Source organism: Manacus vitellinus, unplaced genomic scaffold, assembly GCF_001715985.3.
Source record: "Manacus vitellinus isolate BGI_N305 unplaced genomic scaffold, ASM171598v3 scaffold_34_pilon, whole genome shotgun sequence".
NCBI classification, from domain to species: Eukaryota; Metazoa; Chordata; class Aves; order Passeriformes; family Pipridae; genus Manacus; species Manacus vitellinus.
Window position 1 is genome coordinate 5,714,805 of NW_021940488.1, and position 135,348 is coordinate 5,850,152.

Consider the following 135,348-nt stretch of genomic DNA (forward strand, 5'->3'; position numbering starts at 1 on the left):
TTCAAAGAATATCACATGTAGGTAATACATTCTTGGGACAGCCTGGTGTCATCACAAAAGTAATTATTTGATTGTTTAATCATATCAATATCTAATTAAATTAATGCATAGAATTCTATGTGCAGTAATTTTTGTTGTGATTGTTCAGTATTTTACCATGTGCTCAAAAACTTACATACTGTACGAGAAAACATCTGAGACTCCATTTTGAAGGGCATCTTCTAGAAATGTCTGTAAGATTTTGAATAATAATGTTGAAAGATATTTTTTTTCATAATAATGATCTGCCTTATCAGTTTGTCAACAAGCTCATGTATTTAATGAAATATTAGCCATATTATTTTTCATCTATTGCCTGGTGGTGGAAGGCATTGCCACAGGTGTGAGAATTTTCATATCCTAGAAACAGGACATCTGTTTTTTGTGAGGGTTTTTTTGGTCAGTTACTGCCATTTGTATATAGACAAAGTAATTAGCAGTCTCAACTGTAAGCATCCAGAAATAATGTTAAATCATACTTGTATCTATTGAAATGTAATACTTGGATTAGTTCCGTGAGGTTTTTCTCTGTTTTGTTCCACTGACGATCTTTGTTTATACAACCTCATGATTGGGACCCAATTTGTAAAGAAAATGTTCACATTATACACTATTATATTTTCAGGATATATGTATCTTCACAGGTGTACCCAGACATCCAAAGATTTTGTTCAGATTCAGTTTTCTCTGTTTGACACAGCATTATATGGTAGTGCTTTTTGAAGAAGTTATGTTATAGGTTGGAGTGTTTTGTACTCTTGAATAATTATGTTTTGAACAATCATGCTTTTATTATGAAAATATAATCCCCTTATTTATTTTTTCTTTTGTACTTCCACTGCCTTCATGACTATGTACATAGGATATAGTTTTGACATCTATGAATTTAGTAAATTGAGATTTTAATGTATAAAACGATACTGATAAATGTAGAACTAAGTGGTCTAAGATTCCTTAGGTATGAATATGGCTTTGAAGTCTCTGAATGAGTCAGATGAAAATACTGGTAAGAATAAATGTATCTGCTTTTGTGGTACAGACATGCTAAGAGCCTTGAGGTGATATACACGTTTTTGGGTGGATAATTCAGGGCTATGTTTCAGACTTACTGACTGTTGGTTTGCTTTGAGGTTCTTACAGCTGATCATAACCCCAGTCACATCTTCCTTCTCTGGTGTCTGTAAGGGAGAGTGTAAGAGTGCAAGTGAAATGTTGCATTTGGTTTTCTTATGGACTCCAAGGCTATGCTTAAAATGGTTGCAGACCAGGATACTCTTTGTGCGCAAAGAAGCCTGTGTGACACACAAGTTGGGCAGTGAGACAGTGGTTTAAATACACCATTTCCCCCATCTTCTTTTCCTTTTAAATCTGTTACAGGAGAGGGTTTAAAGGGATGTGAAAAGGAGTGTCTATAAGTGGAAGGGGATTGTTGAAGGAATGTAGTAAATAGGAGCTGCAGGCAGCTCAGTAGCTTGTTCACTTGCGTATTAGCAGTGATATTTCAAACCCAGAACTGAAAACCTCACCTGAATTGCAATACTGCCCACAATCATGCAGCAGGTCTCACTTCTGAAGAGTTTCTGGAATATGTACTCTATTTATCGTCCCAGGACCCTCTGCGAATTTCTTAGTCAAGGATATAATCTCCAACTATGCAAACCAAAGGAGAAACCATGAGAAATCAAGACCAGTATCCAAGGTACCAGATGCCTGCTGTGTCAGGAAATCTGTCGGGCAGTAATAGCAACCCAGGAAGCAGGGCACCAACTATGCTACAAAGTAATGGAGGGGCAAAGGGGAAACTGGCAATAAAACCCCAACTGTTTTTCCAAACTAACATGAAGAGATATCCTACCCTGACCTTTAATCATCAGCTAAAATAGTAAAGGGCAGGCTGAAAGAGCTCACGTTTCCATGCTGTGTGAATGATGTTAGAGAGGGGAAAGTTCCTTCTTCCTAGAGCTTTTGCTCCCATGTTGAAGAGAGAAGCTTCTACTGATATAACTGGGTGGGCTTTTTTGGTTTGGGTTTTTATGTGTTGTTTTGTTTTGATATAAAAATCCTCAGATGTAGTGGGATTAGCTGAGTTAGTTAGGGGCTCTGGATTTCTTTAGTCCAACCTCACACAGCTCATGTGAGCCCAAGCTCTGATCTCAAGCACTGCTGCTGTTACAATCCAGCAGTGGGGTCTAGTTTCACAACCAGTATCTGCAGGATGCTCTTAGTCCTTTCTACTAATTGGCACAGGAACTATCAGTTGTGCAAGAGCTCTCAGTACCACGGGTGATCTTAAAGTGAAGCCCAGAAATGAAAAGTAAGAAAATATACTCCTCTCTGTTTATCTGCTTGCAGACTTTTGCCATTGAGGGTGGTGCCAGAGCCCAGTACTGCACAGAGATTTAACTTCTCCCTCTATTCTTTTACCTGCTGAACTTCCACAGCTAACTGTGAAAAGCAGATGGGAAATCTATCACTTAAATACTGTTTAAATCCAAAAATAGAGGCAAGCCATTCCCACCACCTGAATTCTGTTTTGAGGCTGTCCTGATTCTTTGGTGAGGCCGTTACCAGCCTAAACAGGAGATTAATCAGCCTGGACTTGGTGTTTATTTTCAATACATGTTTTGTTATTGCAGACTCCAGCATTAACATATGTTGAGCATCTCAGCACTCACCATCTGGCTTCCAGGGCTATACAGGTTGACATTGTCCCCACACAGGCACATACCTGCAGTTCACTGTCAGGCCCCAAGTAAATATGTGTTTAATGTGTGCCAGGGAAAGTCACTGTAATGAGGATTCCCAAAGGTACTGCAATAGCACTGGATATGGTAGGAACTTCTGGATGTACAGTCCCTTTGCAGTTTCATTAGCATAATTGGAACTGGAACTTATTTTAGTGCTACTCAAATTTGGATTGATTGTATAATTGGATGATAATAGTAATGCTTAGCACCTTAACAGTACTTTACATGGTCAGAGAGCTGTGCAAACATTAACTAAATAATCTTCACAGTGCCCCTGTGAGGTAGTAATTAGAGATGGAAAAGGCCCATTGTTAGATCATAAAATTCCATTCTCTTGCCAGGGCAGCATACATTCACCCAGCAGAGGACACAGCAGACACTAAAGTACTGCTATGTTTGATCTTTGCTCCCCCTGTGACATTATTTCAATCTGGGACTTCCCCGAGACTGTAAAGGGACTTTACAAAGTTTTTTAAGTGTTGTAGCTGCAGTGCTCCTTTCTGATGAAGGTAAAATAGGTTTTTACTGTCCTTCTCCTTGCCTACTTTTCAACATCAGCAGAAAGGAGTGTATTTGATTCTCCTCAAATGCAATAAAGAAAAGGACGAAACTGCTTAAAGGTGAGTTAGCAATCTCTTACTTAGAAAAAAAAGAGACAGGAAAGACCCCTGCCTCTTCAAAATAAACACCCCTAATACTAGCTATCTGCCAATAGTTCAACACTGATGGTATGAAAGTGAGACATTTCATCAGTACCTATATAAAATCTCTTTCCATTACCAGATGCCTTGATAGAAGCGCTACTGAATGTTTATGTCCTGTATTTCATCAGGTTTCCAAGGTTGCAAGGCTCTTTGGATGCTAAATACCTCCTCAAAATACAATAATCAATGCAACAATAACCCTCACTACTATCAATCTTTATCTTTTTAATGTGGTTTTGACTGACTGTTTTCCTTGACAGTTCCTAGACATTGACTATAATCATGACAAAACCACTATATCCTCTGAATATGTCCTAAAATTTTAGCCATAAAATAACTTTCAGAGTGTTCAAGGCCATTTTATTTTGTTTGCACGAATATCCATGCATGTTAAGTCCATGGAAAGTGCAAGGTCTCAGGAGCACGTGTGCTCTAGTTCTGATGCTTGTGGCAACAGCAATCGGTCTGTTCAGGGAGATGAGCCAGGGATAACAGAAACAGTGGCTGTTGGTCTGGGGCAGACCAGTTCCCTAACCAGAGCCTATTTTCTTAACTCTCGATCAGAAGATAGACTTCCCACAAGCTCTGGCAAGTTTGGTTTTTTTTTTACATAAATGCTAATTTCGTAATGTGACCTTTTTAATATGAAGCGGTTTAGATGATCTGAACTCATGTCTGTCCTTGGGGATTTCTTTAAATTATTCCTGCTATAAAAACAGGTGGGCTTAAGTCTAAATAAGATAGGTCGTATGCACTAGATAAATTTCTCCTTGAGTTTGCTACTTTCAGAGTATTAGGTTTTGACCCATATTCACAACTCTGAAACTCCAGGCAGGCAGCTGTAGAAGTTGGATACCTAAGGCTCTTGGTTCATAATTTTCCAGCAAGACCAGGCTGGAAAGTGAGACAAGTAGAAACTTGAAAATTGGGGTCACTTATCTGACACACTGTTGTGCTGATAAGCATGAAAGCCTTAAGTACTTCTTAGTTCCTTTGGCTTGTAATTTGCAAATAATATTTACTACAGAATCAACAGAAATCATTATCTGTGAGTGCAATAGCACTTCTGTAAACAAAAAGCTTGATTTTTTTTTTTTCAATTATCACAGTTTTGCTGTGGTTTTGTTATCAATCTGAGGCATTGCTTCCAATCTACTTTGATGTAACAGTGGAAAGATCTATTAAGAATCGGGGGGGGAAATTAATACTTGAGTCCACTTAGTTACTATAGTGTTAGCTTCTGTGTTAGCATGAGGTTCTTTCTCCCAAACATGTTTAAGACAAAGAATTTATTTCTTTCCATCAAATTTTATTGAACTAATAATAACTGCAACTATCCATTTTCAACATTAGCAGCTGTCTTGGTGACCTAATTATTGTTAAGTAGCTTTGAACAGAAGCCAGTCACATCCATGGCATAACTGTGGTTGTTTTTCATTTTTAGTATTAATAATTTTAGAGAGCATAGATTAAAAAAAAGTGAAATATAGAAAACTTGGTTATGAACATTTCAATGCTTGTAAGGATACCTAAAAAAAAATCTGCTTACTTTAAAGTAGATCAATGGCAACAAAATATGGTTTTTATCTCTTTGAATACATGTGGCTTTGAGTCAGCTACTGATAAACATAATTTGAGTTTATGCTAGATTAAAAGTCCATTTATATACTATTTTTGTACTTTTGCCCTGATTTTAGGCAGCACACTTTTCAAGTAGTAAACAAAATGTCTGGAAGCCTCAACTAAAGTCAGAACACAACCATGAAAAGTGCTAGTCAAAATAGAGCAAGATAAGTAGCATGGTTTGAAGAGCTTAAAATTTCAGTATTTGTAAATTTGAATGTTTAAAATACCCAAGCAAAGTAAAAGGATCATTGACAAATTATGAAACAAATTAATTTGAAGATCTTTTATCATCTACTTTTGCTTATTTTAGAAATCACACTTTCAAACTCTTTTTTTTCAACCTTAATAAGAATCTTCGAAACAACAAAGCTAAAATTTGATTTATGAGACCTTTAAATCAGATTCATGACAGCAGTGTGGGAGATCTGGCAACTAAGCAGTAAAATGACGTGGTATCTTAAATATATCACTGATAAAACCATGAGTATAATTCAGGTCACCAAGCTGTTGCTCTGATGCCACATGCACTAGACTGCCTTGGCTAAATTTAACATTCTAGGGTGGATCTCTGCCAATTTAGATTCCTCCTTTCATTAGTGTATCAGAGGAACATGAGGATAGAAACCTCCTTCTTAAACTGTTCTAGGAGATATTAAAAGCAAAAGAGAGGATGGTAAGCACCATGACAATATTTTTATATAGGAGAAGGAAATTGGATTTGTTTTGTTGGGAGCTTGGAGGTAGCTAACTTGATACCAACAGTAATAATACGCAGGACAAACTTGGCCTTGCAATGGCAAGTGCAAAGTCTTTCTGTGGGAATGAATTTTTGCATCAGGGATGCAAGAAATTAAAAACATGATTAAGTTTTGATAGACCAGAATAAAATAGTCATTGTCGGAATTGGATCTTGGTACAGTAGCTGATAAGGGCTTCTATGTTTTATATAAGTATAAAATGTGTGATACCATGGTCATATCTTCTTGTTTCAAACTTAAATTATCCTGTTAATTAATTCAAAACATCTTTAAAATAACTGTTTGCATTTATTTGGATATTTTCATATTTATGAAAAGTTTATCTTGCCTTAAGAATGAATTTAACTGAAGTTAAGTTCTGTGATACCTGTTATCAAATTATATCTAATCTGAGGTACATCTGTGTAATCTGCAATAGGAGAAAGACTAAGGGACCTGCTTCCTGATTTCTGAAAAATTAAAATCCTGAAAATTTTTCCATTTATTTCTCCTTATACTTTCTCTGACTTTTATTCTTCAGATGGTTCTATTTCTTTGATTTTTCTCAATTGGTGATTGAATGGAAATGGATACAAATATGAATGGATCTATACAGGTATTTTAGGCAAGTGTCACAACTACAAGCCACAGTATAAAGGACATTTAGTTTCAAAGGATTGATAGAATCTACTCTAGTGACCCAGTGATAAAGCTTCAGGGATAAGATGAAATCTGAGCATACCACATCTGATAGACTGACTACTGTAAATGTGGTTTTTTTCACCTGCATTGGAGGACATACACTGGGATGCAAAATATCTGAAGTTTTGTTTAGCTTTTCTGTGTTGGTTAATATTATTTAATTTATTTTAATGACTAATCTAAGACAAGACTTATTTGTCAAAATGCTGAGGAAAATTTGCCACACAATTCCCTTCTAATTAAATAAAGGAAAATGAAGAGTGCTAAAGTAAATTTTGAATAGGAAATCTTCTACACTGTGCTTGCAACTTTTTTCTTTTTTTAATGTTTTCTGAGTTTGTTTGTAGAGTTACCAATCCCTTCAGTTGTGTGGGACTGGTCAGATGAGTACCTGTCTGGATTTTAGAAGCTTGATGGGCTATGGAGCACACTTCAACTACTGTATAGATTAATGAAATCTAAAGATATTCCATTGCAATGCTCAGAAAAATGCCTGAATATTACGTTGTATTAATGTCCACTGTCAGGGTTGTAAAAGTGTTGCTCTCAGAGGGCTGTATATTAACTGGATATCTGCTGAAGGATAAAGCTATTTGGATGTGTAAACCTTGATTAAGAAATCATGGTAGCTATGCAGGGCACCAGAAATCTGACAATCAAAACTGTTTCCTTCTCCCCTGAACACGAGTCTTGGACCCAAGGCCAGTATCCTAAGCTTTCCTCCTCTCTGTACCACACAGCCTTGTGTTGCAGTGCTGATAAAAATCAAACCAAGTTTGAGGCCATTAGTGAAAAGGACTACTGTATTTCTCTGAGAGTACAAATGTCTTAAAAGAAGAAGGATAAGGCTTGAGAAAGTGCAATTTATTCTCTGCAGATTCAATTCTCACCTGTAGGAGTTAATTAACGAGGATCCAGCTCCAGTCTTGTTAAAATTTCTCTCTGGTTTGGATTGTGATCAGTACTTTAACAGTAAATGAGGGCAAACAAGCAGTGACTGAAGACATAGTGACTTTACAGCATCTTTCTTGCAGATAAGGAAAAGGTTTTATTGGCTAATGTGGACAACTGCCCTGTCTGCTGTTTGATCTTTTTTGAGTTATCCAAAAGATGTCTTCCCTTCCAAAGAATAACTCTTGAAGTGACCTCCTCTAATGAGATTTCACTGCTAATGCATAGCACAGAACTGAACCTGGTGTGGTATACCTTGTGATATGGTTTAACAGATCAAAAAATAATGAAAAAATATTAATTAAAAAATGTTCAATACCTTTAAGTTTTATATCAGTTAAATTGGAATGTCAAGGGCGATGTTTCTTTCCACAACCTCTCGCTTCTAAATCTTTAATCCTTCTCAGCTGAGTTCACATTAGAAGGTGCTTGTTTTTAACTGAAAGCTCCCATTCCCTCAGTCTCCTGGATTATGCCAAAAGCATGAGAGCTGATAATGCTCCTGCAAGGCAAATGCACACAATAGCTGCAACTGTGATTCTGTCACGGCGTGTAGGATGTGGTGCTGCAGATAAAGTAGCCCAATACAATGTTTTCTCCACTGTGTCTCAAAAGTTACACTTGAAATCACATCCGATAAATGATTATAGTTTAGAAAAGTAAACAGTAAAAAAGGCACATAGAATAGGAAGTGACCTGAACTGAAATTGCGTTGCGAAGATGTCAGCACTGTGTAGCGGCTCAGTGATAAGTTATTTCCTGCCAGTATTTATATATTCATCTTTTTTTGCTTCTTAATAGAACTTCTAAAAGCTTTTTACTCTCTGACCTCCAGCTGTCAGTAGTAACCACCAACAATATTTCATTTTATCATTTTTTTTTTTATTATAGCAATAATTGTGCAAACATATGTAGATTAAATGAGGGATTGGACATACTAAACAGCTTTTCTAAATTCCATTTTGGGCACCGCTTAAGATAAATTCCCATAAAGCTCCACAGGGGTTTGAGCTTTTCCTGTGGCTTGCCAAATATATTTTCTGTTCACTCCTGACAACTAAATGCTTCAGCAAAATTCACTCTTGGTTCTGTGGGGGTGGAGAAAATATTTTACAAGAGTTTATGCAAGGGTGATTGGAACCAGCAGCAAAGTCACTGCTGATATCACACATGCACAGATGTTTTAAGAAAAAAAGTACCTTGAAGCAAGCACATAATTTTAGCAATTGATGTGGTGGCAAACACTGAATGCAAGATAATATTTTAAAGTATCGTTTTATGTAACACTGCATTGACACATAATAAATGTGTGGTGGTGTGATTGTAAACAACATTATTGCCCACACAGTACACAAATATGCCTTTGTGTATTTTCAGGCAGTCATCTGTTGCTTGTTAGATTATTATCATTTTTCTTAACCCTAATGATCCCCCAGTCATTATCCTCTCTGAGTATCCTAAATTATAGGCAACAAATGAGCTATGGGAATCACAGCCTGTTCCCCAGACCCCTGTTAGTGCATTTATGTAATTCTGACCCTAACCCTTGGATCTGAAGTGCTGAATCATTGGCACAGAGTCCTGACTTTTCCCTTTTCAAGCTGGAAAGCACTTGCAAAAAGTAGCCATCTGGCTTTGGCATAACAGATTGAGACATTCCCTGCTCAACTAAAAGACGACTGCCAGGCCTGACTCAGCTGTGCAGCGTAATTAAAGGTCTCAGGAGTGAGCAGAAACTATATTATAAAATTTCAAAGCTGAGGATTGGCTCATTTCGATTTAAACTCCTACCATAGGATTGTTTGGTTATGCTCATGCTGTAAGAGATGCATAATAAGCTCAAATAAAATAAAGACACCACCAGTGACCAAACGTCTAAGCCAGAAAAAGAATTACAGTGAATGTTTCTAAATCTTCTCTTGGTTCTTTGTCATATGCACATCATGGACTTAATTGGAAGGTCAATATTGGAAAATTGGTCCTTGAGTTCTTTGTTGGCCAGAAGATTACAAATGATTTTACTTTCCACAAATGCTGCAATCAGCCAGCACAACAAAAGGTGTTCTTTTGAATCCACCTACTTGTAAGTCTTCACTATGAGGGATAGAAAAATGAAAGTATTTCCAAATATTAAGAAGAATTTACTTTTACTAATCTAACCCAAATTAAGCTGAAGAAAGGTTGCAGATGGAATTTCCCCTGCTGTTCTGTTACTTATATTCAGTACGAGAATGATTATCAAATGCCCTAATAACATAGGCACTGATATTACACTTCCTTTTGGCTCCTCTTTTTTCCAGTGGAATGAAAAGGCATCTTGTACTTTAAATACATGATAGCTTCCTGGAAATACAAAAATAACTGTGACTCAAAAGCTTTCTTATTTTGTTTCCAGCTAAATTCCAACTTTTCATGTCAACAAAGGTAATTAACCTAATACTGACTACTCTGTGTATTTCTTATTGTGGTCCCAATAGACCTAATTTACCACTGACACACCAAAAGGATTCCCCCTTTAACTTGTCCCATTCTCCTGATAACTCATTAGTGAGCCCTGGCTTTGCTTCATGCCTGCAACACAAAGAGTAAATTGGTTTGCATAAATCATTCACTACCTTCAAGGGACAAAATATTTTGGCACACTCGGAGTTTATATTTCCTTCATTTTCTGTTCAATGTATTTAGAGGCCAATTTTGCAGTATCCCCACAGGCAGACCCTGTGTCTAGTTTGGTACAGCAAACACTGAATTTATGTTGAAGTAAGGCCATATCACTAAGCAAAGTGTTTAAATATAGTCTGTCATGAAGTAGAACTGTACCTGTGGGATTCAACAGTGACTGGAGCAGCCTGCTCACCAATGCACTAAATGTAATAAACAGTGATGAGGATAACATCTCTAAATGGGACATCTCCCATTTCCTTCTGGATATTATCCATTACTTAGAAAATCTCTATATTCCTGATTTCAACATACAGCTTTTTCTAATTTATAAAGTTAAACAAATTTTGAATAGTACAGGTTGATGCTACTATCTGTTATGGCAGAGAATGCATATAAAGCCCAATTAAAATGCCGGAGAATTCTTGAAAAATATAATTAATTAAAAGAAAAAGAAATTTCAGAAAGTCCCATCATCCTTGAGCAGACAAGTTAGCTCAGATTGAATCTGCAGACATATTTGGGGGTATCTTAAATTCTTTATATTAAATATTTTTTATTATAAGATGAAATTTGCCTTTTGTTTTTAATTTGCTTTTGTTGTAAGATTTGCCTAAGGGAATTTGAAAGCAAAGCAAGTTTTTCTCCTTTCTTCTCTGATTTTCCTTACTTTTGCCTCATGTTTTGTTATTCCCCATCCAAAGAGATGGTGTCTCCTTTCCTCCTTTTACTGCTTATCTTGTTTTTGGCATTGCTAGTCATTCTTCTGGTGTATTCGGTAGCAAGTTTGGCCTTTTTATAGTCCCTTCTGTTTAACTTGTCCTCTTTCTAACAGCTTTTTTTTCTTAGTTAGGTGTCTCTGACATGTAACTATGCCTGTGTTTAGTGGTTGCTCACACACTTAGGTAAAGTGCTTACACAAAACTTATACGCTATTACCTCTTAGACTATTTTAGTATGCTCATATTTTAGCTCCATGCAAGGTAGTATGACTTAAAGGTCTATTTATAATTTATATGTGTCACAGGCTTCCAGTTTGTCTACATCATCCAAATTGCTTTCTGACAGAAAATGTGTATGGAAGGACTTAGTGTGGTGATTCGAGATTTCCAGCTGTATGACAGTTGCTGTGCAGTTCATCTTCACATCACCTCAAGGTTTTTGTTTTTCTCTGTAATGTACATGCAGAGATACAGGACTGCACATGGAGCATGCCTAAAACATGCATGTGGACTGTGCATGCATCTTTCTGTCTGAAATCTAAGGAAAACATTACAGCATCTGTTTGTTGAACAGATTCATTCCCGTCCGGTTGAGGTAGAGTTTTTTTTAATCTGAGTTATAGTGTTCACATGGCTGAACTCATGTGAATTCTATGATCTGCATGGTGAGGATCATATGATGTAGGGATATTATGAGATCCTAGATTACAGGAGGGTTTGGGTTGGAAAGGACCTTAACAGTCCTGCCATGTACCACCTTCCGCTACACCAAGTCGCTCAAAGCCTTGTCCAATCTGGCCTTGAACACTTCCAAGGACAGGGAAGCCACAACTTCTCTGGGAAGTCTATTCCAGTGCCTCACCACCTTCTCAGGGAAGAATTTCTTCCTGACACCTAACCTAACCCTACCCTCTTTCAGTTTGAAGCCATTCCCCCTTGTCCTGTCACTACAGTTCCTAATGAGGACTCCCTCTCGAGGTTTTCTGTAAGCCCCTTTCAGATACCAGAAGGGATAGAATGTTGCCTAGTACAGTTTGGATCAGTGAAGAGTTTTTTTCATGTATGTGCAATCATTTTATTTAAATGGTGTCAACACTTCATAAAAGCTCAAGAACTGAGGAAACAAGCTTGAAAGGAAAGAGCTTAGAGCAATGTGTTATAAAAGCTTAGGTATAAATGGCTCCTATGATCAAATATACTGAGGTTCATGTGGCACTACAGTGACAGCACTACTATTGGAAATGAAAGTAGTAAAGCAGTTATAGGATCTCATGGGGAAAAGAAATGAAAATGGAGTATGCCTTCAGCAGGAAAGCCCTTACTCAGGAAGAGAGTCTAGAGAAATGCCACAGGCAAGTAAGTTATATGTCCTCCTAAGAAATATATGTTTGTCCACTAGGGTTGGTGAATTCCTCCACTTTCAGCTTTGCAGTCTGAGTCAAATCGTGTAGATTTGGGAAAATGTGCAGCCTTTGTCTTGCTGCTACAAATGTTGTGTTATTGGGTATTTTATCTCGAGGCTGAAGGGGGTGGAAGCACATCAGCAGTTAGTGCTCTGAAAGGAGTGGAGTTATTTCTATGAAAATAAATAAAGTAAAAAAATCTTAGCTACTCCAAGACCAATAAAAATAATGAATGAGCTATGCTGCCCCATTGGATGCCTTTTTTTGTTAGCTAAATAGCAAGTTTATGCTTTACTGTTTCTGCTTGGTTTTGCTTCCTCCCAGCCCATCAAGAAATCTGCTGAAAAAACAGAAGGCGTTTTTCTTTCCTCCCTACACTTATGGCATAAACCTTAAAGGGAGCATAAAGAAACTTCCAAGTAATTTCTTAACAATACCTTGTACAGCATTAAAGATAGTAACACATTAATTTCCCTTATGACTAATGTGAGCCTTTGCCTGTCTCCCACCCTAAAAATTAACAGCTTGTTGAAAAGAGAACTCAAGAGAGAACTCAGATGCCTCATTTCTTTCTGCTGGGCATCTGCCTGCACAGGGAAAACTGTATTGATTACTACAATGATCTACTCCCCTTTTTGAATGGAGAGCAAGCTTGAATGTCAAGCAGATTTAATTCTTTCAACCATCAAAATTAAACTTTTTAAATTGAAACTTGGCTTTGTAGAAGATCCTAAGCAGCCTGAATATCTGAAATGTGAGATATGAGGGAAAGCCCTTGCTTGGTAAGAGAAGTTAGGGAAATGAAAAGGAAAAATGTATTATCTATAAGTGGAACCAAAATTGCTCACCTTTTTTTTCCTTTCCATTTTTTTTTCTGAGCAACAAAACATACATTTGAATGTTCAGAACTGTACATATTCACAGAGATTTGTCTGAAAAAATAAATCAGTGAGGGCTCTTAGCATTGTGTGCAAAGGGCCTGATTCTGCAACAACTGAGCATGTAGTGACAGGACATGAGGGAACGGCTTCAAACTGAGAGTAGGTTTAGATTAGATATTAGGAAGAAATTTTTCCCTGTGAGGGTGGTGAGGCATGGGAATAGGTATCTTAGAGAAGTTGTGGCTGTGCCCCATCCCTGGAAGTGTTCAAGATCAGGTTGAATGGAGCTCTGAGCAGCCTGGTCTAGTGAAAGGTGTCCCTGTCCATGGCAGACAGGTTGTAACTTTCCATGATCTTCAAGGTCCTTTCCAAATGAGGCTATTCTGTGATACATCCTCTAGCTGATATTACCCACTGCAAAAATCTACTCTATGAAGCATAGGGAAGGGCTGTCCCAGAAAGGGGAAGGTGAAGTTAATGGGAGAAAGAGTCAAAGACAATAAATAAGGAGACTCCTGCCAGTTGGAGGAACTGTTAAAAGATGGGGAGGATCTTTCCAGTCCTCTGAGCTTTAATAGGTGTTTTGGAGGTGCAGAAAAGGCTTGAAAAGGCTGGTTTAAACTTCCCTTCAGCTTTTGTTTGCACATATATACTTTGCACCATGCAGAGTGTCACAGGGATTCTTAAAATGCATTACCAAACGTTCTTAAGGTAAATAGATGCAAAGACATGGCATCTATTTATCTCACAGGCTGGAATGGCTCTGGAGGAAACAGTTTCTACTGAGAAAGTTTGAAAAATGTACTTTTTTTGAGACATTTCCCTTAATCAGCATAAAGCTTGGAATAAAAGCTCTATCTGGTTATTAGCCTTAAATCTTAATCTCCTTAACTTGTCAGGTTCCTGCCATTACTTTCTGATGTTTAAAAATAGATTAATAAAAAGAAGGCATGTCTATCCACAGCAATCATGTAGCTCTTAGAAGAGCAAATATCTTATGAGCTCAAACAGATGTGAATCACAAGAGAGACAAGGTTTAAATTCAGAAGAGTGCAATTTTCGATTTAGGTGAAAACAGGGTGGATTATGAATTGTTTGTCACTACCACCTCACTGTTTATTTTGCTGAAGATTTGTAGCGGTAATTAAATGATGAGTTCCAAGTAGTATCCATGGAAATAGATAGAGCCTGTCTTAATACACACAAAGATGAAACCAGGGTATTTGTGGAGTGGGAATTTTTTTATTTGTTAATTTAGCTTGTAGTACTGTGGGAATATCTGTCTTAATTTAAAATATTTGTTTATTTGCAAGTTCTGTGTTTTCATTTTTGTTTTCGTAGTGGGAATAAATCAGGCTTTCAGGTGTTTAACAGAACCCACAAAACTTCAACTTTGAGCAGATCTCATTCCGGAGATAGTTTTAGACTGAAGTTACCAAGGTATTTATTTGTAAACGATGGGCTAAACTCCGCAAAATCATCCCCAATTTTGATGTCCATGAGTTTTCAGTAGATTATTCTGTCAAGATAACTCTCTTGCAACTGAAGAATAGCAATTTTTCCTCTGTTGTTCAGTTGTTTTCTACCTTCAAGTTCTCTTCCTCGTACTTTGACCTTTGTAGTAACAGAGTCTGTTAGATAGTTGGATAGTTGCATGCTCAGTACAATTGTATACAATAGGAATTTTCCTTTGACTTGGATTCTCAACACTCAAGTTGATTTCTCGTTAAAATGCTGTTCCAGTTTTGACTGGATAAGTATGGGTTTGACCATAAAACAGGGCTAATTTCCATTGTCTCCTAAAACCAAAACAAACAAAATAACAACAAAAGCCAGAAACACTGGAAGAAGTGATAGCTTATGTTCAGAGCCAAATTCTATGCCTACTTTGTGTCACTGTTAGTGCCTCCAATTGCATATGGAGCACTCCTGAGAGAAAATCCATTCTCTTCCTCAAATTAGCAAAGGAAGAGAAAAAATGAGCAGCTGGTTTATTTTTCTGGCTCTCAGCTGAACATAAAGCTTCCAGGGCTTGTTTGAGACCATTTTGATATGACTGTTGTGCTGCCCTCTTTTCATTCCTCATAATGAATATACATCAAAGAGTGTTTCCAGATTTCTGGATAATCTCCTGGTTTGGTAACTGATTTCTTTCTTTCAAGGCTATATTGGCAGTGTCTTTAAAGCATTTCCAAAGGCAGTCCTTACAGCACTGTTAAGGTTTAAGTTAAGTAACAAAGAATAACAGCAGAAAACATGATGCTAAAACATAATGAAAATCAGCTACATTGCCTGCACTTGTGACTGGGGGAAAGCTTTTCTTTTTTTTTTCCCCAACAGGAGGTTCCTTTTTGTCTCCTCTTTCTTCAATGAGCAGAAAAGGGTAAAAGGATTCATAAATAAGCTAAGTGCAAGAGTTAGGTAAAGGAGGGCTGGACTAATTGTGGTTTGGTTGGAAACCAGTGCCTAACTTGGTATATCTTTACATGGATAATACAAATAATACAATGGTTAATACATGGCCTGGCACTTAAATCTTTTCCTGTGGCCATAGCTGACCTTCATATACTAACAGTCATTGTTGGCAGTGATGTCCTTGGTTTAAATGCCTCAGAGGAGACTCTGGGCTCCTTTTCTCTTTCACACTGTTTCGAAGTGCAGTGGCTGTTGCTGGGCATGCAAGGTTGTGGCTGAAATGCCATTGCTTTAGCTGTCCACACTCAGTTATTTCATTTGCTCATGAACATTTGAGGCTAGTCAAGCAATTAAACTAAATGTAAAAATAATTTTGATTGTAAAAATAATATAAAAGTAATTTTGATTCAGTGGTTTCCTCATGAGAGTGTTATGCTACTTGACCAAACAGTTCTACAGACAGAGTGCTCCTTACATTGCCTAATGACTATTTCCAGGTGTTCCTGGAGATTCAGGAGACCAAAAGCACGAACAGCAACTTTTCACTGTGGCTCCAAAGCAGTAGTGGTGTTCCTTGGTACAAATGAATGATACTTCTGAGTCAGGGTCTGGTAATTGAAAAGTTGCCATAAAAAAAAAAAAAAAGAACAAGCTTTTGAGAGTGAGAGAGAATACAATTTCAAAATTATTTTTGCTGATTAAAAAAGGGAAAAGTCCAAAGATATTGGAATAAAATTATTATTATACTATATTAAGATCATAATCAATCAGATTGATCCTGAATGCGGAACTAATAGCAGTAAAATTAGTTTGAATGCTCTGGGCCTGTGTTTTTTTCTTCTTTGTCTTTACATGTATAACTACATGATATTCTCTGCCATGAGGGACCTCCATGGCTCTGGCAACTGTAACAGCATTTAGAGCAGTAGATCTTTCATGTTTTAAAGCAGGAGCTTTGATTTAGGTTTCTCTTCCTCCGTCAACCATCAGTGCCGTTGTAGGAATATCCCCCCTCATGTCTGTGTGTGACAGTGACCCGTGAAATGACACCTGGGATTGTAACAGAGACACACACAGATAGAGCATGTTTTTCTCTCCTTTCTGATTTCTCATGGCATCCTTATAGACTCTGAAACAATTGTCATCCTGTACTGATTCCACATGGTTGATCTTTCACTTTGGAAAAAGTTAGCACATGGAGTACAAGGGATTAAGAGAGCCAAGAAAAGAGAATTCGTTGTTTGTTGCCTCTCTGGATACCTATTTCAGAATGCCTCATGGATCCACTGTGGTTGCCATAGAAAATTAGTGCAATTTTAGCAGTCCAACAGTCTGTCTATAAGTTGTGGCATTTGGTCTTGTAAACCTCAGCAAAGCCAAAAAACCTTTGCCATCTTTGACATAATGTAAACTAAAGTCCTAAATTGCTAGAATTATATGAACAACCAAAGGTGGAATTGTTATGATATGTTCCTGGATAAACTTAAAATTCTACGTTTCAGGCCTCGATGCGTCCTCAGATTGCAATATTTCTTTATAAAAATCCCAAATGCAAAGCTAAAGTGTTAATACCTGATGAGGGTAAACAGCACTACATTTCTAAAGCAAATGATTTAAACTCATCCTAATTCATGCAGAATAAGAACAATATTAAGAATAGGAACAATGTTAAGGGATGACATGTCAACTTGTTTCTCCATGGGGAAGACTGAAGATCGCTGAAAAGTGGAAAACCACATGCTGGGTAGGGGAAGAGTTTCATAGCTTTGGAATTACATATCAGAATACCAGCAATATTCATACTGATTCATGAAACCTGGACTGTGCTACTTAGGAAGCACAAATGATCATTAACCAAGTAGGGTAACAAGTAGGAAACAACCTTCTAGGTAAACTTCTGACTTCATTTTTGTGCAACAAAGTAGAATTTTCTAGAGCGATCTAGATTCACTCCCCTTTTTTCAGTAACACATTTCAAAAAAGTGTTGTGAATGGCTGTAAAATCACTGAACAGTGCAGTGGAAAAAGCTTCCTTTCAGTCTGCCTATCTAATTTTTGGGTGCCTAGCCTGTGCTCTCCACAGGCTGACTGTCACTAGGACAATTGATCTCATTTTCTGCCTATTTCAAAGATACCCTATGCTCTTCTAATAGCTATTTTTCCCCCAAAGATATTTGCTCACAGCTGCTATCCCTACCCTTTCTAGATGCTTGGCAGCCCCTCTTCTGTCATGCTGAGAACAAACACCTGGTCGTAAAACTGAGAGGCCACTGGGTCCTTTGGAAGGATGACAACTGAGCACCAGCTGTTATCACTAAAAGAGCTCATCCATTCCTTTCCCCATCATTTCCTGAAATGTCTAAAGAAAAGAGGTGACCAAGAGTAGGCTGAATTGTTCTGTTAGCCACAGCCTACTCCTACTCCTAGCTGTCTTCTTTCCGTGGAATGTTTATAGCATGTGTGCACTAAGACAGTTAGTTGCAAGGAGAACGTGGTCTTGCTGTGCTTGTACAGTATTGTTCAATTTGTACAGGTTAACCAGGCCATAACACGTATACTTCAGATCCTAAAGACTGAGTAGTCTGTACAGTAGAAAGGCTATGTGCAACTTTTCTAGGTCTTATGATGTTTCCTACAATGCTAGATAATATTTACCACGCTTTAAACTGTCCTAAAAAGTATCACATTTTTAACTCACATCTCAAACACTCACTCGCTTGTCATTGGTAAGCAAGCCTAATCTGTCAGGACTGATGTGCAGGAAATGAAACAAGGATCCTGTTTAAAGTCATAGTTAACAAAATGGCTGCTCAGGCCTCATGTTGAAAACTTCAGGAAAATTTAATTACATTTTTTGGGTTCACTGAACTGATTTTCTCTGCTTACTAATATCATTCAGTCAGTTTGATTTTCTCTATTTTATCAAATAGAGAAAAAGAAAAACTGAAGTGGAGCAGTAAGATGATGTAACTGTCTTATCCGCTGCAGCTGTAACTATTTCACAGTCCACTTCTCTAATGAGATTATGAGGCAACTGCTACATCAGCTGGTTGCTTTTTTCTCTCTCATGGAGTACTCACCTCATTCCTAGTTGGATCTCAAGGTGCTGCCTGGTAGCAACCCCTTATCTAAGCAGCAGCTGATCTTATGCTGTGAGCTGTTTCTCCTCTGTCACCTATTCCTTCCTTCCCGCATTTCTGTCATGTTTGGTTAACCATTCCCTACTCCAACAGTTGTCCCTTGCTGCCCCTTCCCTGATCACTGCTTGATCAGCGACCCCTTCTGTCAATGCAGTTTCATTAATAATTTCTGTTAAGTCAGCTCTTGTAATACAAACACTGCTGAGGGCTGACACAGCCTATCCAGCACCACTAGTCCAGCTTCCACTGCTTCCCTGGGAACTCTGAAGTAAAATATCCTATTTTTCTTTCAGCACATAACATCCACAGAACTAAGGAATTGCTGCTTAAGGTGAGTATTTACCTCAGAATTAGAGTTGTGAGCTGGCCTATATTTTCCTATATCCTTCCAGCTCCAGACTTTTCTCTGGTTAGCTATGGACATCCTTTTCAACAACTACCAAACACAATAAAATAGCATATGCTAAAAAAAGGTCACATTTTTGGTAGTCACTTTCATTTATCTCTTTTTCTCTCTTATCACAAATCCGCACAGCAGTGTTCACAGGCTCCTATGCTCTCTGAAAATCTCCTGTGATTTTCTTTTGGGATCCACCATCAGGTTTAATTGACAATGCAGAATTTCTGCACTGCAAGTGTAGGACTATAGTAGTGTATAGAATCGGATGAACCCCATTCTCTTATTCCAAAATTAATTTCAAGTGTGGAATTTCTTTATCTGTCTTTCTCTTTGAATTATTTGTGCCATTGAAAATTCAGAAGACATCTGATACAATGTCTTCTGAATAGAAGTTAGTAGCAGTTAGAAAAGCAACATCAGAATAAAGTACAAAGCTGTCAGATTTAGGCCACACTCTGATTTTTGTCACTAATCTGATTTTAATCAATAGGGGGAAGGCCTACATTAAGAACAGAAAGAGAAATAGTTAGTCAAAATATAGAAAAATGAGCAAGGAAAAGAATCCACTTCAAATGGATGAAACAACAAAGGAGGAGAAATCTTGATTTTTAGGAAGATTTGGCGCAGTAATTCACTGCTGCATCTGAATGCTTAAAACATAGCAAGCTGTGGGCAGCCAGTAATGTTAGTCAGTTTAAGAGAAATGGAGTTCAGCAGCATAGCACCGCCATTCTCCTTTAACAGCTCAGTGTTCTCAGATAGCATCAGGAAAAATTCCCTGTCCTGTGGGTCTAACAGAATACTGGTTTGTCATCCCACTGACAGTCAGCACAGCTTGATCTGACTAAAAGTGGTGACATTGTTCACTGAGGAAACACATTCATTTTTGGAAGTCATTAGCTTTCTCCTCCAAATTTGTGTGGCCCGGGTTATTCTGGGAAAATTGTCTTTGCCTTCCTGGTAGAAGACTAAGCACTTGCTTTTCATACAGTTCCATAAATGTCTCAGTAACTCCCATCACTGTTGTGATGTATCACAGACCTATTTGGTGCTCCCTCTCAAACAGCCTCATAGCTTTAATGGATTAAGATATTTACAGTTTATCACACAGAAGTAAACTCCCTCTCTCTCTTGAAACTCAGAATGTGCTGCTGGATATCATACACCTGGCTGTTCTCAAATCCCATGTTCCTTGTGCTGTTAGCTGCATGTACTGTTTTATTCCTTTCTTTCTCAGTAAGAGATAATCTCCAGTTTCTGTGGATTTATTTTCTTTGTACGGGCACTGGACTGCTCATGCTGTCCACATCTGTTAAGTCACCTTCGAAGTGAGAGCAGAGTTTTTCTAAGCAAAGGCTGGCAAGTAGGAGCTCTGTAGTCACAGTAATGATTAGTAATGTTCTCTACCTCAAACAATTTATTTTCCTGAGAAATCTCCTTATCATGTACATGCATTATACAAAGGCATTGACTAGACCCATCTTTTTCTTGGTGTGAGTTGGCTGTTATAGCTGTGGGCTATGGACAATAGCCTTGACAGAGGCAGCTGCTTCTGTCAGTCTTGAGAGAGCACAAAAACACTGGACTGCCCTCAGTTCAGCATTGACAGAGGGAGAATCTCATAGCATGAGCTCAGGGTAGAGGAAGACCTTTTAGAGATAAAAAATATATTGCCTGGACTGCTATGTGCTGTTTCCATGCTGCGTAAGAAATAGAGACAAGAGAGTTTCATTGCCCTGAGGGTGCTGATGTTTAACAATGATAAAGAAAAAGGTATACAGTACTTTATACCATCTTTCTAGATGGTGTATTGTGTTGAAATAGCTGAGTCTCGCCCAGTCTGGTGTCTTGCAAGCAGTGTACTTGACACACAGTTGAATAGATAGTATTTGTTGAGCAGATACTGTCGAAGAGAACATTCACAAATGGATGCAGCTGACATTTGTTCCAGAGGCGCCTTGTAGCTTCTACAGAGCGACAACCAAATTCTCTGAAGATCTGTTCTAGAACAAATCATTTAAGCCAGTTTGGTTTTGACCCTTGCACTAGTGAGTGCTATGCTCAGAACGGGAGTCTGACGTTCAAGAAGGTATTTGATATCATACATTTAAGGGACAAGTGTTGAACCTTTTGGTCTGAAATGAGTGACAATAGGCTCAAGCATTGAAGTGAATAGGGTTTTGGTAAATATTTCTTGCAAGGAAATCATATTTCTGGTACACTCTTGAGGGTGCCTTGAATACTTTACTAAAGATCTGTTTGAAGCAGGCAGTGATGTGGAAGCATGCTGAAAATTTCTCGGAGGTATTGAGAGAAACTGTCTTATATGATGTCATTAAAGTCTTGTGAAATGGCGTTTTGGGTTTAAGTAAAGCAATTCTGGCTGAGCTATATATATTTAAATTGGTTGCTAGGCTAGCTGTGAAGAAAAAATATGTCCTTAAAGATGATGTTACTTTCCATTCTTCAAAAAGTTCTTGCCTTTTGAGATCTCTTTAGCGCACTCAACTGAGTCTATAAGAGTAAGAAATATGTTTTGTTGAAGATATGAGACCTAATATCCATTTAAAGTTAAGTTATATTTAGAGTATGGACGTGCAGTGTGGCACAGGTTTTTTAACTCAACCGCATCTCCTAATTTGGAGGAAATACTGTTATACCTACAACAAATCTGGTCATTCTTACACACTGATACTTATCTAAAGCAAATAAACAGTCACTAATATGTACATTTGGCTGGTACTTACCGTGAATCTGGACATGGATTTCCCTGGAGTAACATCTAGGATGCACATCATTTTCAGCTTGATCTCTTCCAGCTCCATTTGATTTTTGCAGCAAGGAAGTTAAGCGTAGTCATTCACAGAGCTCTCAGAAAAATGGAACTCTTGATCAATCACTTCCAGCATGACCCTAAATTCTTACTTATAAAATTGTTTTATGCTATTCCTTGCAGAGATGACACTTACTCATTAATTTCTCTGCATTCCTTATTCTCAAGATATTTCTCACCAAAGGACAAGTAATTTTATTTGGCTACTTATTATCTTGATTTACAGGTTGCTTATATAGATCACAGACTGTCTCTGTTTAGGGCATTAAAATTTATCACTTATATGCAGCAAATAGCTACAAGTGCATGGCTGTTTACTGTCCTGTAAATGATCCCATTTGTCACAGCAGTTGGATTAAGCTGGGGGGATGTAACTCCTGAATTCTGAGTGCTTTCTATAGGAAAACTTGTTAATAGGACACAACTACCTTCTTTTGCTTGCCCTGAATGGATGCAGTGACAGCAGTAACACCCAGAAGCTGCTTAATAGGATGTTGTTTATGTTAGAAAAAAGGGGAAAGGGAAGGGGACTTGTGAGTAGGTGTGAAGATCTTCAAATGTCATTCCTCAAATATGTTTTTTTTTGACTCTAGACGTGTTTCAAAAGGATTTTACAAGCACAAGAGGCTTGAGAATATGTTTGTATGAAGTATATGTTGAGTTTTTCTTGGTGGCCAGTATTTTCTGCACTTCTCGCTCTGAGAGTCCTGAGCAATACAGGCAGGGATGAGTCACCACTGCTTGACTTCTGGTCAATATCAAACAGTTCTGTTCAAACAGTTTTCTCTCTGTAACCTTTATATTTACTCTTTCACAAATTCGTTCTTTATTTACATTTGTGTAAATGTCTCTTTCTGCTTTCCATTTTGCTTGGCATTAAGTGCTACTCTTTCAGCATCCAATGAGGACAGACACCCTGGCCAGCCCCAAGTAAAAGAGAATTTTATTCCATATTGGGCAAAAGGGCAAATGTAGGGCCACTCGTGTATTCTTTCTTGTATTTCCTGTCTCTCCTGTCCCCATTGTAAAAGATGCAGCACTGCACATTAACCCCAAAGCTTTGTTTCATCATCTTCCTCCCTACCCAAGAGACTGAGGGAATTGTCTCAGGATGTCCAGCCAGAGAGAGCAGGAGACATGGTCAAACCATCACCCTCTAATAGAACGATACACTCATTTTTTTCTTCTGGAACTGGAGCTGGATCCAGGGCTCTTGCTTTAATCATATACAACATAAGCCATTCTGTGATTGTAATAATATCTTGCTGCTGCTTAGCTAGCAGATTTAGTTTCTCATTCATCAGACGAAATACTGCACTTGTTGAACTTACCTGTGACTGTTTGACTGGGTTCTGAGGTTATAAAAACTGCATACCTGCACTTAATACAGAGCATTTGCTGTCATTTTACAAGTATCTTGGCGATTTAAGTCTTACCTTCTGAATATTGTGGGTATTGAACAAACAAATATGAATTTTCTTTTAGGATTTCATCAAAGGCATAGTTCTCAAAAGTCACGAGCTTTTTGGCAGTCCAGGAGTGCCATCCACAGGATGAAATTCATATTTTTATGACACAATTTCTTTGATATGTTTGTTGGGGAAAAAAAAACAGTTCAAAAAAAAAAGGAAGAAAAATCATCAATTTGCTTTTGATATCGTTTACAACGTAATCAAATAGAAAAACCTTTCTCTCAGCTAATCTTCCCCTTTCTACTGGAACTGGCTGACAGTGAAATACATGATTTGGATCTTTAGATGGTTGAAAATTGACTTCTAACAGTTTATAAAATATTAATGGTACAAATATACTAGAGCTTGTTCTCCCACCAAAATAATTTAGCTATGGTATGTTTTATTTCAAGACTGTCCTGTGACATTTAACGCAGAACATGCTACTTCTGCATTCGTTGAAATCACTAGAACAAATATCTCTTTGCCCAAAGAGAGTTCTTTGGATATTAAAACCATGAACTTGTGCAGGTCTGGGTTATCTAGCTAAGATGAAAGCATATAAAACCACTTTCCCAAACTAAGTTGATATTCTCTGAGGTAACTGCTTAAATGGAAAACAGTAATTTCTTCATGTATATTCTGTTATTGAGTATAATAAGTACCTTAATAAACTATAATGAGAATTAAAAAAGGTTGATGTTTTTGTTAAATATAAGAGGAAAAAATTTACCTCTCAAGTAGAAGAGAATATGCAACTAGAATGGAGTATGTTTATTAAAAGGTAACTGTGCAGGAGATATTGTAAATCCTCTGTTACATCTTTCCAAATACATCTGAGTTGTTTTTTCCTTGAATACTTTCAGAGTGTGAGTTCACATACAGAAAATACTTAAAACAAAATCAGGCTTTGGTGGGGAGTCATAAATTATCTCTAGCAGTCCTGTACAATCAGTGGTATTTGTACCATAGTTCTGGTATTGCTGACCTGAAGTTTTTGTGAGCCTTCTGCCATTAGTTCCCTATTTTCTGTCTCCCATTAGTGTTTTCTATGCCTATTATGATTTGCCAACTCACTCCAACACACTTTCTTTCCTCCCCTCTATGCAATTGGTCCATTTTACTACCTTTTCTTTTCCTGTTAACCACAAGGCTGTGCTTCTCTGAAGAAGTATATTTAAAAATTGATGAATGACCTCAAGTCAAAACTCTTTGAATCTCTTAATCTCTTTGACCTTGAATGTACTTTATCTCAGTACAATTGCTAACACAATAAGTGTAATTACCTCCCTACTGTCGAGATTTTTCCCCACACTGTTATGCTTTTTGTGTAGTTAGGTAAAGCACTTTGAATTTTCCTTCCAGTCTACAAAAGATGTTCTGAAATTTTCCAAAGCAGAAGTGATTTTGATACAGATATGATTTTGTTTGGAGAAGGGAGTGGGATTGATTTGATTAGAATAGTTTTGGCAAAGCTATACCAGGGAAGCTAAAGACCAATGAGCAGTTCAGATGCCCAGTACTGCTTGCAGAATTAACCTTCCATGATTAATTAACCTTCTGTGCTCTCAGCTGAAAGTGAAGTTGAATGAGATGGGATTACTTAAATGTAACTGTACATACATGTAGAAATACAGTTTTTTAAGACTGATATAAGAATATACTATCCAGAGGGTCTGATTCCTAGTTGAAACTGCAGGAATGGTATTTTCAGATTGGTTTATTAGGCAAAGATGTTGAAGAAGGAATGAAGAAGAAAACACTATTGGACTCATGATCTTATTGTACAGAGCAGTATTTCAGAAAATCCTCTCTGAAGACTGTGACTCAGAAATTTATGTGTTTGTGGGGGTTTTTATGTGTCAAACTGCTGCTTACCATTGCACAAGTCAGTGCTTAAATAATGCATCATTTTAGGACTTATTCCCCCTGCTTCATTTCTCATGGAGAGTAAGTTCTGGTATCATGGGAGTTCTTTGTTTATTCTATTAATCTATATAAAGTTCACTGCTGAAAATGGAGAATAATCCTGAAGTGTGGCCCTCAGATATTTTTCAGCTTTTTATTTTTCTGTGAGAAATCTCTATGTTTGCTCACTAGACTAGTAACTCTTCATGTCTGATTGTTTCTTTCTACACCCTCTGCAGCCTTATTCTTCAGCATCCAACTCTGCAAGCAGCTCAGTTTGTTTAGAAATATTAAGTTCTTAGTGTGCTGCCACCAACATGTATTAAGTGAACCAAAATGTCTCATTTTCTTTGTTTTCCTATGTTTGTCATTATTGACAGCATCATACTCGGCCTGGAGCTTTTTATAGCTGTGAAGCTCTTTTTCTGTATTAGCACATTATTACTACAATGGCCCATAATTAAAAAAGCTGAAAAGTGTAGTAATGTAGATGACAGCTAACACTGATAAAAGAACTGTTGCCAGAAATACATAACTCTTCTATGATCATAGAGGAAGGCTTGAAAGAGAGAAATATAACTGTTTGTAAGTACAAGACTTAAATCAAAGGTGCCATGAGAAAAGTCGTGAATGCCCCACCCCTGGAAGTGTTCAAGGCCAGGATGGGTGGGGCTCTGAGCAACCTGGTCTAGTGAAAGGTTTTTCTATCCACAGCAGAGTGGTTGGAATGAAATGGTCTTTAAGGCCCCTTCCAACCCAGAACACTCTGTGATTCTGTGATTTCGTTCCACATGAAGATGGTAAAAGGGCTAAGAGAATAGCATAGCTTCTGCTGTGTCACCCATATACACTGAAATAGTTTACTATCATTTTAACATACAGAACATCAACACTGAGAATTCTGCCAGCTTTGATTTTCTGAGGGAGCCACATTCATTGCCTGATCAAATATTGATATGATGAGGGGTCATGCTCCTTTCTGAAATCCCATCAATAACCTGTGTACTGGGGGGAGGGAGAGCATGAGGAGCTCCAGTTTAATTTTTTAACTTGGCTACTTCAGAATTTCTTGGCTAAGATATCTATAAATAATACATATCTCCAGTCCAGCCTAAAAATATCAAATTCACACTGAGCTGCTGGTCTTGACTGGAAACAGATTGCAAATGGTGGAGGAGGTATGATTTGCTCAGACTTCTTTTTCAGGACAGCTCCCAGCATTATGGAACAGAAATGCTCATGACTTTTGGAAGGTCTCATTTGAGAGTTAATCTTCAAAACTGACCTTCCCAAACCTGACAGGGGAGATGAGCCCACTGAATAATAACCAATTTCTGAAGTAAGGGCAAGGACTGCTAGGGGATGGTCTCAGACTGCAAGGGGTTGCTATCTTTATTCACAGGGTTTAAGGCTCAGTAAATGAGCAGGAAAAGTTAAAAAAGAAAAAAATGCCCGCTAGGCCAAGGACAGATTTATTTACTCTACAGGCAGTAAAGAGCATGGTGCATTATAAGCATGTTTAACAGGTTGCTTGGGAACCATCTCAGACTTTTATAACATGATATGACAACCTTTGCTCAAATTTGTGCAATACTAACCTGGATGCAACTGTTCCAAGGGCTCCTTATCTTGTTTTTCCACCTGGTCTATGAATGCAGCAATCATTAACAACTTTACTGACCCCATGGCTCTTGCTAGTAATGATAACTAATAAAGAAGTTAATATGAACATTCATAGTGTTATTATTTGTTCTAAACACAATACCAGAGGAGAGTGAGATCCTCTGTTACAGAGCATTATTGTCACAGTTCATTTGAATATCTCAAATTTACAGAAGAATTCTCTCTGTAAATTAAGCTTTTTTTTTTTTTTACTAAATCATTAGCAAAAATAAAACCAAACAAGACAAATAGTGCCTCAATTCCCTTTGTTCAGACTCATGTGTCTGTGAGTAAAATGGTTCCCTAGACGATGGTGAGAGCGCTCATTCTTCGTCTTCCTTCCCTGCATCACTCTGGGAAGCACAAAAGCCCTGGCTGTCCAGCTGCTGTTGGATCTGCTTCAAAGGCTTTTTTCACAGAATCACAGAATTATTTAGGTTGGAAAAAACCTCCGAGATCATTGAGTTCAACCTTTGACTGAATATCACCTTGTCAACTAGACCATGGCACTTAATGCCACATCCAGTCATTTCTTGAACTCCTCCAGGGGTGGTGACTTCACCACCTCCCTGGGCAATCCATTCCAATGTTTAATCTTTTCTGTGAAGAAATTCTTTCCTGATGTCCAACCTGAATCTCCTCTGGTGCAGCTTGAGGCTAAGCTTGAGGTAAGTTGATGTATTTATACCTTCCATCTTGTACGTTTGGTCTATACCACATCCATTAGTTACTGGTGTCTTAAGAAACTTCCAGACAATTACTGTATATCTTCAGGAGAGGGAAACAGGCTGGTGATAATGACCACATTGTGACCTCTGCCCCTTCTCATCCATTGTGTCTGGCCAACACATTGCTCTGGCTTTGACCAGAGAATCTAGTCTTAGCATCAGTTGTGTGTTAGGCCAAAACTGAAGCAGGAGCTGAGTGAACAGTCAGAGTTATACGGTCATGAGGTGTTTCAGTAGCCCAGGTCCTGGAAAGAGAGAACTTTCTGTGTACACTGTTTGGATCTGAATACAACCTAATGCAATGTAATGTCTAAGTTATGTAGAGAGTAAGAACAGTCAGCAGGAACAGAAAATAACAAAAAAAACATGAGTCTAAAAAAAAAAAAAATGGACCATATTTATTTGGGGAAATCATCTTGAATTTTAATGGAAACAAAAGTGGTGAAAACCTTTGATGGAAGGCAAAAATATTTAAGTGGAAGGCTTGCAAACAAAGCCCAGGGTCTTATGCAGAAAACCTGACTGCAATGTGAAGATATGACTGAGCTTTATACAGAAGTCATATCAAATCACACAGCTCATTCCCAATGCACATATTTAGTTTCAGTACTATAGGGGAGGAATATTTTTTCTTATTTTCTGTTCACTATTGCATATTTTTGTAATGTTCAGTATTTCTTATGCCTCGTCCAATACCATTGTGTTTATCTGTAGTACCATGAAGGAAAATATTAATGTTAGCTGAAATCCGATGATGACAAATAAGAGATTTGTTTGTCTATTTTCCTCGACTCTTATGTCATTGTCCAGAAGCCTTAATTTAAATTAAAGGACAAAGAAAGAAGAAAGAGAAAGTTTTCCCAAGTTAACTAGTGTCACTTATGTAAGAGAAAAACAGGATAATATCCTTTTTTCCAATCTGAGCTGCTTTACTCTTCTACATGCATTATTGACTCTATGTGCTAAATTTTCTCTTTCTTCAGAAAGAGAACATAACCTATCATTTTTCCATATGTACATCTTCTGGATCCACTTACTCTGTAGTAGGCTGATTGTGGAAGAAAAGCTGTCCCTGCTACTTTGCAAAAGGTAACTAATTCCAGTATGTTTAAAGGATATAAAATTATTTTTTTTAATTCTAATTTTAGCTATTAACTTTAGCAAAAATCTATTTATTCAGTTTTTCTTCCAGTTTCTAGAAATGATTAGATTAAGTTAGGTATTATGATCATTACCTCAGTAATTAAAATAGACATCATTTATATATGGAACAGACTATTTTCTTACTGAGGCCAATAAAAATTTTTTAGGACAGCCTCACATAATCCACTTGGAACTATCAGTAATATCTTTTTCTCATGGGTGCACTGCCTCTGGAGCACCAGAGGGGAAGGGCTGACAGACTCAGGCAGTCCCAGGGTTATACTGGGGGCCTGTGGGGCAGCTTTCACCCTTTCCCTGGGAGCAGAGGAAAAGCATTAGGTGAGGAAAAAGAAAACCCACCATCATTCTCCTGAAAAGACTTTAGGATGCTGATGTCACTCTAGATCTCTCTGCTTTAAGAAAATTGTCACCGTTGACCCTGGCAGACAGAGAAAAGGTGAACATAACACATTTGAGGCATAGGTGACTTGTAGGTGTTCCTGTAGAACTGTTGGGAGTGTTTTATTGTCAGTGACTTTATTCTTTACTAGTTTGAGTTGTTAGTATTTTATAACTGTATTCAGTTACTGCTTCATTTTCATTAGTATTATGATTTTATTAGGCTAATAAGAAATTCTTACATCTCTGTTTAATGTGTGGTCCCTTCCATCCACCACCAGATTTTTAACAGTTATATCATACCAAAGCTTTGTACAAGGCAATAAGCAAACAAGATTAACACATCAATTTTCAAGTCACAATAAACTCTGAGGTAAAATCAAGGCCTAACACAATATACACCAAAAGAGATGAAGACGGAGAGATGAGTGCATAGGAAACTTTAGAAGAGTTTACATGTGGAACCTACAACTATTACAGCAGAGTCCACCAGCCTCCATCGCAAGAAAAATTAAACCCTAATTTAAATGAAGAGAAAGAAAAATATGAGTTATAGATATACTCTTTATAAGCTGACAGCTTATTTTTCCTCTTATTTTGCTTCAAGTGTCCTTGTTGTAATTGATGTCAACAACATCTGAAATATCAAGGACATTCTGCAGGTGATTTGTGGCTATTTAGCTCTCCATGTTTCGTGTTCAAAGGTTAAGAGAAGTGAGCTGAGTTTCCTCATTTACTGATTATTTGAAGCCTGTCAACTTAAAACCAGTAAAAAAAATGAAATAGAATAATTCTTTACTAGCAGTCTATCTTTCTCCTCATGGTCCAACATTATGAAAACATCCAAACAGAAAAACATGTACATATCAGAGAGGAATTTGCCATACCAGCCATACCAGCTAAAAAACAATCAGTGAATTTGAAGACACAGGGATCATATTAGAATTGATCTGGGGATGTGAGGAGAAGGATGGAAGGTGACACTATAAAAGTGCTGGGAGATGCACCAAGTTGAATTTTAAGCCTACTCATTACCACGCAAAATCTTTTCCAATTTATCAGATCGGGTCTTGCCTCTGCAGTTGTGATAAGTGCAAGTGATGCCAATACAGAGTCAGCAAATCCAGAGGGACCCTTTCAGTTATCTAACTTACAGTTTCAGTATCTAAAGACTTTAAAAAATGGTGATATGAGCAACAGTGAGTGGAAAACAAGAAACAGACAGATGCAATCAGAGCACGACTGGATTCCCTTGTCTTCATTTGAGAAATGCTCCCTAGAAATGATTTTTCAAGATACAATCTAATTTGGCAACTAAACTAAAGAAACTGTCTAGGACTCTCAGTTCACAAACAGGTCATCCTTATTCTTGTACTTAATATTCTTTTTGAAACCTATGTAACTGGATCAGAGTTTCAGGACCATCATTCTTTCCCCAGCACTGCTGTCATTCTCTTCTGCCCAGGAATAATGACCTACATAGAAATCTCCTTTGGCATGTTCAATCTTATTTCCCATCTACTGCTGTTGATGAGCTTGATTGGACTTTGTTAAAAATTCTGTAGAGAAGACTGCATTAAATTGTACGTAGAATCGCCACCACACTGGAGATGTACCACCTTAGAAAGCCTGGTGGGATATTTCTGGGGTTTGTAAACAAGGTTTCCATGAAGAAAAACTTTTGAAGCTTCATTTTTTGGTGCTGATATCCTGAGTGATTATAATCCATTGTACCCACTTCACACATTTGAAGTTGATTAAATAGCAATATTTACATAGGTAGCGGTAAAGCAGAATCTAAGAAATACTTGTCTCGCCTTAATGTGCAATCCTGAAGGTGAAAATTAATGCTGAAAAAAAAAAAATCCCTACTTTTCTGAATAAAAAAGCACAACAGCTTTTACTTCTTTTTATCTTTCTTAAACTGAAAGTTACTTTTATTTTTGAGCATAAGATTAAAGAGTGAACATTGCAGATACATAAGCACATGTGTTGCTGAAAGATTCATGTCCAAGGACTTCATGCAACCATCTGGAATGCATTGCTTTTCCTGATCTTTTTAGGAAGAGGCAATCTTTTTATCAAGAAGCAGAATTGTTTTGTCATACTGTATGTAATCATCAGTTTCCAAGTGAAAGAAAGAACCGAATAATTTCGGTAATTACTCAGTGACCAGAATGTGATGCTTAAAGCGTAAGTAGAACATTTTCTGGTAACTGCAGTTTTTCTCAGAAATAAAGTTTGTTTGCAGTGGTTTTCTAAAATTTCATAACTGTAGCAATAATAACAAAACAGCCATAACGTGGCTCCGGAGCAGGAAATTAAGACTGTCACTTTCAGAAATAGAGCTTACTGTTGAATTCTTTCTTTTTTGTGTAGCTCAAACTGAGATCTATTATTTCTATCAAAGTTACAAAAGCTGAGCATTGTCAAAACCAGAGTGAAACTGTAGTAAATTGTAGTAAGTTGTAGAAGCATCCCCCAAAGGAATTAATGTATACATGTGTATATGCAGCTGCCTGTATGTACACATGTACACGCTGGTTAACTACATCCAGAACAGAACGTTCTTTGGGAACGTTTCTGTGTGTTTTCCCCATTCTAAGCTGTCAGTGCAATCGTAGGAGCAGCAGGAAAGGTGCACTTCGCAGAGCTGCACCCTGAAGCTCAAATTTCCTTGTCCTTTTTTCCTTTCAAATAGCGGAGGAAAAATATGAGGTTGGTGAAGAGCAGCACTGCCCTCCGGTGGGCAGATTGATCCTTCACAGAGGGAAGCCTTAATTTTCCCTTCGACGCTTGGGAGAGGTTTATTTGAAAAGCTGTGCCTAGAACTGTACTGCCGGCAAAACGTGTGTGCTTGGATTGAAAAGGTTTTAATATGAATAACGAAAACCCTTTATTGTTGGGGCTTTCGGGGTGTTTTGTTGGTTTGTTGTTTTTTTTTTTTTTTGATGCTTTGGGGAGGTTTTTTCTTTTTTTTTTTTTTTTCCATAAATCTGTAGAATATTTCTATGCAAGATGGGAAATCACTGCAAAATAGAAGTGGAGTACATTTCTCTTTGGTAGCCTATAAACACTGCAGTGTCAGTAAAGGTGAGTTTCACTTCCTTGATGTCCCATTCACTGGGTCACGAGTTTTCAAGCCCACAATGAAACATTTAATGAGGACTTGCCATTAATCTGATTGGAATAAAATATTCAGCTTTTTGAGATATTAATCTTTTGGTCACTGGACAAAGCACAGTAAAGACTAGCTCAGATCAATAGCAAATATATTCCTATTTGAAGCTAATCAGAAAGAAAGAGAGGAATAAAATGCGTATATTTTCATTTTGTGTGTATTCCACTATGTTTATATAGAAATATTGTTGTTAATCAGTTATTTCTGCTTAAATAAGCCTTTCACAGGCTGCAGGTGCCAGACCACTGATGGCAGCCTTCTGAGAACGGCTTTTCAAAAGCTTTGCATCCACTTTGCAAAGTTTTGTTACGATAAATGTTCATATAAAGCAAAATCAGAAACCTACTTAAGTCAAAATGTCTGACTGACCCAACCTAAAATCTTTGCCATGACAGAATCATAGAATGGTTTCATTTGCAAGGGACCTTAAAGCTCATCTAGTTCCAACCCTGCTTCCATTCAACCAGGTTGCTCAGAACTCCATCCAATCTGGCCTTGAACACTTCCAGGCATGGGACATCCACAACTTTTCTGAACAACCTGTTCCAGTACCTTGCAACCCTCACAGTAAAGTATTTTTTTCCTAGTAACTAACCTAAACCTGTGCTCTTTCTTTCCTTGGAAAAAAAAAATTGACTGAAATTGTTCTGAGTGAATTGTTCTTGAAAGGTCCATGTTCGAAATTCCCTCTTTTCCTAACATCTCTGTTTCATTTGGGATGTTCAGTTGGAGTATTTTTTCCATTGTTTTTCAGATATTTGTCCTTGGAGCTGAACCTGCACTGGTAGATTTGGGGTTTTCAGCCAGCTCATTCTTCCTTTTTATGAAGTCTTTCTGAAGCCATTTAATATTTGTATTTTATTATTCATTTGGAGAGATGTTTGGAGGATTTTAAATACCTTGAGAAAAATTTTCTCAGATCCAACTAGCTGAAAACCTCTGCTTAATAATAACTTCTCTCTAACAATTTTTATTTATTTTTGCCCATATTTCAGGCAGAAACCTTGACCCACTCTTGATAATATTCACTTCTTTAGTCACATGAACATGGCTGAAATTACTAATAAAAAAGTAGCATCTGCTTCTTTCCTGTTTTTATTGGCACAGCTTCCCTTACAAGTGTATTTTTCATACTCTAATTGATTCTTTACCCTTCTATAGTTTCCCTGGCTCAACAGAAATTTCTCAGAGGGAGGACTTCTTACTCTCCTTTTTCTTCATTTAGAGACTGACTTGACTGTGCCAGCTCCATGCCAGAAGGAAGGTATATGATATAATATGCTCAGCTTTAAGCATGTGTTTCCATGCTTTACTGAATCAAAGCTGAAATTATGAATCAGGTTTAATTTTCTCTTGTTGATTTTCCAACTGTTGTGGCAATATGCTTTCCTGAGCAACTAATTTGTTTAGTATTCATGAACATGCAAGTTATTTTAGAACTATTCTCAAGTTGATCACCATCTCATCTCACCTAAATGCTTGTTAAAAGCTGGGACTAAGCATCACTGGTTTTTAAGTAGACTGATTAGTCAAAATAATGTTGAGACTTTTAATGTGGCTTAGCTTCTTTTTATATGCTGACAAGAGTTGAAAACTAAGCTGAAACTTTTATAGATACAGGAACTGAAGGAGATGTACTACAGTTTGTTACAAAATTACTTTTAAACATCGTTTCTTAATTAAATATGTATTTAAGAAGCTGTATTTGGATATAGATTTAAAACACCACTGAAATCTGAGATATTCACAGTGAATTTCAATTTTAATTAACCAGTATAAATACATAGTTCAGTAAGATGCAAACACAAATGTGATTTTTTTAAAATATAATCACCATTCTCTGATCTCCTGGGGCTGGCTTCATCACCACAGCAGTCATGGTGATATCAGGGATAGTCTCCCTCTTCTAGTGGGCTTTGGATCAGACCAATTTCCAGCTATGATCAACTGGATTTATTAGAGTTACCTGACATAATTCCTACAAAAGTAGCGGGCTATTTCTAAAGAAACATGCACTACACCCCTAAGCTTAGTTGATCCTCCCAGATATTAGAACAGGCAACTTAATTATCTGTGTCTGTCCATTTTGGGTGATAAAAGGGACATATCTCCTTGCTATCTAAATGACAATATATATATATAAAAAAAAAGACCTAATGAAGCTGAACTCACAGCTCCAGGAAAGAACATTTTAGTTCTATTATTCTGCAAAATTGCAACAGGACTAATACAGCCTGGGGAAGATTGTAAAATGAATTATCCTGAGCTGCACTTTTCCTTATGGCCTCATTCCAAAGCAAAGCACTTTCTTTTCATTCCTTATGAACATCTTTTGCTGTCATCCCCTGGTTTATTTTACTTTAGGGATATGATCAGCTTTTATCTGCCATTAAAGATCCATTTCTGACATCAGGTAACGGCATTTGAAACCTTTTGCCTTCACTATCACTTTAGACTCTGTGTACCATGAAATTGGTCCTCTTTTTTTCCTTCTTAGTTTGCAGACAGCGAAAGCTGATGCATCAGCCTCCTCATTTCTTCCCACTGGGCACCAAGAAATGACCAGGCAAAAAGCCAAGTCCAAATGAGATCAACGGAAAGACCAAAAAAATCCAACAATATGGGGGGTTGTTTCCCTCAACTTTTCGTTTAGCTACAATTTCATATTGACTCAAAAAAGCAGAAAGGACTGACTCTCTGCAAAACACCTTTATTTAGGAACTGAAAGGTAAAACCCTCTTTTACTGCAGCTGGAAGACAAACTGTCTAATTAGTTGGGTCACTTTGTATACTGTGATGTCTAAGATCAAGGGAGCAGTGAATGATGCAGGATGCTCACCAGGCTGCCAGACTCTGATTCCCTGTATAATACACTGAATTGATCCTGAATATAGATCCCGACTTTGTCTCCCTTATCCATGCTACTTAACCTGTGTATCTGTTCATCAGCACCAGAATCCCCTGGATCATCTGCCTGGATCATCATTGCTTTGATGTTGTTAGGAAGCATGAGGAGGCCATGTGCTGTGTTCTGCAAGCAGTTCAGTGGTAAGGAGTGAAGGATTAATGCTCTCTGACCCCTCTTCAGTTGTGCCTGGCTTAGCTGAGCCAACACAAGGAGCACAATTTTAATCTGATACAGACCATTTGGGGGGGGAAAAAAAAGTCCCTTTAAAGGCTCCAGAAAGCACTTATAAACCATAAAAGGTTGTGTGACTCAGAGGAATTTGTTGGGGGTGCAGTTTATGTGGTTTTTACCTGAATCTGCACTTAACCAACAGAGGGATGTCGTACGTGGTCTGAGTACAACTAAAACTAGGTTATCTCCTATTTACATTGAAAGGCAGATTAATATTCTGGTATACATTACCACAGAATCACAGAATGGCATGTGTTGGAAGGGATCTTAAAGATCACCCAGTTCCAACCCCTTGCCATGGACAGGGACGCCTTCCACTAGACCAGATTGCTCAGAGGTCCATACAACCTGACCTTAAACACCTCCAGGGGTGGGGCATGTACAGCTTCTCTGGGAAACCTGTTCCAGTGTCTCACCACCCTCACAGTAAAGAATTTTTTCCTAATATCTAACCTAAACCGTCTTTCTTTCAGTTTAAAGCCATTCCCCCTTGTCCTGTCACTACAGGTTCTTGCAAAAAGTCCCTCTGTTATCTTTGGGTTATGTTATAGAATGAAAAAATTATGCCAAGAAAAGTGTAAAAGATACAAGAAAAGTGAGACTAAACCAATTGATAATTTTTTTGAGACAAGTAGATTTGCAAAATAAAATAAAGGAAAATTTATCATATTTTCTACTTAAGATTTTTTTAAAGTCTACTTTAATTATAATAACAGTATATATAAAGTACTATGAAAAATACACATGTTGATTAGAAAGTGATAGCATTTTGTAACATCTCTAATTTTGAATTGATATTAGAGACAAAAGCATAATATCACTGAGGTGAACGTGACTGTTAAGTGGACTGAAGTAAATAGTGTGTGAATAAGAAATTACAGAAAATTAGAGAGCAAAACTACAAGCAGAAAACATTAAGGGAAACAATGAAGTTTTCTGGTGTATATCTTCCTGGTAAAAATCTCTTAATTGATAATATACCTTATAATAAAGAGAAACACACAGAAACCTTTAGGAGTTCTTTGGAAAGTTCCTTTGGCATACCTGGAGCCTAAACTATGGGTATATTAACCACACCTTATAGAGGAGGGCTTTTAGAAAGATATATTTTAAAGTGCCTGAAAATATACTGCTGTCCATCACTGCTGAAATGGTGTTCAGCAAGCACAGTGTACATGCTACAGACAAATGTCTTTTTAATATTTGTAATATTGACTTCAAAGCACAGTGGAGCATCACTGTGAAGGTTAAACAGAAGAGATGGTCAGTGCAACTACTGTACCACAGTGCAGAAATCCTAGTGGTTCACATGGTAGTATGAAACCTTGTCAGTGAGAAGCAAAAATCTTGTTTTCTAACCGTGCAAGGGGAAAACCATATTTTATTTGTTTGATTTAAAATTGGAATAACGCGAAAAGAATAAGATTCAACAATAAACAAAGTGGCTGCCTCCTGATATCAAATATATTTTTCCCAAAGTGTGGCAAATCAAGCGGAGTGTGATTTTTAACAGTATTGGCTTCGCTGTGGCATTTGTTATTGCAGGGATTCATATTTCTGGAAACTTTTCAGAACTGAGCTCTGCGTTTAGAAATCACCTTTATCTTTTCTTTTTTTCCTCTTTTTTCCTTGTCATTTAGTACCCACACAGTGTCATCAACTGTCACCAATGTGCATGCTTACACCATTGAATTAAATTTAATGGTTATCATATCTACTTTGTTGTTATTTATTTACTCAGTACATTACATCACTAGATTAAGTAATATTCTTTTTATCTGTTGTTCTGGGTCTGATGAGGTGGAGTTAATTTTCTTCATAGGAGTCTGTATGTTTCTGTGTTTTGTATTTGTGTGTAAAAAAGTGTTTCTAACTCACTAATATTTTTGTTGCTGCTGAGCAGTGCCAAAGTTTTCTCTCTTTCCCATGCTGACTCCCCCAGTGAGCAGGGTGAAGGTTGGCAAAAAATTTGACTGGGGCAAACCCAGGTCAGAGGGATATTCCATGCCATATGACATGGAATGCAATAAAAAACCACTTAGCATACTTAGCAGTAAAAAGCCACTGTAAATACTTGTAGCTAATCTTGACAGGGAGATATCGTTGAACCTTTGTAATTCCTTGCTACTGTTTGGAAGTGGGGGTGTCAACACATGAGCTATGGCACCTCTGCCTGGGTCACTAGGTGTGAGTGTGTTTGTCCATATCCAACTGTCCTGCAGAGACAGCATTCATTTCGAGAAAGTCACATTCAAAAAGGAAACGTAGAGCACCTTTTCATAAGCTGATCATTCCTGAACTAGGAAGGGACCAAATCACTGGAACCCGGCTCAAGCACTGCAGACAAATGTAGTGCTCTGAGACGTTTAGTAGCTGTATCAAGCTTTCCATACAATATTTTAAAGGTGAACTTGTTCCTCATTCTTCAGCAAGTCAAGATAATTCAAATTCTGTCAAAGACAGAAGCTTGAGATCACGCTGGACTTGCATTTAAAAAATAAAGCAGAACAATATATGTATGTAAAGCAAGCTTTTAGAAAACTCAGTGCATGAACAACTTTGTCAGATGAATGGTCCATCTATCCAGGTAATCCCAGCAGGATGCTCTGTCTCCCCATGGGAGATACCACTTAGGAAGCATAAAGAAACCTGTTTACACCCAGACCTGCCAGCTTTAGGTGCCTTCTTCTTCTGTACCCTCTCTGAGTATACTCTTGTTCCTCAGATACAGAGCGTGGAAACTGCCCATTCAGCAGAGCTGCGCTCAAGGTGAGAGTACCCCGGGGGTTTTAAGTAGCACTTTAAGTAAATTTTAATGATGTCCTCTTTATTGTTGCCATTAACCCTCCTAATGATGCTCTCAATATTTTCTTAGCTCCCCTGGCTGCCAGCTTGCACCGAATTGAAGATTTCAAACAACCGCTAACAATTCCCCCAGGATCTTTTTTTCCCGAGTTATTACTGCTGCTCCCAGCGTTAACATTATGTAGCAATGTTTTTTTTTTCCTAGGTGTATGATCTTGCATTTATCTACACTGAAGGTCATGTTCAACCTTCTTTACCCATTACCTCAGGTACGAGAGTCCCTCTGAGTGCTCCTTGTCATTAATGCCTCTGGCAATTACCCAAAGCTTAACGTCAGCAGCAAAGTTGGAGATTTCCCTGATTCCTCCTTTCTTTACGTCATCACTGAAGAAGCTGGTTAAAAAAAAAATCCCAGCACCAGCCCTTGATAGGCTTTATCACAGACTCTTCTCTACCCTGAAAAGTGTGAATTAAGCTCGCTCTATGTAAACCAGCTTTATGTGTCCCCATTAAGGGACCTATCCACCAGACCTCTGGTCTTTAGTTTCTTTAATACTTCTTTATGTGGAATCTTGTTAAATTATTTTAAGAATTGAAATATTTCCCCCATATCCCTTTATTGAAATACACATTGACACCCTCACAGCCCACTCATACTTCCAAAATTCTGACTTAAATATTATGCCCAATAATTTCAAAATGACATGTACAGTTTGTTCATCCAAAAATATAGACTTTCAAATCAAAAATCCTATATTTTTATCCTTGATTTTGCAACAACATGACTTTATACTCATAGTTGTTTTCTTTCATTATTTTTAAAATAGTGTTTAGCAAATAACTTCACTGTTACACGCAAAATTTCATATTACTATAGAGTAAACAAGTTCTTTAAAAAAGAAAAAATTTAATAATGCTTGAATTCCTCATAGCTTACAGAATTATTTTTTTTTACACATTATGTCATAGCTTCGTCTATGAATTTGGGTGTTTTTCAAAATGAACTAATTTTTTTTTTTACTTTTTTTTTTAATTTTACCTCTTTTAATATTTTATACCAGAAATCTGGTATTCTTCACCTGGATTTTATTTTTCTTCTAGATTTCCGACATGTCCTTCCAAAATGTTCTCTCTTTAACTTTCATCTTTGTAAATCTAAATCCCCCTTTGGACAGAATATCTCTTAATTCTCGATATTTTTATTTTTTCACTGAAGATTGATCATTTCAGAGGATTTTAGTTATTAGAAATTAGGTGAAAATTCAGCTTTTGCACTTTATTTAACAAATGGTTTGCCTCCATCGCTGTGGCTTCTGAATGAGCAGGTATATTTTGTTGATTTTGAAAGGGTGATGTAAAACTATTAACTATCTCATCTGTTTCAAAAGTGTCATGTTTTTCATGTCTTTTTAGGAAGTTTAAAAATATTTTAAAAATGGTTTAAAAATATTTTTAAGCAAAAATATCTCTAAATATTTTAATTTGCTTCACATAATTCCCAGAAAAAAAATCTGAAATTATATGATAGCAAGAATTTATAATTCCATTATCCTTCTATTTCTCAAATTTTTACAGTTTGTATAAATGTTATTGTTTGTACAGTGTATTATTACACCATTTAATAGTCATTTTACAGGCCTGATTTACCCTGAAATGTTACCCATTTTCTTTGTGTTTTACTGTTTATGTGTTCACATGTGACTGCCGTGAAAATCATTTTTCTGGTATATTATTCTACTTTCAGTCTCCAAATACTCCTTTCTTTTTTTTTTTTTTTTTTGAAAATGCTGAAAAAATGCATATAATGACAATTTACCTTTATAATTTACAACCTCCTTTTTCTCTTGGATAAAATTGATCTCAAAGACAACCAGCAAGAACAAATATTACTAGGGGCAGAAAAAAAGGGAAATGCAGGACATTAGTGCCCCCAAATGAAACTGTAAAGTCATGGAAGAAAGACAGACGTGTGCTACATTGTAGAGAAAGATTTTATTTAAGAAATAAGAAAAAATATTTGAACACATTTAAATAAACCAGCTTTATTTGTCGTGTTCTTTTAGAAGCAGTCATCTATCAAGATTATTCTTTATTACTTCTGGGAAAAAATAGGAACTTAATGTTTGTTATAAAATAAGGGGGACTCTGCTAATTCAGCATTTACAGATGCTGAATGTTATATCTGTGTTGCTCTGTCTACCTAGATCTCTGAAAACTTATTAGACCTATGAGTCCTTATTCCTCCAGAGCAGAGACTTGGAGGCTTTTTTATAGCAGACTGTGCTAAAATCTTTTGTCCCCAAGACAATAACTCTTATAACTCTAAATATATATGGATTTTTTTCAGTTGGCAGTAACAGGAAAATCTTGCAACATAGCTGTACACTAACAATGATACCTTAGAGTATATGTGCAGCTCAGCCTAATGTTCTAATTTTAAGTTAAATATTATGCTTTTGTGATTGAAAACAGTTTAATTTTCCATTTATAGTTTAAAGAATTGACAGAGGTATGAGAGAGGGAATTGCATTCCTTTTTAACAACAGAATTTTCAGCTTGGTTCCACTTCTGTAGTCTTTCATCATTTCTGTATGCAAATGAAAAAGAATGGGGATCTCAAACCCATCTGCAGGGCTAGTGCTTAACAAGACAAATTTTTAAAGGTAAATTGATTTGAAATGAGTTGTTTCTGCAAAGTTTGGAAAAAGTCAGGGGATTTATGGGCAGTATAATGATTACAGGGTTTTGACATTTCTATTGAAATAATTGACATATCTCTTAGCTAGAAATGCTGAAACTATTGCATAGTTATATAGTGTAAGATGGATAAATACAAGCTAAAATGCAGATATATTTGCAAGTTTTAAAATACATTGTTGTAGAATTACACTGAAGCATTCCCTTCCTATTTCCTGTTGCTCCCTTCCTACAAGGGAAAGACTATTTTATGAAATCATATATAGGGCTTTTTTTAAGGCCTGATTTTTGGCAGCATTACCATTTTGTCAGTTTCTAATATTTTTTCTTTTACTTTTTGCCATGTTTCACACTGACTTAAAAGAACAACTGTTTTTCTCTTTTTTGTTTGGTTTGGTTTTGTTTGTTTGTTTTCCTCCAAAGTATCTTGATTTACATTTGGGTGTAAACCCTTCTATGCAGACTAGTCTTGTGTCTCAGTTGTCTAGTTTTCATTGGGTTTTGAGTGGCAGTTTTGATTTTTAAATGAAGATGAATAGAGGCTTAAAGCTCCAATAGACAAAAAAAAACAATACTATACAATTTCAAATATCATTGTTAGTATTTAATGTGTTCTACTGTGTTTGATATCAGGTATTTTTTCCCAATTTAGATAGGCATTAAAATAAAGAAGTCACTGATATTTTTAACAACAGAAAGTTATAAAATATTTTGCCATTCAGCATCTTGGGAGCATTTAGACATTTCTTAAAGAGAGAATGTTCTCCTTGTGGCAGTCACAATGGGTAATGAGGAACTGTATGAACACAATGACCAAGATTTGAACTACTGTTCAAATAGATGAGTCCAGTTATGTGAATCTTTGAGAAAGTAATTACATGCTTAGTTGACCTCATTTTCAAAATCCAGGAGCATTTTCCTCATCCTTCTGTGTTATCTGTCAGCTACTGTTAAAATAATTACCATGATAAAAATAAAAATAAGAAACCCATTGTACATTATTTGGTTTATTTATCATCTTGTCAAATGTCCAGAGTGAAAAGTTAATTTGGTGCAAGAAGCTACATGGATTATCACAGAGCTCTAACTTGAATGTCTTTCACATGTATTTCAAAGAAAATAAGTTATTTTTTTTTCAGTACTTATTTCAAGGGTGAAATATAGAGGACAAGAAAATAAGAGTGACCAGATCATTTGGTGACCAGAACTTTTGATCTGTATTACCTGCTTTAGGATCTTGAAAGATGGAGTACAATAGTTTACTTATCTTCTCTTTGCTCCAAAACCAACACATAATTGTTGTCCTGCTGTTCTGTTAGGTGTAAAGTGGGATTTTTCAAAGGATTCTGCACTGATGCAATCCTTGTTTTACAAGTCAGGATCAGCTTTTACGGAAAGCTGTAGCACAAATTTCAAAAAGAAAGGAGCAAAGCTGAGGCCAAATGTTTTTGGAAGGATGTGCAGATTATTTTTAACATCAAAAAAAGGGTCATGCTGTCAAAATGCTTTGTAATATATGTATTTAGAGAGAACAAGCTTATGCTTATATTTGACACACTGAGCACAAGGTAAAAGCTTATCAGTTCTCTTTTGCAGCTTATGTGGCCTCAACTTTCACCTCACTTTGTGTGCTCTTTATGAGTGAACTGCAAGGATTTCAGATTTATTCTTCCTATCTTCTCCTTTTATTTGAGTATTCTCTTTCTGACCTGAGTATCTGATTTTCCTTTGCTCTGGTTGATGTGGTCAACAGAAAAGTAACCTACATGAGGTGAAAACAAATGGCTTTATAATGGAGAAATTTGGGGGGCTGTTTCTTATGGTCTGCCCTTCAGAATCTCAGTCAGTTAAGAATGTCACACCCATGATATAGCTACACAGGAGTACAAATGTTTCATGGAATCAAATTGGATTGCACAGACAGATTTCCCAAATTCCAAAGGTTGATGCGCAAGTGATCTTGCTCTTTGTATTATTGATTATACAGGTTAAAAATAGAGATAATTATTGCTCCTTAGGCATTTCTTACTCCTCCTATTATGGAGATCCCTACAGTTAGGGTTTTTCAGGGTTGTAAGAGAAGAGTTCAGCTTAAATATGTGTTTGCCTAAACAAGACGGCTATTTAACAAAATTACCTGGGAGTTTTAAATTTCACTTAAATTTCAGAGAAACAGGTGCTATTCACATTTTTTATAGTTAAAATTTAATGACCTTTTAAGTACCTTCAGATAGATGATCTGTAGAACAGGGGGTAGTAATGCTTATCAACTTCCTGCAGTCAACAGTGTTCATTGAACAATTGAAATAACACTCATGAAATACAGACAACAGTGTTTTAGTTAAGATTTTAACATGAAATTTCCCAGTTTTAATATCTTTTGAGACACAAATTTCTGAATATATATCAAGAATAACAGTTTGCTAACTAGCATGGACAACCTTGGAAAAGATTGCTGGAGACTACACAAAATTATGAAAATGCATTTAAATGATTGTAAAATATTTCCCTAGTATTTTTCACCATATTTTGCAGAGTTTATAGATATCCTGAAATGGTTTTCATAAGATGGAGAGAGGCTAGTCTAGCCCATATCTAAGTTTTTGCTTCAGACTCTTTTCTTTTTTGTGTCTTATGGCCCTTTAATATGCAAACAGATACGAAGTTTTTATTCCAAAGCTTCTTTAGAAAAAAATATATACTGATAAAGCCCTGTGGTGTTTAGCATAGAAAAAAAAAACAGTTTGCATTTATTTTATCATTCTGAATAAAAGCTAAGGATGAAAGAGGAGAACCATTCCCCTGCCACTTTAATTTTCTTTTCAATGCCTTCATATTAACCTCCAAGGCACAAATCTATATATACAGCAGTGTTACTGCAATTGCTTTTATTCATAGAAACTATTACACTGCACTAAATTTACTGCTCTTTTCAGTGACTGCTCCACACTGGCTTTTACAGTAATTAATCAGAGAAGCAATAATGTTGTTACTTCCTCCTGACCTTTGTCTTTTACCTGCTTATTTTGCCATTTGGTGTTATCGGCTGAGTTAAGACTCTGATTCTTTCTCTTGTGTGCCATATCTATTCCTGCCTCATCCCATTTACTTGTCACAGAGAACTTTGCATAGGCATGCTCTTTTCATTACTCAGATGGTTCATGCTGTTTTCTCTTTTCTTATTGATTGCCATTATCCACACCTTTTTTCTCCCAATAGTAAGGGGGAATATAAGGAATTATGTGCATCTAGTGGTGTAAACTCAGCTGGTTAATTCATTATGGCCTAGTAATTTATTTTCTGAATTCAAGGCATCATGTTTTACTCAATTTTCCTTATTTTAGCTACCTAAAAATTAGACATTTATGATAAAATACTTATTTATGATATTACTTTAGTCTATGAAGAAGGATTGATTGCCTCCAGAAGAAAACTCTTACCCCCCCCCCAATAGTTTTTTAAAGTTAGGTGAAAGTCCTCCTCAATTTTCATTGCTAGCTGCTGGTTCTGTGATCACTTCAGCTGAAGCAAACTGAATTCACCACAGAAGTCCTTTCTGGATACTCTTAATTTACCCCACTTTTTATTGCAATCTATTCAGAAACTGAACTCTCTGATTCTAGCTTAAAATAGGATTCTTCGATTCTGTGTTGGGAACAGAAGGAAAAAGTAAAGGAATGTTAAGTTGCCACTATCCAAAGTCAGACAAGTAATTGATTAATCCAGGAAAGAACCTTATTGCTGTCCTGTGAGATCTTTTGGGATGTGCTTAGACAAGGAAAGTTATGACTTTGTTGGTGCTGGGTTTGCTTTTTTGGGGTAGGGTCTTTTTGTTGTTGTTGTTTGTTTTTAAAAGAAGTTTTCCTCCAAATTGTGGGAAAGATAATATATTCCACCTTTACTTTCTATGCAAATTTTTTATTTTTTATCAAGACTGTCTGAAGAATTATTGCTAATGACAGTAGTGCATTTTTAATTAATTTCCTGATATGGATCAGCTAACATGAAGATAGATTATTTCCTGGAAATCTATTTGGATCACTTCATTGAACAGGTCAATCCCTGTTTCTGAACACTTCAAGGGATGTATAAAATGTGTTGTGGTTTTATACTTTTTTTTCCTTTTTGTTATAGGCTTATTGGGAGTCAGAATTTAAGTTGTGAATGCACAAACCAGCATAGACATTAGCTCATGTGATAAGAATCTGAAACGTCTCAGAACCCTTTGTCAGAGTTTCAGTATGGTCTGCCATACAAAGTAAATATATCATTACTTAATTGCATTCACATACCAATTACTATGTTAATTTGTGCATTAAACATCCCATCTGTTTAGAGATCACCTCTAGGAAACCAATTTCTTGTCAGGTGTGCATGTGAAAGTTCTTGGAGTAGTGTCTTAGAACAAACACCCTTTTCAGATGACTCCATGCCCAGTAAATCTTGCAACGAGATGAGACCTCCCAGACATGAACTCAGTTTTCAACCATTGTTATCTCAATACATACTTAGGCCCAGGATTCAGGGAATGTTTAGGGACTGGAGGCAGACTCCAGTTCCCTTCTCTATCTTCCCACCTTCAACACACCTTAGCCAAATGAAGACCTACATGACCTAGACCTCCAAAGCACTTATACTTGTTACATGACCCTAAAGGCAGCTTGTTTTTTTTAGTTTGGTTTTGGACAGCTTGGGTTGGTTAGTTGGTTTTTTAATTATCTCAAACCATATGGCTTCAGGGGGAAGAGGGAGATTATGTTCTTTCCTAACTTTCACTTGATTAAAACACAGGTATTTCCAAATTTGTTCAATATTTTTGTGCTCTAAAGCATAGTTTTCCCCTCATCTCTAGTCCAGTTTCAAGAAAAGAATATTACTCATTCCTGATACCTTTAATACTGTATGCACTTTCAAAATGTTATGATTTTGTCTAAGAATCTCAGGGCAAGAAATACTATCCTAGAAAACTGAAGATTCAGCAAGTTCTCCAAGTTGGATTATCCTGAAAGTAGGTGAAAATAGGGTGTGTACAAAGACTATGTAATCCTTTGCTGCCGTGACTACACCCTGTTGGGTCAAATATGCATGAGAATATGTTTGAAGAGAGGATAGAACCTTAGTGATGTATATTACATCATTCATGGTTCAAACAACATTAAATAGTGGATTATACAAGGAATCATATATTTTTAACTACTAAAAATTGTCACAACATACTTAGTAAATGAGAGCCACATTTTCATTTCATATAAACTTTGACAGCTGGATGATCACTACCACATATCTTTTTCACCCTCTTTTATTTTTCTTTTGTTTTTATTTTTTTAAGGTGACATTACTACCTCCAGCTCTGGGGTCCCCAGCACAGAAAGGACATGGACCTGTTGGACTGAATTCAGAGGAGGCCACCAAGTTGATTAGAGGGATGGAGAACCTCTCCTGCAAGAAAAGGCTGAGATAATTGGGATTGTTCAGCCTAGAAAAGAGAAGGCTTCAAGGTGACCTAATTGTGGCCTTCCAGTACCTGAAGGGAGCTGACAGGAAAGATGGAGAGAGACTTTTTTCAGGGGCCTGGACTGGCAGGACAAGGGGAATGGCTTCAAACTGAAAGAGAGTAGCTTTAGGTCAGATTTTAGGAGGAAACTCTTTCCTGTGAGGGTGGTGAGGAACAGGTTTCCCAGAGAAGTTGTGGGTGCCCCATCCCTGCAAATGTTCAAGACCGGGTTGGATGGAGCTCTGAGAAACCTGTTGTAGTAGAAGGTGTCCCTGCCCACAGCAGGGGTGTTGGAACTGGATGATCTTTAAGATACCTTCCAACTCAGGCTATTCTATGATTTTGTGTTTCATCGATCACTGAGAAGTTACGTTTCTGTACGATCTTTTGAAACTTCTCCTTTTGACAAAGTATTAAAAATAAGCTTAGTCTGTTTCTGCATTTTCACTGCAGATCCTTTACTTTGGTTTTCTGCCTCCCTCTCTGGAAGCAAAATGTCCAAAACACTTAGACATCTCAAAACAGCTGCCATAAGAAAGCTGATTTTCATTTCATTTTGATAGAGGAGGGCAAGTCTGGGGGGGGTAACCAAAGCATTTTCCCACAGATAGCTAGCTATTAATAGAATGTCAGGCTTAAAGTGTGTTTGTGATAGACTGGGTATTAAAGGAATTATCTGAACACAACATTCCCTCCTTCCTGTGTCAGCAATCTTTTCACCCTGTGCTGGAGACTGATTGAACAAGAAAATAAAAGCAACCCAATAAGGCTATAAAACCTGTGGAGCTGCAGATGTGGAAGAAATATAAATTACCTGAATTGTGAATCTGTTAGATTTCTACCGTGGCAATTACCTATTTCTTTAAAACTACTTAACTTGATGTTTCACTAGTATGACTATAGTAACTATTTTTTTTTAAAGCAATTATCAATATTAACTAAGTTGTGATATTTCTCTGGTGTTTAATAAATTAATAGAGTATTTACCTTTGTACCATTCAAAGTATTTTAAAATCATCTTATATTGTTTTATCATATAGTTTACAAATGGTGTCATAAAACTAGAGTTTAGGAAATATGCAACTGATTTCATTAGTTTCCTGTTTGCAATTTGTTTTCCAATAGAACTGAATAATCTGTTTTGTTATTATGAATTTTACGTTATTTCCTACAGTGATTAATTCCTTCACTACAGGCTGTTCATGACCTGTCAATACTCACAACTTGCAGTAGATGGTAATAATTTGGTAGTAAGTGGTTAATGCTCCCTCTGCTCCTGAATGGATCATACTGTTTCATCAGTTTAGACATGTAGCAAGCCAACCAAATCCAACTTACAAGGGTCCTATTAGTTCGTACAGGAAATTAAAGTGAAAAATAAACTTTTATGATAAAGATAAAAAAAAATATAAAACTAAACCTGTAGGAGAATTTAGAAGAAGACAAGTAATTAAAGGAAGAATAAAAGTAGAAACAAGTGAAGTCCATGGCTAGGGGGAAGTCTGCAGTTACGGGGTGTACTTGTCATTAAGAGGCATAGAAATGGCCTGGCAGAAACCTCATAATGTTCAACCAAGTTTAAGAAGTGCAAAGTCCAGAATCTGGGATGGAGTAACCCGACACAGCAGTACTGGCTGGGGCTGACGTGCTGATTGGAGTGTCTAATTGCTGCCTTCAGATACCTTGCAGAGAAGACAGAGATGGACTCTTCTCAGAATTGCAAAGTGAAAGCCCAAGAGGCAATGAACACAAATTACACCAATTGATATTTCAGTGAGATACCAGGGGTAGGGAGCAGGTGGGAATCACTGTGCAGGTAGTCAGTGCTGGCACAGGTAGTTTTTCCGCAGTGTTTTTGTGGTCTTTCACCTCGAAGGTATTTAGATCTTGCCTGGACATGGTCCTGAACAGCCTGATCTAATTTGGCTTGAGCAGGAGGTTGGGCCAGATGACCATCATAGGTCCCTTCCAGCATAAACTGCCTTGCTTCTGTGACTCCTGACTGATGGTAAGTTGGGATTGGCACACTGCTGAAGTCTGTTGCCCTCATTTTGAAGGTTTACAAATGAAATGTGAAATCATGAGTTCCTGCACTCTTTTACAACCATATCACACTAGTGCAGGTTACAAAAAAATTAATGAAAGATCTCAGTTTTACTTACTATCAGCTCAGTGTCCAGGGCTTGCCTGTTAATTATTGCTACCATGACCTTATCGCCAGCTAGAATTGTTTAGCAAATGAGTTCATTTGCAGGAGTCACAGCTAATCACAACTCCAGCCTGAGAGTATCCATGTCCTCAGCCAGACTGTAATCAATGTGTGTGAACTGTAAATGGCCACAGATTTACTTCTCCACTTAATCATTTCACCATTAGGGCATAAATTCAGAATTTAAAATGCAGTGTCATCTTTGGGTAATAGTTTTTATGTTTTACTGGTGATATACCATGCCAATGATACAAACAGTTAAATTATGCAAAATATGACAGAGGAGTCCAAAGTCCATCTGCGCAAAACTCTTCAGATTTATGATAAAAAAGGTCTGATTAGGAATAAAACAGGAATAAACTGGTATTATTTCATGCAGCACAGACAACTGCAGTGAGTTAATGTTGACTGGCTGCCATATGCCCACCCAGCCACTTTCGCAACAGTGCAGGAGAGGAGAGAAAATATCCTGGATCAAGATGAAGATGGGGAGGTCACTCACTGATTACCATCACAGGTAAAACACACTTAGCTTGGGGAAAAGTAATTGAATTTATTGCCACCCCCAAGTGTTGCAGGGGGATGGGGACTGGGGGTTGTGGTCAGTCCATAATAGCTTCTCTGTCACTCCCTCCTTTTCGCATTCTTCCCCTGCTCCAGCTTGGGTACTGTTATTGCATAACTCTGACATGTACAACTGAGCTATTTAGAGGCATCCCGAACCTGTGTGATAGATTCAATATTCAGAAAAGTATAGAAACTTAAACCCCTTGTAATGAAGATTATTAAAATTATTGCTGAAAACTCAGAGACACTACTGTGCCACAGTTCAGCAGCCTTCAGCGCACAAATTTAATCCACTCATAAGTATACAAATATATCTACACACACACATTTATATTATATATATGTGTGTGTGTCATACACAACATATACAAAAGCAGTTCTTACCCTATGTCACCTGATGACTCAAAGATCTCATCCATTTGCAGGATACAGACTGGGGATACAGAACTCTTGCTCTGAAAGGGCAATATGATTTAGCTGCCCTGAATTTGGTTTTAAAAACTTTGAGTTTAAGTAAGTCATCTTTTATTTTTAGTAATGGGAAATATTACCATATTTCTTTCATTGTGTTACGATAATAAACTAAATTAAGATCCTACTGTCAGGTCAAGATCTTGATTGTGGTTTAGAATGCTTTAAATCCGATCAGTTGTGTTGCAGATCCTTTCAAATACCCTGGTTCTCTAAGACTAGGAAGAGAACTGCTATGTCATCTCAGATGACATAATTTCAAGACTTTCTAATTTCTTCCCAATTTATATTATCTCCATTTCTGTCAATTTACAGATAGGTAGAGCTTCTTTCCTCCAAAGATTGACTTAGACAAGTTTCCCTCTTCATTGACAGGCAGGAATATGGTTGGTTTGCTCAAATTCTCAAGTACGAAAAGGAGAGCTGAGGAAATTTGCATCATAAGTCTGGACTTTAGACCTCTGATCTGGAGCCAACATCAGTAGCTCACAGAGCACAAAACATAAAATCAGTATGACTTTATTTTTCTGGAGCTCAAAAGTTTTGATAGATTAAACTTATAACCAAATGTTTTGGACTGGTTGGTACACTGCCTGTTTAATTTAATATTGCTTTATTAAAGATGCAGCACTGGCCATCCACAATGCTCTAACTTTATCGAGGACTTGCATCCCATGGCACATTTATGCCTGGTAAGAAAAATACAAAGCAAGCATGCATTTCATAATGTCTTCTCTGGTTAGCTCTCCAGCTAAGTGGTCAAAGAACCATGCCTTACACAGATTAAATTTGTGCTGCTAACTATTCAGTGCTTACTATTAACTGCTTACTATTCAGTGCTGACCATGTTGCTGAACTATGGCACATTACTAAACAACTCATTTCCCAGCATTTCCTATATAAATAAAATTACTTTTAAAGGAACTTTTTAACCAGAATAAGGAAAGATATGGCTTTCACTGTTGTCCTCATAATTGCACTTGTGAAGAATTAAGAAAAACAACCTGTATAAGCAGTAAATCTGACAGCAATATTTTATATTGTGTCTTAAAAATATCAAATTACAAGAAATAGTGCAAATCCAGTGACCGACCTTACACTTCAACGGTTTTACCTGTTCTTTATCTGAGACATAATCTTCAATGCTTTCTTTCTGAAGGGATTTTTTTTTTTCCTTCCCATGTACTTGTCTTGTGCACGAATATAACTGCTTGGGAGTGCTGTAAAAACGTATGTCAACAAAGTTTTATGGTGTAATTAATTTACGACCGTGTCCTATAAATATCTGTTCATATTGTGGATCTGTTCAGTGTGGATCACTACCCTCCTTTTCAGGCTGTGTCTTTTGTCAGTCCTTAATTCACGCAAGCTTTCAAGAGAGAAATGAAGCAGAAAAAGTCATCTGATAAGAAATACGTTCCTGTTAGTAACTATGAGATTTGGTTTGCATCTCTGATTGCAGTTTTTTTGTGTGTTTCTGTTGGACTGCTTGTACTTTCTTGGTTATCAGTCCAGGAGTTGGAACAGGGTGAGTAGCCAACCTTTAGCTAATTACCTTCAGGAGTTCTTCAGTAGATGTTCAAACTGTGAAGCCAGTGGTGTTTCCATTGTAATTGTATTTCTTATTTCTTGTTATGCTTTTAATGCTGGTGAGGGAGAAGTGGTGTTTTATGGGGTTTATGTGTGTTTTCCTCCTCTCCTCCCCTGAAAATTGATGTCAACAAAATAGGGGAAAAAAAACAAGCTCTTTAATCATTTTCTGAAGTCATAGAAAATAATTTTCATGGTTCAGGCTTTGGGAGAGGTCCCTGAAATGCAATCCAAACTATAAAACTTTGATAATTCAACCATCTTTATGAACTAGAGAAGATAATATAGAAAACTGTAAATATTTAGGTTTTTTCTCCATGTATGAAGTTTGTATCAGAAGACATTGATAATCCACTGAAGTCCTTAAGTGTTCCCTCTCTCTTGGAATTGTTTCATTTTTATTTTTAAAAAATATTTATTTTAAAGTAATGTACTGGTGTGAGAGAGATCCTGCATTAGACAGTCAGCTGTCAGCCTTATGTATAATTAACATAAAGTCATTTTTAATCTTCAGCTAATTCTCAAAATGTGATAGAATAAAGTTACCGATACTCAAAGTAAACTAAATTAAAACGTTGATGTAGGAGGATTTTCAAATGGAACTGAAATTTTGTTTAAGAGATCTTGTGCATATATATTAACTGTGCCCTGGTAAGGCCACGCTTGTAGTACTGTGTCCAGTTCAGGGCTCCACAGTACAGGAGAGACAGGGAGCTCTTGGAGAGAGTATCACAGTGACCTTTGTAGATGAAAAAATATACTGAAGCCCATGAGGACTAAATTTTTAAGTGTGCTAAAAAAACCCAAAACATCTCTTTTGTAGAATATCGTGTTCATTTCTCTAGTTGCTATTGTTTTTCTTTACAGATTTTAAAAGTTGTTCCCTCTACTGACTTTCTTACCCTCTCACCAGAATGCTATCAAATTCCAGTAGTACAAAATGGTGTATTGTTGCATCTAGAGACAGGTTTTAAATTAATGGCTTTGGTTTTAGAAGATGAATAGGCCAGAATTTGTTCACGTGCAAATAATAATTATAAAACACTTTTTAAAAAAATGTATTTGACATATATAATAAAAAGGACCTTTACTATTTAGAAACATTTGCTAAACAGATTTGCAATTGTTGTAAGGATAAATGGCTTTCAAAGAAGCTCAAAGTAGTCTGCTGTTGTTAGTTGATATTAAATTGGTGTCACTGAGCTGTTTCCAACAAAAGCTGTTAATTGTAGTATTTATTGCTTATCTGCTTGTGTCTTAAAATTTGTTTGGGGTGTTAATGCCTTCAAACAACCTAAAAATACCATTGGAATTGTAACTGGTAAGCAAAAGGCATTTCCTATCAGTCAACCACATTAATACAAGTCTTTTCTGAAAATTTCCAGTGTTTCACACAGGGAGGAAATATTTTTAATGTATAATAAATTGTTTTATGGATATCTCATATGCTGTAACATATTAAAATCTAGATCAAATTTGCAGTAAGGACCAGTTATCTAGTTTCCTTATAAATCCTCCCAGAATTTCCTGTATGTGCTGGTAAGAAAGTTTGGATCAAAAATGGTTTAGCTGGTCTGACACTGGTGTTTCCAGTACTGTCATCAAAAACACATATAAAAAGTGTACAGTGCTAATACTGAAAATGTAAGGCAGTAATTCATAATATTTTTTAATTCAGAACACATCAAAACCTCATAATTCACTATTATTCTCCCCACATATCTTTATTGTTTTTGTTAGACATAACTGGGCATACCAGTCCCTTTCATCCATTCACAGTGTTGCTGGAGAACAGCATTTGAAACAGAATTTAAAATAATGAGAACCAAAGACAAATAGTATTTCCAAAAATAAGTTTACAGTTTTAACTATTGTAAGCATTGAAAAATGTTCTTACTTTTTTGAAACCAGTACTAGGAAAAACATCTCTGATTCCAAAGTAAAATGAAAATCTAGAAGTCATGGGTAGAATGAAATCTAATGCAATTTTTTCAATTTTTTTCCATATAATTCAAAATACTGAATTTTATTTTTCATTATCTAGCTGAAGCAGATGCAAATAGTCATGGCTACATGGGAATATTTAAAATAATCTCTGGAACATCATTCATTCCTGCTTTGCAAAACAGTTCATCAGCTGATTTCAAAGTCCTTGCCTTTGATGTTGAACAATTGGTAAGAACCTATCAGTTTCAATTTAATTCAAGAGTATCTGTAAGTACATTAATTCCCTAACATGAGCTGCTGTTGATGGCTTTTTCTTCTCTCCTAGAAGAGTTATTTAAGGTCCTAAGCCTGGTCAGAACTCAATATATTCCTTATCTGTGAAAATCAGTGAATCATCAGAAAAAAACTTTGCTTCTCTAGTATAGAAAAAAGTGATTTAGTACTAAAACCATAAATATAGTATTTGACTGGGTGTATTTTTAAATGCTATATTGGTTTAAGATTTCTTCTTTTCCTGTAGGTAGAAAAGGTCTTTCAAGAAAGTGATCTGAAGAACACATTTGAGAGATGTGAAATTTCCCAGTTCAAGTAGGTACAGCTTAATTAAACTTTGAAAATAAATTACTAAAGTCCTCGCTTAGCTGTTTCTCTCAGGAGAAACTTACCGATACCTTGCTTTTCAAGACATCCTTGGAAACATTCCATATTATTCTTTCCCTATCTTCCATCTTTCAAGTGCTACTCTGGTAAGTTTGACAGCAATGTGCTTAGTTAGCCAAACTTTCTTCTCAGACTCCCGTGTGTCTGTGCCTTGACCAAACCAGTAAGGCTGAGCCCTAAGATCAACTCACAAAAATTCTATATTTTAAAGAACTGCTAAATTATTTTTTCCCAAGCTGCTGTGTTTGCAGGGTTCCTGGTCCTTGCCATCCAAAAGAAATTTCAGGTTAGAGATCTTCTGGCATAAGATGAGATGTATGGAAATAGATTCAGATGTATGGAAATAGACTCATATGTCCCTATGGACATGGATCCACGTATCTCATATTCCTTAGGTTGTTAGCAAGTGAGACTGTCATTTGGCACCAGGCAAAGCTGCACGCTGTGTGTCCTAAAGATTCCATAAAATATGTACAGGAAGACCTGCTTCATTTAATGAAGCTTGTTTGATCTCATTTTCAATCTCCTATTATGTTGATTGTCCTACTGAAGGCCAACTGACAAAAAAGTCCCTCATTACAGTGAGTTCTGCAATGTTAATTCCATCTGCACTATTCTTAATAAGGTCCTGATTCAGCAAAACACATGTAATACTGTCTTCCATTATTAAACAATTTCAGAACGTGCTTTCATCCTATCCACATTATAAAATCAAGGGGAAACATGCTTTTGTATTTTGGGTTTTTTATTGTTGGGTTTTTTTTCTGCAGGAAGTCTGAAGATGGTCTGAAAAGATTCGAGAAGTCAGAGACTGGGTAATTGCATATGACAAAGTTTACTTAAAATATGGGCAGGAGACAATGATGCTATTGATTTAGACAGTTCTTCTGTGGACAGCGAATAGATGAAAAAAAAAAACATCTTTACAGATTGCATGAGGATCTCTAAAAAGAATGAAGCTTCAAGACACATATTTCCTTCAAAAACATCCTTTAGGATTAGAAGTGAAAAAAAAAAAAGCAATAGTCCCTGGAACTGTTGATTTAGAAAGAGAAATGGAAAAGTCACAGTCAAGTAGATAAGAAACTATCTGGAAGGGAAAGGATATCATTTTGTGCTGAGCTTGCTTGTGGAATGCTTCTTTAACTGGGGGGCAGATCTCATGTTATTACTCCTAACTCAAGTTTTAGAGAAAGGTCTGATGACACACTGATTAAGGACAAAAGATTAAGACACAAGCAGAACTGAAAGATCTTGAGAAATGAATGATATCATTAGCTGTCTCATAGGTAAGACCACAAAGTCAAAGTGCAGATTACATGACAACAGGTGATGCAGTTCTGTGATAACAGGTGTGCTTGTGGTATCAGTGTTTGCTGTTAATATATAAAGTTGATAAATGTGTAGAGAAGATAGTTTATTTGAATGACCATACTTAAATAAGAAAAAAGTGGTTTAGGATATTAACCAACCGTGAATACCTGTAATTAATAGGAATTACATTTTAATTAGAACAATCTTTTGATTGGAATAGAGAGGATATACTCCTAATTAGGTGGAGTATGATCACTTCATGGAGAATTTTATAGCTTTAAAGGAATGGAGTATGCAGTAGGAGGCCACTTCCAGGTTTTTGTCCGTGTGAAGGTAGATCCAGTCAGCACAATTTAGTTTCTGCACATAGAAAGGGGCTATTCTCATCAAAATTTGGGCATCAGAGATGAAGACATCTCTGAGCTGGTTGCTCAAGATTGTCTTTGTAAGTGATGGGTTTTTAGTTTTCTCACCTGATCAATTTAGATGCCTTTTTTAGGAGGAGACCAGTTATGCTAAAGAACAGCTTTTTTCTTTCCATCGATGGAAATCTAAGTGTCTGTGTGTTAAATAGTTGTATTTGGCAATAACAATTCCACTCCTGTATCTTGACACAAAAATTACAGAAGTCACAGAAAATTTGATGTTAGTGAAAGTTGGATCTGGCTTTTAATACATCAGTAAGGATCTGCCTTCATTTCTGCTTTGAATAGTACTTTGTCTCAGAAATTATTTTCTTTTCATTTAAAAAGTGTTTACCCCTTTAGGCAATCTGCTTGTTATTTCACCCTTGAAGCTCTGCTGAGTCACAAGGATAGCAGTAAAAGCTTTTGTTTGCTCAGCATGGCCTAGAGGTTATCAGAAATATGCAAGAGGGGAGGTTTTTCCACATGTTACAAACTACAAACTACGCTCAGCAAAATGGCAGGATTAATCACTCCTTACAAAGAGCACTACTGAGTCACTTGCAAATGGGTAGTATAAGTGCTTAGGAATAAAAAAGTTTGCACCTAAGTTTAAGTAAAAGGAGAAAAACTTTGGAAAGTATCATACTTTGGCATTACCTTACTCTAGCTACAGATATAAAACTTCATAATAGTGTCCAGAATGGATGGGAGGCAGCAAACAGAAAACACTCTGGATAAAACTCAGGCCCTCTAGAAGTTAAATGCAGTATAACCATGATTTCAAAATATCTCTCTTTTCAGCCATTACTGTTTCCTTGTGAGAATCCAGGCAATTGCACAGGAGATCCTCAGAAACGCAGAACCCACAGATGGTCTTTGCTTTACAGAAGGGATCACTTTTGTGACATGAATATATTATACAATTTTCATAACACTTCAAGGTCACCATCAATATTTTAGGGCTGAAACTAGGAAACTTGTTGAATGACAATAAACCTACTTCTTTAGTTTTCTTCAAATTCAGGTCTGGTGCAGCAATTGATATAAACTTTTTTTTAGTTTTTTTCCCCAGTGAAAATATGTGCAGATAAAGAAAGAACAAAGTTTCTCCAAAATTCAAACCTACCAGATAATTAAGAGGTGTTTCTTTGCGTGCCATCTTTGCAAGTCAACACTTAAAGACAATCTGACTTTACAAATGGAACCAATGTTAGAATTAAATATTGTCTAGATGATATCATGTAGCAGATTTATTTCATTAGCTAGAATAACTAATGAACCTCTTTATTTTGTATTGCTAGTGTTGTTGTGATCTTCAAACTTTATTTTACCCAGATGGTAACAGCTGAGAAAGTAAAAAATGAGCTGGTTTTGGGTGTCAACACAAGTAACCCTAATCCTACCCAGACTTTGAAAATTGATGTGAACAGCATTCAAGTCACAGGTAACATCAGTAAGTTGTTTTTTTTTTAACTCCAAAAATCCTTGAGGACTACAAGTAACATGAATGAATACTTTGGCTCCCAAACAGCAGAAGGATTGTTACTTTTGCTCTTGGGTACCCTCCTTCCCTGTTACAGATCTTTCAGGAACAGCTCAGAGAATCATTTACAACCTTGTCTACTAGAAGTATGTACCAGCATCGTGTACATTCACTAAGGCAGGAGTAGAGGGCAAAGCAGTGATTTCCCAGTGAAAACCACTCCATTTCATTTCTTTTATGCAGCATAATATTTGCAATTTTTTTAGCTCTCAAATTAAAGCAATTAAGCTCCGACTATGTTGTTTCATAAATAAATGCAGTTATAGTTTTGTTTTGTGAAAGAATAAGGAAAGGGCTCAGACTCAGAGAGGGTGAAGACCCATTTATTGAAAAGATGTCAGTAAGAACAACAAACTAATACTGAACATGGCTTCTGGAAAAGTACACCCAGGGAACTTGCTTCATATTCCTGTAAAGCTTAGGTAAAGCGCAGGTGAGAAAAAAAAAGGAATAGGACTTAAAAGACTAGGTAGTTTTAAATTCTGCACGTATACAAGTATAGTTATTTTATGTAAGTACTAGAAAATTTATCAAAGCCTAAGTGGAAGCCCATTAAGATCAATGGGAACCTTCATTTTTACCTCAACAAAGTTTCAAAACAGACTTTTACTGAGGATGAGGATAAAAAACAATTTGAATTCTTTGAAGTGGAAGTTGATTAGCTGACATTTTAAGACCTGTTGGAGTTACTATTAAGTAGCAACTGAGTGTTTTAAGAGTTTGAATCTGGTGTACCATGTCTCTATTCTAAAAGATGTATTTTTTGCTAAGTACTTCAGCTATTCAAAGGCTAAATTCAGAGTCTTGGAATCTTTAATTCTCTTTACTATTGCACCACATATAAGAAGTTATTCTCAATAACTGCACAAAACTGTGGAAAGTGATTGCTCATTATACTTCAAAAATGTCACCAAAGAAAATAATGAAGAGCTTTTTAAAAGATTCTATATCCATTGATGAACTTTGAAGTAGTCAAACTTTTACTGCTGTGGATCATTAAAATGCCTCTTTTCACATGTGTTGTCATCTGCCCATTCCATCAGGAGTGCTTCAATAAAATAATTGTAACTAATTAATAATCATAATCATATATGGCAGTTTTGCGTCATGTATCTCAATATGTTCTACAAGAGAAATATTATTCCTATTTCAGAGAGGGAGAGATCTACAACACAGGTGTGGCTTGCTTTAAATAAGTTTTCACAGTGATTAAAGGCAACTTTCTCTCTTATAAATTATCCCAGGTTAATTTTAACTCATTTATCTATTCTAAATGCTGTTCTATAAGACACAGGTGCTCTGAAAATCTCTATAGAATATAAAGTCTCAAGACAAAGATTTCCCAGATGAAGACATTCTATATGCAATACAATGAATAGGGATTGAGGATTCAAAGGAATTGCAGTGGCCATGAAACCTCATAACCTCAACTCACTTTCAGGACATTTCCTCCTTAGGAAGGTTATGGAGTTTGAGCAAAGACTGGGAAAAGGTTGAGACAGGCAAAAGGAGGAAAGCAGGATACTGCTAGTGATTCAGTGAGAAATAGTCATGATGATTTTTTTCTTTAACCTTTATTTCTGTCATATAAAACTAGAAACCCTGCTATAATAGAAGTTTAAAATGAACTTGTTTTCTTCCAATAGCTGATGAAAATCTTACCACAGTGACACCTTTACCTTCATCAGGTCAGTATCTTTCATAAAACAGGAACTATTTTTTGTTGCCAATACAACATGAAGGAACATAAGACTTGCTGTTCAGCCAGTATTACTTAATAAAGCTTCCTTGGACGTTGGGCTTGACTGCCAGGGTCCATCCAGTGCTAATTAGCTGCCTTCACTGCTTCTGACAATTTGAGAAAGCAGTGACTGATCTGAAGTCTGTACAGAAGCTCTAAGAGCTTAATTAGTGGATCAAATCAAAAGCTGAGTCTCCCTCAGCCAGCTGAGTTACAAGTTGAAGTTTTCTCAGATTTCGACAGGTAGGCGACACTGTCATGCTGTGGTTACTGATTTACTGAGCCATGTTGATTGACAGACTTTCACTATCACTGGACATCTTATGATGATAAGGTGTGAAGCAGACAAAACTCCTTAGTCTCACAAATTCAGTGAGCACAAATCCACCAAAAGTCAGCCAGACAGCTGAATAAAACAGGAAGTGCTTTGTAGCACTGAGGGCAGGTAGAGGTGTCACATACAAACTGCACACAAATTATCACATAGAAATTCTCCACGGCAGGGTACCAGACCATGAGCTTCATGCAGTGTATATAAGCTAAAGAAATGCATCTATGAATATAGGAGACAAGTATTAATTGATAGTCTAATTACAGTCATAGCAATGAAACAATTATTAGTCTAGTTACAGGCCTATTAACGTATAGTCCAAAGAGTACAATTACTACAGCTTATTCCCAAAGATACAGTTAAAACTGCTAACATATGATTTTTTCCTATCTGTCCCTTCCTCTGGTACACTATCTCAATGCTTACCTCTGTCCTAAGTTCAACATCCTCATGAAGAAATTAGGAGACGGGGGAAGGTGCCAGAGGAAGGGGGAAGGGAGCTGGGAGTTGTCAGCACATCAGGCTGGAATGGCAGTAATATTCCTTGTGTGAATTTCTTCCCTCTTTTTCTTGTGTCTGCTTGAGGTTGTATTGTTAATATTGTCTGCTCCCTTGTTCTTTCTGTTTTAGTCCAAACACCATAATGTACTCAGGTTTTATCATATGTGGTACATTTACATCTGCTGGATGTTTGGATTATGTCTCTGTTGACCCTAAAACCATCCTTATCCATCTCACATGCTACTTTAGTGACATTTTGTAGCAACAGATCATTTGTAATTTGTGCTTATACCACTGAAGCCTCTGTCACTGTCCAGTGTTTTCTTTTATGGTGTCTGCTGTCAACTTGTGAATGCATTTTTGGAAATGTTTGTAACAACTCCAATTTTTTTTTCAACACTCTTCAAGTCATAGATTCCTGATAATTGTTTTATTAGAACTTCTTGCTCAGGCATGCATTCATGTTTTAGGTCTTTGAACATTTAATTCCTTTCAAAATAGTTATCCTATAGTAAATGTATAGGCAGATATATATGTGCATAACACTTTGGAAACTACTGTGTAGGTATGAATTAAGCTTCCTTCTCTGAACATACCTGTGTGAGAACAGTCCTTCCAGCTGCACCCTCCCTGCTCTCCTCTCTCTCTGCCATTTGTGTCCTCAAATTTGCTGACACAGAATACTCCATAATCCACTTAACACAGAATGGCCCATCTTAGCTCAATAGAGTTTGCTAAATTAGCATGTTTTGATAGAAAATTGGTGGGGAATCCTCACACAAGTTTGTATACTAATAGGTCTGGGAGAGCAGGAATATCTGACAAAATTAAATCTGTGATGGCCAACACTCAACAACTCCTCCCCACAAAACTGATGGATGATGATCTATAGAGAAGGCCTTACTACATCTCTCACTTTATTCCTTCTGGCCTTTCATTTTATAAACTGAGGTACAGGGTCCATTAACTGTGGTGACATGGGGATTGTTTTCAGCTGAAGGCATTGACATCCTACTCTCATATTTGAGTCTTAATTTAGAAAGTAAAAATAGTAAACAGGATAGCTCATGCAAATCCAAAGAGAAGAAAATAAGACCATTTGGGAGATGGACATACCAAGCGTATCCTAACGATTATTATTTACAGCACTGTTTGAAGTTCTGTTGGAGCAATCACAAACATGCATTCCATTTTTCCAGACTATTTTGCAGTTTACTATCACTAATACAAATCTCCTTAGTACCTAGGCTTTTGTTTGTGTGTGAATATGTGCACACAGAAGCACGTGTGTATGCCTATATGTAAGTAGACAGATAGATTTCAGGTTCGCAATTGATTTGTTGATCAATGCTATTTGTAAGGAAATGCACATACACATTTTAACTAATGTTAAAGTTGCCATGACTTGTTTTGTTTCAACAGATCCCACGAGTCCAATTACAAGTTCCTTGACACCAACTTCAGGTAAGAACTTTTACATACCAGGGAAAGGCAAGAAAGCATTGCTCTTATTTTAATGGGGGAGAAAAAAAAGTCTTTTGAAGTTATTGAAAAACACATGACTAGAGATAAAAGAATGAGATTTAAAATACACTTTTAAATCTCATAAACATAATTTTTTTCTTATGTTTATTGTGACACTTGACCTTGAGGACCAAGCCACTCAATCAGGCGTTACTATATCATCACCCCAGATGAGGTTTGGGGATATAGCAAATAATGCAGACATAAATTCAGATTAACTGCTGCTTAGTTCTGCCCAAGAAACTGCAGAGGTGTTTCCAGAGAGCAAGTAGAGTTCTAATCTGAGGCTGTGTTTGTCCAGGTTCAGCACAACTCACCACAAGCAAGTCCTCAACAACTGTTGGTGAGTAACTGTGTACAGCCTCTTGTCACACCGTTCAGTCTTCACATCCCATTCCTCTAAATGCAGGATACGCAGGTTTACCTTTGATTAAGGAGGGCTCTTCAAAGGGAGGGGACTTCTAAGGTTCTGCATTCTATTAAAAAATACCACATATTTTGTGTGTGTTGATGTATATGTTGACACTCATACTGGCTGCACTTTTTTCTCTTTCCTATTATTTCTTTATCTTTTTGATGGGGAAAAAAAAAAACCAACACAAAACCTTAGCAAACTCTCACATGACTACCAATGGACAGAAAGGTCCTCTAGCCTCACTGTATGGTGAAATGTATATGACATCTATAAGCAGTCTTATGTGTTTACTGCCCTTATTTAGTTAAGTATGATAACTACATTGCAATAAATTGTAATTCCATTAAAAAAGTCAGAATGTTTTAGTAGGAAATGCTGATTTCTTTCAATCCAGGAGGTGGCACTGCTGTTTAGTTTTCTGAGTTGAATAAACCCAGAATTGATCATGACATATGTAAACAACGTTTCCTTGAGTGTTAGGCTTGTGCAAAACATATTTCTACGTTATTGGTTGGATTTTTTTGTTCTGGGTCTAGAATGCACAGTTTTGTCTCTGCTCATCTGTGAAAATTCATTCGTTGGCACTGTGTCACTTCCAACACCTGACTGAAGTTTGTTTGGTTTGTTTTAATTATCAAATGGATGCAAAATGGCAATATTTTTGGCTTTATAGCATTTGCATTGCTAACGCTGAGAGTGTCTTTGTAAAACATTCAGTGTTTTGAAGTGCTACAATACATCCAAACCAATTTCTTTCTCTGTCATTTACACTGACATACGAGACAATATCATACAGGCATTTACTTAATCTGATTACAGAACTAACAGTTTTATGAGAAAAATAAATCCAGCAATAATGGTTAGAGGCTGCTAAAGCAATTTTACAAATTACTATTTTTCCTTCTTGCGTAAGAAATTTTGACTTTTTCCTGTAAGCATTTACTGAACTAAAGAAAGAGACAGTGTGAGTAGTTCTAGATAGTTTACATATAATTTATTAAAATTTTAATAATTCTGAAATTAGTACTTATCCAAAGGTTATTTTAGCTGCATTCCTGTTCACGTTAGGACCTACTTGAATTCGACAGATGTTTAAGACCAAACTATTTAAAGACTAAAAAAGCATGTTTGAGGTAGATGAACATTTATGTTCTAGGAAAACACTATTAGTGAAATCCACAGTTTTAAGGATCTGCCTATATTTTGTTGTTGGGTGAGGGTTTTTTTCAGAAATTTGCTCTTATAAATTCAATTTGCAAATCTGAAAAGAATATGATTTCTGATAATTCTGGTATTTCAAAATCTAGTCTTAAAGGCTCTTGTTTTTTAGACATGATTGTTAAAAAGCAAGAGCCTTTAGCATGATGAAGTGAAACATTGTGATACGTTGAAGAAATTAAATTGTATTTAACTAAATCCAGAGATTTTTCACTGTTATTTAAACCAAAATACAGTTTTCTCACATTATTAAAACATAAGAAATTGGAAAATTTAATTTATCGTATTGCATAAAATAGTTTGTGTAGAAGAAGGAGATAGGAATTAATGGAAATTTTCTTCCAGCCTTACTTCAAGCTTAGTTTCAAAAAATATTTCACTTTCAAGAACTTCCTCCATTCTCTGCCAAATTTATCTCTTTAGTATGTGACATTTTATTTCAGTCTTCTAAAAATGCAGTTTTGTGAAACACAATAGAGTGGTTGATTAGATTTGTGGTAAAGCAACCAGAGGTAAGTCAATTTTCCTTTGTAGCAAAACTGCATTACTGCTGTGCTGTTATTGCTCTCATCTTTGTTATTCCAGCTGTGTGTTTGCCATATGCTGAACCCTGTGATGACAATGTAACCTGCATTGACCAAGATTTCTTTTGTGATGGAGTCTTGAACTGCCCGGATGGTTCAGACGAATCTGAAAAAAGATGTGGTAAGAATGTAAACCCCTGCAAATCAGTCTCCTTAAACATACTTAAAATTGTCATTAGTTTGCAAATACTTCATGGGCAATAAACTGCACGGTGAAGTCCAAATCAATTCTACTAAAAATAGTAATGAGTGATTGTTATAATCTTTATCTTGTGAATGGAGAAAATTTTCTTTAAAATCCTCATTAATAAAGAATATGTGTAATAAATAATGAAATATTACAATCTGGTTATATAAACATAAAATTATAGAATTTGTTGTTTACTACATAAATATTAATAGCATAAATAAACACTATGTAAATTATAAAATAATATAGACATTTTATATGAAGTTGTGCACCAGTAAAATCAAATAATGTTCTTTCCAAGTAAGTTAAAGTTATGACCCTGCACAGATATAAATTCACATTACCTCATGTCAGAAACCACCTGACGGCATCTCGGAGTCAGAAGAAAAGTTTATCCTTTGATTCCAGGATTGAGAACATCATTATAGAAAATGCTATGAACAGCTTTTCCAGGGTTACTGTGTACCTTCAGATGCATTGATCTGTGCATGCAGACTCCAGATGGGGCAGGGGGTGTGAGGTGGGTAGTGGCAGTGTTTTGCAGCCAGGCCAGGTGAGTGTGGATGGAGTCCTGGCAGGAGCCCAAACTTGTTTGTTGGCCTCCCACCTGCATCTGGCTACCCTGAGTGCTAGGGAATGGGAGTGTCTGCATGGGAGTGTCTGTATGACTCTGATGCAAATGTTTGAGTTGCTGGCACCATAGTGAAAAATGTGAAAATCTGAGTCACTGGTTTTAAGTGTCCCTAGTTGAGCAAGGAGTTGGACCAGATGGTACCATTAAACCTCCAACCTTCTGTGATTCTGTGAAACTCGTACAAACTTGAAACCCCATGGTTTTTCATGTCAAGAGATTATATCCTTCAGCATCAGTCATTTTGTTTGCCTTTATCTTATCTTTGAGTGCTGTGTCCAGTTCGGGGCCCCTCACTACAAGAAGGAATTTAAAGTGCTGGAATGTTTCCAGAGAAGAGCAAATGAGCTGGGGAAGGGTCTTGAGCACAAGTCGTGTGAAGAGACTGAGAGAGCTGAGGGTGTTTAGCCTGGAGAAAAGGAGGCTCAACAGGGACCTTATTGCTCCCTACAACTGCCTGAAAGGAGGTTGTAGCCAGGTGGGGCTCGGTCTCTTCTCTGAGGCAACCAGTGACAGAATGTGAGGAAATGGCCTCAGGTTGCACCAGGGGAGGTTTAGGTTGAGTATTAGGAGGACTGCCCAGGGAGGTGGTGGAGTCACTGTCTCTGGAGGTGTTTAGGGAATGACTGGAAGTGGCACTCAGTGCTCTGGTCTAGTTGACAAGGTGGAGATCAGTCAAAGATTGGACTTGATGACCTTGGAAGTCTCTTCTAAACTAAATGATTCTATGTTTCTATTCTACAATCCATCTGACTGCCTACTTTCCCTGATCACCCTTTTGTGCAGAGCAGGCACTGATCTGTGTAGATTGTAGGAAGGAGTCTGACTGTGTTTCCATTTGCCAGAGGGCTGTGCAGCATTTTGTTGGGAACACGTGTGTTAATGCTGTCTGCACTGCTCTTCGCAGCCCCAGCTCTCAGTTAAAAGTCTGTCAAGTTTTCTTGCAAGGAGAACATTGCAAATGTTCTAGGAGAGTCTGGAGCCATTAACTCCCTGAGAGTTTTGTTTACTTGTTTGTTCTTTAAATATAGACTTTGGTGTTAGAAATCTGGAATGCTACTTTCCACTCTGCTGTGAGAAGAGCCCTCTGAGCTTTCCTGAGAAAAACAGTGGGGAAAGTCTGCTCTGAGCTTTCAGAAACATGTAAAATGCTGGGCTCTGAAACATACAAGCAAGTAAAAGACAAATTTACTTTGTAAAGAATCTGCAAGCTTGACTTTGAAGGCTGGTGACATGTTGACGCCTTCTGTCAGAAGTATGATTTTCTTAAAAAACAAAACAAACAAACAAACAAAAACCCCAAAGCAAAACAAACGAACAAACACACACACAAAAAAACAACCAAAACGGTGAATTGCAGCCCTGCCCATCACCTGTGTTTTTCCTTAGTGCAGTCAGCTCAGAAGGGAGACTTAGCTGAACGTTTTGGAGGAAATATACATCAAAATAGTCCAGTAGGATGTCCACTACAATCCAGTAAAATTAACAGATCCATCTAGTTGGATCATAACAATGGTGAGCTCTGAACAGGTCCCTCCACAGGTGAGGAAATCAGAAGATCCTAAAGCAACCTCAGCTAGACCTTTGTTCCATTGCAAGCATTAAGGTAGCACAACCCCGAAGAGTTAGTCAGTCATTCATTTCTACCATCATACGTTTGTTTTGAGACATGTATTTTTTGGGGGGTCATTTTATTTTATTATTTTTATTTCAGGTATAGCTGAACAAAAATTGTTCAGATCCCTATAGTTATGAAGTAGTATTATCTCATAAAATGAATGCTTTTCACTTACTGTTATGGAACGGCCCAGCTTGGAAGGGACCTTAAAGATCTGCTAGTTCCAACCCCTGTGCCATAGGCAGGGACACCTTCCACTAGACCAGGTTACTCAGAGCTCCATCCAACCTGGCTTTGAACACTTCCTGATATGTGACTTCCACAACTTCTCTGAGAAACCTGTTCGAGAGCCTCACCACCCTCACAGTAAAGAATTTCTTCCTAATATCTAATCTAAAGCTGCTCTCATTTTGAAGCCATTCCCCCTTGTCCTGTCACTCGAGGCCCTTGTAAATAGTCTCTCTTCATCTTTCTTGTAGAGACCCTTTAGGGAAGGGACACAATTAGGTTCCCCTGAAGGCTTCTCCTCTCCAGGCTGAACAATCCCAATTCTCTCAGTCTTTCCTCATAGGAGATGTGCTCCATCACTCTAATCAACTCAGTGACCTCCTCTAAACTTGTTACAACAGGTCAATGTCCTTACTAGGTCTGAGTGTACAAGCTTCATTCACATTTTATTAAGATACTACAGTCACACCTGTTATATAGGATAGAATTTAATTGATATTCGTACATTGGGAGATACAGACAAAAATAACCTCAAATACTTGCAATCAAAGCTGTGTAGTAATGACTCAGCTGTGCCCTGGAGGCTAAACAGTGGTTTAAGTTATGAATTGTGCTTGAGTTTTGCAGCTGATGCGTAGACTCTTATGCACATGGCTTTTGGATCTGATTTACATATCTCCCTGAATATCTACCAAATATAAGTTGTGAATTCCCTGCTCCTTTGTAACTGAGGATATTACTCTTTATTCATCATGTTAACAGTCACTAATGAATGCACAAAACTGAGCTGAAACTTTCAGGAATCTGAAACAATAGACAGAATGTCACAAGGAAACTCGCTACGGTTACAGTCCACTTCAGGGAGCTGGATGGTTTTCCCTCGTTCATCTTCACTGATGCCTGGCATTTCCAAGCAATTCTTTCAGTTACCATTATTGTAGCAGTTTCAGCTCATAACCTTAAAAAAATACAATTCTGACTGGAGGACAAAATATTGCTCCATGGCTCTCATGTTACATTTCAGCCTTTTCCATCCAAAGTGTCATAGCTTTTCTAAATTTGTATATTTAGGTTTCTTAGCAGACCTTGCGAAAACAGTGGAATGAGTATTGAGAAGTTAGATGCATGTTCGGGGCAACTGCCTCTTTGATTTTTTATTTTCTCACCCCTAGAAAAACTTAATATGGTCATATAAAAGCTAAAATTGTCTAGATTTTCAGAGGTGCCTCTGAGTTTCACCATGAGATTTACAGCCAATTCATAATTCGTGCTACAAGTGCTCTTGCACACAGAAGAGCTGCTGTCCTTTAAATAACTTGTTTTTTTCATCTTGATTGCTATTCCCCATAGTATTTCAGACTTTAGAATACATTAATGGTTTAAAAATATAGGATAAAAAGTGAATTTTAGTAGTCTCTTCCTGCATTAGACAGAATTCAGTAAAATCTCAGCAGAGATTCAGGCAACTGAACAACCGTTTTTTGTTTGTTTTATCGATTAAAATTATCTTGAAAGGTTTCTTTCTGGCTCTGCAATGCAGTACAGTAACAAAAGGCATCACAAAAGTGCAGCTAGCAATTTCAGTGAAAGGGTCTCTAGAGAAATGTGAAGTCTGAACAGCATCTACTAATAATGACGGGCACTGCTGTAAAGCAGCTGTGGAGAATGTAGGTGTAAGGAAAGGGAGAATGGAGACTCATCCCAGGAGGTGTTTCTGAAGCCTCTCTTTGCAGTTATTACATGTCTGTAATTTTGTGATTACCCACCTCAGAGCATCACTACAGGGCTGAGAGAGATCAATCATATGTAAGACAGAAAGTAATGAACTGCCTTTGGCAGAGAAAGGTCCTGTCAAAGTGAAATATGTGAGCTTGATCTGACCAGTTTGGGGAGCTTCTCCCTGAAGTTCTAGGGTAACAGGACTAAGCCCCCTTAATGTGCCCTGTACATTCAGCACCCTAAGTAAATAGAAATGGACAGCAAGATGCCTGTTGGGGAAGTAATGGAAGTGATTCCTACAAAAGAGGAAGTGATTCCTACAAAAGATGACCCCTGTCTCATCGGGGGCTTTTCTGAGGGCTCCAGGAGGAGGCAGAAATATAATGACTCCTGTACCCCTGCCCACCTTTGACCACAGCTGCCTCCTCCCTGCAAGGAGAAAGCACTGGGAAGTTCTTCAGGGAAATAGGACTAGTCCTTGTTCTCTTCCTGCTCATTCCTGAGACACTAAGCACTTTTGCCAGGCTGTGAATGAGCAGCCTAAGGACCTTTTCCTGAATTGTCGTCTTATTTCAATTTTCTCACTGTCTCCTGAAAGATAAGAAGAAACAAGTAAAAACAAACAATACGAAAAAATAAGACGATAAGAACAATAAGAATAATAGGGGACTGGGTCATCTCTCCTATGAGGAAAGGGTGGGGGAGCTGGGCCTGTTCAGCCTCAAGAAGAGACAATTGAAAGGAGACCTCAGCAATGTCTGTCAGTGTCTGCAGGGAGGTGTCAGGAGATGGACCAGGCTCTGCTCGATGGTGCTGAGCAATGGGACAAGAGGCAAAAACCGATGCCCAGGAAGTTCTACCTGGATATGAGGAAGAACTTCTTTCTTGTGCAGTGACCACACACTGGAACAGATCACCCAGAGAGAGTGTGGAGTGTCCCCTCCCTCACTGGAGATATTCTGGAACCATCTGGAAATAATCCTGTGCCATGTACTCTGGGATGACCCTGCTGGAGCAGGGAGGTTGGACCAGATGACACCCTGTGGTCCCCTCCAACCTGACCCATTCTGTGATTCTAACAGAAATTAATGAGCAAATATTTGTCATTGATTTTATTAGAACAGTGTGTATATCTCTTTTTATTACTGCCAGTGGTATGAAATTCTTTTTAGATCAGAATATTTCTTGCTTGTTAATAGTACCTTTTTTTTTTTCTCTTCATTAATAACTAGCTGGGCACTTTCCTTCTTCTTACACTGATTTTATTATTCGCCTTGGGAAGGACAGGAAACACATGTATTAAAGTGAACAGAAAAAGTATTTGCATACCAATTCCCAACTCTAATGCTGTAGCCTATTATGATAAAAAAGTCATATAGCAACCCTCAATCATGAACCTTTTCTCTCTGTGTATTTAAAATCTCATGTGTTCTGTTTTCCTCTCAAAGGTTGAAAAGTGAATACGATTCTATTCCAGCTCATGCATTAGATTTGTTGGCGAAGTTCATTCTGCACAATCTTTATTAACAAGTGTATGCTTAAGCCTGACTGAAACAAAGCTTAATTTTCATGTTGTGTTTGCTACAGTGGTAGTCAGAAATAATTTTACATTTATAAAATGAACAGACCAGGAGCCCCGATTTATCATTTTATATATAATTTCCTAGAGAAAGACTATGCTCAATAAAATTTCTATATGATTGATAATTCATAATTTGGGCAGTAGTTATAGGTATGATTTCATTTCTGGTGTTAATGAAAAGCTCTATCTGATTTCTGATCATCTGCCTTGAATTGGTGAACTTGTCTTTACATCTTCAGAAAATCATGTGTGGTGCTGATTTTATCCTTATTTGAAAGCTCTATGATGCTTTCTGAACAACTGAAAAAAAAAATCATTAAGCAGGTTCCTAGGATAATTAATGTTCAAGAGATGCAACCAAAGCTTCAACAGTACTTCAGTGTCTGCTGAAATAAAATAACTCTACATGAATTACCATTTCTAATCTTGCTGAGGTTTAAAAAGACATTTATTTTTTTTTAGTATCTGTTTTCTTAAACTCAAGAACGTTCATAGAATGGAATAGCAGCACCAAGAGAACAAAACTAATAAAAGATTTTTGAAAAAATAGATGATGATGGATGACACTTACCTCAGATGAATGAACTCAATAGCTGGCAGGAAACTTGGGAGATCCACTTATCTCTTGGAGTACTCAGTAATACATAAGGCAAGGAACCAGGAAGCTCATAAAAGTAGAGATAACAATAGTCAACCATATCCATTCTTGCTTTTATTCACATGACATCGAATCATTTCTGGTAGTGCAAACACAGTTTTCTGATTTAAAGTAACTGTAGATAAGAACTGTTAAGGGAAGATCATGTTTCCTTATAAATAAAATGAAAGAAAGAGTTGGATTTGTTAAATGCATGTGTTAGATTTTAATTATTTGGTTTGGTTTAGACTAGTTTGGATTAGTTGGGTTATCTCTAATTTAAAAATAAATCTTCTGTACCACTTTTCTTCCTATACAGTACTTTGAGATCAAAAAGTAATAGGAATTAGAAATAGGAATAAGTTAATAGTGTGTTTTACTTTGTCTTCGCATTGTTGTTTACGAAACATTTCCAAGGTAACCCATGTAAACCAGTATTCAAGGTCGCCCTCATTTTGGCTCCAATTCTGTTTTTCAAGTGGCATTTTGACAAATGATCTTCATTATATCTTTACAGCTTCAGTTTGTGATGGAAAATTCATGTTGACTGATTCCTCTGGGTTTTTTCACTCTATGAATTACCCAGAGCCATATAATGCAGATATCATTTGCAAATGGATAATACTGTAAGTCATTTTCCAATAATTTTGTACCTAATATTTTTTTGATTATGAGGTGATATTGTTTCCTGCACAACAGCCTTATGCCATTTGTTTGGATTATACTCCAAATACTCCGGTATGGAAAATATGTAATATTACTTTTTGCCTTTGTATTTATGTAACTTTTCTTTTAAAATTTGCATGCCTAAATCCCATAACTATATCAATAATTTGCCCACTTACCAAAATTCTCAGGTATGACGTTGAGAAATTTTGTGGTTATATGCATACACAGTAACCTAAGTGTAAGCTCAAAATAAATCACATAATTCAAAATAATTGCAAGGGGTTTTCTTTTCGAAGTATTGCATTAAATACTAGTCTTCAGGTAATGGTTTTATATGATATAACTGTTATTAACAGATGGAATTTTCAAGAATTCCCTTGTCATTTAGGGGTACAGATTTCTTCTGGGAGTTAAGAGTACCTGTGCTCCTAAGTAATTGAGTAATATGTTTTAAAATTGCATGATATAATAGCACCAAATGCCTTTTCAGCCCTAGGCACAAGAAGTGAAATTTTTTATCAAGGATACGCGCCCACAGCTGGGAGAGATCTATTTGGCTTTGACTCTCTAGATCCACTTCATAGACCAGGGAGAAAAAAAATTGAAAGGCAGTAATTCTTATTATGGCTTTGTAATAATGGCTGTTCTTTGATTCTGAGAAATATTAGTATGGTAGAAAAGTTTCAAAGGAGATTAAGGAATTGCCTTTAAAATTGGAAAAGTTTTGGTCTTCGCATTGCAAAGGCTCCTTCGAAAGTCCTTTGATTTTGTTAAGGACATTTGTTCCTTCTCATCTTCAGCAGCACTATTCATCAATAACTACTGGCTACACAGGAGTTTAGAACCTAGATGTGTCCCAGGAAAAGCTCAAGATTTTGTCCTTCCAAATATAAGTCTGACTTGTTCCTCATTTCGTGCTGTTGCAGAATTTGAGCACAGTAAATAAATGTGACTCAAGTGCACAATTTCCTTCTAAGCTGTTAATTTTGCTTCAAGTGCTGCTATAGCTTCAAGAAGCATTGTATTAGGTAGATATCTATACCAGGTATGAGGCTAATAAAAGCTTCATTTTGGAAAGAATCATTAGTAATTGCAAATAATATAGTAGAGGTTCTGCAGATCTGTGTAATTACAGATTGATCAATGGCAAAACCAACCATCTGGATTTATCTTCCACTGACCTGCTTTAAAAAAATCTGGCAACACTGACAGGCCTGGGAAATTTAATGTGGTACTCAAATTTTGTCTACCTTTAGAACAGAATTGTTTCTACAAGGGAACCTTTTGGGTTTTTCAGTAAACAATGAGAGACACTTCTCTATTGTTTTTATTATCCCTATAAAAATGTGTTAAAAGTCACCCTCTAATACATCCGAGATTGGATTTCTCTTCTGCCTGCCTTTGTTTAGAAAGATTTCCCCATTACCTTTAGGAAAAGCTTTTACATTTTCACCCCATTTAACTCCAAATGAAGATGCAATTTCCTCTCCTTCTAAAAAACCAGTATGCTCAATATATGCCTGAAACTTTAGCTTTCTGAAAGACTACATTTTGACCCTATCTTTTATTCTTTTCAAACCAAGGATATTTTTTCCCTCTGGAGAAATATACAACAATAATAATTAAAAAAAAAGGCAAATATTAAATGTGTACTTCACACTTCTCTACCCATCATTACTGATAAACACCAGCAGATTGCTGTTGAAAAGCTATTTTCACTCGGTATTTCAATTCTAGAAAACAACAAATAGGGGTAAAGGAAGCTAAGTTGATTGTGATAGTAGTGTTTTAGAATTTGTACTACCATATATGTTTTGCAGAAAGGAAGTGGGATAGTGAGTTAGATATAGATTACTGAGAGAACATAACTGCAGCAAAATAACTTTATTTTAAGTGACTTTTGTTATTAAACTTACTGTGTGATGGTTAGGGTGTATAACAAGTTCCCAAACAGCAGGTTTGAGATCATCAAATCTTCATGAAAATCCTGTTTTGGTCATAAGAAACATTGTTTTGAACTTTCAGAAGAGAGATTTTGATATTTTGCTATTCATATTGGTACCACAATGCTATTCTTCTGGCCTTAGGAAGTCTACCTGAGCAGTGAGATGATATCTAATAGCAACATGCATGAAAAGGTAATTGTAATTCAATGAGAAGCAGAGGACAATCAGAAACAACCAAAAAGCCTGCAGAACTGACTAACACATCCTAGAGTTCAGAACATTCAGTTTCTAGAATATACTTAACTCCAGCAAGTAAAGGAGAATTTGTACTGTCACAAAAGGTTTATGGCCTATTCTTTTGGTAATATTACAAGGTAGAAGTTAGACAAATAGGTCATCAATTAATATAATTTCCTGTTGCTTCTGAACTTAAAATCATTCAAGCACTCAATGAATTTACTACAGTCAAAAAGAGATTTTCGGTTTTGAGGTTTATTTTTCTCTTGCTACTTTAGAGTTCCTCAAGGTTTGTCCATTAAGCTGAACTTCACTTCCTTTGAAACACAACAATATGCAGACACATTGGATATTTTTGAAGGTGTAGGACTAAACAAGATTTTAAAAGGTAAGTTCATTTTTCAGATAATATTACTTTTCCATTCATAAAATCTGAGTGGTAAATCATACATTTTGAGGTGAAAAAAGTTGCATGTATATTTTTGAGAGGAAGACTGGAGCTGTGTAAAATTACCCTGTTAGACAATTATCTCAATATACATATCTGCTCTTAAAAGTTACTTCTCTTATATACTAAGAAATATCTACTTGGTTTTTAAGCTCTTATTTAAACAATCTTGATAACTTGTCCAGAGTCATAGTCTTGTAGGGTCCATGTTTCATTGGAAATATGTTGTCAGAAGATCCTGTAACATCACACACAAAAACATAAAATAAAAGTATCTAAACTGGACTGTTGGGAGAAGTACTATGATACTCTCTGAAAATAATTATAAGCATGGCATTGCTTTCCTTGAAATACTGATGCTACCTTTTCTCTGTCTCTATACTCTACTCTGGAAAACTGAGATTTTGCCCATTTTTTACAAGACTCAGTCTATACAGCTGAATTCTACCAGAGGTGGAAAACAGATATAAATATATAAAGAAAGTATTATTATTTATCCCTATTTTTGGAAGCAAGTAGAGAATAGGAATGTGAAATAGTAAAAGACTAGTTGATAGTAGTCTTCCATAGTCTTCACCAATAGTCATCCATATTGGTGAATATGAGAGATGGGGTATGCAGAATATTCATATGGCAGCCAAACAGCTAAATTCACCAAGGGTTTGAAGCTATTGTAACAGAATCACAGTACAAGAGGGAAAGCATTCCTTAAGACTCAGTAAACTAATCCAGTGCATTTTTGTGACAGCACTGGAGATTTTAATGTGCATGTGATTATTTTCTCTCTGACTATATTATTCTTTATTTGTTTTCAGCTTCTCTGTCAGGGACAAATACTGAAACAATTTACATTTTTTCTCATGAGGTTACAGTACAGTTCACAACAGATTATGATGAAAATTACAGTGGCTTTAATGCAACATACACTACATTTAATGCGAGTGAACTAAACAGTAAGTGTTCTCTGCGTGTGTGTGTGTGTGTGCGTGTTTGTTACCCCAGAAGTTTGATGTATCCATGTTTTCAATCTGACAATATGTAAAAGGGAAGCAGTATTTTCTGGCCTCAGTCCACTAACTAGACCTTGTTTGGAACATTTCATACTGCTTTAAAGATCAAATGATTGATGTCAATAAGATCACCCTGTTGGCTTCTGTCTGGCAGTAGGGTGATGTCTTACAAAGCTCATCAGTTTGTTCAGTAATGAACACTGTGGAACCACTGACAACAATCATGCAGATAGGCACTGGGGAAAGTTCAGAATGCAGTAAATCTACAGTGGCAACAAAATGCAGCAATATGACTCATGCTTTGGGATTCCTTGGTAACTGGAAAAATGGTGGCTTTTTCAGCTGCTAAATTTTGAACAGGATGTGAATAGGGGATGTGACAGGGAAGGAATATACTGCAGGAAGCATCCAGAGTACCAGAAAACTCCTGTCATGTGAAAGCCCCTGCTGACCTGCACTTAAAGGGAAAGACATGGAAATATCGTGGGAAGAAAAGTGGTGAGGATGCTGCAGCAAATGCATGTGAGCAAAGAAGGAGCAAAGGAGCAAATGAGGAGAAGGAAAGGGACATCCCAGGTGCATAGAGCACAGCATTCAGCTCTGGTGGTGAGCCCTTTCAGCTGGAGCAATCCAGGACTTGGCAAAGAAAAGAGAAGAGCAGGGTTGACCTTTAGAGCTACCTTTGCAAGAGGCTCTCTCTTATTCCCCCACCACGTTACTGGTGAAGGATCAGAAATGAAGATTGGTGAGTGCAAGAGTATTTAGGGCCACCCTTCAGTGATAATGTCTTGTTAACAAGTACAAATGACACATTTATTTGAGTAATTATGTTGCATTGCATAGAGGAGGAAATTGAGTCGCTGCAGGCTCCAGTTTACAATCATAACTAAAAGTTTATGTTTTTCGTCTCTCTTTCTTACCTAATTCTGAGAAAATGCTCAACATCTCTGTCATTTTTATTTACTAGAGTTTCTTATTCACAGATTATGAGAAAATCAATTGCACTTTTGAAGAGGGCTTTTGTTACTGGATACAAGATTTAGATGCTGCTTCAGTATGGGAAAGACTTCAGGGTCCTACCTTTCCCGTGATGAGTGGTCCTGAGTTTGATCACACGTTTGGCAACATCTCAGGTAAGATAAAAAGAAAATTTGCTTGCAGATTAAAGGAAAAACTTGATTTAGCTTATGTTATATCACTGTGCAATGGATACTTCATAGTGGTGTTACTAGGATGTCATTTTAATATGCCATAAAAATGAGTCAGGGCTACCAGGCAAAACATTTTATGTCACTGATTGGATCTTATGGAAATAGAGCAAAACTGGAGGAAGAAATAAAGGAATATGTAAAGTGGATAAAATGTGAGGTACTGAAAAGTTTCAATGCTATTATTATGCAAAGAGCCGTATCTAAGAAATTTCTATCATCCAAGAGTGTTATAGGTCAAAACCCCTCATCTTTACCTTAATGGAAAAAAAAGTATAATTACATTTTAGGGAAATCACTTCTATTTCATTTGTATCTAATGCTGATATCCTCATGGTTGTCACAGAATAATTTTGATTTCACATAAGGTCAGCCTGCAGTGTACAAGGGGCATCTGTATCCCGAGTTACCTCACACCAATCACAATAATTGCCAGAACTTGTGCCAAACACACAAACACTCCAGGAACTGTTGCAGTTAAATAACTTAATTGAGTGATCATATCAAAAGTGGAGTTTAATTTGAGATAATACTGATAGAAATCGGATTTTGAGTGTCTATCATGGATGCTTATCCTAGAATTAGACTCCAAAAGTGGGGTTTTTTCTCTTTCAACAGTAAAACCAAACAATCCCTTCCTCTGTTGATTTGTTACTCCAGCTAAAACTAAGAGACTTTTGATTTTGCAATGGTTATATATATTCTATGTGAGACTTATATAAAACTCATTCATTGACAAGTGACTGGGAAAATAGCAAATTATTCCGGAAGTTACTTCTGGGAAAAGAAAAATAGTATTTTCCATTTTATTGGGTAGAAATTTTTCACCTGTCTCTGAGTAAATGCACATTTTCTAAACAATCTTCAGAACACTGTTTTATCTTCCCACTTGACTCCTAGAATACAAATCAGATGAAAGAATGTAAAATTTGTTTAATAAAACCCTCGACAGTGATTTCTAACTCTCTTGAAAATTATAATTTATTTTAGGTGCTCTCTCTTTCTCTGTGCAAAATCTAAGCTGACACATGTAATATTCCCATATGTAATGCTGCTATTATATTACATATTTAAATTTCTATGATCTGTATTTGGAGTAAAAATGTGAGTTTCATCATTTCATACACTGAGAGAAACTCTATTTTTGGATTTCTGCTTTTGAAAAGCAAAGAACTTAACACTCAACAATTGATTGTGAATGTCAAGAGAATTGATGAAACAAAGACACGGGACTGTCACTTGGACTATATGAAGACCTTTTTCTTAAAGCTAGACACCATATCTATTGTAATGCATGCTTTCTAAGTCAACACAGGAAATAAAAGGCCTAGTTCAGATTTCAGACTAATTTTCAGGCATTTTAACATCCCACATGAAAAAACCTAGGTAACCTAGAATTATAGATAGCAGAATAGTGTATAATTTAAATTATATAATTGTAATTATATTTATTTGTAGATTTTTTGAATATAATATTTTCATATATGTGTGTTAGATAGATAGATGGATTTTAAAAACTTAAGCAAGAATTTTATTTTAGAACTGCCAAAGTTTACTTTTCTCATGACAAATCACAGTGTTTCTGTGGACTGGCCTCATATGGCAAAAAGAGGTCCAAATTCCCAGCTACAATGAATTAACTCAGATGAAGCTACAAACTCAGTTCCACAAATAACTTTTGCTTGGTTTTTTGTTTATAATGCTTCATCTTGATATAAAATATTCACGTAGTCATTCTCTCACCCTCTCAAAATCCAATCCATGTTTCTCATTGTTATGTGGATAAAAATTGTGAAAATGTTAGGAAATTCTCCTGCAAAATCACAACCCATATCAAACAGGAAGACATTTTATAAGTCAAGTAGAATTGCTGCCTTCACTAAATATAAGGCAGAGTTCCCACTGACTTGAAAAGGACTAGTTTCCCATTTCTTATCTGGTTCTGCGGAACATCCAACAAGCTTAAAAGCCCTCTTTAATATGTCATTGACTGATGAATGACTTGGGAGAATCATTCACATTTACTGTGTCGGGAATCTTCCAAATCACGCAACACTATCCGTGCTTGATATCATTTTAAATTTAAAAACACTAATAGCTAAGAAAAAAATTCTGTACTGGCTAAAATGTGCTCATTCCCTTGCAGGATTTTATATCTCAACACCCGTTGGAATGGGATTCTTTGAAGACCAAGTCCGGATTGTTAGTTTGCCTTTGGTCTCTTCAGATACATATTGCCTAAGCTTTTGGTACTGTTGTGTAATTCCTAAACCTATACTTTGTTTAAGAACATAACTAAGGAGTTTTTGTTTATATAGAATAATTATCCACGTTGGTGTGCCAGCAATACAAACCTGCTTCTGCTTGATTTTCCACAATCAGCCTCAACTCCAGGCCTGAAACTTTAACTCTTGTAACTCTGATTCTTGCAGTTAGCTTTAATGTATTTTCTTTTTCACCCTGTATCCAATATTTATTTCTATACAAAAGTGACATTAAGTATCCCTGAAACATTTTTTTGTCATGAAGCTTACCTAGGCTTCTGCAGAAAATATGACAAAGCACCAAGTAAATTCCTAGTGCAATTTAAATACATAATTTATTTTCATACCCACTGTAAATTACTCCTAATTCTATAAAACTGGCTATAAAATAAAAAGAGTGACATTTTTTCAATTTCACTTTTTTCTGATAATAACAAAATTGCTTTTCCCTCTCCAGGTATTTCATGTACAGTCCTAATGTCTATCGTTTGAGAGTCAGCATAAGCAATGAGCATGATTTGGAAAAGGTCATTTTCGAGAAAGAAGGAAACTATGGAGACAAATGGAATTATGGACAAGTAACTTTAAATGAAACATCCGATTTTAAGGTTTGTTACACTGCCAGTTCTTTTAAAAATTTATTTTAGCTAAACTGATATCAGAGTTTCCTGTGAAATGAACCCAATGATCCACAGTTGCAAAGATATTATCTAGCATTATTTACTAATGCATGTCATCAAATAACTGTTTAGCATGTGGAATCATAGAATTACAGACTGTTTTGGGTTGGAAGGGACATTAAAGATCACCTACTTCCAACCTCCCTGTTTGGGCAGGGACATCTTGCACTAGACCAGCATGTTTAGAGCCCCATTAGCCATGAGGAGATGTGAATTAAATAACTTCAGATTCTGAATTAGTATTTTCACTAATTACTTACAGAGTAATACACTGAAAGTGTGTTGCAAATGAAAGTGTTTTTTGGCACCACATGGTTAACCTATCTTATCTGTAAACACAAAGAGGAGATTTGTTCTAGACAATTCCTTCAGCACCTCTCTTTTGAAAACAGTTGCCTTTTTTTAGGTATTTGGAATAGTTTGCCATGCTGTAGCAGTTTTGATTTATGCAAAAACTCTGCTAGAAAAATGCATTTACCATCTGATGCATTTGTGACCTGACTGCATCAGATTTCCAGCAAATGTGTGATTTACGAATTCAACAAGATTGCTATACCTAATTGTATTTCACCAGCACTAATTCCTTGGTTGCAGGATTACGTTAAATATGTGGATATTAAAGGAAAATAATGAGCAAATTAGATTAATTTCATTTTTTCATGCAGGTATGCCATTAGCTCAGAAGAAGTTTTGACCTGATGAGCAATGCAGAATTTGTTTTGAATATTGCATGGATTTATATATAAAAAGCAAAGGCATTAAATATTTTTAAATCATGTTCATCATTTGTATGGAGAAGTTACTGCATTCCTTAGAATGATCCCCTCAATTTGCACAGTGTTATTTTGTTTTGCCAGGAATTCTGTCCCATCCCTGGCATCCCCAATGGAGTGCAGCACCAGTGTAGGTTACAGTGGAAATAAGAGCATTCAAGAAAGAAAGCAGAACAATACAGCATGGGAAGTTGAAAAAATGGTTCATCAAATTTTAAAATCCCATTTTTTCCCCCTCCCTGAACTTCAGGTTATTTTTGATGCCTTTAAAAAGCCTAACCCCAGTGACATTGCCGTGGATGACATTGGCCTGACAAGGGGAATGTGCAATGATAGCGGTTACATAGAGCCGACTGCGATGCCAATTACTACTACTGCCCCTTCAGTTCCTAGTAAGTAAACACTAAATTGCAGTTGATTTCCTGTTACTCTATTTGTGCATGAGTGATTCAGAATTTTCACACTTCAGTTTTATGAAAAGCTCTCTTCAGCTCCATAAAATTACCTTCAGGATAACACACTATGGATCAAGTTCCCTGCCCGTGACTCCACTGACGGCAACACGTAGAATCACATCTTAAGCTATCACTACAGTATCTTCCAAAACTTGAAGAGTGGAGGATAATTAAAAAATTTAGAATTTACCTCAAAAAGCTTTAATTAGTAAAGCTTCCAGAACACCAGGGAAAGAAGAAGAAAGAGAAGGAAGATTACCTCTATATTTGAAATTATAAGCGATGCAGCAGGGGAATAAGAGAATGAGCAAAGTCATGTAATAGTATCACTAGAGGTCTCAATAGTGAAAAGTCTGAGAGCACACGTGCACTGAAAACTTCCATATTTAAGTAAATGAATTTATAAGAGTTCCAGAATGGTTTAAGAGTGGAGCACAAACTATGTGAATGTCTGATACCCAAAATGGAGGTATTATCCAAAACAAGGCTCATAATTAAATAGTTCTTTCCAATATGCATTTAGTTGTATTGTTAGTACTACTATATATGATTACATTAAAAAGGGAAAAGGCAACATTTGCTTTGAAAAAATAAAAATAAATGGAAAATGTATATAAAACAATGAAGAGAGGTTGCATGTGATGTTAACCAAGTCCAAGCACATTCCAAGCAAAAATTAATACAATTATAAACAGATTTTGTGGAAAAAAATCATTAAAATATCTGATAGAGCTTTATAATTTATTGGGAAAGGAGATGAAAATTTGTAAAAAAAAAATAAGATATTTCTACAAAAGACCTATTCACAGATGGCTGCAAATCATTAAAACAAACAGTGAGAATGTTCCAGGACTGTCTCTTATTAGATCAACTGTCACTTGCAAAGCAGAACTAGTTGTTCTCTTAACAAGATATAGTACATAAAAATCATCTAAAGTTAAAATAATAGAAAAAGACTGCATTGTATTCACGTTGAAGCACTGTGTGCTAATACTGTCATTGTATCAAATCTGTCACCTAAAAATCTACTGCATCAGGACAGGTAAGAAAACAAAATCTTCTAAATATAAGAGGAAAATGCAGTTTTGGAGCTCCATCATAAGACTCAGAGAGGTAAAGCTCAATAAGATGTCTCTGTCAGCAAAATTAAATTTTAATAGAGGTAGTCATTTCAGTCATAATTTACCAAAATGGGTTTTGGAATTTTAATTGCAGTTTTTGTTAAAGCAATTCTGTGGAGAGATGCTGATGTCTGTCACCTCCAGCCATCTTTCAGGTAAACACACCTCACAAGTCAGTATCAATCTAACAATTAGTGGTAGAACAACTCTGTGGTAAATAGGAGCTGAGTGCTGCTGTCAAAACACTAAACAAATGTTGTTCAACCTATAGATCTCTACCTAAAATATGGTAATAAAATTTTAATATTCAAAAAAAGGATGTCATCATATGGCACCTACTTCCTTAGGAAAGAGATTAGAGAGGATCCACACTGTCCTTCAATATGATACAAAAGCTGTTGCTGGGGAAAAACTATCTTGTTCTCATAACTTTGTGGAGACATGCTATGTACATGCTATCTCTAATCTGATGAAAAAACTAATATTATCAATCATCTTCAAAGAATTATGAAATTCCTTTGATGGGTGTGGTGCAAGTCTCCTAGTACTAATGGTTTCACTACAAATGTCATGTCTGTAAACAAGAGATAAAAGAATTTGAGCTGAGTCAATTACTTTTACTAGAATTAGAGCTTCAACAAGAGTCACTGGCATCACTGACAGTGCCAAAAAAGCTCATTGAAACATGAAAAAATATTTTTGGTGGTGGAATAGGGGAGCTGGATTTGCTTTTGTCTTTTGCACAAGACTGTCAGCTTACACTTTCATCTAAAACAAAGATTGCTTTCATCTGCATGTTCATTTATGACCTGTCTTTTAACACCAACAACAGTGTGGAAATTACAGTGTAGATTCCACACTTAAAATGTGTGTGTCAATATAAATTGAAGTTTTGGCCAAAGCACAGAGGAATTTATGAATAGGTCATATATAATTTTCTAAGGTTTTGAGAAAATTGTCTGTTATGCTCAATGAAAAGACCAAGATTGTTGATACTGATTATTATTTGGTTCCCTAATGAGTAACACCTGTATGAATAACTCCATATGAATTTCTGTTTAAGATCACTGGAAATTTTTAAAATATTTTTTCCAGACATCAGTAACTTCAATTACTTCTTTCATTTTTCCGTGCAAAGAAAGAAGATTATTACTAGTGTGCCTTACGTGTAGTCAACACCAGATCAGATTGCATCATAAGTTGCCCCTGTTCTGCTATTTAAAAAGTTATTTTTGCTCTGCTCAAATTATCATATGGTACTGGCTAAGAATCATATATTCTTCAAGCAGCTTTACAAGGTGTGTCTGTTTGCACATGCAGTAATGTTCCATAAAGAAGCTAATGTAATCTATATATGTTGTTCAAGCTATTTATAGAAAATAATCCTCACTGTGAGCCATAGGGCTGAAACATAATATACTTTTTAGTTGACGTGTGGTTGTTAAGAGTTCCTTTTCCTTTCACAGAGTTTGGCTTTTCTTTCCAGGAGTGATTTAGTGGAATAGAAAGTCCTATAAGGCATCTGTGAGGAAGCTCAAAGCTTTCTGGTATTTAGTAGAGCCTTCTCCCAGTGGGATTCAATCGTCAGACTTAGTAGGACTTGTAGATTATGCAGTCCCCAAACAAGTGGGTCAGAGTATGATACACACTGACAGACATCAAGAAATGCAAAGTTTGAGCCATAAGGGGTGGGGAGGAGAGAGTTAGAGCTTAACCAAAATCTGAAAGTTAAAAAAAGTCAACATTAATTCAAAGAATAAAACAACAGCAAAACAAAATAAAAAAGGTGGGGTTGTTCTTAACTTAACTGTTAAGGCTATTCTGCCTTAACTACGATTTTCTGAAGCAAGTGAAGGAGAACTGTTCATTTTTTAATAAATTAATTGCAAACAACGCAAGTGGGAAAACACTAAAGTTCATTCTAATGGTTCATTCAACCATTCTGATGGCTGGAATGAAAATAAATAGTATTTCTGAGAATAAAAAAAGCTTTGGAACATGAAGCTGACTTTTTGGATGTAAACCACCACCTAAACTATATATTTAAATAAAATATTGAGTATATGAAGTACAGTTAGCTATGTCCATGTGTGTGAGTGGATGTATGTGTGTATATAAACATTTCTACAATATTTGCTTTCAAATAATTTTTTTTAATTTTTACATGTAAGTGCATATACATGTGTATAATACAGACCTTCCTTATTAGAACAGTTGTTTCAAGGAAAAAGCAAATGACTGTTTTTACCACACACAGGGTCTACCTGTAAAAGTTTTTAGGGTCTTGATGAAAACAAAATAACACCATAATGATTTTTTGGGTTTGGTTTGGTTTTGCCATAAGTTTACTGGCTAGATGACAAAATGAGCTTTTTACTTGAACATCTCTGCTGATACTGTAAGAATAATTTCTTCACTGAAAGTGTGGTCAGTCATTGTAACAGGGAATTCCTTACACACCTTATTTCTTCAATGTTCAATGTGTCCTTATCAGGGTGTTGACTTCTCACAACCCATTGTTCAAGCTTTACACCAATGGCACCATAATTTATCCTTACAGCGATGAAGTTAGTTTGAATGCTCTCTGAATAAAATTACTTTTAAAAATGATTGTTGTTACAGCAGATTGAAAAATAACACAATAAGCTAACTATGTTTTTGAAATGTTTTCTTTTTCAGCTGACTGTGGAGGGCCAGTTGAACTCTGGGAGCCAAACAGTACATTCAGCTCTGAAAACTTCCCAAACAATTACCCTAATCGAGCTACTTGTAAGTCACTCTTTTCCAAATCTTCGGGAGAATTTTAGCCATATGAAAATAGAGATACAAAATCTGCTTTTCCAAGTCAGTTACTGTCAAACAAAAAAAGATATAAGCTGCATACAGTGGGATCTTTTAACTAAATTCTACATGGCACTTACCAGAAGCTAAGGAAACATGTGCCAGTTGATTAAAAAGTGATGAAGATGGGCATAACTCCATGGAAGGGGTTCAGACAGGCCAATCCCATCATGCCAATTATGTCAAATGCATTTCTGTCAATGTAACAACACAATAGGTGCAGAAAGACCCCATTTTACCATTACACCTCCATGTATTTGCCAAGTTAACATCAGTTCTTCTGTTAAATAGCTAAAGTCTTTTAGAGGCAAAGAATGTGTGCATGTATTTTGCAAGGAATCCTCTCTTTATTGATTGTTTCTTAACATACTAGTGAAAAGACATTGCTGTCCTACTGATGTTATTTAGTTTAGATTAAGCTACAGCTGGCAGAAGTGAAAGCTTCAAGGTGGTCCCCTATGTGCTGTTGATAGATAAAGCAAGGAAGAGAACCTTGTCATTGCTTCTTAATGAAATTTTAATTATTTATTACTTCACCTTTAACTGGGGAATTGTGTTGGGATGGTACTCATGAGTTGTCATTTTGTGTTTCTGTTTGCTGAGAAATGGCTTGCATTTCCAGCATTCATTTCACAAGTTCCCAAATGAAATTCCTACCAGTGAGAAAATACTTTTCATTCTATGAAAACATTTTAAGAGGGTTGCTTTTTTTCTTTCTACTTTCTTTTCAAGATTTCCATAGTATTCACACTTAGATTAAACATACTAAACACAAGCAAAAAGCTATCTTACTTGAAAGACAGGCTTCAATGACTGATTATAAAAATTATCTTACTGTCAAATAAGACTAAAGTGACAAAACTAATTGTCACATTGTCACAGTCAGAAAAGAGTGAGTTTTACTACTTTAGGGAAACTCAGAGTTGACGTGAATCATTAAAAATACATGTGTGTGTGTCATAGAAACCTAAAATTAGTTTACAAAAATGTTTTAAAAATGAGTCTATGGAATTTTAGATTTTGACACTGTAAGTTACTTTCAAAAATAAAATTTAGACTTGTAAGTCTCTTGGGTGATTCTTAATAGTTTAGCAGAGAATTATTTTCCCCAAAGCCCTTCAACATGAAAATGACACTGTAAAAGTAACTACTGAAAAGGTGATTTGTGTGTTTGTGTTACTATTTTCTAGGTGTGTGGTACTTAAATGCCGAAAGTGGAAAAAACATTCAACTTCACTTTCAGGTTTTTGATCTGGATAGCGTTGATGATGTGGTTGAAATCAGAGATGGCAGAGGACCAGATTCCTTACTTTTGGGCAAGTAGCAGTACTGGGTACAAAAATGAATTTAATCAGACAGCTGGAGCAAGTATATGATGGATATAAATATAAAGGAAATTAAAGCTCTCTCGTTTCATTCTACATTTATTATCATATTTTGTGTCTCAGAAATTAGGAGGGAAATTTGAGAAAGCATAATCTGTGGGACATCACATTTCCAAAATGTTTGCACACACTCAGCTTTCCTGCAACCTCTATGAAATCAACTTCTCAATAAATCAAACTGTTTATATGTGGACAAGCAGAAGCATAATCTCTTAGTTGAACCTTATTTTTCTATACTGATAAATTAGATTTGGGGTTGGGCTTCGACCGCAGGAGTCTGATAGCACTTTGGTTTGGGGGATTAACTGCACTCATGGGGTGGCAGTGTTTGCTTTCGAACCCAAAATATTCTGAAATACATGTGAACAAAACAGCTGAAATGTGTCCCTGTTCTCCTGGTGAACAGCTGTCTACACAGAACGAGACCTGTTGCCAGATGTCTTCTCCACAAGAAACGAGATGACAGTGATCCTCCGCACAGACGAGTCTGGAGCAAGGAAGGGATTTCTTGCAAACTTTACTACTGGCTACAATCTAAGTAAGCAGCTGAACCTTTATATTTAAGAGGTTATGCCACTGGTCAAATACCTTTGAGAAAAAGTGGAGAATGGCAGGTGACTGTCAGCCCCTGCTCACTAGAAATATGCAAAAGTTAAAGAGGGAAAGCCTAGTGGGTACTCATCTGGACTTTATGTTTTCTAGCATGAAAAGTGTTGGGTTTGTTTCTTTAGTGTAATTGTCTGTATCACCTGCAACTCACTGAGCTAGTGTTTTGACCAAAATCTATTCAAGTATAAAGGGCAAATACTAACTATTCCCTATAAAAGCCACAGAAAAGAGCATCACTTTGAGACTCATTTGAGGGTGGCATTAATGTGTGTTTAAATGCATTTGTAAAGTGTTTATTATTGATCATATCCACTTGATGAGAAAATTTTATATGGTAACTCTGATCAATATTTGTAATATGGTCCTTCTTGTGTCTTTAAAAAAAAAATGTCTCTAGCACGTGAATAATCTGGGAAGAGCTGGTTTATTGAATATTTGGACAGCAGCATTCCTGGTCCCAGCCAGTCCCCTTCTGAAAGACCCTTGATTTTGTTGGGGACCGCAATTAGATTTGTCACTCATAATTCAGCAATCAACTCTCCAAAATCATGCAAAATGGAGCCAAATGCAAATTATATGGAACAGCAATATGCTTACCAGGACAAATAATTACACTAACTCTAGGCCAAATCTTGACAGAATTATTTAGAGGCTTTGTATTACTTCTGTGGCAGTCTGACAGAAGAAAAACAGATAAATAAAAAGCAAAAGGTATTGAGGGATGTGTGAAGTACTGTTCGTTTACATGGACAGAAAGTCAACAACAATCTACACTCTTTTTCTTGCTTTAAATATCAGAAAAGGCAAATGTATCCCAGTATGTTTAGATAGCTGCAGATTTTTTACAGATTGAGTAATAATAATTCTATAATTTTCTTAATATTTTAAAGTCTTCACTATTGATTTACATTTGGAAAAGTAACTCAATTTCATCCCATTGTGCAAGATTGAGAGGTTGATTTATATGTACTTAGGTCCATTTTGCTGCTTCTTATTCTGCCTTCTCTATCACATTTGTTCAGTCCAACAACACTCTTTTTTTTTTTTTTAGCTGGTTCAGCACCTTTGCTGAGCCAGATTTGCCCACGTTTTTTTGTAGAATAAAAATTAAGCTTAGCAAGGCAGAGTTGTCTAAATGGCCATTGCCAGTTCTTGTTAAATATATTAAAAAGGTTCCATTTGGAAAAGAATTATGATTATTCATGATCTTCACAGCCAAAGGATGGAGAGTAATCTAATTAGCATGGAGGCCTAAGGATAAAAAGATAGTCAGCAAATAAATTAATTTTAGAAGAAAATAGATTTTTCTTTGTATTTTATTTTTCCATGAAATATTAGGGGTTTGAAAAGGAAGCATAATTTGAACAGAAATGTTTTTCACAGTATGCAATATAATAAAAAAGTCTACATAAGTGAGAACTAAGTTCTAAGAAATATCTATCATTAGTTATGGACATTGAATGTGTGAAAATCTGGCTCAGGCCTTTTATGAAACATTCTTTTGCTTCCATTTGGTACAGGCCATGCTGATAGATGAATTAATCATTTTATAAAAATATTAAAAAAATCAGAAAAAAAGCAATTATCTTGCCTTAAATAAGGCTTCTAAATAATTAAATATTTCAGTCATTTAGACCAAGAAGGTAAAATAAAGAAAATAAACCATTTTTCAATAGAATTTGACTGCATATTTCCTGTAAATATATTGAATGGAGCCATTAAAAACACACTTTGGCTGTAGAGAGGATTATAACTTTATATTTACTCTCTGTCTCGTCTGCTTTTATTGTATATCTGATACTGAAGTAGCTTAATGTTACTCTTGTACATGCTTTCCTCATTCATTTCTGCTACTTTTGTCCCTTCCATTTCCTCACAAACAGGTTTCAGAAGGACACTCTTGGTTCTCAGTGCCTCTTTGCTTATATGATTGGCTTGACATACTTTAAGGCCTCTAAACTTTTTTAAAAGTGATGAACATTTGAAACTTAAATTCATTAGTCACTTTTGACAGTATTTGACTTTTCACTCCAAGAATTATTCCACGTAATAGAACATTAGTAACTGAGCAATGCTAACTATAGCAGAAACTACAAGGTATGATACCATATATTTTATTCTTAATCAGCATGTATTTATCTAAAAATTATCTTTATTTTGAAAGAGAGGCAGATGGAAATGGAAAGAAAAGGAAATCAAAGGTTCTGCATGCTATACCCTCAATTTTTCTTTCAGGTGAACCATTAAGATCTCCAGCAAACATCAACCTTCCTCATAATTAGGGACTAATTTTCCTCTCTTTCCTTTAGGTGCTTGCACAGTTGATGAGCATCAGTGTGGTAATGGGAAATGTATACCACTGAGTAACCTTTGTGACAACGTACCTGACTGTGAAGATGGCTCGGACGAAGCAAAGTGCAGTAAGGTTTCCTTCATACAAAGAATAATAGAATTGTTTAGATTGGAAAGGACCCTTGAGATCATCGAGTCCAGTCAGTAATTCAGCACTGCCAAGACCACCACTAAACCACGTCCCTAAGTGCCACGTCTATACATCCTTTAAATACCTCCAGGGATGGTGACTCCACCACTTCCCTAGGCAGCCTGTTCCAGTGCTCAACAACCCTTTTGGTGAAGAAGTTTTTCCTAGTATCCAGTATAAACCATGCATACTTGGAAGGAATTGCCTGGGAAAACAGATACCAAATCTCAGCAAATGCAGAATACTGCAGATGCATGCAGGCCATGCCAGTTTACACAGCAGTGTCTCATTCAGTTTGTCAGGGCAAGAAAATCAAAGTCACTTTTCTGAGATAATATATCTAATATGGTGAAGATCTCTGGAAAAGGTAGGAAGTTCCTCTGTGATGAAAATTATAGCTACTTACAATGTCCACAAAATTAGATGAAAACTCAACATATCTGTTTCTTCTCTATCCATTTTGTACTCCCAAATTCCCAGGTTTTGCTGTAATTAATTTGAGTTTCACAGCAGTATAAATTCTGTAGTACAGGGTAAAGAATAAGAGTCTTCTTGATGGAAATTCCCAAATAGTTTTGTGGCTGTGAAGCCAAATCATAACACATGGCACTCTCCAGCCCACCTGGACTCTGCTTTGTGGATGCATTGCTATAGATTGAAGGCATGGCACAGCTTCAGCATCCATAGTTCACAATGAATGTGCTTTTTCCTACAAAAAGGAGACCAATAGCTGCTATTTCTTAGTCCTCTGGTAAAGTGGCTCTTTCCAAAATGTAGGTGTACAGTATACTCTTTCATTTCACAAAATAGGGAAACACCATTCCCTAAACAACAACTCAAATGTAAAGTTAATATTAAAAATCATGTTGGGCCTAGCACAGATGTTAAACTGCTGTTCCTGATGAAGTGCTATTCTCACAATCTATTATGGAGCACTAATGGAAGTTTTAAAAGTGGTCTTTAAATTCAGGACAACATCATCTTCCTTTGTTTTAAAGATCAGATACATCCTAGGATGTGTGCTGACAGTCTTCATTGATTTCAACATCTTTTATATATGTGTATATATATATATATATATATATATGTCTGAAGACACAGATTCCCTCTTTGGATTGGTGCAATTAGCTATTTCATTGCAAATATATTCTTCTTTTAAAATGTATGGAGTAAAATTCACTTCAGTTTCTTCTTAAACAAAGAGTACTTGACTGGGTTTTTCCAGTCACTGCTAAAAAAGATCTGAACAAGGCGACTATCATCTACAGTAACATGATGTACGTTTTCCAAAAGATTTATTTTGCCACCAATTGTCTGCTACTTTGTAACAAATTGGCTCACATGAAAAGACTGGGAGAATTGTTTCCAAAAATCCATTTAATCCAAACTTTGGCTGAATCAATCTATATCTTAAAACAAAATGAAAATTCCATTAGAAATCCTCACATTGAGCCTTTTCAATGTCTAAAAGCCTTGCTCATTTTCCTGAAACCAATTTCAATTTATTATCAGAAGTGGCAACTTGAACTAGACAAACTCTCTTTTCAAATACCCCAACCTTTGAAACTTCCCAGGGACTGCAAAGAAAAGGCAGAATTCTAAAATATATGATATTTGAATTAATCAGTTGTTGAATGCTCAATGACTGTTTTATCCCTTACCAGCAATTTGGAGAAGAACGTGGATCAGATGAGGAGGGAGGAAAAGGAATTATAGTTCAAGTAGAAGAGAGGTGTCAAAAGTAAATTGGAGAAATCTTGCAGTACGTGCAATTATGAAATTTTTCAAAACTGCTCAGAAATTTCTCATCACTAAGATTTACCATTAATTAATAGTTGTATATCACTTCTTTCATTTATGTACTCTGGGTGTCAGAGGCATCTATTTTTTTTATTTACTAGAGTGGGTACTCTTTGTGAAAGGACTTTGGTGGAAAAAAGTTTTCTGCACAATTAAGATTTAAAAAAAAAAATTTAGTAACCAGTAAATTTCAATACACTGCATGTTTTTCCCTACTTCATGATGGCAATAACTACTATCTGCCTGAAATGCAGCTGTAGCTCCTAAGGCGTATATTAGATTCTGTTGACCTCCTTATAATATATATATTTTTTTTAATGTTATATATTAAAATTCTTATATGTATGTATACATATATGAGATTCCACACTGTGCCCATAGTGTGAGATTTTTCACCAAAAACTTTTGTTTCGTTTTGGGAAAAGTTTTGACAGAAAGACTGGCTTTCGGTGAGCTTTTATTATTTGTGTGAGTGTTTTAACTGAAACTGCAATGAAAACGGAGAAAACTCATAGCAATTGCAACTGGAAAGTCCATTTTTTTCTGTCAACTCTCATTTTAACCTTATTTCCAACCAGTGTTACAAAACATCATGTATTCACACACTATTTGGAAATTATAGAATGCTGCTTAAGGAAAAAAAATCTGGTTAAAGTTGATGGAAAATGTACTGTTTATTGTCTATTTCTGAGACATTTGCACAACACTGAGTATTCTCCTGTGGCAGAAATATAAAAGGAGATAACAATAACATTTCCTTCCTGTGGGAACACAACATCCTGGAGATGCTGGGTTTATTACCTCTGTAATGCATTTTAACTTTTGTTGTGTTTTTTGTTGGCAGTAATAAATCTGTTTATATTGCATTTCTGTCTGCTTGGAGGGGGGGAGGAACATGGTTTACCACCTATCTAAAATGCTTCTGCCCACGTTTTTCTACAGTGAGATTACTTAATGGCTCCCTAATCACCGAAGGACTGGTACAGGCCAGGATTGGGAAGACGTGGCACCTGGCATGTGCAGATGATTGGAATGAAGAGATTTCAGACAGTGTTTGCCAGCTGTTGGGGTTCGGGTGAGTGAGAAATATTCGTTGTCACTTGTTCACAGATTTTTTAAGTGTATATTGGCGTCTTCCCCCTCATTTTACTCTGCCTTTATTATCCAAAAAAATGTATCTTCCTCTGTCAAGTGAAGGGGTTTGGTGTGCCAACATATTTGTAAGTGTCGCAAACTCTGTTTCGATGGCATTCTCCACAGGACTGGTGACTGAATATGGCAGATTGGGCAGGAGGACACATGCTGGAGAACATTAGGAGAATGATGTGGAGGCATTAGTCTTTTATCATTTTATGTCATCATTTGTGTCAGTCATTCACTTTTATAAGGATGACTGAAGAGCAAAACTGGAGCAAACAGCAGCCTTGGTTTTATCCTGCTGCTGTTCATTTCCAGTAAATTCAAGATAATCCCTTGGATATTCTGCTACTGGGTTCCCAACACATTTCATACCTATCATTAGATCTGAGCTGTTGGGAGCAGAAACTGCATTTCTCTTGAGGTGTATTTAGAGTAGGGAGGGAGGAGGGAAGTATAGGACTGAAAAATAGATTTGGCTTCAGTCACTGTTCAGAAGAATTTTCCAGGAAAGGTGGGGAGGGTTGAGCACAGGGGTGTTGCATTTTTCAATCTGTGGTAAAATTCATGGCCTAAACTCTGGCCCTACTTACATTGCAAGAAACTTCACTGCCATCCACTGAATAATAACTAGCTTTCGTGCAGTGCTGAAGATTTTAGGGAATGTCACTCATCCAAGTAATAACTAAATTAAATTTTAAGCTTACAGTTCATTATTTTAGTCTCTGACCACAGAAAGATGCCTGCAAATGCCCTTCTGATAAATTAATTGCAGCAATCACAGAGTTAGAAGGATTTAGAAAAATATCCAAGTGTTGTCTCAAAACTACTTTTAATCACTGGATGAATGTTTGTTGGATTCTTTACTTTTTTCCCTTTGAGTAGGTACTGCATTTACATAAATATGTGATAGTTACACACACAAATGCTGATTGTAATTTAGGTATGTAGTTACCTCTTAAGCATGCATATAAGAGCAAACAAACCATGTTTAAATATATTTCTAGGCAAATACCACCCTCTTTAGAGTGGCCAGTAGCCTTCTTTCTCTGATTCTTTCTCCCCCTCCCTTGCCTCTTTTCCCTCTGCAACTTCTGGAAAGAAGTAATTTTGTGGTCTACTGATTTAAATTACATTTTTATATTTGATAGGCTTCAACGAAATTTGTCTTCCATGGTGCTTTCTATTACCTTTTAAAAATTACTTATGTTTTTGCCCCCATAACGTTCTGTGGCAGCATGTTTCAGGTTCTCTATAAACTAGTCAGAAGCACTGCTAAAAAATTTCCTTTTAAGTTTCCTAGTTATTTCTTTTTAATTCCATATCTGTCTATTAAGTATTCCCATTGTCAAGAAAAATTATTTTTAAACATAAGTCGTATCACATTTTTTGTAACCTGGGGGCTACTGCTACTGCTGTTACTGATGCTACAGAATAGGATAAAATTCTCATGTGTGTGTGTGTATATATATATATATATATATATATATGGGTGTGTGTGTGTATATATGTGTATATATATATATAGAGAGAGAGAGAGGTAATACATATATATATATATATAACACACTATTTCTGCCTTCCCTGAATTCCACTGTAGCAGCATATTTGTTAAAAAATCTCACCGTATTTGTTGCTAAATTTATGTTAGTAATAACAGGTCCTGAATAGGCTATAGCTCATGCTGCTGTACTGAATTACAACCTAGAATCATGTTTTATTAGAGAAAGAAGGCTAAGGTTCATCTAGGACAATTTGCCTTTACTGTTAATTGATAATTTGCTAATCTCATTTGCTGTTTAATTTATCAAAAGGACTGAAATTATAGGAGTCCTGTAGCATATATTTATTATTCACGTCGCTGGGCTAGAAAGTGCCATGTTCCACACAGATCCTAATAAACCACATGTGTGAATCCTTTTCTCTCCATTTTTCAAATATATGACTGTTGTACTTGTAATATGTGCCAAACAGAAAGCAAATCTGGAGGCATGTCTGTATGTTCATCTACAAAACACAATTTAGGCAAATCATTTACAAATATTCTTAATGATCCTGGGATAGAAGGTGAACAAATTGATGCTCTTGGGACATCTGAAAATACTCCTTTGCTCAGCTTGTGCTTGTAACTGTATGCATCTGACAGCATAGTTAAATTCTGAGTATTATCAGCATCATTTTTCCTGGAATGAAAAAAATCATACATTGAACTTTTCACCATTCCACTGGTCTGGTGTGAAACATGCTTGTTTCTCTGGGACCAGAGCCAGCTGGGTCTTTACTGAACTGTAAAATTCTCAGAAAAGTCTTGAGCAGAAATTTATTTCACTGGAATATGATGTCTTGTCTGAGATTTCCAGGTCAATGAGATTTTCATCCTCACCATTTCCAAATGTCATCCATCAAAGAGTCATGGGCTCAGTGTAAGAGAGAATGTAGTTCTCAGGTGTGTTTAAACTGTGTTTGCAGCATTGATGACCAGAATTAGGACAGTCCTCATAATTTGGTGATAGACTTAATTTCATGTCAGTTGTCAACAACTAATAATGTGTTCTTTGACCTTAGAGGTATAGGAGGAATGTCAATGATTTTTTGGGATTTGGAGGCCCACAGCTTCATTTAGGATCAGACATTAGGAAGCTTGGCTTAAACCAATTGCTAAGGAACCTTCATTTCAGATGCAGAAAGTATAGAGAGGTTAGTTTTATTTATAGTTTTAAAATTTTCATATTAAATATTGCGTGAATGCAAGCAGTTAGAAAATAACAGCTCTTCATATGAGTCCATATGTAAACATAGGGGGGTTTTTTAGGCCTACCTGGGTTGGCACTTTACTGTTTTCCCAGACTGTCTAAAAGGTCAAGTCACTGTTCTGGGGTAATCTCTGAAGTACATATTAGTGTACTAATGTTTACACTAGAAAAATTCTGTACACTAGGCTAGAGTGTACAGACATTCTTCATATACTTAGAGAGAGAGAGAGAAAATTAAGTGGATTTTGTCACTTCCAGGCCTGAGAAATGTGGCAGTAGTGACTTTTCCAGCAGGTGGGTCATACAGCTCTCCTAGTGGCACAGCAGGGCTGTTGAACACCTCCCTTCCCTTGTACCTAGTCTTAGTCTCCATACACAGCAGAATTGCAGGCAGAGTCTAAACTTCATACTTCCCTGCACTTAGAGGAGAGATGATACTTCTTTCATACACAGTTTGCTCCTTGTGTGTCAAAGCTGCACAAGCAGTTCTCCTCTTGCTCCTGAGATGTATGGCTAAAGGGTCAGATGGGACTAGGCTGTCATCCCCCCAAAAGTTATATAGTTTAGCCACAGCTATCTTTTTTCCCCATATTTCCTCAAGTGAAACAAATATGACTCATGGGTATATGTTCCAAGCTGGTCATATGAAGTATCACAAGGTATATGATGCAGAATGAGCTATAAAGTAAATCTGGATATGGTTTAGAAACATCAAAACAATTTATCTTTACACAGAATTCTTAGTGTTCAAAAAGCCATTGCTGCAAAAGAATAAGTAGGCTGAGGAACAGACTAATTGGTGACCTTTAAACTGATTAGATGACTTTTAAAGGTCTCTTCCAACCCAAATTATTCCATGATTCTATGACTATACCCCACTTCAGAGGAACTATCGTGATCAATAGCAAACACAACAGCCTTGATGTACTCCACAGTTATTTTGATATCAACAGATCTGCAAGGGGAAACTTGACTTTTAAGGAAGGTAACATTTATTGCATTACATTCTTCATGATATAAAATACAGTTTCAGTTCTTTTCTAGACAGTATTGTATCAGTGTAATTATACTCCCCCCAAAAAGCAAGACTGTGATACTCCAAAGCTCAGCTATTACTGCTCTGTTTTGCATACTAAGTTTTAGCTCTATGTATTTAAGAATTGGTATTGCAAACACTTCATTGTGGCACAGAAAAGAAAAAAAAATATATTTACTGCTGTTAAAACAATTAATTTCTGTCTCTTTCAATATTACTGTAGCATTAGAAATCTTGGAGTAAGATGTAAGAGTGGAAGTAAGTGAGTCACATTTTAATCCATATGAGTTTCAAGCCTCAAGGATCTCCTGCTAAACAGTCATTATTTCAGGGGGGGAAAAAAAACAGTCATGCTGTTTATTCCACTAGCATAATCATTTCCCAAATATTACTCTATTAGTGGAACAGGGTAAATATCTAAAAATATACACATCTTTTCCTCCCAGGAATGCAAATATGTCATCAACTGTATTATTCACTGGAAACGGTTCATTTGTCAACATCACCGAAGGAGTGAACCACAGCCTAATATTTACAAAAAGGTGGGTAGAGTGAGGTTTCTTCCTCATGCAAATGATAACTTGAAAGTATGGTGGTGATCATTTATACACTAATTTCTAGCTCAAATTTATCTGAGAGGTAACAAGATTCTGTATATTTTCTGGACTATAAATATATCTAGGTTTTATTCTCTGTCTACTGATGGGTTCTGGGTAACACTGGGCAACTCTTCCCCTTCTATTCTCCTCCATCTATTGTAAATTAAAAGGGAAAAAGATGCTTGCTACATTTTTAGGTAGCATTCAGTAAAATCTTAAGTGAAGTCTTTATCCATTTACTGTGGGAACAATAAATACTGCTATTTTAGCAAAACATTTCTTATCTAGAAATCTCTAAATTATGAATATATGATACAGTAGAATTTAGATGGAGCGACATTCACCCATAATTATAATTCATCATCAATTTTTTAAAAAATATATATAATGACTTCAATTGCTGTTTTTCTGCTTATAAGAGGGTTTACTGTGCACATTTTTCTGGAATCTTACCAAAAGCATTGAGGCAGAAAATTACTGTCTAATTGCTAAAATGCTGAAATCGTGTTGAGGACGGCAAGAGTCCATGTTCTTTCAGTTTTCCCTTATAAACATACCACATAGTAATAAAGCAGGAGAGAATTATTATTTTTCTATGCTCTATTTTATCTCTGGGGAAAAAAAATAAAACATACATTTTATGTCCTAATTATACTCCCAAACATTTATTTATTATTCTCACTGGTGGTGAAAGTATCTTAAACTAATGAAATGTCATTGCAAGCTATTTTTCTTTTTCTCTTGAATGGATGTCTAAACCAGAATTGCCACAAGACATCTTGAAGAGCAGTAATGATTTAAAGATTTCTTCTGTTAATAGCAATTAAACACTAAAAAGTGATTAATGCAGGAGGAAATGGAATAAATTCATTTATCTTAGTTGTATTTCTGTTGCAGAAATAGGTGTCTCCTACCATGTTTCACATGGACAGCTGATAGGAATCATTTTACAGGGTGATACCATTACAGATTGGCACACTGGTTTTGTACATATCATGAATGATAGAAAGATCACACAGACTAGATAATTCAAACAACCGAATTCATTAACTGGTAATCTAATTACAAAATGTATTTCTCACATTGCCTTTGGTCTTTACTCAAGTGCATCCACCACTGAAACAAAGGAGGGCACACATAATAGGACTTGAAAGCTGCAGTGACAGAGAGAGTAAAAGTGTTCTCTGATGCCCTTAGGTAATGCGATTTTTGGCAGGATAGCTTTGTAACAGTGCAGAATCCTGCCTGGTAGAATATGTGAGCAGATTCCACAGGGATAATTGCTTTTGCCAGTTCTAAGTGCGGATCATGCTCACAGATATCTCCAACCACTCCAGATGTCTGCCTGGCATGCTGTTTGGTAGCTGACACTCAGGGAGGCACACGGGTTGGGTATTCAGCACACCCCGTACCTCTGCTGCCTTTTGGCCTCTCCTGTGCTGACCAAGAGGCAGCTGAGGACTGTTGGGCTGAAGTGCAGGCAAGGAAGTGCTTTTCCTGCTGGGAGAAAGCTTCAGGAAGAAGAAAAAGCAGAGGTCCATGAAGTGATTTCTGCTAAAGCAACCAGTAGGTACTGGTGAGGGGACAAAGACCCTTGGTACATGTGACTTCTTGCTTTTATGTAAAATTATAGGGACAAATCTGACATGTTGGGCATTCATTTGGCTGGTTTATTCATCTACCTATAAGAAAGCATAGGACCAGATAAATAAAGGAGCTAATATACAACCCCACTGATCACTCTTTTAAAGCCTATGGAGGGAGCTTGGTCAAGAGTATCTAGTTGCTATGTTTATGCAGAAGATGGTCTTGGTTTCCAGTGGGTTTGCGCATTTCTGGTTGTTCTCCTTGATGTTCGCCTCGCTAGAAAGGGACGCCCTTATGAAGTCAATATAGATTTGAATACAAATTACAGAATTTGGTTTCCAACTTTTAAATTACAGCTGTAAAAGATGGTGATGGGAGACTGTTCAGAGGTGAAGGGATATCTTGTTCTTACCCCTCTGTAGTGAAGGTTTAACTAAGCAGGTGCTGGGTGGTTACAGTTCTCGCTTTCCTCCTTGTACCACTATGCCATCAGGAAAATGTCATGTCAGGCAATATTTCCCCCACAAGAGACATCAGATTTTAGAGCAAACATACTGAGGGATATATCATATGTTTAAAGTAACCTTCCCTTTTCCTATTCAAAAGTTATGTGGAAATACACACTGTAAATGAACCATTGGCAGACTTTTTTTTCTCTCTCTCTGATGTATTTCTGTGTGTATCACATAGAAATTGCTAGCACACATACTGTCTCAAGTGTTTCAGATTCATTACAAGCTATGAACACAATCTTAAAACCTCTGGGTGTCAGAAATGCTTGAGTAGTTTTGATCTGTGATCTTGTGCTCCTCAGCCTCTGGCTTTATATCTCTGCTAAATAATTTCTAACCTTGCAGACGCAGCTATGTATTTTACAGTGCATTATTATCTTAGTAAAATGATACAGTGGTATCAAACTATCCTTTTAAATTCTTTGGTCACACTGATCTCTAGTGGTAAGGTATTGAAAACATCTCAAAAGATAAGAAAAAAAAGCCATAGGCTGTTGCAATTTTACTGAGAGTCTGTCACAGACAGATGACTCATTTCCCTAAAACACAAGGATGTCTACATTTATTTCCATAACATAAACCAATTAAGTGTTCATTGGAGGGGAATATGTAAATTTAATCTTATATATTGCTTAATGTTGTGTATTTATAGCTAAAAATAATTTAAGCATGTGGGATAAATTATTTTATTTAACAGCTGGATACTGATAAACTGATAGACTAATGTACATATATGTATGATTATATACATTTATGTATGTGTGTATGTTTATGTATTTGACAGTCATTTAGACGTATCTGTTGTGCAGATACTTGTGATTTAATTGCACTTTCCTTCTAGAGAACACTGTTTGAACAATGTGGTGGTTCATCTGCAATGTAACATTCAATGTAAGTACTTCGGGAATATTTCCCAGGGAGATCAAATTGTTCAGACCATAGAGCCTAATGTTTACAGCTTGAATGGAGAGGTTAGGGATTGGACTATAAAAGCTATAGTCATAATGATATAAGCACAGGAAAATTTACAGTCTTCACTTGTTTTCAGTATTAAGTATTCACTAGAGATGGATCTATAACAAAAACATATATAAAAAATCCAGAAGGTCTAAGGAAAGAAAACATCTAAATCCAAGTTATAAAGTTGCATCTTGATTACAGCTATAAAACACCAAACTTTTTTCTGCCATTTTTGAATAGCAGTTCAGATTCTACAAAGCCTATCTTTTCCAAGAATATTGACTAGTCTAATAAAATTTACTATATCTCCTTAATCTTCTTTTTATTATTATTTTTCTTTATTTTAGCTTGTGGAAAACACCTGGTAACTCAGACCAACGCAACAAGGATTGTAGGTGGAAGTTACGCCAGAAGAGAGGCTTGGCCTTGGATAGTTTCACTCCATTTTAATTTACTACCTGTTTGTGGAGCTTCCCTTGTCAGTGACGAGTGGCTGGTGACAGCAGCACATTGTGTATATGGGTAAAGTTCATGGCACTCAGAACTAACACATTCTGACACCCTCCCAACATCAACTACCCAAACAGTGGGTAGTCACCACTAAAGCTCTGTTGAAGTACGACCTGAGAGATTTATCAGTCCTGTACAGAGCAAAACACACTTTCAAAAATCCTACTGAAATCTCTGGGAAGCAGCACTTTTTAGAGTGCTTCTAGATGTTGACTTTCGAATAAATTAGAAAATTTACTTTAAAAAAAATTTACTTCAGAATAAATTCACAAGTGCCTCTTTCTCTCCTCTGGCTCCAGGGCATCTCTCCAACTAGCTGAAGTGGCCATATGACATACATGCCACATCTTTTTTATTTTAAAGATAGTGGAACACTTGTTTCATGTGCAAGTTCACTAAGGAGGTATCAGACTACGAATAAATTGTGACACTGATATAAAAAATTAACAACAAGCTCACTGTTTAATGACTGTGCTTTGAATCACTTGTGGGCTCAGCTAAAAGCTCCTTTACTTTCTGGTAAATCCTCAGTCCTTTAGTGCAGAGAATCATGGAAACTAAGCAGCATTTTCTGCACAATAAAGAATTGCACTTTAAATATACGGTATCAATTCTGAGCATTGGTACTTAATCAGTAATTAATGTGGGCCTCCATAAATTAGTTGAATCCCTGCCAGCGTATAAAGGATGACATCATACCCCATAAAGGTAAACTCAACGTTGCCTGCTCCTACTGTATACTATCATAGATTGATCAAGATTTACTGTGCACCACTAGAATGAATCTTGATTTATGTGCATTGATTAGGCAATATTGGATATCCTCTAGATGGTGTTATTTGTACCATTCAAATTAGTGATGTATATTTAAACATTTTCTAGGGTTTGCTTTCATCTATAATAAAAACAAATGTAGAAGACACTTAGGAACTGGAGTGGTAAAAAAAAGAAGAAATATTAATATTGAAAATTACAGTAGAATTTTCATTATAAATAGCTAAATAGTAAGGCAGTGGAGACTGTGCCAAAATATTAATGTTGCCTCATTTCTCGGCAGGAGCTGTATCCCACACAAAGACACTGAAATGAGAAGGATCAAATCCTCTTAGTTTCCACACAATAAAACTACAACTGCCTTAATACTTCCTTTTCACTTGAATCACCCTTTTATTTTCACTTAAATTTAATTTTACCATCTTGACTTTGCTAGAATTTTCCTAAATCAGAGCTTGCCATTTCACACCTTAATTCTGAACATTTACTTAAACGCTCCTAGTTTAGAACAAAATAAGCCCTTGACAAAAGATCAGCAGAAACCAATTCAGTACAACAACTAGGCTGAAAACATATTTTTGAAACTATAAACTGGTTGATTAAAAAATAGCAAATAATTAAGTTCTCTGATGAATACAGCCTCAAAACAGCATGTGTAGCTTGGGGGAAAAAAATGCAGATTATTATTTTGTCTTAGCATATCTATATAGATTTTTTTTAAAAAAAGAGAACAATTTTCTGAGTCTATGAGCTGCAGCGTTTTCAGTGACATCTTAGACCTATTATTCTTTAGATATTCCATTCCAATTTTCTAACTGGGACCAATATTAATTGCCTGGTGGGCAGTCAGCAGTATCCTTCATAGTGTTTAAGAAACCATAGTAATTTAGTTAATGTATTTTCCTCCCCTGAGCCACTGTCTGATTAATTCATTATAAATAATGCATTATAAGCTTACCATAAAAAAAATCAACAACACATATCTGCAGTGTGGATGTTTAAGATAGTATTACCATCACAAAATTGTGAGCACACCTATTTATTTTGACAAAATGTGCAAATGCTACGAATTACCATGAGGCTACACATCAGCCTTTTATCTAACACATATTTTTCAAAACTTTCATTAATCATTCGTAACTGTGAGTCCTCCTTGCAACTTCTAGGAGGCAATTAAAACCATCTCGATGGCAAGCAGTCCTTGGCCTCTATGCTCAATCAGACCTGACTCAGCCTTCAACAGCAGTTCGAAACATCGATCGAATAATTATGAATCCTCATTACACGAAGCAAACAAAAGATAGTGATATTGCTCTATTGCACCTACAGCACAAAGTGCAATATACAGGTGAGCTGTTATTCTCCCGTAAAGCAGATTTACTCTGTTATGCAAAACTGTACTAAGTGTGAGGGTGGTCGGGTGGCTGTACATTTTTTACATCCTGGAGTCAGCCCAGTGCTTCCTGGATATCTTGCCCAAAAAGTGGGTTTGAATTAATGCACATCTTCCTATGAGACTTCACAAAAACCTGAACACGGGGAAGAGGTTGAAATTCATTGTTTGTTTCTCATTCACAGATTACATACAACCTATCTGCTTACCAGAAGAAAACCAACAGTTTCTACCAGGAATTAACTGCTCCATTGCTGGCTGGGGTAACATTGAGAATGCAGGTGGGTCATCTGCTTGGAAAATTATGACAGGCATGCAGCTGTGAGGGAAAACTTGTTTCTCACTCCACAGGAGTTGCTAAGGCCAAATAGTTTAGAGTTACTCCTCCAAAAGAAAATTTGGGAACTATCCCACTCCACCATTCCTTCTCTAAAGCAAAGTGACAGAGTGTTAACATATTTATTGGAAAAAACATACATACCTAAGATCATTAAACTATGAAGTAACCTTATTACATCCCCTTAGAAGTTATGATGACTATTTTCTCAACATGAAATATGTACATCTTGTATCCAGACATTGGGTGGGGGAGGGGGAAGATTAGTCTTTCTGACAATGTGAAAATTATTTTCCCCAGAAGTCAAGCAAACTGACTGCAGTGTGAAATGTATGTGCTGTTTGTATGTCAAATGCTCCAGATTTGGAGTCCCTATGAAACAATAAACATGCCATTTCACTTCTGCAGTTGCTTGGATGCACTGCCTTCTACATTTCAGAATAAAATTTCTTTTAAAATTTTGGGTAGGAATTAGTAAAATAATCTTTTATTAAAACTGCAAATATTCAATCAAAGTTGCGCAATGAATAGTGAGGAAACACTCCATTACCCAAGCTCCCTGAGATCTCCCCACAGTGAGTTTATACTCATTGATTTTAGTCATCTTTATTTAATTATAACCAAATTCAGTCCCATTGCACAAATGAAAGATAGGATTCAGGTAACAAGCACCTTTTAATCAGTGCCTGTGTAACAGGGGCATAAGCCTGAATGGTACAGCAGAGAACTAGAGATTCCTGCTGCTTGGGAGCATGCCTAGCATGCTGGAAAAGGAACAAAACCATCAGTGTTCCAAGCAGGATGTACATATTTATTGCTGCAGGTAAAGGTAATTTGTATTTTCATCAGGTCCCACTTCGGATATATTGCGAGAAGCAGAGGTGCCCCTCATTTCGAATGAGAAATGCCAAGAATGGATGCCAGAATACAGTATCACTGAGAATATGCTCTGTGCAGGATATGACATGGGAGGAATAGATTCCTGTCAGGTAAATACAAGCAACTCACTTCCACTGCTAACATATACCAAATCTAGTTACTGAATAAAATGCTCCCTGATCCTCCAGTCAATAAAACTAGGACAATCACTGTCCATGAACATAATTTCTACCCACAGCATTCTGCCCATTTAGTACTTTATCAGGATACAAGTTGAAAAAATAATTTTTTTTTCATGTCGTCTTGGCATAAACATGGAGGGAGTTAAATAAGACTGGAAATTTTCTGCACTTAGCTTTGAATAATTACTGCTGAGTAATTCTATGAAGGAGAGAGGGATATGTTTAGGGAAAAGCAGAGAACAGAGAAATAAATGCCAAATAGATTGAAGTCTCAGGAATGCTTCATGAAGGGAAAGGGAGAAAACAACGCTGCTTTTCCCCAGAAACTGTAGACTTTGGAGACCTTTTGTCAGTGGATGCCACAGCATTTCAGAGAGGCTGCCTTTCTGCATTGATCTCATATGTTGCTTCCTAGTAGGGTTAGTTTTTACCCATTCCAGTTCTGCTTATAAACACTGCTTCTCTTTGAGGATGTACTTGGAAGTGGTTGTCACATAATTTTTCATCCAGCAATATGGAGTCTGTGGCATGGAGACTGGCCGGTTCTCCTCAAGCCTGATGAGGAGCACACTCACACAATTGTTCCTGCCTAGCTCTCCCAATTTAAGCCTTCACCAGGTGCAGTGACTTGGTTAGTTTGGTCCAGAAGGAGGAGTGTGTGCAAGCATAATGTCCCTTCCTTCTGTGGCCTTTCTCTTTACTTTCTGCTTTCTGAATCTCATACCAGAAAAAAAAAAAAAAAAAAAAAGAGAGAGAAATAAAGTTCAGCACCACGGGCTGATACAGAGCACAAGTGACCAGTGCTGTGATCATGACCATTCAGCCATAAGCAAAGATGAACAAGTGAGTCCTGTGAGCACTTCCCCCTTTAGGCTGCTGTCACAGCCTTTGAACATTCTGGGATGCCCTAGAGTTAGGGGCAGAAGTATTTTAATGGCCAACTCCTTGCAGAACTCTCCAGTAAAGATCTATTCATGGACCCTGAGAAGAACCAATTAATATTGGTTCAACTAACTGGATAGACAATGAAAAGTAGTCATTGTTTTCTTTCTCATCAAAACAAGACACTCACGTCTGACTCATCCCCCAGTCAGGCTGTGGGATGAATTAAATTCTGTCCCTATTGCAATGCTACATCTGCTAAACTATTGAGAAGGAGGTGTGAGAAAAGGACACCTCTTTTGGAAATCTTGTCACCTTCTTCTCTAAATTTGAAACTGAAGAAACTCTGGGGTGACTGAAAATAGAACTGCCTTTTGGCTGAATATATTCAACAACAAAAAAATTCTACACATTTACCCAGACTTCGTGAATAAGCAAAAAGAAAGTCCTTTTAAAAAAAGGAAGAAAAAAAAGAAATGTATCATTTCAAGAATTGTTTTCATATGGAAATGTTCATATTGATCTCACTTCTTGGTGCCCAAGTCATATAGAAATACAACATCTATTATTAAAGCATCAAAATAAAACATCATAAGCAGGCTCTTCTTCAGACATGAACAGTTCACTTTTAACTTTTGAATTTCTTATTGCAGGGAGATTCAGGTGGTCCTCTGACATTTGAAGATGGGGACAAGTGGTTTTTGGTTGGTGTAATATCATTTGGCTACAGGTGTGCACTTCCTGAACGACCAGGAGTGTATGTTCGAGTCACCAAGTTTGTGGACTGGATCCAAAATGTCATCTATTAGCTGGGTATTTTTTAATTATAGAGATATAATTGAAATGTTGAAAGTAAGCCAGACTGGCATGTTAATCTCACAGAAAAACTGAATAAATATTCAAATTTTGAGGAGGAAAATATTAGTAACTGAAAACTCCATTTCCAATTGAGAGCAATATTTCAAAATAGATGTTGTGGGTTTATTAATAAATAGTTTTATCATTTTACTTTTTTTTTTTATATGAGGGTGTGGGAAAACAGTTTCTTTGAACACCAGTGCATTAAATGCACAGTGGAGGGTTTTACAAAGCATGGGCAGTAAAAAAGAAAAATATAAAAAGTTCCCAAACTGCAAATGCTTTAGTGAAAAAGAATCAAAATATCAGGTGAAAAAAAACACCTGGTTTTATGTTTTTATACTGTGTTTTTCAATGTGCAATTTGATTTAATGCATAGTCAACTCTTTCCCAGTGATCTGTCTGAATATCAAAGTAAAGGTTTGTTTAAACTGGGCTCATGGGAGTCCCTCTGCATTGACTATTACAAAAAGCTCTGGAATGAGGTTTATGGATTGTGCATAAGGGCTGATCATGTATCATGCTCCTTTCTAATGAATAAACTGAATGTTAGCTGAAAGTTCTCTCTTGTGCAATTCATTTGGAATTAACAGAGTTAAATAAAGATTGAATATAGCTTTTCAGTTTTCTTTCCAGGCAAGTGTTTTGGCAATTATTCAAGCAATTATCGATATGGGCTTGTGCACACCCAAGCGCAGACTCACAATACTGCAACTTCCTCTCATAAAAAGTTATGTTTTTTTAAAGGCATCTTACAGTAATGAGTACCTACTCTTCCTGGTGAATAAAAAGTAATAGGGTTCCTATATTACATGCTTTTTCTGTACTTTTTTAGTACAGATTTTGTGCTTGGTATAAAAACTATCAGGATATCCCATTACACTATTCTAAAGGGAAAATATGAAGAACAAAAAAGGGGAGGGTGTATCTTCTTGAGCTCTTTTATAAATAGGTTTCTATTAAAATATGTTGCAATGCCTTAAATTCTATGGCTCCTTAATGTTAGTGTAAAATGATGAACTTCTTTCTTTCTGTTTTCAGCCTACTGTAGGAATTTAATGTATTTTTAATTCCACAGTTCCAAAAGTACAAACTGCCTTTTCATTTACTGCGTATGTGCACCTTCACATATACATACCAATGTATGGTTCTGTAAGAATCTCACAGATTTGGTGCTTACAATGCTAAATGCAAGATATGAAGTGCTAAAAATACAAGGCTCATTTGCAAACACAGGCTGGTGGTCACTGATAAAAAAAGCATCAAGTCCCAAACTGCTTTCAGGTCTTCATAAGCATTTGAGAACTATGTCCAGAACAAAATATGTATCACTATCAAGACACCTGTGACCACAAGGAACACATACAAATGTAATTAAGCCAGAGAGAAGGTATGAAGGTGTATTAGACACATTCCCTCATATAAAACACACAGTTTTTAACATTAAAATGTTAAAGGTGCAAATTCTATCTTTCATAGTGGACCACTTCTCCTGTTACTCTCCTTCACTTGAAAGTAACCACTGAAAATAAAGTGCATTCTGCTAGCAGTAGAAGCTGACTTGGATGAAGCAATTACATTAAAATGCTTAATTAAAATGAGACATGATTTCTGCATTATTTACCCTACACCACTGCAGTAGATTTTGTTTCAGTCTGTTAACAAAACACAAAAGCCAGCTCAAAACAGATCCAGTCACTAGAAAAATGTGCTTCCTGGAAATAAAGGAACCTACTTTTATTTGTGTGTATTTTTTTGCTTCACAAAATGCAAAGTATAGATATATTTTGAGGTATATATTGATAAACCATCCCATCACATTATAAAATTTCCCATTATAAATTCTGTCATAGAAATGTAGATGTTATATAAATTATTATAATTTTAAAAAGCCATTTTATTTCAACTAATTTATATCTCTATAAAACTTAGTCAATCTCATTCTAGCCTTCAGTCAGCATCCATGGCTTCAACTGCCTGTGGAGAAATCAGTCAATACTATGTTGAAACACTTGAGCAGCATGGATTATTTGCAACTGAGTCACAGTTCCAAGATGCTTTGAAACAGAGGACGGATATGGTGATATGACACAGAATTATTTTGTCCCAATAGCCAATATTTCTTACTCATACATAAAAGCTGAGTAGACTATAATAAAAACACTGCATGCCACTTTCCTCCCTTCACACAGAGTTTGAGTGGTCCATGCTGATGACTGCCCAGAAATTGCTTTCACTCCATGAGAAACATATCTGAAGGTATTTGCATTAGCCTAATTGCTGCATGGAAATCACTTCTGCTGTGTTAACCATAACATCAATTGCTACACCTCAACATATCCTCTAGATGCAACAAACATGAAGAAATAGTTAATCCTTACATTGAGTTAAAGGGAGTTAGTTATTTTTATGGTATTGAATGATTAAGTTCCTTTTACTGCAACTGTTGCCAAGAAAGAGGTCTCTCTTGCCCTCAGCTGAATTGAGCAATAATTAAGTTAGGAGAAAAATCAATTCCAGTCTTTCTGATCACACAGGATCAAAGTATTTTCTCACTACAGAGGAAATTGAAGTTGGGGATTGAACAGAGAAAAAAGTTGTGACTGATTGGAAAAACTACAGAATAGTTTCAGTAGGAATAACAATACCTAACATGAACTACAGAAGAAGGCTTCTTTGAAGAGGAAGTAAAAACATAGCATAACAGCAACTTTAAGATGTCTCCAAAAGTACTTCAGCAACTAATTGCACAGTTAGTATTAATGGCATTGAACTCGCAAATATTTTTTTTCTTTACTCGGAAAAAATTGATGCACATTTGTCTCTGAACTCGTGTGTTTAACATCAGCCAGCACAGTGCAGACAACCCAACAGTTTTGCTTCAGTCGGTCTCTCCCCAACACCCACCCAGTGGTAGTTTGGAATCTGTGTTAAAACCAACAAGGTTGAACTCATGCTCTTGAACTCTTGCTGGAACTGCAGTAAAACCCCTTAACTTTCTGCTCCAGCACCAGGCTGTCACCAACAAATCAGCCAGAGTGCTATTGCCACCACCCCAGGGCTGCTCCTAATGGCTGGTAAAACCATTCTTAAGGCACAGAAAGCTCTTAAGGAACCAGAGAGAATGGACATTAATGATGTTAATCATAACTCTAAAAGCAGACTTTAAATGCACCACAGTTACCTCTAAATCTGTCCACCAATTAACATAATTAATGCTTTTCTAGATAATAGTCTGAGTAACTTTGGGATCAATCTATTAGTGCCACTTCCAAGAAATGCCATTTGTCTTCTCTTTGTTCCAACATTACATTATTCCTAACAAAGTATTAGCTATATTTAAATGATCTTTAGCATCTTTTTTACATAGACTTACTGAAACAGTAATCTAAATCTGGCTCACTGTGAATTTTTTTCCATCAGAAAAAGTAAAAAATATTTTACTTGACTAACAATTAGTAGCTGCCTTCAAAGGACACCTCATTAATGAGGTATCACTTGCCAAGTTATTTCTGTTGAGCTTGGGGCAATATGTCAAAAAAGTTATGGTCATTCCCTGGCAGAGTGAATTATTCATTCTATGACAACAAATTGATGAATCCTTGAATTTTGCCACATCAGGTTGATGTCACAACATGGTGGCTATCTCTGTCAGCAACTATGTTTATATTTAATAAAATAATATTTGTACCTGAGGATCAAAAACTGTGTTGTGCACAAATAAACACTAAACAAATATTTTGTATCAAACTTTTATGCAAAGATAAATAATTGTTACACTGTAAAATTGTCAGTTCCATTTACAGTACATCGACTAGGTTACAATGCATGAGAGACTAAAGAAAACAAAGAGGGTTTGTTTAACTACAAACAGTCTTAAAACTGATATACATTGTGGATAGTTCCCCATAAAAACTTCAAATGCTCTCTTCATTTCATTGCTCACAACTAGCTAACTTACATCTCTTAGCAAAATAAACACATACCCTTTATTTAGCATGGCATATTTTGTTACTGAATTAATAAACAAACGTTATATAAAAATGATCTGAACATTTGCCTCAAGGGGGAGCTTACAGTTCATTCTTGTAGATCCTTTGCATTTTCAAGCCATTCCAAGCTAATGTTCTTCGACGACATTATAAATACAGCCTCACTGCAAAATGTTATTTTTGCTTTCTTTTCAGTCAGTAAATCATTATACCTCCATGCTACTGTCCTTCCTAGGCGTCTTTGAAATCCATAGTGTGGACTGGTTTGGACTGGTTTTTGTTCTTCCTTTACTGAAAAATAAAAGTATAAACTATTTTCAGTGCCACATGTGCCTTTGCAGCCCCAATTCAGTTTGTGATCCGACCTGATTGTTTCACCCCCATATCTGAAGGCCATTTTTGTTGCTTTCACAGAGGAGGCTCCCCATCCACAGTGGCACCACTGTGGTGGGTTTAGGTAAGCAACTAAGTTACCAGACCACCCTGCTTAGCAGAGCTACTCCCAAGAACTGTGATAACCTGGCCCATATTTCATTCATTTTAGGGTTTTTTTCCAGTTCCCATTTAACCACACCTTCTCTTATATTAAAGTGGTCTTCCCCAGGATAGGTGTGGACACAGTTTGACCAGGGTTGGTGGGAGCTGAATGCTTCCCTTGTAGCAGGGACCAGACACAAACACACACCCTTTAGCACTGTTCAAGGGGCTCAGGGTGAAGCCCACCCACCCCAGGGGAGGTACCCCAACCCTGCCCACGTGCACCCTGTACCTGCACCCCTGGGACCCCAGAACACTAATGGGTGTCAGTGCCAGAAAGCTTCTTCCCTTCAGGGCTTGACCTGGCATCTAATGAAGTGATGGTGCATGAGTCAGACTCCTAGCAATGAATGACTGGTAGAAAGCTTCACTAGGGCTGGTTTTCCTTCAGTTGTGGTTTGGATGGGGGAGAGGGAATAAAACTGGTTCTAAAAGTAGGTGCTCTGCGATATTTAAAAAAAGTGTTCACTCTAGTTTTTACAGGGAGCATGCACCACCTTCCCTCATGTACTCTGGCAAGTAACAGTGCACTGCAGTCTACTGGAAAGAGGCATTTCATGAGCCACTGCAGCTGCATTTCAATCAAAATGTTTTACTCTCTGGCTAGAATATTTCACACTGACAGGTTCTTTTCCAATTAAGTAATTACCAGAGGAGGAGAAGTAGCCCTGCATTACTCAGTGAGCTGGCAACTTCAGAGTCCCAACAGTCCTATACATTCAGTTTTCTGAATTTTCAGTTTACTCCTTTCCTGATTTGTAAAAGCAAGCAAGTCTGAGTTGATTTAAAATGTACTTTGAGGGAGCTGAATGGTACAGTAGTTTTAGTCCCTCCAGACTTACCTCTGTAGTCCTACAAAGCAATGCATTATGTACCTGAGCCCATTGGAGTTATTGAAAAGACTCCCATTGGCTTCAGTGGACTTTAGATCAGGCCACAATGCTATAAACAAAGCAATTGCAATGAATTAAGGAGCTTCAGCACTCCTTTCTTAAAGAGACTGATTCCCTACTTCCTTCCAGATTGATACAGCAAATGCAGGCATATTTGGTAAATTAATGATGAAATGCTTTGAATGGAGAGTCCTTGCCACACAGCAGGAACAATTTCTAAATACCTTGGATCAGAACTTGAGCTGTATAAAAGGAGCTTATCTTCAGCAAACCTATGCTGATTTTCACCACCTACACATCTGGTTCAGGAAATATATTTTAGTAAGAAAGGTAAGGAAGATGCAATAAATAGCTTGAGCATATTGCTGTTTTGACCATCAAATGCAATCATAGAAACTGAGAAATATACCAGGTTGGAATTTAAACTTTCTGCAAGGCATTCAGATGATAATGGAGATGGGTCTTTGAAGCAGTTTCTCCTTGCTTCCCTGGAAGAAATGAAAGGGAGAGCATCTAAGCATGAATGAGCTGATCAGTTCTGCCAGCTACAGGGATGAGGTTTTGTTTTCCTTATTAGTACCCTTTAAGAGCCCAATGCCAGGCAAAATTAGTCATGACCTTTCAAGCTAGGCATGTCCTGGTTGGCCATGGATTGTGGGTTTCAGAGGAAAGGTCACCATGTTGTGGAAGCCTAAAAAAGAATGAGAAGTCAGGTTCATGTGGAAAGTTGGGGATCCCTCCTTCCCCAGCAGGATAGAATCCCTTTCCTAAAGCTCTACAACGTTCAGATGATCAGTTCAAGTGCCTCTTTTTTTAATTTGCCTTTTGCCCAAGAACTGCACATTTGTAATGAAACAAAATGATTTGCAAGGTGGAAATAAGTGGAAACATAATTGAAAACAGATGGGGAAATTTTTTTTAAAAAAATAAAGTTCTGTTTCAACAGATAAAGAAAATACCTTGTCCTTGGTGATAGCATTTTGATTAAAGTAATTTTTAAAAACTGGTGTAATTTCTTAAATTAAAAGTTTTGATGAAACCCAAATGAGCATTCTGGCAGGAAAAAAAAAAAATCCCAAAACCAAAGAGCCTAAACTGCTATTTTGATTCAAAACCACTTTCTCACTGATTTTTGTATCATTTAGTCTATCAAACTAATCAGCTAACAGGAAAGGGACAATCTTCCAAGGTGAATTTCCAGTATCTGTGTCATGCAATTTTGAAGTCTTGGAAGTTCAGATGAATTACTTCTGAATGAACTGCTATAGCATCAAAGGCCTGATCAAAGCCCACTGAAGTCAACACCACTAATTCCATTGATTTCAGTGGGCCATGAATCTCTCATTGCTTTCCCAGGAGCATTTGAGGGCTGAAACCTTTCTGGGGAGAGAAAGACCTGCCAGGAAAGGTATGAACACACATGTCATACTTACCAGAAAATCCAGGGCTATTAAAATAAGGGTTCCAGATTTCAACTACTATATAATTGCTATTGTTATCTATATTATTTCTTTATTACCCTTTTTGCTCTGAGCTTCCAAACTTCTGCAGCCCTAGTGCTGATGCTTGGATATAATCTTTCACAAGCATGTATTTGCCTGTCATAAGACATGTTGAAAAGTGCACATTTTCCTTTTCTTCATAGGACAGTGCATAAAAAAAGAATCAATTTATGATGCAGACCTCATAATATCTTTACAATTACTTGCTTTAATGAGGTACATTACTAAGAAGTACTGCAAATATTACTGTAGATTCACTCATACAGAAAGAAACAGGTTTCATATTTGAAAAGTTTTCTCACCTGAAATAAGGTGTTTCAGCTATTGGCAGGAAAACTAAAGAAAAACCACAAAATAAAAATAAAGACTGAAAATAAGGAGGAATTTTTTTCTAATTTCTTAAAACAGTGATATCATATTCCTTACTATTATTTCTGCTCTTCAAGAGGGATAACAGCTTGTGAATCTGTTTATTACTCTTGATGTTTTACTAAAATAGCAATTATCTATTTCAGTTTAAACCTTTCTGGATTACATTGCCTTGAGAGCACTTTCTGAAAAAAAGGATGAAAAGGATCCTGTAAAAAAGTTTCAGAAGTATTAGTTCAGAAAAAAAAAAAATTGTCATTTCTTAATGTATCATACTTCGAGAAAAATTAAAAGTCCAAAGAATTTTAAAGCATGAATCAAAATATATCCTGTTTCATAGACTGAAATGTTTCCTCTTTGCATAATAATTCATCTGTTTGACACTGCATCTATGTACAAATATCTGTTTACTTTATGCATTTTCTTTAGCAGATACATGACATACAAAGGATGTGTGGCTCAAAGCACAGGTTTGCTCTTTGTTTTCAATTTCTCTGCTCCAGTGATCCACCTGTTGCTTGTAGGGTATGGGCAGTGAAACAGCATTAAACAGCTGCTGACCCTTAAGTCAGAAAGCGAGGCAAGTCCTTGAGTTCACCCTGTATTTGTAAGGACCCCACTATTCCTTCCTACTGCCCAGATGCTGCATAGATGGTTATCATGATGGAAGAGGTGAAATAAAAGTGCTGACAACAGCTCAGCCTACCAAATGGTCTGCAGAGATTTTTTCATACCTTTTTCATAAAGAGGTGAAGTCCTAACAGCAATGTTCTTTGACACCTGGAATTATTTCAACATGTTGTGGAAAAGCCTGAAGGTGAATGTTCAGCTGTAACAGCTGTAAACTACTGGGATTTTAATAGATGAAAAGATGCTTATTTGCATATTTGGGGACAGATGTAAGCAGTCTTTTCAGCATGAATAGCTTGCCAATGGAAATATGAATTCTGCATTTTAAGACCTTTATGGATGAATATATTTTACCTTTTATGAAGCATCTGGAAACAGCAAGTCCCAAAAGCCACCAGTATCAACAGCAGTAGTGGTATAGTGGGTATTACAACATAAATTAGATTCGGAATTATACCTACAAGACAAAAGTTCTCATTAATGTCTCCCATGCTGAAAATACCCTTAACTGTGTGAGCAAAAATCTGGAGTAAAATATCAGAAATACATTAACTTACTCAAAAGAACACTTATACATTCCTTCTATAGGAAGAGCTCCAAAGAGATAACTCAGTAGTATCAATAAAACAGCATTTACTGAGTGATGTGCAAGATATGTTAAGGTCTTAAATTCTGACATTTTAAGATTTTGTATTTGAAAATTCAAGTATTCTAACAAAGCACATTTCACAGCCTATTATTTTTACGGTCCACACAACCTGTAGACTCAGTTGTCCTTGTATGTTGGATTCTCACCCATGTAGAACCACAGGAGGAGCATCTCCTCTTTCCCCTTAAAAGACAGATATACACTGTTCTTGACTAGTCAGGGGAGCTAAAGGTCCTCTCCTGCAGTTCCCTGGACAAAAGGAGCGGGAAATGGTAAAAGCCGAGACAATTATCTGTCTACAATAAAGGATGTGGTCTGCAACTTCCAGAAGGATCCAACTGTTTTTCAGTAATTATATGCCCATGTTTTATGCCAGTGTATGTTTAATGTACAAAGACAGTGGAGAGTTTCTTACCCACCTCTTTTGAAAATATTTTTTACTAGCAAATATAAAAGTGAATGTTCAGGTTGGCTCTGTTTAGGAGGTTTAAACAGTCTTTGTATAGTTTCTATAAGTGGTAGTATTGATTTTAAAACACAGTTCATCAATATATCAATTCCTCTGGAGTTACAAACAACAGAAATATCAGTTAGGAAGCTGACTTAAATCCAGACAACCAGTGTGGAAACAGAGCACCAACTTTCGATAATCCCATGGTACAATCCTGTAAAATCCAGAGTTGCTCCTTGGAGATGTTCAGTTCCTTGAACTAAGGCCATACTACCTATTTTCATGAACCTCAAGACTCCATTCAGGACATAAATTGCTAAATGAAGTAGCTGGGGCACTACAGGAAGCACCTAGGCAGTAGGTATCCATTTCCAAAATACCAAATGTCATTTCTGCTAGAAATCTCGGCAAAGCACTCAACTCCTCTAAGCATGTGGTGTTCCTTAAAACACAGTGTACTTGTGTATGGCACAGTGCTTAGTCTGTAGATAACTGGAGAATTCATGAGCACTGGTGAAATGTTACATCTCAAGAGAAACAGTGTAGATTGTAGATTCAGACCAAAGTTTTGGGAGACAAGGAAATTATTTGTTTCCACAGTTACAAAGAAGAATGACTAAAACTCTTTATGTGTTATTCAAATGTATACGTTTTCAGGGCAGTTCCTGTGGAAACAGACTGCTTCCTCCCGTTGACAAATTAAATACTTAACAGTTTCCTTTATTAACAGAGTCCACTGTTAATATTTTTACCAGAACACTAAATTCATATGAACACATTACCTGTTTCAGTAGCAATAATGTGATACTGATCTTCTGGTTTACTTGTGTCATAAGGATTTCCTGCTGGCACTGTTGGAATAGTATCTGAAAAGGATATCAGATGTCTTAGGAAAACAGTGAGTAAAAAATATGGCTGTTATGTTGTTAAATAAATTAATAATAATTACATCTTAATTTATATTGGAAAAATGAAAGTTTTTGTGACTGACTAAACGGCTGGATATATACATGTAAGCAAGATTTTATTACAAAATTGGGATTACATCTGGAACAAGAATTACGAGCAGTGCTATTCTGAATAGCCATACATTTGTAGCTATTGCTCTCTAAAGGATTCATTTCTCCTATGTTCCAGTTTTAAACTGTGCCTGTTAAACTTAAATAATTTTGGAGGGTTTTGTAAGCTATCCTTAGAATTCTGTATTTACCACTGCAAATCAGTTTAATGTTTAAAATTTCTTACCGTAATCTGGCTCCGCTCTGTCTCCTAATTCTTTTTCTAAGACATAATCTGTTAAATCAATATTTGAAATCAATTGTTGAAGAATTAAATATGTATGCAATAAAACAGATGTTTTCATTATTTTGCATGCAGTATCATAGAAATAGATACATTTCCCCCAAACAGTAATTGCTTAACTCTTCAGCATTTCATCTTCTTACCAAAGACTATTTGCAAACTAGCTTCAAATCACTTCTACTTCATACTTTTTGCTCCTTACAAAAGGGCTATAGTTTATTCTAGTTCAAATTCTTGGTGGCCACTGCTATATTACTGAATAAACCACTAAACATCTTAATTTCCTTTGCTCAATAAAACTCCTAACATCCTCAAAGTTTTATTTGTGCAGACAATCCTAAAACAATACAAAAAACTAAGTGTTCATGATTAGCACTTAAATTTTATCCACATTTTCAAACTAATGCATACAGAATATTGGCTACGAAACAAAACAAAGCAGCACAAGTTTGTGAGGTTAGATGCCAGTTTCATGTAGTTTGGGTTTGCATCAGGCAGCCCTAAAATCCAAATCATAGGCTTCTAATAAATCTCATAAGGAACTGAAATCACTAAAAGAGGAATGATATCTTACTTCTTGTAACGCAACAGAAACTGGAGGACAAATTCATGGCTTTGAGCTGCATTGCAGAGGCTTCTAAATTTACTTATGGTTACTGTTATAACTAAAAGTTCACAAAGATCACAGAATTGATTACCTCATATAGAGGATAGGGGTGGAATCTGCATGACTGAACACCATTCTTTCATCATAAGATTATACTAAATAGTGCTATGGGCCTGCAGTTCTGAGTGTCTTGATAAACACAAACTGCTGGGAGAAATCAAAGCAGCAATAAAGCCCACCAGAAAAAGGCAATTATTTTACCTACTCTGACAAAAAATAGCTACATCTGACCATATATAAAGATAGCAAAATACCCCGAAGAACTGAGTTCTGTCCCTAGATAGCAGAAGAGCATTTTTTAATTTGATTGCATAATCAAACATACAGGAGCTGGACTGTGGTTGCAATTACCAACCTGTAATTAAATTTAAGATTGCTGAATGATCAATATGATCTAAAGCCAGCAAATGCTGTCAAGGAAAGCACTGTAAAAAGAGCTTAGAAAAATTAAAGTGACCACCAGAAATGTAGTTGCAGCTTGATCAAGACTGCCTAATGAGCACTGCCCTGAACTCGCTGCTGATACAATTAGATTCAACTGCATCACAGTCACCTACAACCTGTTTTGGCCTGTGACTGGTATCCTACACCATACAGACAGAAAAGTTGTGGAAAAACAACATACTTGGATAACAAACTGAAATTTAATATGCATGTGGCACTTGAATACTTCTGCTAAAATGGATGTATTTTGTATTGCAAATAGCTGACTTTGAAGCTTTTACGGTGATTTGGGGGGAAAAAAAGGTCATTTGTAAGATCTCAGTTTGAGATGGCAAATGTAATTTTCTTACAGACATTGCAGCACTTTCTTCAGGCAGTGAAAGGAATGTCATATACCTATTTATATACATTTATGCATCCACTCCTTTCCTCCATGTGACAGAAAAATGCATTTCTGGAGAACAGTCTGGTTTGCTAAAGAGCACAGTTCCAAGAGCTTGAAAAATAAATAGCTACAATTCAGTAGTACTGTATTTAGCTACACAACAATGTCAGTCCTAACAATTATCTACCTATATATTATTTGCCTTATACGCCTCATTATACACTAGTAACCTATTTCTACACAGTGAAAGGAATATAAATGCATTTTCATTGTTAAGCAATTTCACTGTTATCGCTTTGTTTTCTGCCAATCCAAAACACCTGACATTTTTTCCAATGGTAAAAGCAATAGAAAAAACAATTCTTTATCACATCTCAAGAAGAATGGTAAGTAGTTCACTATTAGAGAATCATTATTTCACTTCAATTTGTATTTTTTAAGGACAGGAAATATACTTGAAATTGAACCTTTTTAATCAAATGTGAACTTTCTGACATAAAAATGTTATTTTAATGACATAAAGTCTTTTTATTATCTTATTTAAAATAATTGTGCTCAGTTGTAAAAGTGATAAAAATGTATATGTCACATTTCCTTGAAGGGCCTATGATAGATAATGATTATCATAAACTAATAACTTTAAAAGCAGAAACAGATTTTGAGGGTGGGGCTAAAATGTGTGGGTATACCAAGCCTTCCAAATATTTAATATTTGCTTCCAGTATCAATTGTCATTAATATATTCATTAAGAGACTAGAGATTGAAAAAGCTATCTCCCAAAGTCAGAGGAAGAAAATAGCCTGAATCTCTACAGACAGACAGATCTGTACAAAGAGTGATTATGGTTTGATTGTGAGCATCGAAAAAACAGATAGAAAACCACAGAATAAGGTAGGACAAAAAGCTGTTAAGAGTAGGATTTCACAGAATCACAGAATGGCTTGGGTTGGAAGGGACCTTAAAGATCATCTCATTCCAGGGACAGGTTGCTTAGAGCTCCATCCAACCTTGCCTTGAACACTTCCAGGGATGGGACATCCACAGCTTCTCTGGGAAACCTGTGCCAGAGCCTCACCACCCTCAAAGCAAAGAACTTCCTGCTAATTTCTAATCTAAACCCACTCTCTTTCAGTTTGAAGCCATTCCCCCCATCCTGTCACTACAGGCCCTTGTAAATAGTCTCTCTCCATCTGTCCTGTAGGCTCCTTTCAGATACTGCAAGGCCATAATTAGATCATCCCAGACATATCTCTTTTCCAGGCTGAAGAATCCCAATTCTCTCAGCTTTTCCTCATAGCAGAGGTGCTCTATCTCTCTGATCATCTTAGTGGCCTCCTCTGGACTCACTGCAACAGGTCCATGTCCTTCCTGTGCTGGGGACCCCAGAGCTGGAGGCAGCACTGCAGGTGGGGTCTCAGCAGAGCAGAGTAGAGGGGCAGAATCCCCTCCCTGCCCTGCTGCCCACACTGCTTTGGATGCAGTTATGGTCATGTCCAGCCTCTCACCCACCAGCACCCCAAAGTCCTTCTCAGCAGGGTTGCTCTGGATCTGTTCATCCCCCAGCCTAGATTCATGCTGGGCGTGGTTGCCCCAACCCAGTTGCAGCACCTTGGACTTGGCCTTGTTAAGCCTCATGGCATTCCCACTGGTCCACTTTTCAAGATTTTATTAATTAATTAATGAAATTAATGCATAATTTCATATGCATTCTGACTTTCGGCTTAGTTTTTGAGAAACGGACACAGCATAGATTATTTGAAAACATTTGTATGATCCTGCTGCAAACCATGTTTTCATTTACTGTAAGTACCACCAAGAGTAGAAAGTGTAACAGGCTCAATCTTGAAAGTTTATTTTTCACATCTTTTCTGTTTTTTCATGATGTTCTAGTTTATAGTTCATGTTTCCTCTACTGACATATACAGAACTTATGTCATGTCTGGAAGTACAGCCAAATTGCCTAAGATCTGGCTTTTTCTGTCACCAACTCAACTAGCATGCATCTGCTTTTCATATCTAAAGTTTACATGCATGAATGCAGAATTTTTTTCCTACTGTTCTGGACTTCAATCTTCAAGCCAAAATTTTTTTAAACAGCCATCACAAAATAACTTAATAAAAAATGGTGGGTCTGCAACTACAAGGACAGTGTATTTTTTCCAGTAGGATCAAGAGATGTCTTGGTCATTCTACCTCATAATGAACAAGGAAAGTAGAAAATGGCCACTTAAAACACTTTGTGGAGAATTAATTATATCAAAGCAAACCTGGGAATGCATCATAGTGAAGATAACCTTGAAAACATTCTTATTAGATACAAGCAGGTTTATCTAAATTTATTAAAATAATTATTATTGACACATTACATTCCTGTTAATGCCAGCTCAGCACACACCAAAGGAACCAGTACTACAGGCCACAAGACACTTGCAGATTCCCTCACAAAACTGAGGCAATTATTTTTCTAAGGTAACGTCCCACCTGTGAAATATAACTCTAGTTTCACCTACCTGGGGCGTATTTGCAGATAAAATTGTGCTTCATGTTGCATCTATCATCATTCCATTGATAAAGGTATGGCCCTCCCAGACCAGGGTTTGCAGTTGGTTGATGATACATCACCACACAGGCTTCACTCCCACAGGAAGGCTCATCTGTATACCAATTTCTAGTGGTACACATAAAGACAAGCTTTCAACTTTTGAAGCTAAGGTTCATCAGTGTACTAAAAAGAGTTTACATCAATGAAGATACATCAAACCCAACACTCCCATCCTCAAAGATATGCTTCATTTCCCACAATTTCTCTGTGAAAAGAGTTTAAGTCCCAAGTTCCACATCTCTGGATCTTAAAAATTTGATGAGTCAAAACACCTTTGCAGAAATAAAATCCTACTGCTCTGCTTTCCTGACTTAGTTTTAACTGTCCCCTTGTCCTGAGTTCTGTGAGTTTCTGCTACTCTGGCCTTTGGCTTAATCAGAAAATGAAAGGCTTTTCAAAAAGGGTAGAAACAGAAAAATTCACACTAACTAATATGCATTAATTTACTTAGTGGCTGGCTCCTTGACTTGAGGTGGCCAGAGCCTTACAGAATTTGCCTGCCTGCTATCAGGCCACATCCTAAAAGATTCTATGTGTGGTAGAACAACCTCCAAGAGCCATAGAGGGACAAACTCATTAGATGGGAGTAAGGAAAATTGTAGGCTGAAGCCACACTATGCCACCCTTCCACAGCTCCAGATTCAAAACACCTGATCCACTTTATCTGGAGGAGTTAAAGAGGGACACTAGAAACTTCACGGGACAGACAGTCTTCAAGCTTCTTTCTAGAATACTTTGCTTGCTGGGCATTTCAATTCCCATTTCTTTCCATGGAACCTTCTCTATAAGCAGTTTTACAGACTTACCTGAAGGGCGAAATACTTCCATCAGCCCACTGGTAGAGGTCGGGGCAAACACTTGACGTGGCCAGTCCATCACCACTCCTCCAGAGCCCAATCCAGAAATCACCATCAGAAATCCCAGAGCCTGACTTAGTGAGGTTTTGTAACATGTTTTCTATCAGTTGCTGCTCAGCTTCACTTTCCAAGCTCAGTAAAGCCCCACCATCCATCTCACAAGCCTGGCGGGCCTCCTGAAAGCCCACACGTCTAGACAAGTCCTGGAAATAGGCTAACTTGTAACATGAGCGCTTGAAGGCACCATAACACACCTTTTGGCCTGAAAAATAAAAACATGAGAGTATTTAGGGTACAGTAATGAACGGTAAAACCACCAAAAAAAAAATAGAGCACATGATGCATATGCTGATGGAGGCCAGGAGATTTTTTTTTTCCCCTGTCTGAAAGGATTCATGGGGATACACTGGCACCACTGAAATACTTTGCTCTAATTTAAACTGCAAATATTGTACAGTACATGGGAATCTATGGCTTTCTTCCCAAGGCCTGTAAAACTCTCCAAAACACTGAAGGTTCCCACTAACTTCTAGAAAAAGACTCCCTACTCTAATGACTGTACCATCAGGCTGTACATGACTGTACTCTGTTAAAGCCAAGGTCTGTTTGGAGGGTATTTTCTTAACTATTTCATACTAATGGACCAACTCCACTTTTATTTTGCAATCAAAGCTATTTGATTTAAAAAAAAAATGTTTTAAATTCTCCATTTTAGTGGCAAGAAGCAGCTAGCAGTTTTTGAATCCTGCTATATAACCCTGAGAGGCTGTATTCACAAGGAATTCATCTTGTGGTGTGAAGGTACTCTTCACTATAACGTGACAAAGTACAACATGTAAGAGTGTGTGGAAGGAGAGTATCTGCTTCTTTAGGGTTTCTGGTCAATGAAATTTTTGGTGCAAAGAGGAATAATAATAAAAGGAACCAAATACACAAACACAGACTTGACAGGAAAATGTAATTAAGAAAAACAAGAAGGAAATAAAGAAAACTTGTCAGGCACACAAATTGGTGAGCTATCAAGAAACTGCAGGCAAACTGGACTTTGCAACTGGATAAGGATGTTGAGGGGACTATGCAATCTCATGAGGCACCAGCAGGGTTAGGGAATGGGGAGGAACAAGGAGGGAACTGACAGGAAAGGGTATTAAAGGGTCAGTCACATGTAAAACAGTGTGTGTGACTGAACCTGTTCCTTCCCTAGTGACCATCTATTTCTGTCAGCTGAGGAGAAAGAGGGGACTTGACTGTCCATGTTTACATGGGTGATGCACTTGGGTGCTGTTGAAGGCAGCACCTTGCCTGTGTCAATCTGTGTGACAGCCTTGTCCTGCCTGCACAGCACTGGAATATCTGCTCAGCTTTTCTACTGGTTGAACCATCAAGGGCAAAAGCTGCAGCCACATCCTTCAGCTCAGAGAGAAGCCCTGGGTACTAGGGTGGGCACCAGCAGCCAGGTAGGAGGGGGTCCAGGGACTGGAGGTGCTAGAGGAGGTGACCACTCTCTAAACATGCTTTGCAACACCCAGCAGAAACTCCAGATATTAGCAGATATCTCAATACAACCCAGATCTCACAAAGAAACCCTGTGATGCTTTCAGAAAGCACTAGATCTGCTACATTCACACCACTTTTCCTTTGCCCTTCAAGAGTTGTGTCTGTGGAAAGAATCAAAAGCCAAATGAAGAAACAATACTTATTCCTTCCAGTTCTCTGGCTAAGAAAGATGCATGCCTTTTTCCAGAAAAGGAAAAATAATTAATCTTCCATTACTGAGATTCTCTAGAGATTGTATAACAAGATGAGAAATTAACACACTCCCAAATCAGCTGCAACTGAACTCCAGTATGTTCATTTTGGGACAGGAGAAGGCTTCTAAATATAACCATCTTTTAGGGGAAAAAAAAAAAAAATCAATTTTTTCCAGTATGGAAATTTATCATTAAAGAAGAAAAGCGGGAGAGGTTATTTTGATAAGTAAAAATTACTGAAGGATACCAAAGCAATAAAAACTACCAGACATTATCTAGATTGTTTAGAAATCAACAAATTTCTTAATTTGACTGGATAATTTGGCAAGGATATTATTTGATTGTACCATGTCAGATTTGCATTAGAAAATTTTGTATTTAGTCCCATTCTTAAGCAAACCCTTTGGCTTTACCTTTGAACAGGATTTATCCTGTTTTACCTTAAAAAAAACCACTGTAATTTGTCACTGGAAAACAGCAACATCATCCTATAAACTAAGTTGCACCACAACTTTTTAAGCCAGTGTTTCTCTAAACACAAAGAAGAAACATAGGAGTAAACAGAAAAGCCTAAAAGCTAGTTCATTCTTCTTGCTTTAGTATTGTTTCATTTTTTTATTAAATAAGTAGCATAATTCCCATAACAGATTGCAAACAGCACAAGAGCTGACTGAAGACTTCTCTGTATTTGCAGAGTGGACAATTTCCAGAATTTGTAGAGAATGAGCAGACTGCATCAAAGCTGCATTAATAATGCAACATAAAAACAGGAATAGCTCTTGACTTTTAGCTAACAACAGTTCAATAAAAAGGACAAGCTTGTTCCACAGATATCCATGGAAAAACCCAGGCTTCCAAGACCAGGAAGAGAGGACCTATTTGGACTTCGTCTGATAACGTCCTGACAACATTACGTGTCCCAATTCCTTTCCTGCCATTTCCCTTTATTCATGCAAGTTAAGAACCTTGCTATCAATCCATGTAGTGAGAGCCACAGTCCTGGCTGGCCAATGGTGCTGAAGAACCAAAGCACAGACCCTTAGATACAGAAGCACATAAACTAATGGGCTTCTTTCTAAGACTTCTTTGAATAGAAGAAAAAAACACCCCTGTTATCAAAGTAAAACGATAACTCTAACTGCTCAGAAGTGGGAAGTGCAAGAATGGAAGCTGCATGTGAAATCCCAGCTCATTCCCTTCATCTATAATACTGCAATTCAATTTTTGTTAACATGATCAATTTTCCCCAGCAGCTCTGTCTCACTGACAGGGTCAAGTGCACAGGGAAGGAGGAGCTGAGCAACATTTTGACCCTCACCACTGAGTGAGTGACAATGGCTTATTGCCAGAGTACACATATGGATATAACAGCTCAAACATCCAAAGGTTAGCACTGAATCATGTGGGACAGGAATCACTTACAAGGAAAAGTGACCACACCTTTCCCTCTAGCTCAAGAGTGGACTCAAAGCATTAATTCAACATGCATATGTAAATTTAGGGAGAGTCCTTTGTTCACTGTCTTGCCTTTTTATTATTTTCCCAGACAATTTTTAGAAAGAAGTTCTTCCATGGTTCCTTTCATACTGTGCACATACTCCCCCTTGACACCAAGTAGTAAGTAATGAGAAAATTCAACTACCAAAATATTCCAGTCACAGTTTCAGTCATGCAGGAATGTTCAATCTAGATGAGTGGGCCGATGGCTGTAGATCTCAATTCCCATGCTGTGCCTCCCTTTCATGGGAAAATAGTTAGCTTTCCATCTATAGCACACACATCCAGTGCCCTGCATGTTTCTCAGGTGGTTGAAGTGCTTCCCCTCACTCTCTGTTCTCATGCACAGTCTCTGCTCTTCTGTGGCTCTACAAAAACCAAATGATTTAAATGACCTTCCTAGCAGGACAAATGGGTCCTTGCTGGCTACCTGACCAAGCTCCTTCAGGGTATTCATCTCCAGTCAGCTGCTGCACAGAGACTCATGCTGCTTGATAGAATCATTTAGGTCAGAAAAGACCTTTAAGATCGTTGGATCATGGAGTCCTGGCAAGTGCTGTGCCTGAGTTGCTATAAGAATACCACTGTTGTCGCAGATGTTTATGCAGTGTTAAATAACTCTAAAATCAAGTCTCACAAAATGAAGGAATTGAACAAGTGAAAATTTGCACGCAATCCAACTCCTAAACTCCTGCTCTTTCATTTGTTGTTCTCTACACCTCTGGCAAAAGAAATAACATCCCCCTTAAAGGCTGATCATTTCTGCAAGAATATACCCCTAGAAACCGACAGAGAAAACAGCAAGGAACCAAGAAATAATTGGCATTAAGATCCACAGACTCATACAATGTGAATGAAGTATGTGAGGCAGAGTAGCAAGCTTTCTGGAAGAAGCTGTGAATTTCTCTTGTTCTAGTTAATTTAATCCCTGCATTTAGGCAGTGACCGACTCTGAATCTTTTCTTTCTTCTTTTGAAGGGGACTTCGAACTAGCACCACTATGGCAGATAAATGTGTTAATGGAAATCTGCAGTTTTGCCTTAATAGCTGGCAAATCAGTTGACATTTTAGTGCTCTTCTTGGAATGCACTGAGGTGTCAGGTTTTTAAGCTTCATTTTTTACCACTTTCTCTCTCTACTAATTTCTCAACTACAAAGCAAAAATAATTTTCCAGTGAAAACCGACAGAATGGACCACATTGTACAGCAGACAAGATAAGTATGGAAACATTAACTATGTGTTATTTTACCTTACACTAACATCTTTGCAGCAGACGAGACTCCACAGTTAATTTTAAAGCAACATTTTTGCTATTTCAGCTGTATAAATTCAATTCCAATTTTTCTGTCACAATAGAATAGAAAATAGATTTGTAAGCAAGACTGTTGGAATGAATCACATTAAGACACTATGCAATTTGAATAAATGGAGGCAAGTTGGGCATTTACAACCTCTCCAAAAGATCTGCCCTGTGATACTTGGGGGAATAAAGAAAACATGAAGGAAAACATTGCGCCACCACATGGTATCCAGAAAGAAAAAAAAAGAAAAGCATGTTATTGTGTTTGATCCTTCCTTCAGTGTGAGATTGAAGATCTAACTAATTTAATAAGAATAATTTAAGAAAACCTAAGAACTCACTCTTTTCCCCTACAAACACCCAGGCAAATTAAGGTTTCAACCAACCCTATCTGACTATCTGCTGATGTGAAGGTGGAGTGGTTATATCCTTCCTTTCATGAAGCATATCAGAAAAGCCTTTCCTCACTCAAGCAGAACAGTCCAGACCCTGGTCAGAAACAGAAACATGCAAAACACACCCTTGGCTTGGTGTTGTGAACCCATTCCTTACCTTTCCATCAATAATTGCTTTCTTGCCTCTTGAGGGAAGAGCATTATGTTGAAGCAACAACTGACAGAAAAAAAACCCTGGTTTTCACTTTCTTCCACAGTTACAAAAGTACAAGATTAGGTGTCTCAGTTTCCTTATGGAAATGTCTCCTGGTTTGTTCTTTCTACCTCTCCCGCAGACATCAGCCATACAACACAGCTCTGGCCCTGTTCCCTCAGCCTCAGCAGCTCTGGTCACCTACTGCAGAGAACCTGAACTGACTGAACTTCCCTTGCACTCTGTCTCACTATCCCATTAGCTGATGAAAGCAAGTGTACAGTACTTGCTCTAAGAAATGCCAGCTACCATTCATCGAATCATGGAATCGACCAGGTTGGAAAAGACCTCCAAGATCATCAAGTCCAACCCTTGATCCAACAGCACCGTGGTTACCAGACCATGGCACTAAGTGGAACATCCAGTCTCGCCTTAAAAACCTCCAGGGACCATGAGTCCACCACCTCCCCGGGCAGCCCATTCCAATGTCTGTCTGTAAAAAATGTCTTCCTAATATCCCATCCATAAGGACCAATTTTCATCTTTAGGTGTCACATAGCAGTTCCATAGTAGAATGTTTTGATCTCAACATTAGAACAAAGTTTTTAATTAAACTACTCATTAAAACATTTCTGGAAGGAAAAAAGTGTCCTTAGAGAAAAGGAGAAACAAGCAAATTCTTAACTGGTATTTCAATCAATTATGTCTCCATTAAGTTTTAATAATTATGTTTCATTAAACAGAAATAATAGATTCCTTGATTTCTGTCATGACAGAAGTTATAGCGTCATGACAAAGTGTCATTTAGAAGCTAAATTGCTGATAAAATACCCAGGTCAAAGACTCCTCTTCCCTAAGAGCATCAAGATTTGTACTAACTAAACCTCCATGGGCCCATGAGGGACACAAAGATTATTTTGAGTAACACACATTGCTTGCTGGAGTCTCTGAAGATATCAGGTAGAAGGCAAGCTCCCTGCTAGCAAATCCCACCCTTCCCTCCTCTTGAATCTCACAAACTAACCTACAATCCAGGGTCCCCTACCATTATTATCCACCGAGATTAGTGGGGAACAGCCACTGCATGTGCATAGCACACGTGAGGAGAGAAAATGGAATATACAAAGTCTGAGGTAGTAAAGTCCATTATGTTTTCATATTGTGACTTTTTCTTCACAAGATAATGGATTCAGCAGAGAACATAGAAGAATACTTGGTAGAAAGGAATGTGAAATATTTAATGCTAACCAAAACAGCATCATGCTGATGGAGAATTCTGAAAATAAAGTGACAAAATAAAGACACAAGAACTTAAGTGAGAGTAATAATGAAATAGCAAAACCAGAATTCTACATAAATTAACTAAAATATTCCATTGGCTAGAAATATATTTCTTTGCTTGTGTTATGAAGACTATCCTTGGTCTCAAGCTTGCATGAGCACAGTGACCTCAGGGTCTGGGTAACACTGGGCACAATTTGTTTTCACCTGTCCCCGAGTCACAGGGCACTCCATGCCAAGTCCCAGTAATACATTTCAAATGTGACCAGTAAGAGCCTAAAAGATATTAAATTTCCCTAATCACATTTTGATTCAAAGCTGATGCATCTTGTTAAATGATCTTTGTATCATCCACTCAGATTTTGACTGGATTCAGCTGATGGTCATGTTTTGCTGTTGATGTTTTACTCCATCATATTTGTGGTCATTCATTGAATTTAATTGATGATTCATATTACTTTTAAAAAAAAAAATACTGTGATAACATTTCATAATTACATTCTGTCTTCATTTAGGATAAAAGCAAACTGCCATCTTCTCTCACAAAGTTTGTAACAATAAGACACATTCTCTAGCTGAGTCATTATTCAGACCATTGATGTTTTCTCAGCTAACACTTCTGAGCTGCTTAAGCAATTCTGTGTGCTCTCAAATTTGCCATTCAAATACCAGCTCCTGCACAGATCACACACCAGCCTGTATCCATATTAATATCTTCATAGCTATCTCTTCCCTACCTTAGTAGGTATTTTTTCCTCCAACCCTCCTAATAACCAAGTCTGCAAAGAGAAGAGACATCCATTACTGATTTATACTTCTTCTGGATTAGGGGTTATGCATAATTGTCATCATACATTTTTTCTTAAGTGATTTTTCTAATGGGAAAAATTTTCAAAGGTTCCAAGTCATTTTTAATGGCTTATATAAAATATCACAGGGCCATATTTGCCTATCTAGTAGCTGTACTTCAAGTAGATATGTGTACAGGGAGACACTTTGTATGCATCATATCAGTCATGAGCATGTAGACAATGTCTAAGGTGGCTTGTTGGAGGCTGGCCCCAAGCTCTCAAGCAAAACTCATCTATTAGCCAGACTTCTAACAATATATATATTATAAGGGACTCCTATAATGGAGTCCCTTTCTTGCTAAATTCTTGGTTATTAACCTGTAAAAGTCATAGATGTATAGACAGCATGTATAAAATGATCACTAAAAGGTAAATTCTTTCTATTTTTTTCTCAGACACAGGCCAAATCTAACTTTAGCCATTAACCACTCCAGGTCCTCAGACACCAGTCAAACAGCCTTCTCTAGGATTAATGCAAATCTTGCAAAGTGACAAAACAGGGACAACGGAAATTTTAAGTAAAAAGAAAGTACTGTATTATACCATTCAGACAGAGAGTTAGTAGTTATGCAGAATATGAAATTACACAAGGAGCATTTGTCCCAATCCAGTCTCTGCCTTCTTTATTTTCTCTTTTTATAGTTCATTTATTCCTGAAATTGGGTTTTCAGCTGTTAACTAGTTAAGCTATTGTGTTTCTAAGCACTTTTGGGGACAAGGAGTTGACTTGTTATTTCTGAATAACAACTGTTCTCAATAGAGCCATAACAGCTACACTTTTACAAAACCAAGAAATCAAAAGGAGACAGTCCATTTGTAAAGGAACATTAGGCAGTGCTGATTTAAATATTAAATATTACTTATCATTAACACCTGGATTTTGCCATCTGGCTGAATACAAATGCGATTAAAATTCAATCTGATAGCTTCCCTGCATATTGCAGCAAGATTGCTGGTTGTTAAAAATATATAAATGAACACTTATGACAAGTATTGATCTAAATATTACATTTGGGGAGATTTGTCAAAGCCTCTATGTGCTCAGAACCTGCACTCTTCTAGGTCTTGGGAAGACACAAGCTAGGATCCTTTGTCCTGCAAAATGTTTTTCATTGTGTTGAAGAAACACTGGGAGGATTTGTCTTTCCCAGAGTAGACTAAAAGTTTGCCCAGATTTTCAAAACCAATGTTGTGGTGTTTCAGACACAGGCTTGCTCTTGATATACTGGGAACTGGAATGAAAGCTGCCATCTTCACAAAGCAGTGACAGGTTTATTCATTCATTTCACAAAGAAAATAACGTTTATTTCTTTTAGTTAGCTTCTCAACTCCGGCACACACAGCAGGGATCTCAGGCCACTGATAAAGAAGGAAGTAGCTTGATGTCTAGATCTCATTAGAAGCTAATCAACACTTCACCCTCCATAACTACCCTTGCAGGAAAACATACGATTACAATTATGTAAATCAATAAAAGGTAAGTGTCTTCAACTGGAAAATAAATATTCATTTTTATTAAAAGGTTTTAGTCACTGATTCAGGTCATAAGTCATTATCAAAAAGAAAAAAAAAATCTATAAAGTATTTCCCAAAAGGTATTTCTTTTTTTTCCCCTCACAGTCAAATCATTAAAGCCATGACAGCTTTCCTTTCTTCTAAGTGAAACATACCTTCGTTTTGGCATCAGCTCTGTTTCAGATATATGTATCACACCATAAATTTAAAGCATGTGATCCATTTAGATTTTCCTGTAATAACAGTTTTCCTCTCTTCTGATCACGTGAACTTTACAGGTATATATCACAGGGCTGATCATGGCAGACAGCCACTTGCTTCTGTAAGGGGCCACTACACAGCTGCACTGTCCTGGGGGTTCACCCTAGCTGATAAGACAACCACCTGCAAGTTGCCTTCTCTATTCCCATGTTAAGAAGGAATAGAGATTGATGTGAGACCTATATTTTTCCCTTGTCTGCCTTGGAGAGATCTAGAAACATCATCACTTGGAGCAACGCAGCCTCTTTGGCACCACCAGGCACGATGAGGACAATGCACTTAGAAACTTAGTGCTGGCACCCAGAGAGGATCAGCTTGCACTTCAACGTGGTACAGTCTGCATCTGATCAACTGGCAGCAAGAAAAATGTCACCATGAGCACAGGACATGGAGCATACGCATTTTCTTCTGCAATATATACTCCGGACCTCAGTTTCCCTAGCAGTGAATTGTGTTTGTTAAAAATTACAATTCTACCCAAAGAATAACACTCTTCATGGGTACAAATAACTCTGTTCACTTCCATGGACACAAGCAGACCGATGATGACACTCAAGTGTCAATGGAATCTATTTGAATCTATTCAAAATAAGAGGAAATGTGGTGTGTTGGAAAGATCTACACATCTACAAGTCTGCTCCAGGATGTGGATTATTTACCCAGAACTTAAAAAATACTGCTGATGCTCTTAGTAGCATTTTTACTTTATTTTCTTTTTTTTCTTAAAAGTCCTACAAACACCCACTAATATAATAATTTTTTTTATATACCATTGCCTGAAGGCACACTAAGTGTTCCATCATGTCAGTTGTTATATAAAAAGCAGCACAAATACTCACAAGATGGGCCCAGGGAAGCTGTGGTTGCCCCATCCCTGGAAGTGTTCAAGGCCTGGTTGGATGGGACTCTGAGCAACCTGGTCTAATGGAAGGTGTCCCTGTCCATGGTAGGGGGGTTGGAACAAGATGATCTTTAAGGTCTCTTCCAACCCAGGCCATCCTGTGGTTCAAATTAAGTCCCTTCATCAATAGTTTTCTGTGAAGTCAAACCCAGATCAGATTTCCTAGAAACTTTAAAGACAGACATGGCAGCTAAGAAGTTGTTAAAATGTTGTGGAATAGACATGACAAGAACTGTCTGAATGGCTTAAGTATAATGTGTCCTAGCCTAGGGAGCAGGGAATAGTAATACTCTCCTGTCCCAAAACAGCAGGCATTTTCACAAATACCCAATTTTATACAAATCAGTATGTTCCCTCTACAGGTTTTCCCCTAAGCATAAATTTAAGCACTTCTGAGAATCTCTGCTGATGGCTCATTTCTTATTTTTGCCTCTTGAAGGAAATAGTTCATTAATCTTTAGTCATAGAATATCCCTCAGATGAAAGGAACCCTCAAGGATCATCAGGTCCCACTCCTGGCCTTGCACAGGATACCCCAAGAATCACACAATGTGCCTGAGATTGATGTCCAAATGATTCTTGAGCTCTGGAAGAACTGGTGTTGTGACCACTTCCCTGGGAAACCTGTTCCAGTGCCTAACCACCACCTGGGTGAAAAACATTTTCCTAATATTCAACCTAAATCTCCCATGGTCAATAAATATGTCCTATGCCAATTAAATTAAGAAAAAGCGGAGAAAAGAGAAAACTTCCCAATTATTTTTAAGAGCAAGCATCATCCATTCTCACCCTTTTTCAGTAAAATTTGAATGTCTTTTTCCAAATAAATGTATTTTCATAGATTCATTGCCAAAATACCTGTATTTGCCATAGATTTAATTTATATATATATATGGATGCAAAATTACATTAATTTCCTTGATTTGTGGACTCAAGAGTTTCCTGGGGTGGAACACCCTACATGCATCTCAGTACAAGAGTGTAGAGTGCCTTCTTTTTGTAGCAGTTCCACAATTAAGACAAATCAACAGGCAAGTCCTGCTCATTCACATTCTCCTAAGAAACTGGGAAAGGTCAATCCATAAGGAATCTTAGAATTGGTACTACAATTAGTACTACAATACACTAAGAGAAAAATAGTCAAATAGAGATAAAGCATAACAGGTTAGTTCTCATCACATGTATACATGTACATTGCTGTAGGGGAAGAAACTGTTGAGACACAGAGTGGGATTCATCTCCCCAAACTTTAGTTATTCCCAATGTACCTGTCCACATCTAAGCTGGCTCACTGACCTCACTGTGTAGACAACTGAATGAAACAGGCATTTTTAGGGTGTATCTGTGGTATTTTCAAGATCTAAAGCAAAATGAAACTAATCCCACTCTAAAAATACCATTTTTATCCGTCACCCATAAAGTGAGCCTAGAGTCATTAGCTGGAGCTACTTTGATTTAGTTGCAGCTACATTTAGATTTAGTTGTAGCTCTGCCAACTCTTTAGTTAGGACTCATTATTTCTTAAGATTGCTTGGAACCAAAGGTCCTCCTGTTTGTCAGTGGTGGGAGTAGGGACTGCTTCAGCAAAAGTCTAAAATAATTCCCAGCTTATGAGTGACAGGTATGAGTATGGGATTAGAGTGCAGCAATTACTAGCAAATCATTGTTTCATCTTACTTATTTTACATTAGTACTGTACAGTCTTTTCTGATGCAGAGATTTCCAAAGAGAAAGCCATTATGAGAATTAGTTTCAGAAAAAGAGAGCTGTATAGAGCCCTTAGGAACCAAAGCATGTTCTCCTGCAAAGATCTTATAATCAACAAGTTTGATCTACACAGGATCATACCTTAGCTATATAGAATTCAAGTCAAGGTACAGAACATGAGTTCAACAAGGAAAGAGACTTTTTTGCCCAGGGCTGCTGTACTGGGACAGCACATCAGTCTTGTCTCACTTGAAGCAAGAAAAGCCATGTGAAAGGAAAACCAACTATCCATACCATTCCACCACAGTTCCTCCATGGTAAGAATTTCCTCTTGGGCTCTTCAGACAAGTGGAGGGGGCTTGACAATCATGAGTTTGAGAATTGCAATGCCTTACTCTATTTTTGAACAAGATGTTGTGAGGGAAAAGTTGCATGCTCACCTGAGGCATAGCACCAGAAATTTCCATCACTCCCCTTAGCCCCTGAGCAGAACTACAATCTTGCCAACCTGCATAGCTCTCCTCCATAAGCAGGGTAAGCTTAAGAGGGTTGATCAAGGGGGCATCACCTCTAATACTGAAATATGACTCCTAAAGCTGGTTCAAGTACTCTGGTATTTCTACTCTGCTTTATAAGGACTCATCCACCATCACACAACTCCTACTATCAAAACTGTGTTCTCATTCCACAGGGTATTGTGGAATTTCTTGGTGAGGAGTAAGGTGTGTTTAATAGAAATATGTATTATATCCAAGAGTCATCACATCATTTCACTTTAAGAGCCCAGATCATTGATTTGTCTCCAAGAAGACATTGCTCAGAATAGGTAGATAAGGAAAGGAATTGATAAAGTCTGAGGGAATTAAATGTTCAGCTTCTCCTGCCCTTCTCCAAGTCCCAGGTTTAATGAGTACTGAGACCTAAAACTGAGCAAAAAGATGTTGTCCTATGTGGACACGCATGTGCATTAAAAGCTTTTCTACTTTGGAGTTGAATGCTGGGTATTTAAAATGTGTTCAATACACACCTGTTGCACATGTATCCTGTAGACAAGAGAGGCAGTGGGTTTTTTCAGGTTATACTTTCAAATTTTAAGCTACAAGTGTATCTTAAAATGAACTGTTCATGCAAAAAAAAGAAAAAAACCCACAACTTTACAGTAGAAGGTTTCATCTACAGAAAATACTTAACAGTTTGACAGACAAAACTGTAATAAGCAGGCCAAGCCAATTCAACTAAGTTAAACCCTTTTGAGAAAGGGTCGATTCAATTCAGTACCCATGAAGATACTTCTTCAATTATCTTACTTTGCAGTACTTTATGTACAACTCAAATCTGATCATAAGTTGTGTGAATGAGCATATCCACTTCCTTAAAGGCATATGAAGCAGATAAGTCTACACTTTAGGGGCAATTCTTGTGCTTTCATGATCCACTAAATGTTTTTCCTCATTTAGTGTTTTACATATCTAAATACTTCTACACCAAAATAGATACATACTGCTTTAAAATACTGTATCACTAATCTGCTATTGATGCATAGCCATAGCAAAGAACAAAATTTAAAAAGCCACAGAAATACAAGTAGACAGCAAACAGCAGTCATTAAACTATAACATCTATGATTAATACATAGGCTGTTAAATGATTAGTAATAAGATTAGCTTGCATCTCTCCTGCCCAATAGATACTTAAAGTAATTGCATCTTTGCAAACTGCATTATCATCACTTCATGTTTTTTATGATGTCATGGGACAGCAAGGCAGACTCAGCACTTTCTTCTGAGCCTGCTTGGATTTTTTTTGTCTTCAAGAATCAATTCTCTGGCAACACTAGATAGCCTGATATGGAGGCTGTGAGCACTGCTCACAAGCCATCTGTCTAACTACACTAAAAATTACAAAACATTTGTATTACTGCTCTTCAAAACTTTCCAAATCAAAGCTGACAAAGAAATAACACCTGAATGTGAATTATTTGATGCTAGCAATAGTTTTAATTATATCCCAGGAAAATGAACATACTTGGAAAGAGTAACAGAAACCCTTTACTTAAGGAAATGTCATTTTGAAAAGGCAGGCCCTTTCTTCTCTGCCCTTTTGACACTGTGGTCAAAATGGTTGCAAATTTGAAATTATTGCTAGGTTTGGTGCAAACTTACTGCAGTAAATGGGATTCTTTTCACAAGGTCCAACCAGCACTCAAGGCAGTTTCACAAACAGCTTCTATGTGAGTGGTGGGAATTATATATTTATTTGGAATGAGAACAGTGACACTTCCAATCATTCAAGATTATTTATCATGACTGAAGCATGAATTAGCAATTTCTCAGGAATTCAGGTCTATTTAAGATATAGACTTATGAATTCATACAAACTTTTTTAAGCCTAAATTGTTGGTTCTTATACAGGAGAGAGATAAGCTAGATGGGAGTCAGGTGGACAGCACACACTGCCCAATTATTCAATAGCACTATTTCTTGTCTGAGAAAGTGTTGACTACTACTAGTACTAGACCTATCCCTGAGCATGTTCCAGGATAGGGGTGTGGTCCTTGAGAGAAGAGACAAAAAGAAGAAATAAAATTTAAAAAGAGTTCTTCTGTCAGTACGTCAGAGTAGCTGGCAGAAGCGTAATAAATATTTGACTGTTATTTAACTAATGAATACAACTTCAGCTAATTAATTAATAGTACATAAATTGTTCTTCTATAAGTGTCTTCAAATCCTCCCTGTATTCTACCAGCCAAGTATTAGCTGCATAATACACTGATATGAGGCTCATTATACACTTTGAAATGTTTCAGGGAAATATAGGGCAGAGCCTGTATTCTTTCAAAGCCCCAAAACCTTTTATGCATCTAGGAACAATTTGACTAAGCAGTACACACATATCATATATCATTTTTAAAAGCTGGAACTCTACTCAGTTTGCTGCATCTCAAACACAGAACCTTCAGCTAGAAGATTAAGGGACTGGGTTTCCTCTGTCACACATGGACTCCAGCAGTGAGACTACTAATCCAAAATACATCTCATTGATGATTAATCTTCACTATTCCTTAAATATCAACTGCTACATAAGATTCATATAAATTGTTATACAAAGAGCTTTAATGTATCATATCAGCCAGTACAATTCACATTATCATGGAGGTAGATGAAGTATTTCAGGGTACTCTTCAGGCAAGTAAGCTTTTTCAATGTGTTGGAAGTACTATTACTTAGCTACTGTTTCCTGAAGATATTGTTTCACCAAAAGCCCAACAGCACCTCTCAGTTCTGCAAATGAACATGCTTCAAATAAAACATGATCAAAATGGTCAGGGTCTGCACTCCACCAGCAACTAAGAAAGTTATCCAAATTCAGAAATCAAATGTTTCCCACAAAAAACTGCAAGTGTTCTTGACATGCTACTGTTACAGTCTCTGAAACAATTGTATACAAATCATATGCATAAAGAGAAGTGTTTCTACCTGCATATACAAACATTTACACAACTTGTTAACAAGCACAGTCGACCATGTAAAATCTTTGTTCCAGGTAAATGCATGGATGTGCTGCACATGTGCCTCCCAGAGCCTCTTAGTTTTAGCTTGAAAGGTCTGAGCCAAAGTACAATTAAAAATAGCCTTTTCATTAAATTCAGCAGCTTCTGAGCATATGCACCCGTAGACTGGAAACACACAGCGGGAGCTTACAGCTCTTAAATTAAACCTAACATAGAGATTTCTGAAGTACTGTCTTCCTTTCTGCTCTAAGAGTTGTGGACGCACCTACACGTAATAAAACTATTTATGCCACCTGTTCTTAGAAGTTTGCTTTTTTCCGCCTGACAACATTACAAACAAAGAAGAAATATCGCTATACAGATGCCAACACATCTCAACCC

The 135,348-nt window shown here is 36.8% G+C and overlaps 2 protein-coding genes across 2 annotated transcripts; one reads left to right on the forward strand and one right to left on the reverse strand.

The window, feature by feature from the left end:
* Positions 1-51,198: 51,198 nt before the first annotated feature.
* TMPRSS15 (transmembrane serine protease 15) lies at positions 51,199-104,473 on the forward strand. The gene is made up of 28 exons (XM_018076931.2): positions 51,199-51,343; positions 53,450-53,580; positions 53,873-53,940; positions 54,783-54,827; positions 57,035-57,177; positions 58,923-58,964; positions 61,272-61,313; positions 61,681-61,716; positions 63,592-63,711; positions 70,713-70,821; positions 73,326-73,435; positions 74,311-74,448; positions 75,489-75,638; positions 77,860-77,962; positions 78,435-78,585; positions 79,681-79,822; positions 83,686-83,775; positions 85,038-85,163; positions 85,639-85,770; positions 88,151-88,261; positions 91,066-91,198; positions 95,496-95,591; positions 98,589-98,638; positions 99,055-99,229; positions 101,158-101,339; positions 101,570-101,665; positions 102,571-102,710; positions 104,318-104,473. The coding sequence occupies exons 1-28, from the start codon at positions 51,199-51,201 to the stop codon at positions 104,471-104,473; spliced, it is 3,162 nt and encodes a 1,053-aa protein (XP_017932420.1).
* A 3,791-nt stretch (positions 104,474-108,264) lies between these two features.
* CHODL (chondrolectin) lies at positions 108,265-120,060 on the reverse strand. The gene is made up of 6 exons (XM_029961441.1): positions 119,753-120,060; positions 118,855-119,012; positions 114,791-114,838; positions 114,328-114,411; positions 112,800-112,902; positions 108,265-108,805 (listed from the first exon to the last, which is right to left on the reverse strand). Exons 1-6 carry the CDS (start codon positions 119,956-119,958, stop codon positions 108,721-108,723), a joined length of 684 nt encoding a protein of 227 aa, XP_029817301.1. The 5' UTR covers positions 119,959-120,060; the 3' UTR covers positions 108,265-108,720.
* Positions 120,061-135,348: the final 15,288 nt, after the last annotated feature.

Coding starts and splice junctions, on each gene's coding strand:
- TMPRSS15 (XM_018076931.2), top strand. CDS start 51,199: ATGAAGCAGAAAAAGTCATCTGATAAGAAATACGTTCCTGTTAGTAAC. Junction 58,965..61,271: donor GACACCTTTACCTTCATCAG/GTCAGTATCTTT, acceptor TTGTTTCAACAG/ATCCCACGAGTCCAATTACA. Junction 85,771..88,150: donor TACTACTGGCTACAATCTAA/GTAAGCAGCTGA, acceptor TCTTTCCTTTAG/GTGCTTGCACAGTTGATGAG.
- CHODL (XM_029961441.1), bottom strand. CDS start 119,958: ATGGATGGTGGGGCTTTACTGAGCTTGGAAAGTGAAGCTGAGCAGCAA. Junction 114,839..118,854: donor TATCTGCAAATACGCCCCAG/GTAGGTGAAACT, acceptor TTGATTTAACAG/ATTATGTCTTAGAAAAAGAA. Junction 108,806..112,799: donor TTCCAGATGCTTCATAAAAG/GTAAAATATATT, acceptor TTTATTTTTCAG/TAAAGGAAGAACAAAAACCA.